We start from the raw sequence: 144,179 nt of genomic DNA on the forward strand, positions 1-144,179 counted from the left end.
GAGGGGCAAGGGAGATGGCCTGGTGCTATGACGATATTTATGAAGTAAGCATAAAAGAGCGATGGAGCGACGAATATGTAATGGTTCGAGGGAGATATCAAGTTTAATCTTAGTGATACTGGACTGGGGGTGGTACTTTTGTGTGATGAAACGAGCGGCTCTATTTTGTACGGATTCAAGCATGTTGATCAGGTAATTTTGATAAGGGGACCACATAGGTGAGGCAAATTCTAGTTGAGGACGCACGATTGTTAAGTAAGCGACTTTTCTCACGTTATTAGGGGCGTTTCGCAAGTTCCGGCGCAGGTACCCGAGTGATCTTGAAGCTTTGGCACAGATGGATTGAATGTGTGTGGCCCATGAAAGATTATCCGTGAGGTGAATACCTAGATACTTATAAGATGATGCCCGAGACACTGCGGTACCTTCAATGGAGTACGAGAAATTAGAATTAGTACGCTTGCGCGTGAAAGAGATGACCTTGCATTTCGATGAGTTGAGCATCATTTGCCATTTCCTACACCAATTTGAAATTCAGTTCAGGTCAGTTTGGAGGGCAAGGTGATCATGCATAGAATTAATGGGCCGGTAAATGATGCAGTCGTCAGCAAAGAGTCGTATAGAAGAAGATATGTCTGTTGGCAAGTCGTTAATGTATATTAGAAACAATAAGGGGCCAAGAACACTGCCTTGGGGTACGCCAGACTCTACATCACTGAGTGGGGAGGTGAAATTGTTAACTGCAGTGAACTGCTGGCGAAATGAAAGAAAGTTACGTAGCCATGACAGTGTTAAAGAATCTAGGCACAGAGCAGACAATTTTGAGAACAAGCGGGAATGTGCAACACGGTCGAAGGCTTTAGCAAAATCTAAAAAGATACAGTCAGTTTGAAGGTTAGCATCCATGTTGAAATGCAAGTCAGTCGTAAATTCTAGCAGTTGGGTGTCACAAGAAAAACCTTTCCGAAAGCCGTGCTGATTAGGAAAAAAGAAAGAATTAAGTTCCAGATGGCAGTAAATGTGGGAAGCGATAACATGCTCGAGTAATTTACAGCAAATGCAGGTTAGCGAAATGGGGCGGTAGTTATCCGGTGAATTTCTGTTTCCACTTTTGAACACCCGAACGATCTTAGCAATTTTCCAATCTGTAGGAAGTAAACCGGATGATAATGATTGCTGATAGATGAGGCATAGAATTTCACTGGAGATCGATACGGTGTTTTTCAATATTTTAGAATTTATGTTGTCAACACCTGCTGATGAGGAAACCTTAAGATTTGCAATGAGACGAGCGATACCTTCAGCGTTAATGGTAATAGGGGCCATGAATTGGTAATCATGATCAGGAACAATGGGTATGTTGGAATGATCTTCCCGAGTGAACACTGACGCAAAGTATTCGTTAAATGCTTGGGGACATTCACTCTCCGAAAGCTGCGCGTGATCGTCGTTGCATAATGGAAATTGGTTGTTAGTACTGTCGGGAGATATCACGCGCCAGAACTTTTTGGGATTAGATTTTAGGAGGGCGGGTAGGTCATGGGAAAAATATTTTTTCTTTGATGCTCGGAGGGCCGAACAGTAAGATTTCAGACAATCGTTGTATTTTTTCCAAGCATCCGATGTAGATACCAACCGAGCCTTTCTGTACAAACGCTTTTTTTTGTTTCGATGACGACTGAGAGATCTAGTGAACCATGGATTAGATTTGTCGTTTGAAACTGAAACCAAGGGAACATATTTGTAAACTAGATTGGACATCATGATCTTATAAAGTACCCAGTTCTGATCGACGGACCTGTCCGCAAATGAGGGCAAGAACGTTTGAATAAAAAAATCGTTAAGTGCAATATTCATATCTCTATAATTAGCTCTATTGTAATCGCGAATTTTCCTGGATGTAAGACCTTGAAACGCTAATGGGACATTAAGTTGTAGATGAATGAGCTTATGGTCACTAAAACCGTCAAGGAGCAATACTTCGTTAATCGTTTCGGGCGCATTGCAGAAAGCTAAATCTAAAATGTTTGAACCGCGAGTAGGTTGGTTAATCACCTGAAAGAAATTAAAATCTAACATAATGTTGATAAGTTCTGTTGAGGCGCGGCAAGATGACGACAAATGTGACCAATCTATCTGCGGAAAATTGAAGTCACCAACCAGGTAAATGAGTTCAGTTGGGCATATTTGCATAGCTGAAGTAATACTGCTATGGAGTTTAGAAACGAATGAATGATCTGTATCAGGTGGACGGTAACAAACACCAACCAGTACCTTCACCGATGCCAAAGTACAAGCAGCCCAGACTATTTCAAGTGAAGACCCGGTGTTAATGAGGAATGAATTTAATCCTTTTTTGATGGCGATAAGGACACCACCACCTTTTCTACCGGAGCGGTCACAGCGATATACGTTGTAGTTATCTTTACTGGGAAAAATTTCGCTATCCGCTACATCAGGGTGCAACCAAGTTTCTGTTAGTGCCACAATATCATCGTCAGAATCATCCAGAAAAGAACACACCTCTTCACGCTTAGGCAGTAGGCTTCGGATGTTAGTAAATGATAACGATAACTGTGGACTGGAGCCACAAGACCCAGGCAGAGCCTTAGTGGGATGGCTGTTGCTGAGCTATCTGGTTGATAGAATGACAGAATTGGTCGCGCTATCATATACGTAGGTATTTTTGCCAATGCGAAGCTTATCGACGACCAGTTTGCCCTTCTTATCTTGGAGCTTGGCGAACTCGAGTAGCTTTTGCCGTGCTTGCCTGGTTGGCAAAGAAAAATCCTCTCGAATTGAATGATTCGAGCCTTTTAGCTTATACGCTGACGAAAGAATCCGCTGTTTGTCCTTGAAAAAAGTTAGTTTCGTGATAATGGGCCTATGCTTGTCGACAGCGAACCTTCCCAACCGATGTACACGCTCAAACTGGGAGTTTGTGACAGTAATTCCCAGTTTTTCGTGGCAGAAGGTAATTATTTTCTGTTCCGAATCGTCCCAGCTTTCGTTCTCATCGTCTGTGAGCCCAAAGAACAACAAATTGGACCGCCGAAGCCTGTTTTCAGCATCAATACACCTCTCTGTAACTTGGGCCAGTTTTTCAGTAATGTTATGCAGACCGGGATCGAGAGTGCTGGCGTCAGGTTGGCTAAGTGGTACAGCTTTGGCCTCCAGTGCTGTAACTCTGTCAGAAAGCTGTCGTGGCCTAGTGGTTTGAGCGCCCGTCTCGGCTGCGGGAGGTGGGTGGTTCGAAACCAACCCACCGCCGGGCACCCACCGGTCAAAAGGGTACAAGCGTCCCCCGGCCTGGCGTTCGGCTTCCTTTAGGGGTGTACGTTTGGGAGAAGTGAAAAAAAAAAGGGCCACAAATTGGGCTTATGCCGCACGAGGCGGACTTATGGTTGCTTGGCGGGGGAACTTATCACTCATCCGCCAAGGCAACTGTTTGGTCTAGGACCCTTTTCCCAAGCATTTCACCCTAGAAGAGCCGAGCACCAGGCCAGGGGAAATCTTGTACCCATTAAAGAAACCGGAGGGTACCCGACGGCACTGGGGATCGAACCCAGCACCTCCCGAATGCGAGGCGGATGCTCTACCACAAGGCCACGCTTCGGTTTTTTCACTTCACTTCATTTCACTTCTCCCAAACGTACACCCCTAAAGGAAGCCGAGCGCCAGGCCGGGGGACGCTTGTACCCTTTTGACCGGTGGGTGCCCGGCGGTGGGTTGGTTTCGAACCACCCACCTCCCGCAGCCGAGACGGGCGCTCAAACCACTAGGCCACGACTGCGAATATGTGAATATTAGAAGTCTAAAAAATAAGCACTTTGAAATGCAATCAGCTTTGGATTCCCTGAATCACAGATTTGATATACTAGCGTACACCGAAACATGGTTCACAAATCAAAATGATGTTATCTTCTTTCGTGGCTACAAGTTTGAAGGCGTGTTCAGAGAAAACCGTAGAGGAGGTGGCGTCGCATTGTATGTTAAAGAAAACCTTGACTATGAAGTTTTATCAGATTTTTCTCTTGTCGATGCCCACTACGAATCGGTTGCTATAAAATGTCATGGAACACTGATCGCTTGCATTTATCGGCCCCCATCTAGTGCAAGTGCCGAATTTATCAAGTTTGTGCGTGATCTTCTTGAATATGCTTGTATCGTAAATATCCCTGTTGTTTTGGTTGGAGACTTTAACATTGATCTTTTGACAAACAGCTCCCCGCGACGTCTTTTTTGTGAAACCATTGATGCATTTCTCTGTACCAATGTTATTCAGTCACCAACAAGAATAACCTTAGAGAGGGACTCATTATTAGATTTATGTGTTACAAATCATGAGTTATCAAGAGTGCTATCAGGTGTGCTTACATTTGATTTGAGCGACCATCTGCCTATATTCTGTTTTTTTCCTCGGGCGATAAAAAAAAGGAAGCAAGTACCAACTCCCCAGATAGTATATCGCAGTTTCAATCAAGAAAACTTAGCTAGGTTTAGATCCATGTTGGAAAGCACTGCCTGGAGCGAAGTTTACAATGAGTTAAATCCTAGTATAGCGTAGAATATCTTTCTTCAGTTAGTAAAAAGCAAATATGATACCGCATTTCCTTTGACAGTGGGAAAAACTCACAAAAAGTCTCGAAAGCCGTGGGTTACGAGAGAGTTATATCGACGAATTCAAACCCGTGACAGGCTTTTTGACAAATTCATCCAATCAAAAGATCCAGTCATACTTAAGGAATACAAAAAACTTAGAAATAAGTTAGGCTCTGATATTAAAAAAGCTAAGAAACTGTATTATCAGAATAAATTTTCAGCAGTCTCCAATTGCCCTAAGAAAATATGGGATTGTTTGAGCGACCTCATGGGAAGGGCGACAACCCATATTCCCAGCACATTAACATTCAATGGTGTTGAATACAGTGGCGCTGCTTTGGCAGACAAGTTTAATGCTCATTTCCTATCCTCTGGCGAATCATCTCAGAAGCAGGATAGAAATCATGAAATTGCTCAGTATATTGCCTCTCCAATTGGTAGTTCCATATTCTTGAATCCTTGCAGCGAACATGAAGTATTCACATTTCTTAGAAGCCTAGACAAATCCACTGCGGCAGGCGCAGATGAAATTAAGGCCGAGCCTATTATTGCTGTTGCCGATCTAATTAGCTTGCCCTTGCAGCATATATGTAACAACGCGTTAGTTCAAGGTATTTTTCCAGATGGTATGAAAATTGCCAGAGTGGTTGTTTTACACAAAGGTGGCCCTTATGACAATATAAACAACTACAGACCTATATCTGTACTCCCTTTGTTTTCTAAACTGCTGGAATATTTGATCAAAATCAGACTGTGTAAGTTCTTTGACGACAGACAAATTTTTGTTAACGAACAGTTCGGATTTCGTGAGAAGAAGTCAACAGAAATGGCATTGCTTAGTATAAAGGAAAAAAATATTTTCTAATATGGATGACAAACAATTTACAGTTGGACTTTTTTTAGATTTCAGGAAGGCATTTGATTCAGTTAAACATGATATTTTATTTTATAAGCTACCTTTTTACGGCATTCGAGGAGTTGCCTTAAATCTGATCCGTACTTATCTTTCCGGTCGCGTTCAGTATACATGTTTGAATGGTCATCAATCACAACCTGGTCAATTAATATACGGTGTCCCACAAGGGTCTATTTTGGGTCCAGTATTTTTCATTCTTTATATCAACGATATAATAGCCATCCCTCGAACTCCCACAATAATTTTATATGCAGATGATACCAGTGTGTATATATATATATATATATATATATATATATATATATATATATATATATATATATATATATATATATATATATATATATATATATATATATATATATATACACTCTTCCCTCCGCCCATGTACCGCTCTGTGTGTTTTGGTTTACCGGGACATGACTTACTCAACAAAGTGAGTACAATGTACCTCTCGCCGTGTACAACTAGATTTTTCTGTAAGCTACACACCGGGGCATTACCCGTAAAAACGTGGTTAGAGAAGAAGGGTATTTTCGTGTCTGCATTAAATTGTCGCCTTTTTGATGTTCCCGAAACAATTCAACATTGTTACAGAAACTGCAATGATGCAGTACTACTCTGGGACGTCATGCAACGGACGTTGAAAAAAAAGACTTAATTTGACTCCGCAATCTATACGATATCACGCTGCACCGCCATTGGTTGACGAACACTTATACATGTTCTTTGTAATTGGATTGACAGCCTCTAGAAAACACCTATGATGGACCGACATTGTGAATCTGTTGTTTTTTATTGGGTTTCATTGGGTTTATTGGGTTTTATTGGGTTGGGTTTTCTGCAAAAGGCCACCTCAGCAGAATGAATGCACACCTAAAAGAATTGTATACCCAGACCAAGTTGTAACCGTAGTGGCGCTACTCTTAGTGCTGTGCTCTTCATTGCCTTTCAGCTAGTTCTTTGTTGCTTAGGTGCATCGTATTATGATGTATTAGTTATGTGCGCTGCATTGCCCTTTTTAGGTGCTTCTTTGCTTAGATTTATTGATTACCCACTGTACTCTTAATGTTGTGTATAGTTTATGTACATAAAACATTGCATCACTGTAATAAATACCATGTTAAAAAAAAACTAGTGATGGGGCAGTGCTATAATGAAGTGGCCAGCGAAGCTGATCTGTTCGTGCCGGCCTGGGTCAGGAAACCCACCTTGCCAGAAATTTTATATAAGACATTTTATTTTTGTTTACTTCCTGATGTGCAGACCATGTGGGTTTTTGGAGCGTCTCGCAAGGACAACGGCGGATTTTGCTTTGATGCTTTCGCAATGTTTCTTTCAGTTGTTGCCACATTAGTGCGAGCGGCAGATTAGGGGAGGGTGATTCTTCGAGGAGGGATGATTATTCCATTTCTTTCGCAGCTAGCTCATGTTGCTGTGCATTCACACAATTTATTGCATTCACACAATTAATTCATTTATTTATTTATACTGCAGCACATGGTGTGATAATGCAAGAGCAAGAAAGAAACTTACACACAGCCCCATAAAATACACACATGTATACAGAAGCCCACCCCTATGTAATGCCCAGCCGGGCCCTTCATCATCATCATCATCATCATCATCATCAGCCTGACTACGCCCACTGCAGGGCAAAGGACTCTCCCATGTCTCTCCAATTAACCCAGTCCTTCGCCAGCCGCGGAAACCGTATTCCCGCGAACTTCTTAATCTCATCCGCCCACTTAATTTTCTGCCGCCCCCTGCCGGGCCCTTAGGGTACCTGAATAAGTAAATAAATTATTACACAAGTAAAAAATTATGTCGTACATGCGCACAATAGTGGTCACTCAGCTAGTACGTGATCATGCGTCTTGATGGCTGACACAAATCAGCCAGATAAAAGCAACCGCGACCCGAGGCATTGAGCACCGTTAGCCCGAGCACAGTTCAGGTTGGTCTCAGCCTTCGAAATATTGGCACTAATTTCTTGGAGCGTTTAAGTACTACGTACGCCGTTAGTGCTGCTGCACACTGCTACTGCCAGCCGCCAATGCGAATGCGCAGATGCCGCGAAGGGCAATTTGTGCATGCACATTGCTTCATTGGCATTCCCCACACGCAGAGTATAGTAACTGTGGCCTAATGTGTTATGCTAATACCCTCTATTGTGTTGATCCGCTCCTCCTCTTTCTAAAGAGCCGCGACGGGATTAGGTGAGCCTATCGCCCCGTGAAAGGATGGCGACGTGTTCTTGTCGCAACTGCTGCGCCGCGAACGCCGCTGCAAAACTCAAGAGTGAAACGAGTGCCTGACTCCCACACCTGGGTGATCACGCTGAACGCTCACGGTGTTTCTAGCAGGTTTACTGAAAAGACCTTGAAAGGCATTTAACTATGCGTTATGCTATAGGATTTTGGGATCAAGGTAGCGAACACTTTTCAAATATTTAATAATTTTCCCATGGCCACGCGAGAAATGCGTGGAAGCTTCCGCAGGATCCGCAAAAGAAGTACCAGGAAGTGTGGAATTGAAAACATAGCGGTAAAATGTCTCCAGGAAAATGTTTAAGAAAGAAAAAGGGTATTTGATGGATAGTGCGGAAAGTACGGAAACGAGTCAGCGAACGAAATATCGGTGAAAGAAGAATGTGAAGGGCAGTTGCACCAAAACCACGAAAGCGGATCTTTGAGGGTTAATTTTCACTCCCGCGCACCGCGTACTCTCGACAACCTTGCGCGGCGCAGCACCCAACATTTATTTCTATTTCAATGCCCTGTATTTGAACATTGTGTATATTGCTGCCCTACCCCTATCCATTCTTCTATCGCTCCCCCCTTTCTTTCCTTCTCCCTGTCCTTTTATTCCCGTTAGCTGCAGCTCAGGTGCTTCAGGTTTCGACCGCAGATGCCGCGGCTAACAACAGGTGTTCGTTCCATATTTATTTTCTTATTACCTGTAAATAGCCACTAACAACAACATCTTTGAGGATTACATTACCACGGCGCTGGCGGCTGTTGTTTCAGCCGGCATAAGAAAAAACGAAGGGTGAGGGATGGGGGAGGCATGAAGAAGGCTTCACTGTATAAGTACGTGAGAAATGGCGCTTTAACCAGTGGCCGGTAACCGATACAAGAGGTTACAGGGGTCAGGTGAATCGCTAGGCATGCTTGTCTATTTCCTTATATAAGTGATGTAAGCGCACGTTAAAAAAAAATTCAGGGGGCACTCTGGCTCTCTAAAGTGCTGCAAGGCAAAAGCGTTTCCTGGCGCACCGTTTGTTTTTATTTATTTTTTATTTTTCATATTTTGTTTGTTATTTTTTTATTCATTTTCTCATTTTTATTGTTTTTTTTATTTTTATTTCCTTATCTTATTTTTATTTTGTTTTTATTTTTCTTTATTTTTTTTCCTTTCTTTCACTTTATTCCTTTTATTTTATTTATGAAACCCATGCATTCACTAGATGCGCCTTTATTCATGCTCGAACCTTGAGCCTTCGTGGCGGAGTGTTAGCGTCTCCGCTTCAAATGTCAGAGGCTCTGGTTCGATTCCGACCCTCGGCGCAGTTTCTTTTTAAGCAGTGACGCCGAAAGGCTGACAAATCTGCCGACGCGTCTGACGACATCGCTGCCGACGCGTCTGTCGACACCGCTGCCGACAGCGTCTGCTAACGACACTATGAGGCATTAGAGACTTTCGCCTTAAAACTCCAGGTGGTCTTCAATTCATAAGGAGCCCTCGCTCACGCACGGCGTCGCTCGTATACTCCATATGTCGCTTCGGGACGTTAAACCCCGCATTGCAAAATTCAAAATTCATTTCGTATAAAAAGTCATAATGTGTATACTCTCTGTGTGTGCAGTAGCCGAGTTGTCATCATGTTGTTACATTGTAATTAATATTATTCGCCGGTACGCAGCTGAACCGCCATCTTGCGATCCGTATAAGCAACGCAGTGGTATTGTTGGGGGCAAAATGGATGTGTGCCAGGCTAGCTTCGACTCAAACGAATCGCATCGCTGCGTCTGGTGTTCTGGTTTCCAGAAAGCCGAAGGGGGGACCGCGTTTGTCAACAGGTACGTCAGTTGCCTCCTTTCGATTCGTCACGCTGCTGCGCATTAAAACTCAACGTTGCCATGCATGGTTAGTCGAAGCTCGCATAGTAAACACCTCTTCATCTCCCGACAGTATACCTGCGAAAAAGCTGGGCGTACTATGCGTCACGTATTTGTCCGACTTTTAATGGAAATTGTTGTTCATAGTGTTTCTCTGTGCAAGAAGGAAAGAGATGGCACATAGAAGGAACAGTGGGAATGTTTTTTTTTTGTTGTCGTTGTTATTGTCGTTGAATTTGTCGTTTTTGTTGTTCCGCTGAATTGGCAGATATATACTTACGATGATGATTGGCCTTAAATTTGACATCATGCATGCTTTGTTGTCTCTTTCTGCCTACAAAAGCTAATTTGCATTATTAGCTATAAATACAATAAGGCCAGATGCCTTTGATTTAATATTGGTGACAGGCAACTGTAAGATCACCGTAGCAGTCTTCTCTTCCATCGCCACTAGCATCAGCAGCAGCATTGAGTCCAGAAGAAAGAGCTTTCCCAATTACCTCTAATTACTCTTGCTTTTCTAACATCCTCGGCAGCCTCATTCCTTTAAACTTCATAAGCTTGTCACTCCATCTGACTGCCGGCCGCATTTCACTATATTTTCATTCACTTGGCATTCTTTCTGACACCCTTAATAGGATAACCTGTTGCCAGTTTTGCGAATTTAATTTTAACTAAAATATCCATAGTCCTAAGTCGAGATATATCTTGTCACACTAAAGCGGTCTCTTAGCACATTGAAGCATGTAATTAAAGAAGCTAATACATCCCTAAAGCAGCCATAGGGACCCGTGCATGAACAGCTCATTTTCATTAAATAAAATCATTTCAGGTAGAGCTAAGATTAGCTCTACAAACAACACTTTTTCTTCCCCCACGCAGGAAGCGGTTAAGCTGCTATGTCGTACAGGGTTTTCCACTTACCGACACCGTGCAGTGCTTAACTGCATTAATTTTCTTATTCGTGCGCAGTAAGTGTGGGCAACTGTAGTATCACCGGGTTCGCGGTCGCTCAACCTTCAGGAGAGATCAGCCTTGGTTCGTAAGCTACAAGAATTCACCCTGCCAGTGTAAGAAACCATTTCTTCTGAAGAAAGAAATTCCGCTCACCACCAAATTCGTGATAACGAAGTTCAAGACATAAACAGCCATTAAAACTTGACGCCCCCCCCACCTCCCGCCCCTTCTTTCCTCCTTTTTTTTTCTATTTAGTGAATACAAAATAGGCGCCGAACGGTGACTCACCACAGTCTCCCGCGAAGGGCCCTCGTCGTAAGGTCGCCAGTGAACGTCGGGGCCGTCGGTGAGCTGGACGCAGACACGGCTGTCAGTCGGCGCGTCCCTGACTTCGGGAGGGTCGACCACGACGAGAGCGAGCTCTTCGGCCGCCTGTCGCTCTGGGGTGCCCATGTCGATCTCGACGACTACTCGCAGACTCCGCGAATGATGGCGCACTGCGCAGCTGACGCTCAGACTGTACGGTGCGTGGCAGCAGCAGCAGCTCTTGCAGCGACAGCCACCGTCCGCCGGTGCGGCCACTGCTCTCCACCTGTGTCGACGCACTGTCACTCCCTGGTGCTGCGCCCCGTTTACCTCGATCACTCACTGGTCGCCTCGCCGAAGATGTTGCTTCCCCGCGTGTAACCCTGGCTAACTCGAAAGACGACGCGAGAGTACTCTGTAGGGCCTGGTTGTCCTGGTTCGGTATGGCGGCTAAACTTCAGGCCTACCGAAGGAAGTCAAAGTGGAACTAGACGCGCATGCGCACTAGCTGGAGTAGACCGTATTTCGGCTGCGTCTTGATGCCTCGGCCTCAGCAGTAGTCAAAAGCCTTAGATAGGGGCGGTGAGATACAAGTCTGCTGACGGTTGCAGCCGTTTCTCTTTCGGACCCCTGAAAGCAAACTGCAGTCGAACTCTTTCCAAGGGATGGTGTACCTAATGCAGAAGCTTTAATAGCTTACCCCTGCTGCCCCCTTAGTCTAAAGCGTTGTCGACTTTGCCGACTTCCCTCTAACAATGTTTGGTTTCCAGTTCATCTCTAATGTATGGCTGCCTTCCCGCTCATGCTGCGCTCGTTTCTTTATGGGACACGAAGTATAACGAGCCTTTTTACGTAGACGTAACACTCTACGGGAGCGATCCAAAATAGTAAGAACTACTTGCAAGAGCGCATCCAAGAGGGCTCCTGGTTTAGGCTTACGTCTCAATATCTGCTTAGGCCTGACTTAGAACCACGATATATTGACTGAGAAAAGGTATCACCAAAAGGAGTTTGCTGTAGTTTCTTCACATGCCCCGAAGTTAATCGGGGCTACACGCAGTGTGACAGCCTAGCTCAGTATGCGTAATATGACAGGCATCATAAAAGGACGCAAGTATAGTTCATGTAAAGCGCGTGAAAGAATAACTACTCTGGGTGCTCTGACCAGACGTTGAAGTGGTGGATTTTAAGGGGGAGAGAATGCGGCGTCCAAGGCTTTGTAACAAGGTTGAACTCTTTTTTTCTTATCCGGAGAAATCGTGTATTTCACGACTGCACGAGGCTTAGTGTAGCAACAACAGCAAGTCTAACCCGTCCTCCGCCGCGTCACGAACTTGATGGAACCTGATACACGCCGCGGCGAGTAGAGATACTAAATCAACCAGATACTAAATCGGCGTCCTGTGCCGCTAGTTCTAAGCTTTACTGTGATCTGACCTAATTTTTTCACAGCTTCTCCAGTAGAGACGCGGAAACTGGAAGGCACGCCGAACGTCCCCTAATACACAGCACCTTTCTTTGCCGACGTTTAACGCCCACGGTTTTCAACCTGACACCCCAGCAACGGTCTTGCTGTACGCACCGTACATCCCTGTAACATTCACATCAACCGAAAGAGAGTGCTCGTCACACACTCTGCCGCAGTGGAGGTAGATTGTTCAACACAGCGTGATGCAGTAGTAAAGGGGCTCACAGAAGACGTCTATTCAACTGCACAGAAAATTTCCACGAGCAACAAATGTCTCCTCGCACATCACTTCCAGCAGTCTGCCGCAGTAACCAGGACCGGGTCTTGCCGTTATCTCGGGCACTGTCACCAGGAATCAGCAGATGTCTACTGTGAGAATGTCTCCAGAGACACAAGTAGCACAGCTGGACAGGAACGTTTCAAAGAGCGGGTACGAGATCCGTCAAGGATAGGGAACAGCGACAGTTGAACTCGATCCTCAGCCTAGGAGCTTGGCACCTTGGGCGCCGTATGCAGAGGCGGCTGGAGGCCGTTAGACTGGCAGAGGAACCGCGTGGTCACCACCTAGAAGTTGAGCACCTCAGAGAACAGCGTGGTCACTACAGGGGCGACTGCGCTGGCGTCAGCTCCGTCGGCGGCGTCGCTGTGTGGCGCCGGGCCGCTCTAGCGGCGTTACGACGTCGTCTTCGCCAACACGTTGTCTTGGCGCCTCGTCGTGCGCGGCCGTGGACACTGGCGTGCGAGCCGCGACGGATGTGGCATTCACGACTCGACTCGGACCGCCGCCGTGCAGGCTGCTGCAGCACGACGGGGAGAGGACGAAGAGGGGAGAGACACCCGCCGTTGCACGCAGCGCCCGCGAAAGGTCGCCGTCATCATAACGCAGCTTTTGTTTGGCAGCACCGGCGGAACGGAGGTTTCAGTTTCGCTCTCGCCACCCTCTCAAAACAGGGGGAGGGGGGAAGAGGAGGAGAGAGCAATGGGTGTGTGCAAGAGGAGAAGCGCCTATCGAGCCAACAATGACGAGGAGGAAAGTAAGAAGGTGCTTTGAAAGAAAGAATGCACCATAATAAAAACAACAAGGGAAGTGAAGGCGTCGGACACGCTAGTTAGCCGCTGATATCGTTAGTGCGCGCAGCGGAGAGTCGTGAAGCTCGTACGTCGGCGGAGCCACTCTAATGGGGCTCCATTAAAGGCCCGGAGTACACGACTCAATATGCACGCTGGCGGGTGTGTCTATACGGAAGACTTTGCGCAACGCATGCGTTGGTTATCCTGTGAGCTTTGCACCTGTTCTAAATATCAGCACCGGGCATCTTCAACCTCGTGACTTTCATTCTTTACATGCAGTTGTACTGTGAAGGAGATGAAAGTGAGTTCGAAAGAAGCGATGAACGTGAAGATGTTCCGCAACACTTCGGCAATCATCGGGTGGATGTCCATTGTTAGCTGGAGGTAGCCAATTTTCCCTTGCAATAATGAAAGCCATCGGGCTGAACGCGATGTGTGGGCGTGCCTGTAGATCTCAGGTCTGCTGCACAGCAGATATGGCGTGTGGTTTTAATGGGCTTAACGTCTCAGAGCGACTCAGGTGATGTGGGACGCCATAGTAGAGGGCTTCTGATAATTTAGACCACCCGAGGTTTTTGAACGTGTACTGACTACGCACAGTACAGATGGCTTTGTCCCTTGCGAGAGAGAAAAAAGACGAAAATTTGATTTCCAACTCATAATGCGGTGCTCTCTCTGACGCCTGCCCTCTTAATGTAATTTGGCAGATAAAAAAAGGTCCAAAATCCTCCCAAAGTGGAACTCGGAGCGAGAAAGAGTTAATTTATAAGGAGCGGTAACATCACCGAATTTTTTCACATCTTTATTCATAGAAATACACGTCGCGAAACTTCTTGACCCTAACGAAGCTAGAAGAAAGGGTTTCAAAGGCAAAGGGACCAAAATAAGAAAGAGAAGGGAAAACTGGTAAGGCAAATGATTTACAGTGGGCATAAATCCAAGATGAAGCAACCACTGAGAGCGTGAACTACTACCCAACGCAATTCCTCTGTCAGGAGCGACAACTGGAAGTGCCGAAGCGTGTGGCCGAAAGATTGCAATCGTTTTCTCTGAACTACTGCTGACACAAAAGGAACTGTCTCCTATATCTTACCCCGTAACTCAGGACGCTGTGTAATCTTCACGGACTAGCAAGGAGCCCTACAAACCTTGTCCAACCTACTGAAGAGAACCAATCACCAGCCAGTTTCTCATGACATTGGATACCTGCACCACTTAGCTGTTGCTGAATGCCACTTATGATTTTTCAACGGATTCCAGCTCACTGCGGCATCCTGGACAAAGACAGTGCAGACGAAGCGGTCCGCAAAGGTCTACAGCGTCGTAACTATAAGCGCATCTTCTTCACAAAATTAGATCCTAACTCGTCAAACTATATAGCAAGGATGAAAAGAACTGCCTCTGGAACTTGCCAAGTCATGATTACCACTTCCTCCATTCCATCGACCTGCAGCTCAAATCACTACTACCACTCAGGCTTCTGCGTCATCTAAAAACAATTTATCAACTCCTCCGTCTTAATGTTGCATTTACCTACAGTCTACGATACCGTTTCACGTAAGCAGACAGTCCGTATTGTGACAACTGCTTCATGTTCTCTTAGAATGACCAGCGTACGCTAACGAACGTGTGCACAATAAACAATGCATGCAGTCCGTCACCCAAGTGTCACTCACAGTGGACTCTATATTAGGTCCTTTAGGCCGCTACAGAGTGCAGTGACGTGCAATGATATTCTTATTTGCCCATTTAGACGCTCCTGGTGTTTTGGACAAACTCTTAAATTGCCCTCACACTTGATCACCCCGCTCTACATGCACAGAACTTGACTTCGGTCTCATCCAAAGACGCCATCATGCCACGAACTATTGCGTTGCAACCCTCTTCACTGACCGCACACTTTTATACCACCCTTATACCAGCTTTACTTCCCTATTCCCTCCCCTACGCAGAGTACCATGTCAGCGAATATTCAGGCCGGCTAAAATCTCTGTTTTTCATTAAAGAGCTCTCTCTCTGTGTGCTGACGCCCTGCTCGACCCATCGTCAGCGCCTCCCCACTCGGTTAATGTAATCACAACTGCAGTAGCACCAGAAAATAAGACAGAGATGTGTTCGTGTCTCCAGCAGTATTTCAATGAACGACGTTTGCACGATTGCGCTTCGATGAACGCGTCACGGATTGGCTCGGAGACATTGGCGTCTGGCAGCGGGCGTCCGCCACACGATTGTTGAAGCAGCGCAACAGTGTTACGAGCTGCGTCCAGCCTGTAAATATGTTGCTCCATTTAGTGAGGCAAACGGTTTTCTGATGCAGCCATATACAAGGTGATTTGTTTTTAACGCTCAGTGATTTTATTTTAGAAACTGTGAGAGATACGTCGGTGCGGTTTGTGAAAGCGGACTGCACAGCAAGGACGACAATATGCACCTAATCTGGATCAATGATTAGACGAATAATTCAGCAAAATTAACTAATGCCCTATTTCATTTTTATTTTAGGAGCCAAAGTTATGCAGCAAAACTTCAGACCGTTAACATCGAAGTTAAGCCTCTTTTTTAATGTTCTTAATAGGGATTTTGTTCGAAATATCCAAAGTAAAAAATACTAATTTGAAATCTCTTCGAGCTGGCTTTCCCGCATTGCTTATTTGCAAAATGGCGTCGTTCGCGTTTCTTATGCATTAAATAAGGACGCCGTTTGTGTGTTTGGTGATGTAGAAGTTCTCTTCATTTCATACCGCACGTATCAAAGCCATTTATAAGTATGCTATGCGGGAAAGCCAAGTCAACGAGTTTCCAAATGCGTATTTTTCGATATTTCGAAAGAAATTGCCGATTAAAACAATCTGAAAACTGGGCCCACCTTCGATGTTGATGGCCTTCAGTTTCGCAGTGTAATCTTGTTCCCTAAAGTATGGAATAAAAAGGTTGATAAGTTCATTTTAGTTAAACGTCTAATTAACGACGACAATCAGGCACATAACTTCCGCCTGGCTGTACAATCTAACAGTGCTGACCTCACCTACGCATCTCATGCAATTTTAAAATGAAACCTGTAAACGTAAAGATAATCACCTAGTATAGTAAACAGCTACTAGGTTGTGCGTTAAAATACTTGGGGGACAATTAAGTTCACAGTAAAAGAATGATGCGATAGCATTAAAGGGTCCTTGCGGTCGCTTGGGGGTCCCCTGCAGACGTCGACGTCTCGCAGACTTCGACACGCTTGTTGCCATCGAAACCCTTTATTGCACATCGTCATCCATACCAATTTTTGACGCTGATTAGTGAGCCAAATTCACGTCGTGTTTCTGTCAAGTTTTTCGCCTACTGTGCGGTGCGAAGTGCTCGAACAAGGCCTCTAGCCCACTGAAGGAACGTACCTCAGTGGTGCAGAGGTGGGTGCCGGGCGCCAGACCCATAGGACAGCGGTTCGATTCCGCTTGAACACCTTTTTTTTGAGCGAAACTGTAGCCTCTCGACCGATCGTAATTTTTCAGTCACAATGGCGCCGATGCCAAATTTTCGACCGAACGTGACCATTAACGCGTCGCGATAAGACTCAATCGTTTACGGGACGGCCGACTCGTGAAGCTGCGCTGAGTTGCGCAGCTCCCCTGGAAGAGTGAGCGAGCCCAGCTGCAACGGCGCTGTAACCCAGCTTTCAGCTAATATTAATTTTCTCCCGCAGTTCTGTCTCAGCGGTGAAGATGGCAGGGCACAATGCAGTGAGCCAACCTTTCTTTTTGCTGTCTTCCAAACAATTCGACCCATCAAGAGCGTACAGAAACCCACTTTCGCTACGTGCTTCATTTGAAGAGCAAAGCTGTCAAGCGTCTAGGAATTTTCATAACAGCTGTCAGGGCAGACATTTTGCCAGGCGAACGCCTCAAGTCCTACATCAGCTGCTTATCTTAAGCGGAACGAGGGCGGCAGCCATTACAGGGCCAAGGCACGTTCGTCCATGTAAGGGGAGTGTGTGCATGCATAAACATTTACAGAAAGCTTGCGTGGTATGATGACTGCTTACATGAATACGTGAACAGTATTTCTCTATCGCATATGCCGATGCGCTCGGTTTTACGTGCACTTATTCACTAAAAACAAGTGTGAAAACGCTCGAGAGAGGTGCTCATACTCGGCCATGAGATTCTAGGACAAGCAAGTGCTTTTGCTTCGTAGGCCCAATCCCGCGGCAAAGTTAGCCAAGGCATTTAAAAGGTCGTGGAGGTGACGAAAGGCTTCGGATACTAAAGTAAACTTTTATTAGCGGACGCATAGGGAAGCGAACAAGTTGCAATAAATTTTATGAGTCGAAATGGAAATAACTGAGTAAAGGGCTGGTCCTTTTCGACAAATATGCATGCTACATATCAATGCAGCTGCTACGTGTAGACATAGGATCGGGTGGAGGCTCAGGAAATTTGTGGGAGTACACTGTGAACAGAAGGGAGTAAATGTGGGTTAACCTGTCCTCTGGCGCATTTCCTTTCATAGAAGGGAGTGCGCTTTAGAGCCTTTTTACTCCCATATAGGCGTATTAGTGTTTATAGTGTAAAGTGTGCCTGGCAGCTCGCGCAGGCCACATAAGGCTGTCTATAGACCATTTTTGTAGGGGAGTAATGCAATATATAAAAAAATAAAAAGCATGCCTTTCCAACCCACATTTTAGAAGCGTTACTTAGAGTCATCGCTGCGCGGAAATATGATCTGGCGAATTACTGGATGCAACGAACACATCACTGCAGTACCCAGTGAAACCCGCGAGTACACTTCAAAGTTTGAACGTTTATTGCGGACTACGGGACATAGAGCATTTAATCTCCCTTTCGCTTTCTCTGCGGCGTTTCGTCCTGCACATCCTCAGGACTTGCCGCACACAAAGCACGCGACGAGTAACTGCTCCGTTCCGACGCTAAAGCGAACAGATCACGTGGGCCTACGTGCATGCTCGCGCTGCAGGCATCGAGCCCCCAGCGAAACCCGACGCTCTTGTTTTGAAGAGCGGGTGACGTGGGAATTGCTCGCGGCACGGCCACCAACAACGGGGCCAGCTCATCACACTGCGCCGCGTGTCTCCCTCTAGTTTGTGGCGTTCTGCTTTCTCCCTTGTAGGGCCATTTAAGAGCGGCAGCCTGAAAGCGCGCTCCGTGTTCACGAGGAGGGATAAACACACGTACCAACTTGTACCGCAACAACACCGCTTCAGGCATCTCGCTTCCAAATACGTGACGCTTTCCTTTGCTGTTTTTTCCGGTCGGAGCATCTGTGTTGAGGAAGAATTGAAATGCGCAAACCCTAGTGGGCTAATATTTTCGTGCAAGTTAATGAACTGGAAGACGATGAAATCCTGAAGGATGACGGATCGTGCTGGTCGGTGCCCATACGCAGTTTTCGTAAGCTATATAATTAGCCCGGACACAGAGAGAGACAGTCAAAAGCGGCTGCTAGCCCTTATCTGTGTCTCTCAGTGTCTGTGTTGATTGCAGCCCTTCCGAAAATGATAAGTAAATTATTACGAAACCATCCACTACGATGTGGCCACAGCCGCAATTGTCACTTTCGCCATTGTGACTTGTCATCATTTGACCCAACGTTGGAGCAGTTAGTCGCACTCCATCAGTCAGTCAGTCAGTCAGTCAGTCAGTCAGTCAGTCAGTCAGTCAGTCAGTCAGTCAGTCAGTCAGTGAGTCAGTCAGTCAGTCAGTCAGTCAGTCAGTCAGTCAGTCAGTCAGTCAGTCAGTCAGTCAGTCACTCCAGTCAGTCCAGTCCAGTCCACTCCAGTCCAGTCAGTCAGTCAGTCAGTCAGTCAGTCAGTCAGTCAGTCAGTCAGTCAGTCAGTCAGTCAATCTCTGGATCAATCAGCCAATCAATCGATCGATCGATCAATTCGCACCCGATCAATAGATCAATCACTCAGACAGTCAATCAAGTTCAAGTTCAAGTTTATTTTCCTTTCTTACAAAGGAGGAGCCGGGATTAAAAGCTGTGGTAACAGCTTGACTGAAGGTCCCGACTCCTTGAGACAGTAGCAGTACAGAAGGAAGGCGAGGGTCACATCATTCGCATCATTTCGTAATGCCATGGGTATGCGATGCAGATCCACATTTACGTAAGCGCGAACACACATGCAAAAAACACGCATGCGCGAACACACATGCAATCAACTGATCGGTTGGTCAATTAACGGATAGATTGATAACTCAACCAATAATTAAAATTAGTCTGCACGTGCAAAGAAATCTGCTTTCTCTGCCCTCCGTGATTAATGCTGCCTCAGTTCCATTCCCACGTGTTCAATCATTTTTTTTTACTCGGCTCACTTTTTTTACTCCATGGCTCATACCACGTGGAACGCACGTATAGAGAAGTGCTCAACACCGAGCGAACGCGGTACGCGTGCTCTTGGTGAGGGGGGCAAGGGAGAGTGGAGAGGAAGCCGCATAGGGTATCGATTTCGTGCCGTCGAGTGTACGGGCGCCCCTTCCTGTGGCGCGGCGCTCCCTTATTTACCGGCAAACACGGGCTGCCGATGCGTCACACTGCGCGGGCGACAAGCAGGGCGGTGGTGTCGGCGTCGCGGTTGAGCAACATGTTACAGCTGGCTCTGCAAACTCCAACCGCTTCCCCGCCCTGTGCCTCGAGTGACAGAAGATACTGCGGGCGCTTCGCTTGTGACGTGTTGCTCAAATACAATGGGTGTGCGGAGGACTTGGCTGTCGAAAGTCGGGCACGGTATAGGAATGGAGAGATAGTATTTGTCTGTCGCGGGGATTTCAGGTGTACTTCCGGGACTGAAAGAAGGAAGAGAGAAAGAGGCGCCATAGTTAACAAGGGCGCCGGACGAGACAGCAACTCCAGTTAATGTCGGTGGGGGAAGGGTTGTAGCGATGGGGGAGGGGAAAAAATGACGCAGGTTCGTCGCAATTCTCCGGAACCTTAATGCAGAGCGAAAGCTGCTTTTATGCAATTGTTTCTTCAATTTTTTACGCATTTATTTTTGCAATTCTTTACATATTTATTTCTAGAATTCTTTCTGCAATTCTTTACTTCTATTTATGTTTTTTGTTATGTTTACTTTATTTTATATTTGTTTTATTCTTTTTGTCTATTTATTTTTCTTTTCCTTTCTGTTTTTGTTATGTTTGTTTTTTTTTCGCTTTTTTCGTTTTTAGCCACTTTATTTTATTATTTCATTGAATTATTGTTTTCATTTTTGGTTTGGTTTGGTTTATGGGGTTTAACGTCCCAAAGCAACTAAGGCTATGAGAGACGCCGTAGTGGAGGGCTCCGGAAATTTCGACCACCTGGGGTTCTTTAACGTGCACTGACATCGCACAGTACACGGGCCCCTGGAATTTCTCCTCCAAAGAAATTCAACCGCCGCGGCCGGGATCGAACCCGCGTCTTTCGGGACAGCAGCCGAGCACCATAGCCACTGAGCCACCGCGGCGGCTGTTTTAATTTTTATTTTATTATTTTATTGAGCGCTTCGCTACCTTACAAGGTGGTTTTGCATACCGGCATGACCTTCAAGAACGGGAACAGTAAAACTTTAGCTCTAAAAGGGGGCGATGCAAAAAAAAAATATATATACCGACTCGGATTTTAAGGCCGGAATACTCGCTCCGTGACGTCACGAGGTGGTGGTAGGATCGCATCGTGGACATGCGCGGACGAAGCGAAAGCGCGCACGAATTTACACCCATATTTAGGCAAAAGATTGGAGCCTGCCATTGCCTTCAGCGCTCGTATCAGCACACGCATCAAAATTACTGTAGTTCACAGAAATGACTCAATAAAATGCTCTTGATACACCATATGCTTCTAAGCCGGTTCACTAGCGTTTATTCGGGTCACCGTGCGTGTCATTAAAGATGCCCATACGATGGAAATTATTCCGGAGCCTCCGCTGCAGCACTTATTTCTCTCTCTTTCTTTTCACCGTCTGCTTCCTTGTTTCCACAACAGCGTGGTTGAGGTGTGCATGGAAAAGGGAGGCACTTGCTGCGCTTTTATTTCCTCAAAACCACTTTTCATTGCTTTTTTTTTTCAGTTCTCTTGCCTATTCTTTCTTTCTACCAAAGCGGCGTTTACCGCTATGCGTTCACCCCTCCCTCCTGACTATCTCCTTATAGAGTCGCTGGTGACCCGCTCCGGTTTGGCCAGTTATGCTGAGACCAGGCAGGCTCTCACGTCTTAAGATGATCGTAAAAGGCAAGCGGGACATGCGGAACAGAACAAGCATAGTGACGAGACGGCGCGAGAACTAAGGCCCCGACTATACGAGGACATTTGCGAGGAGTACGCGCCGCTTTCCAGCGCGCCAACGCGTACGCCGTTGCCGGTCTGCGCATGCGCGTAGCATGAGGCGCGAGTAGTAGGCACCGCGCACGTGCCGTAAGCGGCACGCCGATTTACAGTAATCGGTGGACCGAGTTGGCTCCCGGGACTGCCGGGACAAATACAAGCTGCTATTTTCTCTTATCAATCGCCTCGGGAAGACACACTCGGGAAACCAAGTTTAGGATGCACTGGGTACGCGTGGTTGATTTTATAGAATTGATAGTACTATATGTAACAAGTAATATCGATAGTACTATCGATAGTCTTTTTTACCTTCGATAGTTCGATAGTGTCTCAACTATCGATAGTATCGATAGTACTATCGATAGTTTGCATCACTAAGGTACACCTGTGGCTCTTCGACGCCTGGCATGGGGTGGCGCTGGGCGCTTAGGGCCGCTAGGGTAACTATATAGATAGCCCTAAGGCCCGCTAGGGTATAAGGCCCACGACGCGTTCCCCTCGGAGAACCGTTTTGACTGACGCAGAATGTCTACTATTACGCCGCGGATGCGACGCGGATGATACAAACGCGTGGTGACCTCAAGCTCTACAAACAACATGCGTCAAGGAGACGGAGTGCCTCAAAAACTTGTTTTGAGGAAAGAAAAAGGGACTGCACCTGTCTCACCTCTCGGAGGACACCTCAACCGCGCCGCGGGGGACTGGAGGAAGTAGGAAGTGAAAGAAGAAAGACAGAAAGAAGCGCCCCTGTGGACAGCTTCGGATAAATTTCGACCACCTGGGGTTCTTTAATGTGCGCTGACGTCGCACGAAACTCGGACGTCTTGAGGGCGCCGAACGGAGCTGAAGCGTGAACGAAGGACATTTAAGCCAAGTTGCGGGAGCGAGAGAGGGAAGTGAAGCAGCGGAAGCATTGATGTCGTCCTTGTCAGAGGCGTCCGCCTAATCGCATGCCGGCATACAAGATCCACGAGACAGCGCTCTCAAAGCTGAATAATAGCCGAATAGCTGGAAACAATGCATCGAAACAGGGCATAGAAACAAATTTATTGATTTATTTATTTCGTTGTGATGAAAAAATTCCTATTATTATTATTATTATTATTATTATTATTATTATTATTATTATTATTATTATTATTATTATTATTATTATTATTATTATTATTATTTATTATACAGTACTGGTAGCCTCAAGATCTAGGTGTAAGCAGTAACGCGGATATGAAAAATCGAACTAGGTATACATGCTTCAAATAGAAGACACAACAAGCGTGGTTCCACCAACCGAGATAAATAACCGACGAGGTGCACTTATAACGGATAACTCACGGATAACAAAGCAGAGGTTCGGACATTCACAAGGCTCTGTGCAAAAATAAATAAGGCACACGTAACAGCGTTTAAAGCACTTACGAGTACAGTTGAAGCGTTTTTTACAAATTACTCGTAGCTGACATTGCACAACGCAGGCAGGTAGCCGATTCCGTTCAAGAATGGTCGTCAGAATTGAGTTTGTGAGTTTGTTAGTGTGGCAGGAATAAAATATTTTAATTTTACAGCGTAGCTCTAAGTACGCGTTCATTTCGTTGTCGTCGTCGTCGTTGTCTGCGTAACCTGTTGGCAAGTAGCATAGGGGCTGCCGCGGGAAGATCCCGGAGGGTTACTAGCAGCGTAACTAGCCTTCTGTCAGGTGTGGTTGGTGGAGTGTGAAGAGCTGCGCTCAAATTTCGCATCACCGACTATCGTAATCGTCTGCCAATTTTTTTACTATGATGTTATCGAGTGGTTCGCCCACACACTGACTCTATGTACATGCGCTTGCGCATGCCAAGTTTAGCGTGGAACAGCAGGAGCATGTATTATTGCGAAAGCAATACTGCTAGCACTTTTCTGCCGTCGATTGAGGTCGTTCCTTCGCTCACATGACAGCGTGACGTCACGACCAGAGGAGAGCAGGGGCCCCAACTCGTCTCTTCGGCCGTAGTCGTCCCTTCGCTCGGCGCGGCGGCTATCACGTGACGGCCTCCTCGGCCCGCCGCGTGAGGGCGCTCGCTGGAGAGGATTTAGGTATTGGTGATGAGGTAATTGATTTTCTACAGGAAATCTACCGAGATAATGAAGTTGAAATTACATGGGAAGGGAAAAAAAGTACCACAACTGTAGGGGTGCACAAAGGATTAAGGCAAGGTTGCCCTCTATCACCGCTGCTGTTCATGCTTTACGTGATAAATATGGAAAGAAGGCTAGAAGAAAGTAATCTGGGTTATAATCTATCGTACAGATTAGGCGGAAATGTAGTTGAGCAGCGACTCCCGGGTTTAATGTATGCGGACGATATTGTACTGTTAGCAGATAGCCAGGAAGATTTACAAACTTTGGTTAATTGCTGTGGAGACGAAGGAGACGCTCTAGGATTCAGTTTTAGCGCAACTAAATCAGGTGTGATGATTTTTAACGATACAACTGATCAGGTGCTTACAATACAAGGCCACGAAATACCCAAAGTGGCCGAATACAAATACCTCGGGATATGGCTAAACGAAGGGCAGATATACACGGAAAAGCATGAACAGGCTCTTAGGGCAAAAGGACGAAGAGACGCCGGGATAATGAAACATAGGGCATTATGGGGGTACAACAAATATGAAGTACTAAGAGGTATTTGGAAAGGAATAATGGTGCCGGGACTTACTTTCGGCAATGCGGTTCTGTGCTTAAGGGCAGAAGTTCAGTCGAGATTAGACGTAAATCAGAGAGCTGTTGGAAGATTAGCACTAGGTGCCCACGGCAAAACCACAAACGAGGCAGTACAAGGGGATATGGGCTGGGCATCGTTCGAGGCGCGGGAAGCTAAGAGTAAAATACTATATGAAGAACGCCTGAGGAAATTGGACGATAACAGATGGGCAGCTAAGGTATTTAAATATTTATACAGAAAGAACGTTGACTCACAGTGGCGGAAAAGAACTAGAAAACTAACCAGTAAGTATGCCGGTCATGAGGACGGAGAAAGAAAGAGCATTAAACGACAGGTCAAAAACGCGGAAGTTAAAAATTGGATGAATTCAATGGAAAAGAAACATAGTGTAGAACTATATCGATTCTGGAAAAGGCAGATCAAGAAAGAATTTTTCTATGATAACTCAAGAGGCAGTGCCCTACTTTTTGAAGCTAGATCAGGGTGTCTTAGAACGCGCAGCTACAAAAAGAAATTTAACGAAGAAGATGACACATGTGCAGTGTGTGGTAGATCTGTGGAAACAATTGAACACCTCATAATCAAATGTGATGGTATCCATCCGGATGTCGATGCAGGCACAGTCACTCTTTCTGAGGCCCTAGGGTTTAAAGATAACAATGGTCATGTAAATAAATCTGCAGTGGAAGTCAGCAAAAAGCGATTGGAGGATTGATGGCTGAAAGGCAGAGATGTGGCATAAGGTTAGAATAGTATAGGAAACCGTAGGCAAAGGTGATGGAGAATCTTAATGAGAATTGCCAACACAGTAAACAAAAGAAAAATAATAAATAAAGAAAAGCTGAGCATGGTGGCAATTGCCGCCACCCCGTTTCAAAGGGGGCGCTCCTATCCATCCATCCATCCATCCATCCATCTGCAGTGGAAGTTCGCAAAAAGCGATTGGAGGATTGGTGGCTGAAAAGCAGAGATGTGGCATAAGGTTAGAATTGTAGGAAACCGTAGGTAAAGATGGTGGCGATTCTTGATGAGAATTGCCAGCACAGTAAACAAAAAAAAATAAAGAAGAAAAGCTGAGTATGGTGGCAATTGCCACCACCTCGTTTCAAAGGGAGCGCTCCTATACATCCATCCATCCATCCATCCATCCATTAAACGGGGCGCCGCAGGCGCGCTACGCTTAGTCGCTGGAGCGACGTGCTGCTCGCAAACGCCGGCACCGTGCCGAGGAGACAGATGAAGAAAGGCAAGAGCGGTTGGCTAAGCAACGCGCCTATGCCGCAGAACGGCGAGCCCGGCGGCGTTCTACAAGTTCTCTTTATTTCAGTCGCAACAACAAGGCATCGCGCCGAACGGGTTGTGGCGTTCCTCCCTTCCTTTACGGTGCGGTTAGGGTGTCCACCGAGATGACAGAGAATTACTGCGCCATTTCCTTTCACAAAAAGCCGGTAGCCACGCGTGACCTGTAGACGCGACGCACTGCGTTCCTTCAGTTGGAGGCGCTGCGCGCTTTCGCAACCTACCAGGCTTAACCAAAGCTAAGCCCCCGCCAATTTTTTATTCGCTCACATGTGTGCCGCTTTTGTAAACAGCACAAACCTGCCTTTGTGCTCTATTCATCCCTGTCTCGGTTCTCGTATATAAACCATTGTATCTCGCTTGCAGAAAATGCCTGTCATGAGTTTCTGCTATTATTTTTATTATTAGGAATTTTATTTAGAAGAAAATAAAAACAGTAGAAAAATGCGTTGCTAACTGCGGCATCGGCCATCTCACATTGAGGGGGCATCCAAGAGTCATGTAGGGGACTGGTTCTCGTATATAAACCATTGTATCTCGCTTGCAGAAAATGCCTGTCATGAGTTTCTGCTATTATTTTTATTATTAGGAATTTTATTTAGAAGAAAATAAAAACAGTAGAAAAATGCGTTGCTAACTGCGGCATCGGCCATCTCACATTGAGGGGGCATCCAAGAGTCATGTAGGGGACTTCGCCCCCACTATTTACATCACTGGCAATAAATGTTTTCACCCCCACCATCTGCCATCGAAGCCTGAAGCATGTGAGCTGTGACTACTGGGAATAAAATGGACAGGGTGAGGACAGGGGAGGGGGGGGGGGGAGGAAGAGGGAACAATTAAAGAAAGTACAGGGGTAGGCTGTGACCCGCTGTTCTGCTCAATTTTGAGGCCAGGTGTGCATGGCTGGGTCATGGTATCCAGCAGCAGATTTTGCTATGGACACCCTGCCACTATGTAGTGCATCGTGGCTGTCTCACTTATTTTTGCGAAAGTAACACTACACCAGCCAGCTCGGCTTGTCGCGTGGCCGCACTTGAGCCGTATGCCGTGGCCCACGAATGACCTTGAGCCGCCGTTGCCTAGCAACGCCGCAGCCGTGCTCCAACAGATGGCGACGCCGTCGCCGCTCGCTCCACCAGATGTGCTCCGCTGGGGTAGAGGGAGAGGAGGTGTCGCCTCATGGGGGTTATATACCAGGTGTCCCAGCTAAGTGTAACCAAGCTTTTCAAAAACACTGGATATCCTAGCCGTCTGAAACCAAATGAGGGTTGTTTAAAATCGCGTGACCTAGCCTGCAGTATTTTTTCGTTCTTCAAGGTTGACTAATTAGTTAAGCTTAATTAACTAACTTTTTAATTATTGACTTGAGGAACAAAGTGCCAATGGAAAAGTTGTAGATCGCTTTGAGAAACAGCTTACAGAGACATTTGCAGCAAAGTAATATTGACATAAAGTAGCTTTTTACCGGCCTTCAACCATAACTCGCACAATCACAAAAAGCTTCCACATGACAACTGAGCCACTTCAACGTCCCACGACGCGCCTTAAAGAATAAAATCCGTTTTTTTCTGAAGTCCTCTCCTCGATGAGACTTTGGGTGCACATTGGGGCAGAGAAGTGAGCGAGCAGCTGGTCACGTGATAACTTTCTTTTAAGGCCAATAAATGAAGCTACGTAAACTGTAACTTGACGGAAACAGCACTACTAGCGGTTTTTCGAGGCGATCTAAAACTTTTTCTTTGACACTTTCTTCTTGAAATAAAAAATTAAAAAGTTAGCTAATTAAACTTAACTACTTAATTAACTTTGAAGAGCGAAAAAAATACTCAAGACTAGGCCACGCGACTACGAACAACCCTCAGTTGGTTTCACTGTACTAGGACACCAAGCCTTTTTTAAAAGTTTGGTTACATTTAGCTGGGACACCCGGTATATTGTTACGCCGCGTAGTGGCTGCCTGAGGACTTGGAGGAAGAAGAGGGAGGCGCGCGCAGACTTATCTGGGCTCTGAGCCGTTTCCGGCCAGCTGTGTTCCGTCCAGCCTTCACCTGTATAAAACGCATTTCATCCGCTACATTTGGTGGAGGTGCTGGGTATATGCGCTTCGCCTCAGTGGATTCTAGTCGTTACGGAGAATGCGAAAGAGAGGCAACAACGAAAGAACGAAGCGAGGAAGAGACAACGCCTTCAACTGCTTTCGCAATTCAACTAGAGTTAACCAGAGCTAAACCACGGCCATTTTTTATTCTGACAATTTTTCAATGGCACATTTCTTGTAACTGCATCCCTCATCTTTGAAATCTTCCTCTACTACCTCCACTCGGCAAGCACGCGGAGCTTAATGATCTTAAATGTTCGTGCGAAAACTTTCAACTCGCGGCACTGCGCGCTCCAGCGCGCCCACTCTAATGACGACATACGCCGGCAGTGTGGCATGACAGGATAGCAAAAATGGGTTTTGTTGCCCATTAAAAAAGCGCGCGACGAAGAGGAAGTGCCCACAGCTGCTTTTTAGGTCAGAGCAGTTTTTTATTTGTTATTGAGGACATAAATACAAAGGACCACAGACGAGCGCTAACTAGCTCCAGCGTTCTTCTACGGTTCTTGCTGTCCACATTCCGTCCATATTAGTCCAATTTCGTATTTGTTATTGAGGAGATAAATACAAAAGAGAACATAAATGCAGACTACATAAATAAAGGAGGACGTAAATACAAAATACAGACGAGCGCAAACAAGTTCCAGGGTTCGTCTATAATCCTTACTGTCCGCATTCCTTCGCTTATATTATAGCCGCCGCAGTGGCTCAGTGGTTTCGGCGCTCGGCTGCTGACCCGAAAGACGCGGGTTCGATCCCGGCCGCGGCGGTCGAATTTTGATGGAGGCGAAATTCTAGAGGCCCGTGTACTGTGCGATGTCAGTGCACGTTAAAGAACCCCAGGTGGTCGAAATTTCCGGAGCCCTTCACTACGGCGTCCCTCATAGCCTGAGTCGCTTTGGGACGTTAAACTCCATAAACCAAACCTTCGCTTATCAGCGCTGCGGTACACAGTGAGTACGTACCTGCCCGCCCCAGTTTCCTACTTTAATCAAAACGAAATAGCGTATTTGTTCGTATGCTTTGTACACTTCGGAAGTTGACATATAGAATTCCTAGCTGCTGGAAAGCGCAACCGTATTATGAACGACAACAAATAAACATGACGCTTGCATTTTCGCGACAAGCACCATTGAAATATCGCTCGTGCCCCATCCTGTCATATGCATGCGGTATAGTCTTTCAATCGCTTGCGTTTCCCGAGTCCCCCTCCGTGCAACCAACCGCAGCCGCATTCCACAGCGAGCGCTTCTTTGTGGCGAGGACGTCACTCGGAAAGTCAACCTCAACTATTGCCGCCACGGCACCGGCGGCGACGTCATTGTACGCACCTCGCCAAGCGGCAAACTTGTGTCATTTTCGGGTCACGGCCATTATGCAAACTTAGAGCGCTGGCGGCCGGATGCCTGAGCTCCACGCGGAAGCACTCGCTTTAATCCATGGAGAAGGAGGCGAGTCGAGCAGTCCACTCTGTTACCCGGGTCTCTGTCTGCGCCTGTAGCTTTGAAGCACAACGTACGGAGGCCATTGTTTGAAGGTCCTGTTCTTTGTGACATTTCATCGCTTTACTGCCGGACGTATAAGCGCCCCGGTGTGAAGCACAGAATACAGACAGCTCATTCTGTACTTCCGTGGGTCGGGTGCTTATCATCTCCTTCGGTTATCCTAGCCGCTCGGTGCTGATCTAATCTCGCTTTGAAGCACGAAACGATTCCTCACTACCACTGTACAGATTTCGGTAGTCGAGACTGGTGCTTTTTATTGCAGTGAGCGTTTAACACGCTCCTGCGGTATGTCAGCGTCATCACCCGCGCAAACCAGGTCATTTTAAACGAATTCATGTTCGGCCAGCTTTGCATGAATGACGCATTTCCAGACGTCAAAGTTCACCTGAACGCATCGGTGTTCGATTGCGTCCTCCGTCGTTCCCGGATGCGTAAATCCTACCCCACTGAAGCAGTTAGTGATGCACCCCAATGCAATCACTTCCATCCAGGCGGCTTTAAGTCATCCTCACGGCGGCGAACAAGCAGATTGTAACCGGCACGTCGGCAGCCTGTCGATTTACTACCAGCATGTGCTGTGTCGCGTGTGTCGCGCCACCAAACGGGCACCTTGAGCGTGCAGATGATGGGCATCTCTACTGGGTGGTCTTTCGTGTCGCATTCGGGGGCTGGAGAGCTCTAGGTCACAGCAGTCAGAGAAGACAGCACAAGGTTGCGTATTATCGAGCAGAAGAAGCAGGGAATTCTTTTTTCTTTTGCTGTGTACTGCTCGAAACGAGCACAACCACCCGGCGAACAGGCAAGCGCTATTCCTCTATACCCCCCTTCTAAACAATGCCAATATATATATATATATATATATATATATATATATATATATATATATATATATATATATATATATATATATATTCATTTGAGTCTGCCTGAACAGCCAAGTGGCCTCAAAGAGCGCACACTAGGTCAGATACATCAGAATGACCACTTAAAAACATTTAAAACCAGGCATGAAAACAACAATTAGGCAAATATGTCCGTGTCCATAAACGTTTTGTTATACGTAATAGACATTTGTCATGAAAAATCTTTGTGTTGGGTCCGTAATGTACGAGAGCGCAACTCCCAAAGCAACTCGTCCTGCGAGACTTGCCGGTGACAAACGGCAGCCGCCGGTCGCTGCTGTCAAGGAACGCGTACAGAAAGAGGGTAACACGAAGCTTGGTGTGACTCATACTAGCGCAAGCGTCGCTTCCCAGGCACACATTTCGACGGCCGTGCCTGGTAAGCAGTTTCGGTTGCACTCTGCACATCATGCTTTTTATTACCACGCCGTCTCCAAAGAGGAGGAGGTATTGCGTCACCGGGACTGGGAGACGCTCTTCAGATACTGGCCTCGCAGGAAGCGCGCGGTTTTCGACGGCGGGGCCGATTGTGTGACACCACTTTGTTCGCTATAACCGAGTTGTGCAACCATGCTTGTTCGATGTATATGAGATGCAGTGCCATTGCCGTAATAATACACATTTGTACGGCAGTACCATCCTCAATCGTAATAAGCGAGCGTTCGTTATATATAACTGCGGCCATTTTAAATGGGATCGACTGTATTACCAAATTAAACAGGTAACTGCGCGAAAGGGTTAGGACACCAGGGAGACACATTCACGACACTTAGAAGCGCAGACTGACAACTTTATTTTGCAGGAAAACGTAAGCCGTATTTAAGCGCTCTCTGTGACAAGCCGGTAGATTGCACAAGATAAGCTCGAGCTTATGCCATCTTCGAATTCAACACTTAAACATGAATACATAAGTGAAGCCATCACTGGGCCGGCCCTCCCTATCAAACAAATGAAAAAAGCTGTGCACAGCATAAATTTTTGCTAAAAGTGATACCAACAAACAGGAAACAACTCTCCACGAGATGAAGAATCGATCTTTCTAAAATCAGCAATGAACAAATCTTTCTACAGCAGTTGAAGCTTGCGTCAATCGAAAATACCGTGAAAAACAACAAAGTACCAGGTCAAAACCAAGAAGAACGCACCATCATTGCGACCCTTACAAGAAGGCGGTGTCAAAACAATGAAAACAGTGAACAACACTACGTCATGACCTAAAACTACAGCGAGCATTTGTGCATCATCTCAGAAGGTTTCGTCAAAAACACGGTGAAAAAAGCTCAAGAAAGTGTAAATCTTAAAAAGACATCGGTACAGAATTCAGAAATGAACCAACTAGCCCGGCGAATCCTCTTGCAACATAGTTGTATTACCAAATAGCCCAATTGTCCTTCCCTCTAGAAATCTGGTGTCTGTTGAATTGAAGCCTTCAGCCCAAGAGGGGAGCCACCAGCCTCCAGATACGCCACCCTCCGGCCATCTCTCCACTTCTTTAACTATAGGGCCCTTATAAAATTGGTCTATAGACAGTCTATAGACTTCTTATTGACTCTATTGACTTCCTATATATATTGCTTTTTGTCTGTTCATAGTCTAGAGACTGTCTATAGACAGCAGTCTAATAAAAGTGTATGGCCATAAATCTATAGATTGTCTACAGACTGTGTATGGCATTTGTGTTGCAGACTGTTCTCTAGGATTTGTCTACAGAAAATCTATAGACTTTATAGACCGAAGTCTATAGACACTCTAAGACTCTCTAAAACTTTTTTTGTAAGGGGGGGGGGGGGGGCTGCCCATCTACCCTCGACCGACTTCCGCCACCTTTCACCTTCCAGAAAAATAAGCATTCATTAGGTTAAAAGCATCAAAGTAATCGCCGCGGGTAAACCTAAATGCTTTCGCTGGATCATAGTCCCGTAATTTTTATTTTTCGTAATTTCGCCTTCATCGCAAAATGGTCGTCATCGACCTATCGGGCCTGGAATCGGAGCGCTCTAGCCAGTGAGCCCCCGCGACAAATACATACCCAATTGCAATGACACAAGATGCTTTCAGACTGTTCGCGCTGACGGGTAATATGCTAGGTGTTTATGCGAAGCCCACCGGTACTTTTTGAAGTAGAAATTAGAATGCAACTAGCAGGAAATAGTCGAACATAGAAAAAAATATGCCTGTGTCACTCCATGGCAAGTCCGCCATGATGTGACGTGTGCTGGGCACGTGTACTCTACGTCTTCTTTCATTCCCACCTTCCTCCGTTTCCTTACCGTGCAGTTGGAGTGTCCACCAGAAAGGGAAACCGTTACTGCGCCATTTTTAAATACTCCAGAGGCGCGAGGTTTCGAATGACACGCGCGAGACAACAAAAATTTTGTTGTTTCATGCGTACCGACGAGGGTAATCGCATTTTCGAAATTCTGAATTGAGCCCTAACGTCTGCAAGTTGCCAGCGTACCAACTACCGTCGCAGAAAGGCTTAACTGGCATATTGTGATGGCAACGACGCTGAGGCAGTTCGTGTATAGCTTCGTTTCTATTTTGCAGCTGACTGCAGCGCATATATGCGCCGACGCGTATATCCACGATATATATGCGCTGCGCAGAAGTATACGTCTGCCATTTCAAGGCTCGATTTTCGTAGGGAAAAAAGTTCCCGTGAGAACGGTGTATATACGGTATCACCCGACGACATTACCGTGGGTGCAGGCTTTCAGTAAAGGAGCGTTCGTATACCGTCTGAAATGCTTAAATACGACGCTTGACTGGCTGTTGACAGCTGCACTTCAAATCATCATCATCATCAGCCTGACTACGCCCACTGCAGGCCAAAGGCCTCTCCCATGTCTCTCCAATTAACCCTGTCCTTCGCCAGCTGCGGCAACCGTATCCCCGCAAACTTCTGAATCTCATCCGCCCACCTAACTTTCTGCCGCCCCCTGCTACTCTTGCCTTCTCTTGGAATCCACTCCGTTACCCTTAACTCTTTCGCTACCGCGGAAAAATGCACGATTTGGAGCGTATTGAAAGAAAATTTTTTTTCTCAAGAACTAATACACCCAGCACATATTGCAATGCATGAAATTGTAGCTTATTAGTTACACTTCTGAATGAAACAAACACCAGAGTTGTGTGTGCAAAAGTAAATGAACATTTATTTGTGAAATTTGCTAAAAACACAAAAAAAGTAAATAGCAAAAACAGAAATTACCGGCTGCACTGAGCCCGAACTTGATTAGAGGAAAACTGGAATATACAAACTGTTGCACATGTTTATAGCTGTCATTATTCACAGTTTCAGCTATGAGAAAAATTTACTGCACTTTCCATGGCTTGTCAAGTCAGGGGTCATGACTGTGGTGCCACTGTGAAGAGCAGTCAGAGGTGAAGATGTGAAGTATAGGTAGACTGACAAGTGCTTCACATAAGGTTTTATCTTTGTTCCTTCCTTGTTCTCTGATAGCCGAGCTTGTAGTTTCTTCTTTTTTTCATTCTTTTCGGTTGGTGTTGAATGGATTCTATGAGAGGATTGGGGGCGTGGACTTCTTTTCCCTCATCATACCCGAAGATTTCTTGAATGAGCTGCTCCCTGAAAGCCAGCTGATAAAATTTGGCATTTTAGGCACGCTCTAAAACATCAGGATCGATGAAATAAGTTTTATCGATGTGGTTCAAAAGCCAGGACACTTTTCAAGTGTTGCCAATAGAAGCTGCCGCCACTGAATCATCCGGGTCCGTTACGTGCAAAAAAACAAAAACAAAAAAAGCGAAAAACCAATTTTGAGAAAAGATTTTTGATGGCAGAGAGCCAGAATAGATTATTCTGGTATTTCAGTAGAGATACAGTCGTGGCAGGTCAACAATTCCAATGTATATGATGATTCCAATGAACATCAGAATCTCCAACAGATGGACGTCTTCCCATGAGCCGTCACGCCGAATTTGCTGAAAATCTTCATCCATGCATACTTATTAGTGTTTCCGCACACGATCTTCATCATTTCCGCCGTGAAGAGCATCAAAAAAAAGTCGAGAACTCGAGCGAATCTCCGAGCGCCGCTCCGCAGCGATGTGCCGATATGGACACCTAGCTGTCGTCTTGGTTGAAAAACGCGACGCGACCTTGAGCATTTGGCAAACTGTCTTCGCCATACGTTGTCAAGACCCTGAAGCACAAAAATAAACCACTGTCATCAATTACAAACCGTAAGCACCGCAGAAAACACACAGCGAACGAAAACAGAACTTACATGCAAGTACGCGCTGACGTTCCAGGATCCCGAGGCGAAGTCTTGCTGCCGAAACCGAAATCCAACGTTTGTACATTGTTGCCCGACTAATAACCGCTGCTTTCGTCGCAAAAAACGAAACTGAAACCGGCCGACGTGCTCGGTGTCAGCTTTCGCTTCCGAGGAGCGCGCGGCGACGCGGACGCCATTTTCTCCGGCTGACGGTGCTGCGGCCGTTCAAAGTTTTATTTTTCACGGCGCCCCCTCATGTCAAAACACTGAAACCAAGGCTGCAATCGAAAGAGCAGTTGTTGAGCTCGCTAACTAGATGGCGGAGCACGTCCACAACGCTCCAAAATTAGCTTTTTTGCGCGGGCGATTTGAATCGATCATATGCGAACGATCGCCTATGGCGCGGTAGCGAAAGAGTTAAGGACCAGCGGTTATCTTGCCTTCGCATTGCATGCCCTGCCCAAGCCCACTTCTTCCTCTTGATTTCAATTAGGATGCCATTAACCCGCGTTTGTTCTCTCACCCACTCCTCCCGCTTCCTATCTCTTACCGTTACACCTATCATTTTTCTTTCCATAGCTTGCTGCGTTGTCCTTAACTTAAGCTGAACCCTCTTTGAGGTGAGTACCGGCAAGATACAGCTGTTGTATACTTTTCTCTTGAGGGATAATGGTAAACTGCCATTCATGATCTGAGAGAACCTGCCATACGCGCTCCATCCCATTGTTATTCTTCTAGTTATTTCCCTCTCATGATCCGGATCAGCTGTCACAATCTGCCCTAAATAGATATATTCTCTTACTACTTCCAGCACCGCGCCATCAATTGCGAACGGCTGTTCTCTTGCTAGATTGTTGAAGATTACTTTGACTTTCTGCATGTTAATTTTTAGCCCCACCGTTCTGCCCTGCCTGTATAATTCATTGAACATGCTTTGCAGTTCATGTTCTGAGTGACTTAGCAAGGCAATGTCATCAGCGAATCGCAGATTACTTAGGTATTCTCAATTAACTCTTATCCCCAACCTTTCCCATTTCAGGCCCCAGAATACCTCCTGTAAACAGGCAGTGAATAGCATAGGCGAGATCGTGTCTCCCTGTCGGATACATTTCCTTATTTGAATTTTATTGCTGAATTTATGGAGAACTATGGTAGCTCTGCAATATTATAAATACCTTCCAATATTTTACACAACACTCTTCTACACCCTGATATCGCAATGCCTGCATTACTGCTGAGGTTTCTACTGAGTTGAATGCTTTCTCGTAATCAATGAATGCTATATATAGGGGCTGGTTATATTCGGCGCATTTCTATATCACCTGATTAATAGCGTGAATATGGTCTATTGTCGAGCATCCTTTACGAAAGCCTGCCTGATCATTTGGCTATTTGAAGTCTAAGGTTGTCCTGACCCTATTAGCGATTACCTTAGTAAATACCTTGTAGGCAACAGACAATAAGCTGATTGTTCTGTAATTCTTCAATTTTTTGACGTCTCCTTTTTTATGAATTAAGATGATGTTAGCGTTTTTCCAAGCTCTAGGTACACTCGAGGTCACAAGGCATTGCGTATTTATTTATTTATTTTCACAATACTGCAGACCCTCATTTGGATCCAGGCATGGAGGGCAGAAAAACACATTCACACAACAGTGTAGCACATATACAATCTAAAATAGCTCACAAAGTGCGTTGTCAAAATCAACAGCCGATATCACTTGTAGAGGCAGGGCGTTCCATTCGTCAATAGTTCTCGGGAAAAAAAAGAAAATTTAATAGCGTTAGTATGCGCGAAGTATGATGTTAAAGTGTGATTGGCTGCCAAGTATGGTGCTGCTAAGTATGGTGCTAAAGTGTGGGTGGCTAGTTTTTCGAGCACAATCTCTCCTCCATCCTTCAACAAATCTGCTTTTATCTGATCCTCACCAGCTGCTTTCCCCTTTTGCGTTGCTCCTAAGGCATTCTTTACTTCCTCCTTCGTTACTGGCGGGATGTCCCATTGCTGTGTTCTACTGCCACTCTCAGTAACATTCTGATTGCTGATTGCAGTTGCATTGTCTTGTAACGGGCTAGGTTGCCACTTTGTTAAATTTCTTGCTCTCTTTTTTTGCCACTACGCTTATCTTTCTTTGGTTATCTTCTACTTTATTTCTTGCATGGAAATGACGCTTAGCGATAGCGTTGAATAACGTCAGTATGCAAAACATGAAAGTAGCAGAAAGATGTTGCTGAGATGGATGTGTATTGAGTGAAAAAACAAGGACAGACAGCCGCTACATACGAGGGTCACTGAAAGTCACAGGGGCTGGGAGAAAAATTCAGACCATGGAGACATGGCAAGACGATCAGGACCCGCGCGTGTTATAAAGCTCAGTAGAGAATGAGTTAAAGATATGGAGAGGCAGAGAGGGCTCGTCAAAAGAAGTGACGGAAAAATAAGATTTTCTTGTCACATCGCCCCCATATCTTATCTCTTTTATTTATGCCGGCTGCAGATCAAGCATTCCAGAATCAAGCGACAGTTTCCGCTGGCGGAAACCACCTTTCACTTTTAATTTCGTAATTATTTTTACAATAATCCACCATTATCGCCACCACCAGCACCAGCAGAGGAATATGAGTTGCCAATCATAAACAGCGTTAATACGTTTACGCGTATGTGCGTTTGCCGTTTTAATGAGTGCGTTCAATGCTGAGCTTTCCTTTGACAAGTATAGAGTCTGTGCATGAACTTCATACCGATAGCCACACGCTCCGCTGTTCACATTTCGTTTCTCTGCGCGTGCGCAGTGAACAGGCACTGAAACCACTTACACAAGCGCAAGTCAGGTGATTAGTATGGCTCTATATAATGAATACATTCGTGTACGTAACGTATATACTTGAAAGTGTTAACTAACTAGCAGCGCTCCGAGCAAGCGAGCTCACGGAAGTGTCTTTCGCCACGCGCCTTATCACCACCGCAAAGGCACAGACCAACCCGTGCTGCGATTACTCACCGCCATTAGACAGGCGAAACACCGATACCCTTTAGTCGATGACTTAGCCGACCACTTTGCCTTCTTCTCTAACCTCCAGATCGCTAACGCCGAACTGACCGCGAAGGGCGACCTCGCCCGACAGCCTCTGGTCAGTGCACCCGACCTGACTTAACCGAACAAGGCGTAGAGGGAGAGAACGCCTTGCGGATCGGTGCGCGTGCGGAACAACGAGAAACTCGCCGCAGCGCCCCCACGCGCCGCCACTTAGCCATTGGATTTGGTAATTTGCGTCCGGCCGTGATGACTCCCTGTCGTGACCGGACAGCCGAACAAGACGAATGCCGAGTCGTGGCCCGAAGGGAGAGAAGCTCTGCGTCCGCATGTGTGCGTGTGCGGGCTTCTCCTCACTCTGCCTCTTTCTCTGTCTCTTCCCTGCCACAACCTCTGTCTTGTACTGCACGGCCTGCCGGAGCTCCGCTGAAGACGCGTGCGTGCTATGGCTTTCTTGCTTTCTTGTGCTTGCAAGTTAGTGTACGTGCGGCTGGGCACGGTCGGAGGAGGGAGGATGATCTGCCGTGTCGCGTCGTGTCGCGTCGCGCTCAGCGGCTTGCGTGGCAGGAAGCGTGTAGAAATGCAGGGATAAGAAACAAGTATTAGCCCAGCGTAACGAATCGACATCCGCACGCCTCTGGAAGGACAGACGAGTCGACGTAATTTCCTGGTTCCATGTGTGTGGACGTGGGGCGCGCTTCGCGCGCAAGCATCAATCGATCCGTCGTGTCTCTTCAAAAGGTCAAGGATCCGCCTGCGCCTCGCCGAATTCAAGCGGCGATCCACATTCATTTTCTTTACCTTTCTACTTCTGCTCGAGTTGAAATAATTCAGGGGGCACCTTGGCTCTCTAAAGTGCTGCAAGGCGAAAGCCTTTCCTGGCGCACTGCATGGCATTGACTGCGAGACTGTTTGTGCTGTACTAGTGTTTTATTTGACTACACACTATGACTACACATTACAACTGAACACTCTGACTGCTTCTTTAGCACGACTCTCTCTCTGCTTCGATGAGTTCGGTTGTATCCATGGCTCTGTTCGCAGTAATGAGGTATGTAATGTGGTCATCCACGGACGCCTTACGCCCCCTGTCGGATCAGACGAAAACTATTTTATTAGTGGTCGTCTGCTCCAAAAGGGGGCGTCAGCCATCCGTGGGTGACCTCATTACTGCGAATCCGCGCACTCTGACGTCATAACCATTTCGACCGACCGAAAAGCGGCACACCTCTGCTGACAACCTTCTGTCGACAACGATGAGGCATTAAAGGCTTTCGCCTTAATACTAGGATCAAGAATCAGTGACAACCCAGAGATGAAGGGACTTAAGCGGCCACTTTCCATACAACAAAAAAAAGGAAGTTTACTTTCAGAACAACGCCCTACCACACAATCCACCGGGTTCATCATCATCACTATAAGCCCAACTGCGACCACTTCAGGACAAAGGCCTTTCCCCTGTCCCTTCAATTGACCCCGTCCTGAGCCAGCTACGGCCACCTTATGCCTGCAAACTTCCCCATCTCATCCGCCCACTTGACTCTGACGTCCCCGCCGCTGCACTCTAAACACGAATACGGCTATATGGGAGTAAGCTGACCTCTAGCGCACACCCTATTTACTCCCATGTAGCCCATACAGAACAGCTAAATACATTTTTTCTCCTTTCTGTTTAGAGTGTACGCTTGCCCTCTCTTGTAACAGAGTCCTTTGCCTTAAGGAACCATCGGTTATTTTGCCTTCGCATTACACTCCCTACCCAAGACCATTTCTTCTTGATTTCGTCTAGGACATCGTTCACTCGCGTTTGTACCCTGGCCCACTCGCCTTTCCTCCAGTCTCTTAACGTTACACCTGTCATTTTCCTTTCCCCAGCTTTCGTTGGCCTCCACGTATTGCCTCATTGCTGAGCACCGTTGAGCGTTAAGATACAGAGAGGATACGGTGGCCGCAGCTGGCAAATGACAGGGTTAATTGAAGAGACACAGGAGAGCCCTTTCTCCTGCAGTGGGCATAGTCAGGGTGGCGATGATTATGATGATGAAGAAGATGATGAAGATAAAGCTGGTAGATACTTTCCTATTCAGGGATGCTGACAAACTCTTATTCATAATCTTATAGTACATGCAAAATGCACACTACTTCGTTCTGATTATCCGGTGCTTATGCACTGGGCATAGTCAGGGTGCTGATGATGATGATGAGGATACTGCTGGTAGATACTTTCCTATTGAGGGATACCGACAAACTGCTATTCATAATCTGATAGCACCTGCGACATGCACCTTACTTCGTTCTTATTCTCCTCTGCTTATGCACTCCCTTACCACTTTCAATGCTTCGTTGACTATCGTAAGACTGTTTAAAATTATTTGAGATTTCTTCGCTATAATTTTTTGGAGTAACCCAACTGCTTTGCCGGTCTAGGTTCTCGATCACGCTTTGCAATTCGTCCCCTTATCTAAGTATCTAGACAATGCCTCCAGAAAATCGGAGATTGCTAAGGTATTCTTCCTTAGCTTTCATCTCCAACACATCCCAATACAGCTAATCTATTGTTGTGGTTAATTGTTGGCCCGGTGCGCAGAACTATGAATCAAGTTTATATGCTGTTATCTCTCAGTAGAAGGCCATAATTCGAACAAACTGAAGGGCAGAAGCTGTTCTTTTACAGGCATGGAACACGAATTGCAGCGTCCAAGTGTCCATGCCATATATCTATGCAGCGTGTTTTAAATATATAATGGAACGGAAGCTCACGGTCAAATAGAAGTCGGCTTGTTTATTACGATAGTACGTTCTTATCATGAAGAGACCGCTTTCATCAAAAACGGATCGTTTGTGAAATAAGTACGATCCAGCAACATAATACAAGTGTCGTCATCGCCGGCCGCGTTCGCAAGTAAAATGTGTGTGTCTCGAGTGATTTTTGCAGGGATCCCAGAATCTATGCTGCACCGCCGCTCGCTACAAAACTGTGACAACCCGTCCTTTTCTGTACGGACATCAGGAGCTTGAATCGACTGGCGGGAAGATTCACAAATCCGATTTCCTCGCCGATACATTGATGCTTTGCTGCCGTACAAGCGTCAACATATCCAGGCGGAGTCAGAGAATCAACAGTCAAATAAAACAATACTTAGATAAAGCTGTCCTCAGCATCCCTTTACAATCAAGTAACACCTTCATAATTAGCGAACAAAGATATATCGGCAACTTTTCGAGCTAAATATATTCGCATACATTCATGTATCTTGCCTTGTAGGTATGTGACGTGCACATCTAGAAAAATACACCTTTTGGGCAGAGTGGAGTGGAAATTGAGTTCCGTATGATTGGAGTATGGACTAAAACATACTTAAAATGGTGAAATTAGACTGTCAGTCAGACGTGTAGGTGCAGATCCCCTTTCAGTGGTCCGTAAAATTTTTTCTTGCATAGAGTAGAACGTGAAAATTCTGGTAAAAAATCCGAGAGTCCTCTTTTCTTTAAACACGCTTATTCATAATCGAGCCTCTTTGTAGAGGTCTTTGAGCTGCACAATAAGTGCCTGGCGATTATATAGAATTTCAACTTTCAGCAATAATAACAAAAAAAAATTGTTGCCCTTGGACGGATATGACTGTTTCTTTCTGGATACACCCATCTCAGCCGTTCTGCCGTGAGCATGTTGCGGACATTGACATCAGAGTCATCTCCTACAGTGTTCTCACTGGGCTGTCTGGTAGTGACCACTCTCCTCTAGAACTGTCCTACGCAGCTGCTACTCCACGCAAAGGCCACATTGCTAAAGCAGTATGAAAATTTGACCATGCCGATCATGATAATACGGTCTGTCTTGCCCACCTAGCTCCTTGGTGTTTAGCCGCTATAGAGTACTCCACCCTGCGACCTGTGGTGTGATTTTGTTCTCGCCATCCAAAATGACTGCGTGCCCTACCTCACCAACCCAGCACTTCACCGCAGGCCTCCATGAATTACCCGTGACATCGTCAGGATTTCTTTCCACAAAAGAGCCTAGTTCAAACCAGCGCAACAACCCCAGTGTCCCGTCATTCATCAGGTAGCTGTCACTCCAGCGCTCTCTGAAGTCTGCAATGCATGTTGCCCACATAGCTTATGCCAAAGAGTTTGCTCTTAAAGCCAAGGACAAGCTCTTTTAGTCATATGTGCGTAAGCTGTAGAACAGTTCCCAGATTATGTTTCTCCACAATCACTATACCGCCACCGAGCCTTCAGCCATAGCCTACTTATTCACTTCTTACGTCTTGTCCTCACACAGTACCACCACCTGCTCTCTCGACCCGTACATACCAGTCCACTTTTCGAAATTCTACATTCCTCCACCCCCCTCCATCTCGACCCTCACACTAACCCCTGAGCACCTCGCTGCAGCTGTCCATCTTGTTAAATCTTTCGAGAATCCAGGACCTGATTCCAACGTTCCAGCCTCTGCCGCTCCCGCCTCCGAACGTTCCAATATTTTATAGACCATTCTTTCGCACCTAACAACTGGCGTTAGTCATACGTTACCGATATCCACAAGGGCCGTGAAAAACCTGCAAGTGAGGCCTCAAGTTTCAGTCCAGTGGCTGTCACATGATTTCTTTGCAGAACTTTCGAGAGACTTTTAAATTGACCTTCTCGGAGGAGAACCACATCTTCTCCCCATGCCGGCACGGCTTCCGCCATGGTCACAACTGCTCTACATCTCTGCACAAGGACTTCGTAAGTGACAGCCTTGACAACCGCACTGATGCAGACCTGATCCCACTTGACTGCACCAACGGATTTGATGCCCGTCTCATCAAGAAGGCGGCGCTCCGGTCTGTGCGGCGCCGTGCAACTATGGATTGCTAGATTTGTGATGGGTCGCAGTCAGCGTGTTCTCTACCACCGCTCGACATCCGAATGTTACCAGGCTCTCTCCTGTGTCCCATGGGGCTCCGTTCTGGGCCCAACCCTGTTTTCCCTCTGTGTCGATGGTACTGCCCCGTCCCCAGAATACAATATGCGGATGTTACGTCCATCGTCTCCTCTATTGCCTCTGGTCGTTGCTTCACCCTGCTCCAGGACTACCTTCAGGAAATCTCCCAGCGTTCTTCTCTAAATCACCTTACAATGAGTTGCACAAAGTGTGGTGCGTTGCAGTTCCGCGCCAGCAAGAGCATCTCTACGCTTGTTTACACTCTTCCCGGCACTGCAGTTCATACCGTCCAGTCCGTTTCGACCCTGGGCGTCGTCCTCAGCCTTGGCTTAGTCTTCTCTCGCTGCGCATTTCATTTGTCTTGAGGACAGCCCGATGTATTCTGTATATTGTATCGCGACTGACGAAGTCCTCCCTTACAAAAATTGCTTTTGTGATTCTTTAGAAAGTCTTTCAAATTTACTCATTAAAATGTAATGTGTTCCTTTTAGATCTGTATGGAATTTTTGTCCAGAGTTTCAATAACTAATTGGCCACCGCATTGTTATAGGAACACGGCTAACGTCCTTTAAAAAAAAAACTGTAATGAGTTGCTTTAGAAACTCCTTGAGGAGTCTCTTTAGAAACCCTTTTGAGCGCACTCATTTCATTGTAATGTGCTGTTTTTGAATCTGTGTAGAATTTGGGTACAGTGTTTCAATAACTAATTGGCCACCGCATTGCTATAGAAATGAGGCTAATGTCCTTTAAAAGAAATACTGTAATGACTTGCTTTAGAAACTCCTTGAGAAATTGTTTAGAAATTCTTTTGACTGTACTCATTTCATTGTAATGTGCTGCTTTTTAATTTGTATAGAATTTGGGTACAGTGTTTCAATAACTAATTGGCTACCACATTGTTTAGGAACACGGCTAGCGTCCTTTAAAAGAAATACTGTAACAACTTTCTTTTGAAACTAGTTATATAAATTTTATGTAAATGCATTAGAATGCATTTATTTCATTGCAATGTAATGCTTTTGACACTCTATAAGATCTGAGTAATGAGCTCCAATAACTAATTGGCCACCACATTCCTATAGAAGCCCAGCATGCACAATGTAACATATATGATGTAACCACTGATTGCTGTAAGCATGCAAGAAATCCTACAGAGCAACAGCACATGAGATACAATCAACTAACTTTATTTCACTTAGCAACTTTTACAGCAGGTTATGGAATTGAATGTTTGCAGCTCCTGGAGAGCCTTAGTAATTAGCAGCATTTATGATGAAACTGATAGGAGACATGGTACACGAACAGTACGAGCACATTTTATTTTGAGACAATCAAGTAATTTTAGATTCATTTTCTGCGCCACATGTGCAACAAAGATCACACCTCAAAGAGAGTATGTTTTCACGAAAAAACAGTGGAGTAGCGACTCAAACAAATACTGCCTAGCCTTCTGTCTTCAATAGCTCTGAGTATATGTCTGCCTTAATTTTATTCACTTATGCCCTACATAAGGTACACAATGCTAGTCGGAGCCACAGCAAAAGGCTAGCTGCATGTTCCTTCTGTGAGAATTAAAAGTTAGAAAGCACTGTGTACCTCTATGTAGTATTCTGAAAGGATATCATTTACAGCTGTCCCAAGGATTGCGTGCACAATAGAGTGAACATGATGAAGGAGTCACAATTGTTTTGAAGAGGACACGTGATATCTACTGTCCAGAATTAAACTGCCTCTTATTAAAACAGTACACGCACCTGATTTTGGGGGCATGTTTTCTTCTCCACTGTAATGTGGAAGACACTACTACGCATGGATCACTGGGTGGTATTCACCTGCAAACTATAAATAATTTATAATTGAATTTTTCTCTCATGCTGTTTCGGTTTCAACAACCGAACAACGAATGTAACGTTAACATGCCCTTATAGGTCACATGAGGCATGAAGAAACAGCAAATTGCTGCTTCTTCATTTGTTGCCATTCCGGCTGTTGAGGCTGCTTGGCTTTAGCATTGTAGCAAATTAAAAGGACAAAGCAGTGATTACATCACAGTTTCTTCATGTCTCGCGAAACCTATAAGCACACTTTGATGTCACAGTCATCGTTCGGCTGTTGAAACCGAAACAGCATGAGAAAGAAATTCAACTGTAAATTATTTAGCGGGCATACTAGAATACCACATAATAATCCATGCCTTACGAATCATTACAAAGCAGAAAACACGCACCCAAAAGTTAGGTGTCTGTACTTCTTTGAGCAGGAATAAATTCTTAATTCAAGCAAGACACAAAGTACAAGAATGACAAAACAAAGAGTACATTATTCATTTCTACTCTACATGACTAAAAATCGTCCCATGAGGATGCAAATTCAAAGGAGACTTCATGCCTGATACTGAGCAATAATCAGCCAGATAGCCATCCTACATATTACTTGTTTGATTTGAAGCAGCGCAAGGCCAAAAGCCAAAGAAGAGAGCAGAGAAAGAAACGGACGACACAGCGCTGAACTAACAACTGGAATTTATTTGGCACGCTGCACGTATAAATATATTCAGGCACCAAAAAGAAAACAAAGCAAAGAGCTCATTCATGCACTGGGATTCTGCACGCCAACACAAGCTAAGATGTGCGATTCAGAAGCGAAGTTCTTTTTGAGATAAAGACACTGATGGAGCGCTTACACATGTGTCACCATACGTCTTGATGTTCGAAGCCTCGATTATTTCACGGCACAGCTTATCTCTGTTCCTATCCACAACTCTGCAAGATTCAAACTGTGGGGTGCACTCGCACTCACGGCAGTGCACGCTGAGGTTACGGGACTCTTTATTATCAACATTGTTGCGGTGCTGCCTAAGCCTATCATTTAAGCACTGTCCTGTCTGACCAATATAAAACCTATTACAAGTGAGAGGAATAGAATACACGACATTTTTTTGACACTTCACGAATTTGCACTCATGATTCTTCGGGCAAACGGGGATAGTTTTACCTGGATTGTTGACACGCATGCACAAGCTTGATAACTTACTGGGGGCAGAAAAAACAACATCCACTCCGACTCTTTTTCCAACACTTTTCAAATTTTGTGATATCTTGTGGATATAGGGAATGGCTGCTACTGGCTTACTTGTTTGACATTCAGGACTCGGGGAGCATTTCAGTTTCTTCAACAAAACATCGGCCACAGAAGAAAGAACATGAAGCGGATAGCCACAAGCAGTAAGCCTCTCTACCTGGTTACTAAAGCTGCGTGCGGTTTTATGTTGACAGGATTTTGTAAGTGCACTCCTGAAGCTTGACATGATAATTCCTCTTTTAACAAGCTTTGAGTGCGCGGAACTATATGGTAGCAACGGTTTATTAGCCCTAGGCTCGAAAGACGTACCAGCACACGCTGCAAGGTGAAAACTGCAGGCTCAAGTCTAGAAATCTGATTGTGTCCTCTACAGGAACTTCATGAGTTACTTCCAAAGGGGCAAGAACATCAGAAAATACACCTCGAACATTGGACACTTCCCTACTAAAGGCTTCGCGGTCACAGGTGAGCAAAACTAGATAGTCATCCACAAAGCAAGAAACTGCTGCAACAGCTGTGCCATTTAAGCGGTTATTTAGTTCTCTGTCATGCATAGCTAAAAAGAAATCACTCAAAATTGGGGCAATGCAGGAACCTATACAAATGCCCTTCTTCTGAATAAAAATTCGACCTTCCCACTCTGTATACGTGGATTCAAGGTAGGCTAATAACAATTCTAAAAAGTTCTCCACCGACATGCCGGCTGCGTTCTGAAAGCGAACGGCACCATAATTGTCAATGACGTCCCTGATGCACAAAAGGAGACTGTCATGCGGAATGGAGTAGTACAGGTCCTTTACGTCGATAGAAAAAGCACACAGTAGCTTGTCATGGTAGTGGTCTAGGGTGCTAATCACGTCAAGGGAATTCTTAACCTGGAAGGGATCGTCAACTGGTAGTTTTGTTAGCTTTTCTTTCAGAAACTGTCCTAAACATTTTTGCCAAGAACCTTTCTCGGAAACAATAACGCGGAATGGCACGTCAGTTTTATGTGTCTTAACAGTAAAAAACATGGTCAAGCTGGGCTTTCTACAGTTATTTATAGACGTAAACAGCTTGTCTAAGTTATTCTGCTTACACAACTTTTTTACCTTGCATTTAGACTTCGCAAGACTTGTTTTTCTCCCCTCCTTACACACAGACTGGACGGCATCCATTGCTTTTTCGTTGAAACTATCCTTAGACAGAACGACAAAACCCCTTCCTTATCCGCAGTCAGCAGGACCAAAGAATTGTCACGTAGGTAGTCCACAGACTTATTAATGGGTAGCTTCTTAGAATGATTCCTAGGGCGGGAGAGAACATCGACACCTTCTGAGATGCATCTGCTGACCTCAGGAGCTGGAGCAAATCCGGATATATGCCTTACCATAGCAAGAAGCTCTGGTGCACTTTTTCGGGGCTCAACGGCGAACTTTGGGCCAAGATCGAGCACTTGACGCACATGGGCCGGAAGCGGGGCGCCACTCATGTTGTGGACGTCATTGACAATTATGGTGCCGTTCGCTTTCAGAACGCAGCCGGCATGTCGGTGGAGAACTTTTTAGAATTGTTATTAGCCTACCTTGAATCCACGTATACAGAGTGGGAAGGTCGAATTTTTATTCAGAAGAAGGGCATTTGTATAGGTTCCTGCATTGCCCCAATTTTGAGTGATTTCTTTTTAGCTATGCATGACAGAGAACTAAATAACCGCTTAAATGGCACAGCTGTTGCAGCAGTTTCTGGCTTTGTGGATGACTATCTAGTTTTGCTCACCTGTGACCGCGAAGCCTTTAGTAGGGAAGTGTCCAATGTTCGAGGTGTATTTTCTGATGTTCTTGCCCCTTTGGAAGTAACTCATGAAGTTCCTGTAGAGGACACAATCAGATTTCTAGACTTGAGCCTGCAGTTTTCACCTTGCAGCGTGTGGTGGTCTTTCGAGCCTAGGGCTAATAAACCATTGCTACCATATAGTTCCGCGCACTCAAAGCTTGTTAAAAGAGGAATTGTCATGTCAAGCTTCAGGAGTGCACTTACAAAATCCTGTCAACATAAAACCGCACGCAGCTTTAGTAACCAGGTAGAGAGGCTTACTGCTTGTGGCTATCCGCTTCATGTTCTTTCTTCTGTGGCCGATGTTTTGTTGAAGAACCTGAAATGCTCCCCGAGTCCTGAATGTCAAACAAGTAAGCCAGTAGCAGCCATTCCCTATATCCACAAGATATCACATAATTTGAAAAGTGTTGGAAAAAGAGTCGGAGTGGATGTTGTTTTTTCTGCCCCCAGTAAGTTATCAAGCTTGTGCATGCGTGTCAACAATCCAGGTAAAACTATCCCCGTTTGCCCGAAGAATCATGAGTGCAAATTCGTGAAGTGTCAAAAAAATGTCGTGTATTCTATTCCTCTCACTTGTAATAGGTTTTATATTGGTCAGACAGGACAGTGCTTAAATGATAGGCTTAGGCAGCACCGCAACAATGTTGATAATAAAGAGTCCCGTAACTTCAGCGTGCACTGCCGTGAGTGCGAGTGCACCCCACAGTTTGAATCTTGCAGAGTTGTGGGTAGGAACAGAGATAAGCTGTGCCGTAATAATCGAGGCTTCGAACATCAAGACGTATGGTGACACATGTGTAAGCGCTCCATCAGTGTCTTTATCTCAAAAAGAACTTCGCTTCCTGAATCGCACATCTTAGCTTGTGTTGGCGTGCAGAATCCCAGTGCATGAATGAGCTCTTTGCTTTGTTTTCTTTTTGGTGCCTGAATGTATTTATACGTGCAGCGTGCCAAATAAATGTCAGTTGTTAGTTCAGCGCTGTGTCGTCCGTTTCTTTCTCTGCTCTCTTCTTTGGCTTTTGGCCTTGCGCTGCTTCAAATCAAACAATGAATAACCAACTCGCCCATCAGCTTGTGCTTACATATTACTGTTTGCTACAAGGTGCGCGCCTTTGTTGGCATTTTAATTCAGACTGGTTTGCACTACCCGCTATTAACCACAAAAAAGCTGTACATCAAATCTCTAACTGTGCGAACAAAAGAACTGGTTTCTTTCATTACATATATGCAACTTGTGTTTTCCTACATTGCTTCACATGTACAAATTGATCCAACCATAGGGAATAGAGGGCGGCCAGAATAGGATGCTTGACAGTTGGCCATAGGTCGGCACACTCACTCATGAGTGCACTCATATCGCCTCACTCACACTCACACTCACGTCTGTGAGTGTGAGTGTGAGTGAGTGGTCATGAGTGCGAGTGGACGTGAGTGTGAGTGCGAGTGAGTGGATATGAGTGTCGGTAATCATGAGTGTGAGTGTGAGTGAGCGGATGTTAGTGTGGGTGGTCTGAGTGTGAGTGCGAGTGAGTGGTCGTGAGTGCGAGTGGACGTGGGTGTGAGTGCGAGTGAGTGGATGTGAGTGGGGGTGGTCATAAGTGTGAGTGTGAGTGGACGTGAGGATGAGTGGACATGAGTGCGAATGCGATTGAGTGGATGTGAGAGTGAGTAGAGGTGAGTGGGTATGATTGATGAGTGGATGTGAGTGGGCGTGAGTGGCAATGGGTGGTTGCGAGTGGATATGAGTGACAATGAGTGGTTGTGAGTGGCAATGAGTGGATGTGAGTGGCAATGAGTGGATGTGAATGGTGGGTGGAAGCGACAGCGAAGTCGGTCGCCCATGTTTCGTGACGCTGATACCCGCTTAGCTATTTTCATGTTGTTGACAGCTGTGGGAAGCAAATATTCACTACTGAAGACGCTCGAGGCAGCATAAGGCATCATGCCGGTGTCTTTGGACAACCGAAGGAAAGGATTCCGCTGGCACGGGAACGGCAATCTTTCGTTGCTTTTGTAGTTCACCGTTGGCACGGGCGCAGGCCCTTCGCGGATGCAGTGAGCCGCTACAAGTTTTTTGAGACCCTTTATCGAATTTCGCATTGCCAGTCCTGAAAATATAGATATATGTCTCTTGCCATGCTCCCCGCATGGCTCGATCTCGTATACATATGAGTTACAATGCTTACTGCTGAAACAACGACTGTCCGCTGCTCGGCAATAACTACCGTAAGTTGGGACCTCGGTGCTGCAGTGGACTTGGGTTTTTTTCTTTGCCCAGGTATGCGCATTGCAGAGCGCTCCTCTGGCCGTAATTTGTTCATAGGCTCTGACCCATGCGGTAACCCGACCTCCTTTATCCCAGGTCTTGAGCTGCACAAACCCGGCTCAAGCCCGGAAACGACGCGAAAACCAAGTGCGCTTTTCGGTAACGCCAGAGGATTCTTGTTTCTATCATGTACTTTAAAGAGCCCAGCGTCGGAAATCAAGCATGTGGCTTTTATCATTTATTTTTTTTTTGTATGCATAGCATCAGGCATGGTAATGTCTTTGACGCCCAAGGAGATATCCAAAACGGCAATATTTTATGTTTTAATTTGCGCCAGAAATTATTGTTTCGTGCTGATGGTGGTAGTGAAGTTCGCGGTCCTGTGCATTGTTTGTCGCGTCCGGGTTCGCGATAAAGGATTGTCCATTGAGTTTTTTTTTTCTGCCCTCCGCACAACTGCAGGGAAGGGGATGAGTCACACTGGCTGCCCAGCGGTATAAGGGGAGCGGGATAGCGACGGATTCCGAGAATAAGGGAAAGGTCAAACACCCTCCGGGAACATATACGTCAGGTCGCATCCCACTGTGCACGTTCTTGCGCAAAGGCGGATCCTCGTCGTGTAGCTTTTGTCCCATGTCTATGGCAGCACGCGTTGACAACTTGAGGCGCGGTCAACAGGACATTGCCACGCTAGCTACAGGCTTGAAGACAGTTTGTAAGTGACGGTACTGAGCAGATGGGCCTTGAGGTGACTTTCCCCGAACCTCAGTTTACCAGAGGTTGAAACAACCTGCACCGTGGGAAATCGAGAATGTTTGCGAAGCTCGCGGGACGAAGGGAGAAACCTCCGAGATCTTGATGGTGGAAAATGTACATATTTGTGCAGTGTTTGTGGAGGTGAGTTATCTTCTCTCCAAAAACACTGATTGGCTGTGTTGTCCTTTTACAGTTGTTGATTGGCGACGTTTTCCTTTCCCCAATGATTTATTGGGTTGATGTTTGTGGAGTTACCTGATTGGTTACTGTCTCCACCGGCGGCAGGGTCATAGGGTTTAAAATCAAGTGTTTGGGCGGGAGCGAGGGCTGGTTTCGTCACGTAAAGCTACTGGTCAGTCAAATGTAAACAAGTTTTCTCCTTGCTTGTATCTTTCTTTGTTTTATTAATGGGTAATAAAAAGTTAACCTCTCCAGAAGTGTCCTCTGGCAACATGATCGAGCAATATCGAATCTCCAAGACGTCAAGCACCCTTCAATAATCATCATCAACATAATTTACCTCTACAAGATTGAGAGGGAAACTCAACTGTGATGAAACGTTGCGGCGATTTTCGGCAGTGGATATTAAGTGGCAACCAAATTGCCGGACCTTTTTGATTGGTTGGACGTACAGTTCGAAATTAATTTTTATGTACTCGGGAAAGGTATATAAAATAGAATGTGTCTGAGTATTGTCACCGTTTCACTTGAGAAAAAAAAAACTACAGAAGAAAAGCAGTACACGCGACTGAAAGTTAATAAGAATCAAGCTAGGGCGACAGTTTTCGTTTCGCTTAAAAGTATCGTGCAAGAGAGTGCTGCTAAGGCACTGAAGAAAAAAACATACGATGCCACAGCCAAAAATGTGACCAGAAGAGAACACTGAGGGCGGCGGGTGGAAGGGGGACCAGGAGCTTTTCACAAACAGTTCGAAGGGTGCCGACATATTCGACTCTTAACTGTGCTCGCAGCACAGGAAAGAGTTGAATATTAAGCTCCTTCACGCTCTCCCCGGAGTCCAGAAAAAAAAAAGTTTTTTCTTTGGTCATGAATAGGCTCCCGTCAGCGTCATGTAAGCAGAACTACGCCGTTGGCAATATGAGCAGGTGGGGGCTGCCCTGGCAAGTCAACAACTCAAAAGAAAACATTCGACAGAAGTCTGTCTGGTTGGGGTGCTGGCAGAAGGGGTGCTGGCAACGCACAAACCGACCAGCTCTATCGGTCGCCTTCTCCCCCGCCCAAAAAACCGGCAGCCCAGAGAAAAGGCCCAGGGCGTCGTGTACAAAATTCCGTGTTCCGTCTGCCCGGCGTCGTACATAGGGGAAACGAAGAACTTCGCGGAAAGGATGAGCCAACACAAAGCGGACGTCCGTCACATGAATCATCAACGCAGCGCCGTGGCCGAACACTGCGAAGGGTGTGACCATCCAATTGACTTCGACAGCACCATTGTATTGGAAACGGAAGCTAATCCACACAGGAGGCTTCTACTCGAGTCGTGGCACATTCAGCAAACACGAGAGAATGTTAATCGTTCCCTGGGGACTCTCCCCTCATCCTACGTCCATGGGCTGCGGCCATTGACCCGGAGGTCTGCGCTCGCCCGTAGTCACACCGTGAAGAAGGGGCCGAGGCGGTCCCGAAACGTCGTGTTTTTTCTTTTTTTTCTGTATTTTACTTGGTTGGCTTCACTTACCTTCTCCTAACAAGTCAACAAATGCATACAAGCTTCCGCTGCATGTATGCGAGGCTTGGTTCTCATTTGTGCCGCCTAATCTTCGGCATTTGGCGAGTGAAAACGAAATGAGTTCGTGAAATGCGATTTTGTTCATTTTTCGTGTACAGCAAGGGGATTAACTTCTGTTGGCACGCACCTATTTCAGCAATCTTACCCTAACTGATATCTGGACAGCATGAGGCATCATTTGAAGCAGATACTATGATTTCCACCAAGAACTTGTGGATAGCGCTTTTTCCCATTAAAGCCATATCATTTCAGATTGGCTCAAATTGGCTAACAAGTTAGCTGCATATGCATTCTTCCGAGAGCGACGTTGGAGAATAATCGGGTGCAAAGTAAGCACCCCCTATTACCACGCGGATGCGCAGTATTCCACCGTCCTCCGACTGCTTGGACCAGGGGATCAACGGTGCCCGGAAAAGTGTGTCGCAGGCTAGCTGATGGGCCAGCTATTTGCCGTCGATCCTTTAATGCCGAAGTACCCAGGGGAGGAAAAGAATGGAAGGCTGCAGTGCGGAAACCGCTCGTTCGACCTCCTGTTGGAGAGAAGGGGTTAGGGTGTGTTTCTGTAAGTGGTGTATAGAGGCTTGTTAGTGTCAGTAGAGTATGTACTCTTAGAGATAGGGAAAGGGGGCAAATGACAGGAGGGCATGCGCAATGGCGAGGACCTCGAAAGAGAATGCATCCGGAGGGCGTAGACACGGCCCGCTGGTGTGGGGTTCAGGAGCAGGGAGGTGGGGATGGTGGAGGGCGTACCCACAAGAACCTGGAGGAGCCACGGAGTCATCCGTGTAGCCTACACCCTGGGTATCGAAGATAGGGGAATGGTGCTGCGCGGCCGCATGACGACAGCCGGCGTGCAGCACGGGAGACATGTTGGTCGGGAGGGAAAGGATACGAAGATTGGGAGACGAAGTGGGAGTAAGAGAGGTAAACGGATAGACGAATGGGCGAGATACCCGCTTGAGTCAATAACCACTGACCCTGATGGATAAGCGAAAACCGATCTGCATCATATATTTTACGCTGATGACCTCACTCTCTGGTGTTCGTCTGGCTCTTCCTGTCACCTACAGGACACCCTGCAACGTGGCCTAGATTTCATCGACTCCTTTTATGCGAAGCATATTACTAGAGCTACACTACAGCCCGTCGAGCGCGGCGGTGTAGCTACCATTGACCTTTAGCGTGACCACGTGACACCACGTGACACCATGACGTCACAGCAGAGGAGAGATGGGCTGCCGGCTCGCGCGGTCGGCCGCGGCGGTGAAGGCTACACATCAGAGGCGCGGCGGCTGACCACGTGACAACATGACGTCACAGCAGAGGAGAGATGGGCTGCCGGCTCGCGCGGTCGGCCGCGGCGGTGGAGGCTCCACATCAGAGGCGCTGCAGCTGACCACGTGACGCTAGAGCAGCGGTATAAAGCTGAGCTTGCCTCAGCTTTCCAATGTACTTTCCATGGGTGCCAAGAATGCTGTTGTAGCCGGTGCTGGGGCAGCGGTTGTACACTCTGCATTGAATTCACCGATGATCCCGTATATAGCTGCCACGGCAATCATTGCTACACTTCTAGTGGTTGTATTAAAATGACCAAGTATTCAACTAAGGAAAGCCATATATTACCAAGCCTAGCCATCAATATGCTTCGCATCTGACTAGGCTTAACCTTAGCTAGGCCTCCGCCATTTTCTCACCACCGCTGGCCTCTCTCCTGCTCCTGAGAAATCCGAGCTTCTCCTTCTCAATGAGTCCTCCTACCAGCGCTCACAAAATCACTTCGTCTCTCTCCACCTTTCTGGTTCTCCCATTCCTGTCGTCACGCAGTGCAAAAATTCTTGGCTTCCCTTTGCATGCGGCGAAGAATGTGCAAGCCCTCCACCATGCTGTCACCACCTGCCATTCGGTAGCTCATCTCTTGCGGCCCGTGGTCGCTCGACGCTCAGGTCTGCACGAGGCTCATGCGTGCCAAGTTGCCCACGCGCTGGCCCTCAACAAGGCCTTGTACATTGTACCCTAGGCTACCTTCACTCAGACTAAACGCTCTCGAGACTGCCCTTGTGGGCCTCTACAAGGCAGATCTCAACCTCCCTATAACTGCATCTACCGCTAATCTCTTTGCCACAGGCTTCTTTCATCATCTCCGTTCTCTTCTCACTCTCCATCGTGACTCACAAAGGCTATATATTTTATACACTTTCGCATTAGCTTATCCCTAGTCGTACCGCTCGAGCGCTATATTGAAAGCTACTCCCGTCCGTTCACCTCGAGGGAACGCACAGGGTGAGCATTTAAATTGTATTTGCAAACTACTACTTAAAACAGAGCAAAAGACCAAGACGCAGACCGAGGAGACAAACACAGCGCTTACTAGCGCGCACGTTTATTCTATCAATTTGCATGTATATATACAAATGAGTGATTCGCGAAAGGTCGAGATTGATACAAGGCGCAAAAGGAAGTCGAAATGTTATTTACATGTATCGCGTTGCAAGTACTTCGGTTCTTTAGAGATAACGCACGACAATGGGTTTTAAGAACGATGGACGATCAAGTAGCCTTCATAACTTCCCTTGTAAGTTACAAAGTTTTTATAAACGCTAACATTTCTCCTAATTTCACCCGACGAGACTCGCGAATCCGTCCAAATTGTATCCGAACAGCTCGAAGTCGTACATGTATATGGCGTACAACATAAGCACCAGTTGTCGCGAGAGCTCCGAGAAATAACGCATGGATGTCCCTCTCGAGTCGTGCGTTCTGCTTTTGGCGTTCATCCTCGGAAACGACCAGCCGCCCAGTCCAATTTTGGGCAGCAGGTGCTGCAGGTCAGCATCCAATGTCTCCACTTTTCCGATGATATCGTAGCTGCAACATGAGCATTTTTTTTAATACAGCCCATCTGTTTTGTATCCAGATTGCTAAAATATGAGCACAGAAAAAACATAGACATACGCAATTTTACCTATATGCTCTTTTTGTTTGCCAGTTGAACCATTACGTAATATGCCATCAAATATGCTTTTCCTTGAATTTAATATCTTACAGTGCTTCCCTGGCCTTTGCAGAGCTGTCATGCTTGGATTCAATTCACAATGAGTATTTAACAATTGGCTCATAAAGTACACTTCTGCAATGTACGTAAAATGAATAACTTCTTCCTACAGGAAGAAAAATAGTTAAGCATAAAGTAGAAAAGAACGCGCTGCTTTTGATAACGAAATCCTTCACCGAACAGCACGTTCGGTGCGCTAACACGATGATCATATACGCATACACATTGGGGAAATGAAATGATGTCCGCGCGCTGTGCGACCTCTGTGCACGTAAAGAAATGGTCTTTAGTAACCCTCAGCCATCAGCTTCGTGGTATTCCATAGCACCCTACAGCTTACTGGCGCTAAACACACTTTCCATAACACACCGCGCCCTGCCTTGCGGGCGAGCTATGCTTACCATATTATAGCGGGTGCTGAGAACCAGTAAGGTTACGCCTTACTTAAAATTCAGCTTTAGAAGCTCTACAAGTGGTCGTGCTGCAGCAAAAAATAGCCATAAACTTACGCTATGTTCTAAATTGGATTAATATGGAAGCCGTCTAAAGGTGTAAATATTTAGGAATGCACCCAGGTTCTAGCGAAAAAAATTTACTTCCTAATGATAAAGTATTATAAGGTTCAGTGAAGGAAAACCCGTCCCCGGAAGTTGTCCTCAGACGTTCTCCACAAAATGTGTCCACAGGAAGTAGCACCTCTCACGTGACCACATTTGAAGAAATTACCCCGCACTGGTTTCCAACCGAGACCCTCTGCGTGCCAGGTGGGCAAGCAACGCATTTACCACGAAGGGGTTTTTTGTTTTATTTATTTCATGGAAGTCAACCTCGCTGACTTATCTGATTCTTTACTTACACACGCACACTATTCCGCAATGCAGTAGCACATTATCATACACTGCATTCCACCAAGGTATCAAAATTGCGGGAGACATACACATGCGTGAAGACTGGGGCAACCATTCAGGCGGCCAGTCCAATTCGCCACAAACACCCGCACCAAGGCGCCCTGTTCACTGAAGAGGGACTTAAATGAACGAGGTGGATATCTGTGTTCGTTCGAGTGTGTAACAATGGCACGAGGTGAACGCCTTGTGATGTGTATGACGGTAAAGCATACTGGGGATATGTAGTGATGTTAGACAACGATGTCTTGCAGAAAAAGTGTCTTACGTTCCAATGCAACACAGCGCAGTGCTCGGTAATTTTTTTCTTTCCTGTAGACGTCCCTCCCTTGTGGTCTAATGCTGACGTCATATGAAAGCACGGTGACATCACTGAGGAATTTCTTGGCTTGGACGGCGACGGGCGCCGGTTTTTGTGCTAACGGGATGTATAATGCTTTCGCACTGAAAGTTAGAATGTTCAGTGGCAGCTAAGGGCGCTGCAATTTGGTATGTAACCATTTGACTGGTGTCGTATTGTATTTGCACGCATTTGAAGGCAATACTGAAAAAGAAAGATTCTTCAGTGGTCAAGCGCCCGGCTCACGACTCATGGGACAGCGGTTCCAGCTCCAGTTCGACATTTTTTTCTTTTCAGAACAATCGCTTTTCTTTCAGAGGCACTAAGAAATGGTGCTCGAGTGACGCCCCTATCATGTAGACCACTGATAAATTCTGCTGCGAAGTCATGATTGTTTTACTATGTCACTGTTTTCGGTTGTTTTAATTACTTGCGCGGGGAGGTTGTGACGTCACAGCCTCCTCGGGCAATAGTGATTTTCTCGACATGCCAAGAACTACGCCGGTTTCTATACTGAAAGAGACGCTTAATGCTGGAGCAATAAATGCAACCTTCATGAAATACAACGGGGCAAACAGCGCGTATTCTCTGTATACAAATTCTTTCTTCATTTGTTTCGTTGAAAGAAGACTGGATCACCGTGGCTGTTTCTGATCGATGATTTGACAAAAGGCTGTAATCACCGTTAGTTACAAAAGTCTAAACTACACAGGTTAGCTAGACGTGCTTCGCCTACTGAAAACTTGCAGTCCTTTCTTTCTCTGCCGCTGTTCTTATAGCCTCTAACAAATAACGTTCAACTGCAAACATCCGGTAAACATATTACTGGGAGATAAACTGTTACGCCTTCACAACTGCACGGAGCATGCACCTTTTAGAGCAGGGAAAGACAGAGGCCACCTGTAAAAATTGCTGTAACAAGCGAAGAGCATCACAAACACTTTCAAATTTATTCGTATGTAGTGAAATGTTGAGGGACCAGTCCACATGCAGAACATTAGCATTTAAAACATTTTTCTAGGCTGCGTATGGAAGTGGTCGTATAAACGGCACCATGGCTGCATTTTAGAGCTGAAATTTTAACGACACCAGGTGTGCCGACAGTGGAGCTTAAATATATTAGAGACATCTGTGCGGCCGGATTCGTTCAAGCTCTTTCAAGTACAGTGCGCTATACATCATACCAGGTGTGTCATCTCACGCTTTGCACGATTTTTAAATAGGCTTTTTGAGTTACAAGAGCACTTCTTTGGGCATACCTTTTTCAGCGGTATAATGCATCAGAATACAGTTAAGACGTTCTAACTAGCAAGCTGGCTAAGTAATATTCAATAACTAACTTATGAAGACATGAGAGTGAGTGTCTGCATTGCCCCCAAGGTGGCTCGGTCGTTATGGCACTCGGTTATGGGGCTGCACTAGATTCGCAACGTGTTTTATTAAGCCGCTACTGTCAGGCTCCTTATTCTAGAGAGGTGTGAGCCCACCATAAGTAATATACATATCTTCTGCTGCAATTTCAAAAACACCGACACCCTCGGCGATGTGGCCCAGCAAATCCTGGCTACATCATGCAGAAATACAGTGCTTTAGAGAAGCTTCAAGGAAAAGCAACCTATCCAGTGGACGTAACGCGCCGAAATAACCAAAATTTATTGGGCCGCAGCGCCGAGAGTAAGCACGTTTTGGAAACTCAAAGACGGATATGAACATTAAGTACGCAGAGCTGCACGACTCTGAATAATTAAGAAGCCTAGCCGCATTAGTTGTTAGGTTAATTACTCAATATTCGTCAATATTAGCCTCCTAAATAGCAAGCCTAAGTTGTATTCAAATTTGCTACATCGCTGACAATGGCATTCCTAAAAAGCGCCCTCATAGCTCATAAAGCGTATTTTTAAAATTTTGTAGAATTTTCGGTGCCACGCCATGCATATTAAACTATGTATATTAAACTAAGAAAACCATATTGCTAGACTTATAATCTTGGTGATTTCAGATGTGTATCGATGATACCATCGAGTATCTCTGTCGCAAATCAGTTTTAGTTTGCTATCTCGTATCAGTATCGGCAGTGCAATCTTTAGGTTATCGGCATTCAAGTATTGCGCGCAGCCCTCCAAAGCTACACCGGCTGCTAATAGAGTTAATGTCGTGACAGCAGGCCACTGTGCTCTGTTCCCGAGCTGCACGTACAGGACACTGTGCGATTGCTGGCGAATGAAAATTTCCCTTAACGCGAAAATTTTGCTTGCTTTCTTTTAACGAGGCCTTCATTGTGGCCGAGTGGTTATGCCGCTCGGCTGCTGATTCGAAAGAAATGGGTTCGAACCCAGGTGTTGGAAATTTCCGGAGCCCTTCACTGGGGCGTCCCCCATACCCTGAGTAGCTTTGGGACGTTAAACCCCGATAAACAAAACCAAATAACTATTTCTTTTACTGAGCTGCGCGTGCTCTGACTTGGGTCTAAGATTTAGTCACTGCTCATTGGAGTCTTTGCGTTGGCACATTTTATTGAGGAAAGAGCCGCTCGACTCGAACTACATTGTAAACTCATAATAATTAGAAAGTAATGCAATTAGTCGCACATAGAGTCAAGACGCAGCCTTTTAGACTCCTACTCAATGGTACCGCTGTTCCATTCTTCCTGTGGCTACTGCTTCCGCAATACACCGATTGTATTCACTGCAGGAGAGGGTGCGTACGCAACTCTGGAATCACTGCGGTGATTCAGGAAAGTTCACGACAAATTAGTGAAATATGACATAAGCATTAACTCCATCAGAAGGCACTCCTAGCATTTCTTCAATTCTAAGAATGTAATATTTAAACGGCTCCTTCAATTTTAACTTTGTAGAGCGGCCCGGCGGTCGGGGTTATGAAGACGAAGGGTTGTTTTTACATGCTGCAAGCAAAACTTTACCCGTGCAGCAATGTTTTTCGCTTCTCAGCTCCATCATAGTCAAATAATGCAGGAGAACAAATTGACTTTACTTCACCATGCAAAATTTGCTTGGAAGCTGTTTCAACAAAAAAAAATAGAATATTTAAAAGAGTTATGCGAGCCAAGTTTCAATTCATATTGTAAGCCGTTGCAACAAAACGAATGAAAGATGCAATTTTTACTGCTACTCCCAGAGCGTTAGGCATCTCGCTTCTTATAGAGGACATGCGCTGAATTTGATCGTGCAAAGCTTGCTACGCTATCATCTTGCAGTTTTCGTGCTATGTGTAATAGAAGCGTTCGCCTGAGGCCGCTTGCGAGGACGTGGTGCAGCAGTGCCTAGCTCTAGCCTCGCGTTGATGCCAGCACCTCGCACCGCTCCATCCTGACCGCTCAAAATTCGCGGGCCGCGCAGAACGCTTGTTTACTCAAAATTATATCTCCTCTGTTGCTCACATGTGCTCAAATTTACTAATGGTGAACATCAATTTCTAAAAATCGTGAATTGCGATCGCCTTGCTTAATATTTTAACAGAAGTAGAAATGTTTGCGTGCGGTCCCTTAACTGTGCCTGATACATAAAATTATACAGAAAATATCGCATTCGTTTAATGAAGTAAGAAAAGGAAGCGATTGAAATTTAAAAGTTGTAAGGGACAATGTTAGTTTCCGGTAAAATTTTGTGTGGCTTTGACACACTATGTGCTAAATGTTAAGGTGGTTTAAATTTTTACAATTGAATGGTGCCACCAAATGGGGCGCATTTTGAAACTAAGAAACAAAAACAGCGCCTCGCGGACGCATCTCTCCAGCGCGGGTCGTAAAGCGGGGGAGAAGGCAACCACGGAGAGCTAGCCTTGTGTGTGTGGCTGCCCCCTCCACCAGCACTCGCCGACGGGGCGCGCGGGGGGATTGCGTCAGCCATGCCGTCGATTGTTCCAGAACGTCGGCGACGCTTCTCCCCGAAACCAGCGGAGAGTGTGTAGCCTTGCGTGCGCTAAGACATGCCCTCTTCCTCTTCACTCGCGTGTAGGCGACGGCGCCATGACAGAAAAATCCCGATGCACCTCGAAGCCACTCCCGGCGTTTGACCAATCAGGGACGCGAGCCCGGCGCGAGAAGGAGAAGGAGACGGCGCCGGCCGATACTGTTTGTATGTCAGCGCCTACTTTGGCGCGTACAACAAACAGACGCGGACCAAGCCTATATAAGAGGGGCGTTGACCTCTGTCAGTGTAGTCTGAGGCACCGTATAAGCTGCAGTGAAGCACGCCCGCTCGACTCCCGGGACACCGCTCGCCAAGCAGGGGTTTAACGAGGCAGCGCGCACCAGCCTGCGGGATGGCATCATCGTGGACCTCTGGTCGTCGGCCTGTCGCAGCGCCCGGTAAGGAAATTGTGTTTTGTTTCTTTGCCTCTCTCTTGTGTTAGTGCACTTTAGGTGCAATATCCCTTTTCTAGTGTAGTCTCTCTCGAGTTTAACCTTGTACATATTGCATTGGTTTGTTAATAACTTTGTACGTGCTTGTGCTAGTAATTGTGAAACCCTCTCCATCGACTCATTGCTGTATAAACTTTGTTTTGTTTGTAAATCTTTGGCTCCAACCCATTCTCTGGCTTGCGACCGCCGAAAGCTGGGCAGCAAGCGACCAAAAACCTCTTGTCACGTGGCAGCTGGTCTCCACTAAGCTTGCCACGCTGATTCGGGGGCACCTCATTTGAGTCCGAGACCGCTATCCCCCCACAGTCTAACGGATTTCTGGGACCGCACGCTAAAGTGCGTGAAGTTGTGTGACATTTATTCTGGCGTCCACGACAGGACGTATGGTGTTTGTAAAGAGTCGGGAGGAGTTTACGAAGAGGTCGTAAACGAGTGATAGCAGCAGAGCGATATTGTGGGGTGCCGCGCCGAAGCGGGTAGTGAGGTTCACCGTGTAGAGGTATTCATTGCTTTGAAGAGTTCGGTCTCCAATTATGAGCCCAAAGGAGCTAAACGAGCTAGTAGAGGCTGGCATCCAGATGGGGATGACCGGAGCCGAACTGCGGAAATGGGTGGACCAGGAAAGAGAGAGGGCTCGAGAAGCAGCAGAAAGAGAATGGAAGAGGAGGGAGGAAGAGGCCGAATGGGCTTTTCAAAGAGATATGACAATCATTCAAAAGAAGCTTGCTGAAATTCGGCGTTTGAACGACGTCAGGAAGCCAGTAGAGCTTAACCCCGGAGAGGCCGGGTTCGAGACTAACGAGTATCATTTGTTAGCAACCATGGAAGAGGTTGTAAGTAGCTCCATAAGTCAGAGCTTGGCTTTGGAACAGCCTGTTCCTGCAGCTGAAACCACAGAAAGTGAAGAACCGACCGCAGTGTCGCTTCCTCAGGAAATTGAAAGTGCAGCCACATGCTGAGGTAGCAGGCACTGAGGAGAAGGCCAACCTGACGTTTCAGTCAGAATGCACCTTATTGAAGTCGCCTGAAGGGGACGAAAGGCGGAGCTCCAGCGAAAAATCACAGTCCTGCACACCATAGAGTTGCGGTAGGTACAGTGAGGAAGAGCGGCAAATTTTCATAGAGAACGAGAGCTCCGACGTAGTAATAACTGAAGAGAGCACACTCAGGGAAAAGCCGGAAATCATTACGAGTGAACCCTCGGGCAACGAGGAAGGCTTTTCCTGCAAGGAAGGGGGGGCAATCTGCACCTATGACGAAGGCGAGGAAGTTTTTGCCCCTGAGGAAGAAGACTGCGCAGTGGAAGGAAAGGGGCAGACTAGAGAAAGGTCTGTTTGCGACTGCGCTGAAAGTAACCAACTGACGAAGGGAATTGAGGAAGTAGTACTGACCACAACTGAGGAGAATGATTCTTCAATGAGTCCTGAGCCATGCTTCGAGCACTGCACTCGAGCAAGAACCAGAAAGAAGAAAAAGAAGAAAACACCGGTCCGAAGACAAAAATCTGTCGATCAAGAGCAAAAAACGACTGAAACAGTGGCTTAAACGCGGGAACACATCTCGAATGAGGCAACTGGGAATGAACCCGGTGTGGCCCATAGAAGAGCTTTAAAGAAAGCATTAAGAAAGAGAAGCAAATGGAGCACCGCCGATAAATGTGGAATCTCACCGGACAAAGCCTCAGAGAAAGGTCTGGAGAAGAATGGAAAGAAACAGACCCAAGCTAGAGACAGCTGCGACGGATACAAGTAAGCTGCCCGAACATCACAGCAAAGTCAGAAATAAGTTCAGAGGATCAGTGTAGTGACAGTGTAGCGACAAGGGCAAGGTCTCATGGTTAGCGCATGTGCACCTTCCAGGTTACGCATGTCCAGCTTTCTCAGGGAAAAAGTTTGAAAATTGTTAAATTGTAGGATACTGTTATGGCAGTACTGAAGGTAGTGTTGTTTTGACGTGTAGCCACATCTTTCTTTTTAAGTGTTTCCACCGATCGCTTTGAACAGTTAAGGCTGCCATAGAAAATCGATGAGGAATGCTTTTGACGATGGCAAATGTGAATGGTAAAAAAAAATTACAAGATGGCGTCGGGTCACCTGCAAATATATTGTCAAGCGCTACCTATGGACCCTGAAAGAACAAGGAAGTGCGCACGCTGGATAATAAGTTTTGGTATCGTCCCGCTGACGCATCAAGCTCGGGTCGACCTGCCTGTTTAAATAGGCTTTGTAAATAAAATCAGCTACAATTTTGGGTGCTAAAGCCAAATATTAGATTATATGAAAGAGGTGCGCCCATAAACGGTTTCTGGCTCAAAAATGGTCCGGTCCAGAATTTCTGGGTACGGCACAATGTTCGATCCACAGTATCGCCACGTTGCTGACAGAGCTCCTGCATTTCTCAATCAGGCGTTTAACTTCCTCAGCGATGAAAGGCTTCAGAAACTAGCGAAGCACGTTACTCACAACGAATGGCTTGTTCACTGCCGGTAACAGATTTGCGAACATTCCACAAATCAGGTAGTTGAGACTCCTACCTGGAAATGCATCTGTTGATTGAGGAACCTCTGGCCTCTCTTTCATATCGATTAGTGAATCATAAAGGCAGTACTAGACCATAAATGTCGTCCGCATCTGAAATCTATTGCAATAAAAATTTTTGCAAAACCTACTTCTTCCGTTTCTTCCCTAATGACTTCAAAACTCTGCACTTTTAGTGAGCACTCATGATTATTGAAACACCTCAAAACAGAGTATTTGTCATATGCAGACTTTTTAAAAGCTGTGAATATCAGTTAATGTTTGAGGACGGTAAAAATCTGTCTCGTTGCGCATACCCAATTTTTTAAACCTGCACGTGCAGTGAAAAAAACTACTAGGTAGTTACCCCGCTACTATTGAAGATAATCAGCGCTAGTTGGTCACTACTGCTCTGAACGGGTGCTCCGCCTCGGCGCCATGCGCGTACTTTGCACAAAGCGACTGATGCACAGCGTAGCCGCTGACGACTTTTTATAACTGCCGCGGCTGCAATTGAGCTGGTCCGAAAGATGTTGCTGCGCAACGCAGTTAAATATTCCTATTTCACTAACTTCGCAATCAAACAACATGCCGAAATTTGCCCAAGGTGTGACGCGCTTGCTATGTGCGCGTGGCCACGACGTAGCAGTGACCCATTCAGTACTGATCCCCTGTCTACGTAGCAGTAATTAAGGTTCTGACTATTGCGCACATTCCGAATGGTCAATGCTACAGCTACTGCTACGTGTATGCCGCTTCACGATCGATTCCACAATTAGCACAATCAAAAGTTTCGTTCCCTTCCTTCGAGCACATAAAGTACTCACACAAACGCTAAGAGCCGCCCACCCCCACTCTCCCACACTATTCATTTATTTATTTGCTTAATTTATGTGCCACAAATAGCATTCCTATCTGGTGTGTGGTGCACCACTGCACATTCAATCATGCACGATGTGTAGGCGAATTAGGAAGTCCTATGAGCACGAGGACGCTAGATCACACATATTTAACTGTTAAAGGTAAGAATGTCCACGGTTGTATCTTTCGGCAGTCTAGATGTAGTAAACATGTACTGAATGCACAGTGATGTAGAGCGACTTCTGCGCTTTTGAGCATAAAATACCCTATGGCTTCTTGCAAAATGCCTGGGCACTGTCGGTTTAAGAGCTGATGCTGTTTCAGGGCAAATTATTTATCCTTGCAAGTATTTTTGTACGAATGAACAATCATTAAGTTCATGCCTTGTTAACATGCAGTGGAAGAAGAATCAGTTTAGACAGCAATCGACCATATTAGAAGTAGTATTGTCTCCCCATTTCTCGGTCATATCGGATACGGACCGACCTCCGTTTGACGCGTTCAGTCATTGTGCACTGTACAGATATCATAGCTCCATAGAGCGCTTTAGAACTGCAATTTTGGCAGAATGAGTGACTTGTAGAGAATGAGAAAACAGTCTGAATTTAAATTGCTTAGTGAAGCGTCCGACGGTCCCCTAAAGTACGAACACTCGAGCGTGTTAAATAATTAACGTGGCTAATGTTGACTTCACTCTCAATATATACTCCTAGGTCGCGAACAATATTACCACGCTGTATTGTATCAGATGAAACGGTGTAATCAAAGAGAATTGGTTCTTTTTGACGTGTTAAAGAGATTCGCATATTCTGTTAGGAATCAGTGCTACAGCATGTCGCGTGCATCACTCTTTTGTACAGGAGATATTTTTGTGCAGCTCTTCGGAGTCAAGCATTGAACGGACCGTCCCGTGAGATTTAAATCAACAGAGAATTGTATTAGCTTAGAGTGATTGATACAGTCTTTAACATCGTTCACAAACACATAGAATACTAACGGGGACAAATTTTACCCCTGCAGTACACTAAAAGGGTAACATAATGATATGTGCGATACCATGTGTTCATTCATCATGTGTTCCGCAAGAGTGGTCTATCCCCTTAACGTGTGGGAAGACCTATGTTGACCAGACTGGGCGCTGCATCAACGAGCGCTTGGGAGAACATGCCCGAAATTTATCAGATTTAAAGGATAAATATGCACATTTGGTAGCGCATATTATTGGTTGCGACGGGTGCGGGGCATGATTGAGTCAGACTAAGATTCTCGGCAAAAGCGCAGATAAGAAGGCACGTGAATTTCTGGAGGGTTTTCACATAAGGACACTTGGCACTAGGTGTGTCAGCACCCCATCTCTCACTTTTTTCGTCCGAGTTCGAATTTTTAGATGCCGCCCTTAAATAATCTTTGTTAACTTTTTTGTTTTTGGTTTGGTTACCGCTTGCTCATGTGTGCTCCCTGTGGTGGTCGCTTCGATATATTTACCTTTCCTGCCGTCCTCCTTCTTTTTCAGTGAAACTTCGCCATATAAAGGCGCTGCCTGGTTTCAATAAAATCAGTTGTGAGTTAGCGTTTTGTGTCTCGTCCTTGTCTTTTCGTGGTTTGCATGCTCTGGCGCTATTTTCTTCAACTCAAGTATGCACCAACTCGCCCAAAAAGAAGCGCGATAGTTTGTAGAATCGCTGATTTTCTAGTAGCAACGAATGGCTAACTAAGTGAATTGCTTTCCTAAAATATTCCTAAATTGCTTTCCTAAAACTATATAGCATGAACCTCTTTCTTCATTCAAATAAGTTGGCGCAACATAATTTAAAAAAGAAACCAGACTAGTATCTAAAAGGCGGCCAGGTAAAAAGCCGTGTTGCTTATTGTTTAGCTTATTCTTGAAAAAGAAGCGTGGACAGGTATAAGAAACACGGTCGACAGAGATGACAGCAGAGAAACTGGACTATAGTTTAACACCCGTCGGTCAAGCTTCCTTTTTAGTGTATTGGCAAAACTAGTGATGGCTTCTAGCAGAATGGAAATTCTCAAAGGTGCAAGGTTAAGTTAAAAACGTGGGCTAAAACATGTGTGTGACCGCGGACGCAGCCTACTATAACAAAGATCGCGATTTCGTCAGAACACCAATATTTTTTTGTTTAGCAGGGAGCGTACAGCTGCTTCTACCTGGCTAGAACAAACGTTCTCAACAGGAAGGAAAAAGTCGTTTTGTTCAGGAAGGACTAACTTTTTGGGGCGACTGGAGCTTCGGCATTGTGAGGACTCTGTGAGATTGCAGGTCTTATTTTAAATAAACACAAAAGTACAAACAATAAACGAGGCGGATTTTATCAAAAAGGAAACCAATTTCAATATGAGCGAGAAAAAAGGAAAGGAACAAGAGAACAACGCAACAACACACGGGAAAAACACACGGGGAAACAGAACAAGATGCTTACGAAAAATGCAGAAAAAAGAGTCAAAGAGGAAAGTCACACTAGTCTTATTCGAGCAACGAGCGGAGAGGACTGGCTGGGTGTCGGGCAGTCAAGGAGTCTCTTGGCGTTCCAACGTCGATGCAACGCTACTGCAGCGTCAGCGTTCGTGGGCTCCCGGCACGGTTCCCAGGTCTGGTAACCCGGAAAAAGGTCACGTAGGCGCCAGAGGCGGCCTGTGTGGAGCAGCTGACGGATGGACGGAGAAGAGTAGCGCCTGGGCCTGGTGGTTGAGGCTCTCGACGATGGAAGTCCAGGTCTGGTGGCCCGGACGTCTGCGGCTAAGGCCCAAGCCCGGAACTCGGGGAGCCAGCAGAACTCGTCCACGTCCGTCGCCCACCGCGCTCTTCTCTTCTCTGCCACGTAATCCTCTTCGACCTGCCCCGCGTTCCCCTCCGCACGCGCTCCTCGTGCGTTGTCTTCTTCTTCTCACGAACGCCGCTGGGTTGCGCTATCTCCTTACAGAAGGCCTCCTCTTCGGAAGTTTTTTCCAAGGGAAAGAACTCAACTTCAGGATAGCGACACCAGACGCGTTCGACGATCGCAACACAGAACACCGCACCCCAGCGCGCACACTACACACCACACACAATACGACGGTCGTCAATGTTCGAAGCGTTCACAGACCTTCGCACACACAGCACAGAGCGCACATGGAAAGTCAACGTAAAACATCCATAGAGGGCGAAGAAACACGGAAAGCATAAAAAGTAGATAGCCGACACTCAAAAACAAACATGAACAAACAAAAACAATTCCAACAACAGGTGTGGGCTACATTCTTCCGTATTCCATTGTTCACATCAAACCACTTCACCGTCGAGAGAACTTTTTCGGCTAGTACTTCCGTTTTCCTTTGTGAAACCGTTTTCTCCAAACCGACCTCGGTTTCCACCATGATTTTACATGTTCCCGTCCTACGGTGTTATTCACTCTGTTCTCCCTTGCCTTCGACACAGTCTGCTGACACATATCACACGATCTGACATAACTCTTAATGTCAGCCTGTACACCGGGCCAGTAAAACTCACCGACTCCAACTGGGTAGATAGATGCAACACGGCCGCGCGACAAATGTCCAGCCGAAACACGTGGCGTCTCTTTCGAGCCCTAATCGACCCAACCCAAACACGATCCGAAACACAAAAACATTTGCAGCGAGCACTGCACGCTTTTCCTGGCAACACGACTCAACTGGCACAGAAACTTCGGGACCAGTATCTGTGTACAGCCCAAGACCCCCGTGGATCTGCGTACTCTTATGCAGGCAGAGAGAACACGGAGCTGGATCAACCTTTCCAGCTCCATGATCTGCGGGCGGCTCTCGCCAAAATGAAACGGGGCACTGCGCCAGGACGGGATAAGGTCACCGTCAAGCTTTTGACGAACCTTCCCGACTTGGCATACCAGTCCCTCCTGGAATACGTAAATGCGATTTGGCGCGGGGACACCCCCCTGCCAATCGAATGGAAAACGGCTTTGGTCACATTTATTCCTAAAGCTGGCAAACCAATTGACACAGATAACCTCCGCCCCATCTCTCTAACCTCATGTGTGGGCAAACTAATGGAGACGATGGTGCGAGATCGGTTATCTACATATCTTGAACACAAACAAGTCTTTGCGAGCACCATGTTCGGATTCCGCCCATACAGATCCGCACAGGATGTCCTCCTGCAACTCAATCGGGAAGTCCTTGACCCCCTCGAATGCCCCCATAATGACCGGGTAGTACTCGCCTTGGATCTTAAAGGGGCATTTGACAATGTAACACATGAGATCATACTCACTAACCTAAGTCACACCGACTGTGGCCTCAACACATTCCAATACATAAGCCAATTTTTAATGGATCGTCAATCCTACATTCGAATTCAAGATAGAGACCATGGTCCTTACCTACTCGGCACGCGGGGAACCCCTCAAGGCGCGGTACTTTCCCCGCTGCTCTTCAATCTGGCCATGATGCACCTGCCGGCCCAGCTGAGTGGTGTCGCCGGCGTGCAGCACGCCCTGTACGCGGATGACATCACTCTGTGGGCCACGCAGGGCAGCACAGGAGACATTGAAACCAGCCTGCAAACAGCGGCGACGATAGTAGACCGCTACGCCCGCCGCTGCGGTCTTCAATGTTCCCCTCAAAAATCGGAATTTGTGCACCTCCGCCCCTCACAGAAGTGCACAACTAAAATATCTCTCTCTCTTGAGAGTGGTCCCATACGCGAAAGTGATGAGATACGGGTACTCGGACTCTACATCCACAAACACAGGCGGTCAGACACTACATTGGCCAAACTCCGTAAGGTGGGGGACCAGGTGGGCCGCATGGTCCGCCGGGTTTCCAACAAACGCGGTGGGTTACGAAGTAAGGATGCCTTGCGGCTGGCAAACGCCTTCGTAACTAGTCGAATTCTCTATTCGACTCCTTATCTCCACCTACGGAAACAAGAGGAGGACGCCCTTGAGGTCATCCTTCGCAAAATTGTTAAACGTGCCCTTGACCTCCCTATCACTACTTCAAACAGCCGGCTTATGGCTCTTGGGGTGGTGAATACTTTCCGGGAGCTCCGGGAGGCGCACCTTACAAACCAGTACACGCGCTTGTCGCTAACGGAGTCGGGTCGCCGCCTTCTTGCTCGACTCCATATCCAACACACCCCTCCAATGGAAGACAGGTTTCGCATCCCGGAACTGTGGAGACGTGCCCTCCACGTGCGGCCTCTTCCAGCAAACATGTCACATGAAGACCATAATGGTCGACGCCTGGCACGAGCGGAAGCGCTAGCCCGATATTATGGCAACAAAACAGGTGTATACTACGTGGACGCCTCCGGCCCTCACCATGGGGGATGGTACACGGCCGCGGTAGTTCACAACAGCAACACAGTTAACGGCCTAACTTTTAGAGCTCGCAGTGCAACACAAGCAGAAGAGGTCGCGATTGCTCTCGCGGCCTCACATTCCAATTCAAAATACATAATCACCGACTCGCGAGGGGCCTGTCGGAACGTCGAACAAGGCTGCACTCCCTTCCTAGCCTATCGAATATATCAAAATTGCATACGGGATACGGACCCCGCACACCGTTACCTCATATGGGCCCCTGCTCATCAGGGGTTGGCAGGAAACGAGGCAGCAGACTCAGCCGCCCGCGCGCTCTCTCACCGGGCTGTTTTCTCCTCCCCATCCGATCAGGAACCCAATTTTAATCCGGTCTATACATTCAAAGATATTACAACATATTATCAAAATTGTCATCGCCTTTACCCTAGCCCATGTAAAGGCCTGAAGAAGGCGGATGAGCGGCTCCTTCTCCGCCTTCTCACCAATACTTTGCTGTGCCCGGCAGCGCTAAAACATTTTGACCCCTCCTTTAGCGGCAGCTGCCCACACTGTAGTGCAGTGTCTTCTGACACCTATCACATGGTGTGGGCCTGCCCCTCCAACCCCGCTATTCCCCCCATCCCCAACCCAACCCGGGAGGACTGGGAGGCGACCCTGCTCGGCTGCCACGACTTACAGGCCCAACAAGCCTTAGTCGGGCGCGCCCGGGCGGCGGCAACCGCCACTGGGGTCTCATACTAGGGACCTCCACCTAGTGTTTGTAAGGATCGGTCCCTTACGGGCTGATCCAAACATACCTCCAGTTCATTCGAAATAAATGTTTTCACCACCACCACCCTCACTGAGCACCCTAGCTATTGTTTGCCGTATTCCATGATGGCCGGATAATGCACTCTTATGTGCCAACTTAAGAACTTGCGTGCGTAAGCCCTTCGGTACCACCGCTTGCTCAACGACTTGGCCGGGACACACTTGGTACGACCGGAAAAGAACACCGTCATCTGTATCAAAGGAGTGGGCGGTCTGTCCCTTGCCATGAAATATTTGCCCCAACTTCCTGCGACACACCTCTAAGGTCGGGTCTTCTTCCTGTTTGAGGCGAAACTCCGGCCGTGACAAGTGGAGTGTGTTCAGAGTGGGGCTTTTACTACTCTCTGAAACCTTTGCTGTCATCATAAGGGAAGGAACATCGACCGCACCCGTCATGGCAAGGGAAACTGCCTGATCAGTGAGAACTGGCGGGTCAACCGGGAATGGAGGTTTAGCCCCGGGGACATTGCCTATTATAATGTCGTATAAGGGTGTAGACAAGCAGCGCGCGATGGCCTTACCCGAGAAGTATGGAGAAGAAATCACCACCTCCGCTTCCGGAACTTCTACACAGGTCCCATTGGCCAAGAATAATGTAGCCTTTTTCCCTGTTAGTGCCGCTGGCGGTACAAGAGACTCACGCACAACAATACCGGTGCTGCCCGTATCCCGTAATACCGAACCAGGCTGGCTGAACACCTCACCGTGCCCCACGGGCATAGCAGTTTCCACCGGGTTGGAAGGACAGACCATCTCCCCCAACTGGCCCTCTACGCGCGTTACCTCTGCAGGGTTATCGGGATGTGAATATCGAGGTGTCATGCAACAGGAGGACTCCTCACGGTCTCCTGGCCTCTTAGCTTTGCACGACTGGGCATCATGTCCTACCTCGCGGCACCAGGTGCAATACGATTGCTTCGGCTTCGTCCGACAATCCGCCGCCTTGTGCCCAGTCTTCTCGCAAAGAAAACACCGCAGGCGAGATTGTGAACCTGAAACCTCGTCCTTGGCTTTATTCATCGTATGCTCCCCCTGTTCTTTGAAGAACAACAAGTTATTTTGCCGCTGTGCTTCGAGAAAATGATCGGCAGCCTCCGCCAGCTTGGAAACTGTCTTGCCCTCCCGCTCACGTAAGAAAAGGGCTAAACGAGAATGACAGTTGTTCAGCAATTGTTCGCTCACGACCATCTCGCGAACCACCTCAAAAGTGCGGCCTTCTCCCCGCATCTCGACCCAACGGTCAAAGAAGCTAAACAACCTGGCAGCATATTGCGAGGCCGTTTCTCCATCCTGGGGCTTGCTCAGGCGAAACTTCTCTCGGTACCCTTCCGCGGTGAACCTAAACCTCTGAAGCAAGGCAAGCTTCGCTTTATCATAATCCACGGAATCCTCAGGCGAGAGCCGACCGAAGACCCTAAGTGCTTCGCCGCCAAGGCACAAGCTCAACGCCGTTGCCCACTTTTCTTTTGGCCAACCCTGCCCCGTGGCCACATGCTCAAACCTCTTTAAGTAGGCATCGAGGTCATCCCGCGCTTCATTGAACTGTGGTATGAGGCTGTGCGGGTTAATGGAGCTGGTCGATGAGACGCTACGCTCTCCACAGTCACTCGGAGGATTTGCGCCATCCTCCTTGAGCCTTATTTGTAGCTGCAAGTTCTGCGCCTCTAACTCCAATTTCTGTTTCTCCGTCTCTAAATTCCGTGCCTCTAACTCCAGCTTCTGCTTCGCAGCTTCACGCTCAGCGGCTCTCTCTTCCCCTGCCTTACGAAGCTCGTCCTCCACCCACGCTCGTAACTCCGCGCCGCACAAGCCCATGCGCTCGCCTAAAGCAACCAAATCTGAAGCACTCATATTGTTCCTAAATTAACACAACAGGCAAATAAATAAAAACCGACCTCGTCCTGTCGTAGTGGACGCCAAATTTGTGAGGACTCTGTGAGATTGCAGGTCTTATTTTAAATAAACACAAAAGTACAAACAATAAACGAGGCGGATTTTATCAAAAAGGAAACCAATTTCAATATGAGCGAGAAAAAAGGAAAGGAACAAGAGAACAACGCAACAACACACGGGAAAAACACACGGGGAAACAGAACAAGGTGCTTACGAAAAATGCAGAAAAAAGAGTGAAAGAGGAAAGTCACACTAGTCTTATTCGAGCAACGAGCGGAGAGGACTGGCTGGGTGTCGGGCAGTCAAGGAGTCTCTTGGCGTTCCAACGTCGATGCAACGCTACCGCAGCGTCAGCGTTCGTGGGCTCCCGGCACGGTTCCCAGGTCTGGTATCCCGGAAAAAGGTCACGTAGGCGCCAGAGGCGGCCTGTGTGGAGCAGCTGACGGATGGACGGAGAAGAGTAGCGCCTGGGCCTGGTGGTTGAGGCTCTCGACGATGGAAGTTCAGGTCTGGTGGCCCGGACGTCTGCGGCTAAGGCCCAAGCCCGGAACTCGGGGAGCCAGCAGAACTCGTCCACGTCCGTCGCCCACCGCGCTCTTCTCTTCTCTGCCACGTAACCCTCTTCGACCTGCCCCGCGTTCCCCTCCGCACGCGCTCCTCGTGCTTTGTCTTCTTCTCCTCACGAACGCCGCTGGGTTGCGCTATCTCCTTACAGGCATAAACGTTAGCTAAATAATCGGCAAATTTATTAAAGACGGCCTCACGGTTGCAAACATTTTCGGAAACGCATGACTATTTCTTGTTTAAGGCTTTTTTGCCCTATTCTGTATCGAGGTAAAGGCGTTTTTCCTCATGTCGATAAGCAGCGTATCTTGTATACCACTCATGAAGTGACGTCAGATGATACCATCGATGACAACGCAGTTTTTCTGCGAATTTCTTTCCTTGAATAGGCGGGAAACCAGTGCGGATACCTTGAGCCTTTTAACACATTTTTAAGAATGTATGAGGCCATTGCAGTTGCAATTCCTCTTTTGTGCACTCTAGGGGCGCACGTTTCTGAAAAGAAACTGCGTTTTCCCAATCAGCATTTCCCAAGTATCTATACCGTCCTAAGTAGACCCCACTGACTTAGTCCCCCGTAATTTCCCATTGATGTAGCGAGGTTAAGTACAGTTGAAGATTCAACAACATCCTCACATGGACGGTGCCAACATAGATCGGCGCCAGCACTGGTAGAGGTTCCGAGATAGTGGAATTGATGGGGTTTGTCAGAAACAGGTCTAGCAGGCTTCTTTCTGAATGGGGAAGGCAATTTTTTTTAGTTGGAGCTGCGCAAAGCTTGAGAATTCGAGCAGGTGGTTAGCTTTTACCCGAACCTCACAGCTTTTTGGAACGCAGATCCTAGTCAACCAGGTTAACCCTGGGAGGCTAAAGTAACCCATGATATGTACGGTATATTTTATGGAATTAACACGATCATAATGAAGGTATAGACATTTTCGGAAAGCAAAAACAGGCGAATAATAAAAGAAATTCAAAGAACTGAAAATAAAAGAAGACGAAAGAGAGAAAGGCGTTTATGAAACAAACCATGCCTACTCTATCACCTTACGCATAAATCTGTGACCATATCAGTGGAAGGAAAAAAAAACACTGCAGACACTAAATAGTCATGGTAACTAAATATATTATTATTATTAATGTATTAATGACAATATTAACTGGTTTTTGAGGAAATGAGATCGGGCAGTGTTTCTCACATCTCTGCGGATGCCTGAGCCGCGCCGTAATGGAAGGGATAGAACTGCAGTGAAAGTACAAGAGAAGAATGTAGTACCGTAACGGAGGGCTTGGGAATAATTTCGACCACCTGGTGATCTTTAACTGCTCTGAAATTGTAAAGCACTCGGGCACCTTTTGCGTGTCCCCTCCATCGAAACGCGGCCGCCGCGGTCGGGATCGCAACAGGAAACTCCGGCTTATTAGCCAAGAGCGCTAATGACTGGGGCACCACGGGGCGTTCATTATGCATGAAGGCCTTTCAATTACACTGTCATGCTAGGAAGCAATCTCGATCCTGTAAGTGGACTTGATGAATTGATCTCAAAGTAACCTTAGTTTTAAAACCCACTCTACAATTTTACTTAAAAGGTGAAGGTAAACAGGAATATCTTTTATTAGACGCTGGTTTCTAACAGTGCTAATTACCATGTAAACGCTAGCATATTTTTCCTGCGCAGGCAAGGAACGAGTTACCTCATGTTGCAGGGCTGGCATCGGGTTGTGTAGGGTGTCCAGTGAGGGTCCCAGTATGTGACGGGCTCGTTCAATATCTTCTCCACAAACTCTGCGAACGTGAATGTTCCATTTGGTCCGCTGCCTACGAATCCTCGTTGGTACAACAGCTTGGCTCCCCACACGTAGGGATTGGTAGTCCTGACTTTATTCAAGTACGCAGAGACCAGTCTTTCAAACGGATGGCGCACTATGATCACCTTGGTGAAAATGGACCCAAGCTTGTCTCTCCAGTGGGCCCCGGGAAGGACGGCGCGATATATTCTCCGGAATGCCATGAAAATGCTGTCCGCGGTTTGATTCGGACTCAGGGCCTTGTCGGCTTTCAAGACGAGTACCTTGAGACTGGATGCCTTCGGAACCGAACAAAACGCGAAGTGATGTGGCCTCACCACGTAGAGGGAACACGTGCAATTAGGTTCCTTTGAGACCCCTTGGCGACCTCCAGTATGACGTAAACAGAGAGATTCGCCGTATTTTTTGCAGGCTGAGTCCATTCTGGTGAGCCTTGACGCCAGATCGTCCACATTCTTTTCCGAGAGGGCCTCCACAATCCGGATGGAGCGGTCCCTCGAAGCGCTGCAGTTGCACACTGAATGCTGCAGCATGAAAATGAAAATATTTTAGCGTGTGAACGAAAATGCCTTGAATCCTTCAATTACCGCAGTCGTGTTATTTCCAGGCACACCTGCATATGACATTACAACCCTTCTCTGTTCATGACATGGACAGAGTTTTACATACGAAAGAAACAATTCGAGAATTATTTCCAATCCTTGAAGTCTCCTTATGAAGGAATGAAATTGCGCGGCGCCTTACCAGAAATTGAACCTTTAGGCAAAGCACTGTGCATAGACTACATGTTAAGTGAAATTTTATTAGCGTTTATCGCGTCTCAAGAGCTGACACGTTAACGTTTCACATGCGAGAAAACTTTACTGTGAGTTCCACTTTAGCAGGAGCAAGCGGCGGCGATTAACACTAGCAAGTAACTGTGGTATTCGGTAACATTGGTTACTTATTTTGTCGTATTATTTTTCCTCTAGGGTCCTTGTGAAACAACGTCACGGGCAAAAATGACCAACGCGTAAAGATCACCTGTCCAGCGCCTGTCCCAGCGAGTCTTGTCACCCCTCGCCTCTTAGGCCACCTTTTTAACAGTGCGTACACATGGCGGTTGAGCCTTCTGCACATGCACAAGAGAATACAGGACTATTTCTCTAATATACGACGTAACACTAACTGTGAGGACTTCAATAATGGTCAGCATTATTCAGTAACGTCTAGCAGATTGACACAGCATTTCCCAGAATGAGATAAATTAGGTGGCATCCTTTATTCACAATTGTCGAACACCAGTCACGATGATTTGTTACCGTTCGTGTCAACAGATTATGTAAGTGCAACCAGCCACAGCAGGGCCCTGACTGAAATCGAGACGCTTTACTAAGAACGGAAAAACCTTGAACTGAAGAGCGGCAGTATATTTCCGTTTTAAAAAGCATTGTGTGCTTAATTCCACTCTCTAGCTACAAAGGAATTGAGAGCAGCTCACGAATCGCAGTTGCCTTATTCTCTCTCTTAAACAGGAAGCCACGATGGACTCAGGTGGGTCAAGATATCCTTTTCAAGGAAGAAAAAGCAATCAGTAATCAGCGTGAAAGTAAGCGCCTGGCTTTTCAGACGGAAATATTGCAATTCGTATTTACCAGTCGCGCTCTAAGTTCTCATGTTTCTGCTAAACATTTCATTCAAGGTTTCCATTGCGCCGTCCGCTAACTCGCTTTTTTCGCGCACATGTCGCTTCTTCGCTGGGGAATTCGTACAAATTTTGCATCGAAACAATTTCATAAATGCGATGGCAGATTTTTTCCGAGTGCCATTCGACCCTTCTACTCGCGGCCCAGCGGCCTTTACTGGCGGTAGCACCTGCACTGTGCGAATAAGTTCCTTGTTATTCCCACCAAAGAAATTCTATCAACGGCAATTGAGTTATTCTGATTGATAACATAGCGGAAGCAGAGATTGCCACTGTAAATGGATAATATTTCTTTGCAGGCCGCCATTGAAAGTGAAGGGGCAACCATCTCTGTATCTGAGCCACTTGCAGGATGTGCATGGCGGCGCCTATGGCATTCTCACCCAATCACAGCCGTGTTTCAAGAAGCGTGCAAATTTTGTCGCAGCTTCGAATTATACTTCTTCTCTCAGAGATAATCACCGAGCATAAGGGACACGCGCAGAGTCAAAGTATACCTGCGACTCCTTGTGCCAAAGTGATGAGCTGTAGGCACCAAAGGTCTATGTCGTCTAAATACTCGCTGAGTATACATGGGAGCTCGCTCAGAAGCACGCATACTCCCTTGATCTAGTGGCTTGCGAACCCAAAGTTTTCAGATACATCGCTGTTAAAATGAGAAGGTAATGTTTGATGCAGCCTAATTTTGAAGCCTTCTGCATTCAAAAGAAATCTGACATGACTGTCAATACATCTATTATACTAGTATTGAAGGAAAGGGTACAGGTTTTTTAACCTTTTCATCACTCTTTTCTTCGCGCTTAATAGTTTGCATGAATTTTTTATTGACACGTATAGCCGTATCATTTATATATCTGATATTTTTTCTGCGTTTTCCTCTGTTGATTCTTTGTCTCCTTGTGCATTTCTGGTGCCGCAGTAAGGGGTTTAGTAGCACTCAATGGTTGATCATGCACTCTTTCGTCGATGCTCTCTGCCGGCAGGGCATGATGCAAGTGGCACGCCTTAGCTATTAGTAGCGCTACACTCTACACGATGGTAGCGCAACGCCGGCAGTAATAAAACACAGTTCCAGCTTGGCTTAGTAGAATTATAACTGTCCAAGAATAGCGAAGCACAATGCCCATTATATATTTGCACGCAAGATAGTTTGAAAGGAGTCACAAGTGGCTGGAAAGAAAACGTGCAAACAACTGCCTTGTGCACGTGACATATAGCTACTCCCACTCTTTTAAATAGCCAGCGGATAGAGCTGCGAGATTAGAGACCAGGTAAGATGCACTAAATTTCCCGCTGAGCTTGAACCGCCAGCAAACATTTTAGAAAGGGACTTGTGAAGATGAGCGCAATGTGGAAAGTGTACTGTGCTGCGAAGTCGTGCCACAACTCTGTCTACAAAGGAATACAAGTGTAGTTTAACTGTCCCTGACTATCCACGCGTATTTATATAATTTTGCCGAATATTGCTTAGGACATCGTTTGAAGGGGTTGGCGATCATGAGGGAAACGATAGTTGTGATTTGAAGTCCATACGGCAAAGCGCCATCATCCCGCCAGTAATGAAAGACGAAGTAAAGAAAGTTTTAGGAACAGTGCAAAGGGAGAAAGCAGCTGGTGAGCATCAGATAACAGCAGATTTGTTGACGGATGCAGGAGAGATTGCTCTCGACAAACTAGCCACCCTGTATACGCAATGCCTTGTGCCCTCCAGCGTACCTAGAGCTTGGCAAATCGCTAACATTATCTTAATTCATCAGAAAGACGACGTCAAGGACTTGAAGAACTACAGACCGATCAGCTTATTGTATGTTGCCTACAAGGTATTTACGAAGGTAATCGCTAATAGCGTGAGGAAAACCTTAGACTTCAAACAACCAAATGATCAGGCAGGTTTCGCAAAGGATACTCAACAACAAACCATATTCACGCTATCAATCAGGTGGTAGAGGAATGCGCAGAATATAACCAGCCTCAATATATAGCATTCATTGATTACGAGAAAGCATTCCACTAAGTACAGACCTCAGCAGTCATGCAGGCATTGCGGAATCAGTGTGTAGAAGAGTGTTATGGGAAAATATTGGAAGGTATTTACAACGATTCCACAGCTACCACAGTAAACCATAAAATCAGCAATAAAATTCCAACAAAAGAAAAGTGTCAGGCAAGAACACACGTTCTCGCCTATGCTATTCACCGCCTGTTTACAGGAGGTATTGCGCACCCTGAAATGGGAACAAGTGGGGATAAGACTTAACGGAGAATACCTAAGTAATCTGCGTTTCGCTGATAACATTGCCTTCCTAAGTCACTCAGGACATGAACTGCAACGCTTGATCAATGAGTTAGACAGGCAGAGCAGAACGGTGGAGCTAACAATTAACATGCAGAAAACCAAAGAAATTTTCAACACTCTAGCAAGAGAACAGCAGTTTGTAATTGGTGGCCACGTACTGGAAGCAGTAAGAGAATATGTTTTGTTAGGGCTGGTAGCGACAGCTGATCAAGATCACGAGAGAGAAGTAACTCGGGGAATAAAAATGGGGTGGAGCGCATATGGCAGGTCCGGTTAGATCATGAACGGCAGTTTACCAATACCCCTCAAGAGAAAAGTATACAAGAGCTATATCTTACCGGTACTCACTTATGGGGAAGAAACTTGGAGGCTAAGAAAGAGTGCTCAGCTTAAGTTAAGGACAACGCAGCGAGCTATGGAAAGAAAAATGATTGGTGTAACGTTAAGAGATCGGAAGTGGGCGGAGTGTGGTGAGAGAACATACGGGGGTTAATGACATCGTAATCGAAATCAAGAGGAAGAAATAGGCTAGGTCAGGGCATGTAGTGCGAAGGCAAGGTAACCGCTGGTCCTTAAGGGTAGCGGAGTTGATTTGAAGCTGAGGCAAACGTAGCAGGGTGCGGCAGAAAGTTAGGTGGGTGTTATGAGGTTAAGCAATTTGCTTGTATACGGTGGCCGCAACTGGGAAAGGACAGGGTTAATTGGAGAGACATGGGAGAGGCCTTTGCCCTGCAGTGGGCGTAGTCAGGCTGATGATGATGATGACTCTCGAAAGATAAGGGCCATTGCGGCTATGATGATCACCTTCGTGGAAAAGCTCCGCTCCATCTTAGGCGACTAATCTATACAGCATTAGTAGAACCTGTTTTAAGGCGAAAGCCTCTAATGTCTCATCGTTGTAAGCAGCAGTTGTCGACAGAAATGTCACGCTTTTCAGTTGGTCGAAACGGTCGTGACGTCACAGTGCGCGAATTTCAAACGGGGCCAATTATACTTTGGCTAGTACCCATGCAACCAATTGAAGGGATCGTATAGTGATGCTCCAAGTGGGACTGAGCTTAGTTAACTGCTTAAATACCCAATTAGCCTACTTAGCTTTTCTAGTCAGGCCATATAAATAAATAAAACCGAGTAGAAAATTGGTCGAGCTCGGGAAACGAACCCCGGTCTTCGGCGTGCGAGACGAACATGCTATCCACTCCGCCATGCCAGCTCGATGGTTTCGAATGAACAAAGGCGCGTCTAGTGAATACGGTGTGTTCGCTCACTCCCATCCTCCTCCCTTTCCTCCTGGCGAGGTTTAGGTGTCCACCGAGGTATGAGAGACAGATACATTTCCTTTCCCCAAAAACCAATTTACCGACGAGCGAGGCGAAGAACCGAATGGGCGATAGCGTTCTTTGGACTCCCTGGCAGCGTTGCAAGACGCTGTCGCGTTCTAGTCTTAGAGGCGCAGCTTAAAATCTTAACCACACATCAGTGACCACACTTTAGGTCAAAAAAGTGCCCCCCTGAATTTTGACGGCTTTCCATCGAGATATGCGAGACAGTTACTGCGTAATTTCCTTTCCTCAAATACAATTTTCATTTTCTCCATTACGGCCCTCTTTGTCTTCTTTCACTCCCACTTCCTCCCTTCCTCTACGGTGCGATTCAGGCGTCCACTGAGATGACAGAGAATTACTGCGCCATTTGCTTTCCTCAAAAGCGTTGCGTTCAAAGGGCAAGGAATCGCGCCGAACGGGTGGTGGCGTTCCGTGGACTCCCTGGCAGCGCTACAACACGCTGTCGCGTTCCACTCGTAAAGGCGAAACTTAAGCGCCATTAATTAGCAGTTAATTAGTATTCAGGCATTAATCTGTAATTAAGCATTAATTAGTGATTTGTCATCACTTAGTAATTAGTACTCGATTATATGTGACGCCACCAGTGCCACAAAAGCAGCGAAAGTGGTGCGGAAAACGCTTTCGCCTCTACGCACTTTAGACAGTCCAAGTGCCCCTGAATTTTTAAAGTACGGCATTACTCTATACGGCAACTGCTCCGAATACAAGAAAGAAGCATTAAATGTTATCCTAAATAGAATAGTGAACACTATATCATACGGAACAAAACTACACTCGGTAGACATGAAAGAGAAATACGATGAGTTAGGCATCCTTGAAATTCGTGAACAATTTCACTTTGTTGTGTTAACACGGTGTTATTATTCAAATCAATATAAGACTTTCGTACAAAAAGATGTCACCTTGAGAAAAACGGAACGTTTTTTTAAGCCACGGGTTTACACAAACTATGATAAAAAGATGCGCAGTTATAATGTACCGGCTGTATTTAATGAAATTCCTGATGATCTATGTATTGCAAGTAAAAAACGTAGGATGTTCACTGACATGAGAAATTGGGTGTGTAAATGTATTTCCCTAGGTATAGCTTGAGTTCTTTCGTACGTGCAATTTTGTGTTCAAATATTTTTTTGTTTTTTTTTCTTTGCTTTTATTTCTCTCTATGTTAGCATGAGTGTTTAGACAAGTAACGTATGCATACGGAGGTATTTCTCCACCTGCTGCCTGATCAGCCAAGAAGCAAAATGTGCTTAGGCAGATCAGAATAGATGAATGTGTACGCATACAGACGAATAAAATTTTGATTTGATTTGACTCGGACGGGGCCTCTCGGTACGGTTTCTGGCGAAGGGGGTGTGCATATCCAATGTCAATGCGATGACTGGTGCGAGACACGGGAATGGGGCGTGCACTGTCGGGCTGCGAGAAGTCAAATAATTTTATTCTGACACCGACGCATGGCGGAGCCTCCGGGAGAGATGAAGGAATGCGCACGCGATGTTGCTACTGAAAGAAATATCCCGAGGTGCTACGTGAAGATATTAGGCGACAAAAGGTGTAGCTACAGAACCAGCACATACGGTGCCGATAGAAATCTGGTTGAATATCTACAACATGTATATTCAGACAATCAGGTGGTAGCAACCTGGGAGGGAGAAACTACAAAACCAGCTAAAATTAAGAGAGGGCTAAGGCAGGGCTGCCCACTATCACACCTACTTTTCATGGTATACGTGAGTCAAATGGAAAAGAGGTTGGAAGAGAGCAGGGTAGGAGTTGACGTAAGTTTTATGCAGGAAGGTCAGAAGGTAAACCAAGTGTTGGCTGGACTAATGTATGCGGATGACATTGTTCTACTAGCAGACAAGCGAGATAGGCTGCAGGAACTAACTAAAAACCGTGGTGAGGAGGGCAACGAGCTAGGACTCCAGTTCAGTAAAGAGAAGTCAGGGATAATGGTATATAATGATGAGAAGGGAGACCCACTAGAAATACAGGACACTATGATACACCATGCGAGAACTTTTAAGTACGTAGGTGTATGGCTAGTTGAAGGAAAAAAATATCTGGAAGAGCATGAGAGGATTCTGAAGGATAAAGGAAGAAGGAATTCAGACATTATGAAGCATAGAGCACTATGGAACTATAATAGGTATAAGGTGGTTAGAGGGGTATGGAAGGGAATCATGGTACGGGGCCTCACATTTGGAAATGCAGTCCTGTACATGAAATCAGAAGTACAGTCAAGGCTAGAGGTCAGACAAAGAAGTGTTGCAAGGCTAGCCTTGGGAGCCCATGGGAACACTCCGAATGAGGGAGTCCAGGGAGATATGGGTTGGGCGTCGTTCAAGGTTCGGGAGGCAATCAGCAAACTGAAATATGATCAGACACTAACGCAAATGGAGGAAACAAGGTGGGCAAAAAAGGTGTACAAGTATCTGTACATGAAAAGTATTGACACAAAATGGACAAATAGAACCCGAAAGCTAAGAACGGAGTATTTACGGGTGAGGGATGGGACACAACAAAATACTAACGTGAAAGCGGAGGAAAAGGAGACGGAAAGAGTGATGTGGAAAAAGAAAGCAGCAAAAATCGGCGCTAGGTATATATAGGACACGAAAACAGGACATCAAAAATAGCGATTGTTCGATAATTCGCGGGGCAGTTAACTGCTTTTTCAGGCTAGGACAGGGGCTCTCATAACAAAAACGTCTAGGTCCAAATTTGAAGAAGTGTATATTTTGTCCTCTGCTTGTAAAACGGAAACGGAGACCATAGAGCACTTGGTTCTGAGGTGCGCAAAACTCCGCCCAGCCCTCCTACAGGGGGCAGCAACAGCCACAGAGATAGCACTGGGATTTACTGGGAAGGACGGGCGAGTGGATGGGAAGGGCGTGACATTGACAAAGGGGAGGTTGCAGGATTGGTGGCGGAAATCAAGGGAGGGGTGAATATGGAGGGGAAAAGGATAGCCAGACTAGACATTGTAAGAGCGAAAGTGGAAAGAAGGGAAAATAAAAATAAATTAACAATGGGGGAGGTGTAGGCTAGGTGGCGAAAGCTACTGCCCATTACAAAGGGTAAAGCCATTAGAGAGGTTTAGTATAGCGTACGTAGACATACGCAAAGGCATAGCGTACGCTATAAAATCGCGTCAGTCGTACTGCGCATGCGCCAAACGCTATTTCAAACCGATGTCTTACGTACGTTGGCGTTACGTACGCTATTTTTCGAATTTAGCGTGCGTGCTCTTGCGTACGCCAGGAAAAATAGCGTTGTCAACATGGCGGCGCCCATGGCGCCCGCTTCGGAGAAAATGTCATGTTATTGAGTTTTTAGGCACATTAGTTGCCCCTAAGTGGAACGTATGATACTCGCTTTGCCCTCTCTCGCCGACAGCAGAACGAATGAGTGATTAACTTGCCCTATTTTAGATTCTTTGTAACGATTCCGCTGTTCCTAACCCTAAAAAACACCGCCGACTATGGATTGGCTCTATTTGGATTTATATGCTAAGGTAGTCACAGCCTTGCCAAAAGTAGCTGTTTCGGCTGTAGGGCAGCAGGGGTCCAAAAATGCTAGTACGTACCATGACGCTCTTCGAAAACCTTGCTCGGTTCGGTTAACTAAACAAAAATTTAAAAAAAGCTAGGCCCTGCTATTCTAGAGCACTGTAGCCCTGCCTCGACTGCGCAGTGCGCGACTCACCAGGGACGCCATGCAACCGGTAACCGGCTATCTACGTGATACGACTTGGATCGGCTTGGCCTATGCCTTGGCTAAGCGCGAAAAATAGGCCGGCGTTATTGCGACCGGGTGAGAATAACGGAAATCCAAGCCAAAGCGTTATTGCTACCCGGTGGAAATAACGAAAAGCCGGCCCAACGTGTTATTTTCACCCATGGATTGCCTTGGCTTCGTTTATTGTTGGCGGACGGGATTCGGGCCGCCGTTTTTGCATCGTTTGCTTGTTTGATCGGCCTCTGTCAACGCCTGGACGTGTGATGTCGGGGTCGCGCTTCGATTTTAGGCGGTGTGGTAAAGTTTCCTATGGTCATGCAGGCGTTTGGCATCATTCTCACCGTGTATATGCCACCTTGGCTTTTGCTTGACGCGTTGTGATCTCTTGATTCGTTGTGAAAGGACTCGTGTGTGCTTGCGTTGTTTGTGTGCTCGCGCTTGTGCAGAGCCTTCGAAGACGCTCCAGCTTTCTCTGGAAAATCTTGTTATAATTCGACATGAATACGCTTTCATTTCGCGTAATTTATGAGTTTTGCGAGTAGGCATATGTGCGCTCATTCGTTTCGGCATTCAACCTGATTTGCGCAGAGGATATATGCAAGTTAATAATGAGAAATCATTACAACGTGGGGCCAGGGTCATAAATACGATCCAGGAACGGTGGTTTTGCAGTCCCCGAGGCATTCGTCAGTTGAAGCGAGCAGTGGTTCCGTATGTACTCTGGAGGGCCACGGCACGGCCGCTCATCGCAGCCAAGTGGCGCAGGAGAAGTTGGACCTGGACGTGGTGCTTCACGTCATCTACTACTTCGCTTCGATGCGCGGCCGTGTCGTGCGCAGTGGCCCTCCAGAGTGAAGCCACGCGCGTGTTCGTACTGAGTTGACGACCCTGTACATTCCAAACGAATGGCAGGAGTTTTCAAAACGCACTTGGTGAATATTGCCCACGTGCTAACTAGTAATTTGCGCGGGGATTGTGCAAATGTTAAAGATGCTCTGCCTCGTTCGAAGTTCCCTGGAATGGTTTGCCTTGCAACGATTAACTCGGTCTACATCGGGGGAGACAACTAGAAACATACCCAGGCGGCTGAAAGAGCATCGCAGTGATGTCGGCAGGAATCGAACAGCTGCTGTGGCAGAACATGCACAACCAGGACGTGAAATTGCTTGGGAGAGTTTGGAAATCTTTGCCACTGAAAGAAATTTGTAAGTGTGGCTGCACCTAGAATCCTTTATAATATAGATGATTCCGAAGACAGTCATCAGAACAAAGGGAAACCTTTACCAGGCTTATGCAAAGTCATTGCCCTGATTAGTTAAGGAGCTGCTTTGTCATGACCGGTCCTTCATTTTGAACGAGCAACCTGTTAGGGTTCTGAAATGTCAATCAACGTGTTCGACATGGTCAGTGACCAATGTTTCATTCTACTATTAAGGCAAGATGAAAACTTCACGACTTGTGCCCTATGCACCAAAGCTAACTGCAGTTGCGCCCTAAGCCCACAATATATTCCACAATTAACGTCAAAAAGGTGGCCAGCAGGTTCAGAATCCTTAATTGTTTTGTAACACTTCTCTCAAGCTGCCTTGCCTGAATCCACGCACATTTTGTGTTAGAAAGCATGGGTGACAGAAAAGACATTACAAACAATTGGTGTACTGCATTGGTGTTCTGTGGGAATACTTAATTCCGTCAGTAGGTATGCTAGATGGCGTGGCAATGGTGTATACTCCCCCTCCCCCCTTTAAGATGCATTCGTTTACCTATGAGATTGAACGTCTTTTAAGAGATTAGGGTACCAGTTATAATAGCATAGACATGATGGCACGTGAACAACTTTCATAACTGGCTTGTCTTTTGAATTTCTTATTTAATTGCAGTATTGCTTTGCATTGAAGCCATACTAATAATGATTCCTTTATTCCTGTGTACAGTGCTTCAGCCAGGAAATAAATTGATTAGTTGCAGCTCATTTCCCATGTTTTCATTCCTTGTTTGTGTGCTTAAACCACTCAGACTGATATGCTTTCTTCAATTCTAAGCCAACTTTCTCAATAATAACTCACCTTGTAAGCAATGCATATAAGCAGAAGTAATTCACAGGGCACATTTCACTTGGCCGTAAGTGTCACAAGGACTCAAAATCGGCCACTTCGTATTGGTTAGCAGCAAGGAAAACCTTTTTTTTTCATTGTAATAAATCGTGGTACTGTGTAGATATTTGTGTATGTTAGTTGCTGTTGAAATGAGGTCCTCGACGTGAGCATGGTCGGCCGCAATTTCATGGCACTTTGTGCACTGCCAACTTCGTGCTTCTGCTAACAAGGTTTGTTGAAGTGCTGTTCAAAGAGCTGGGATCATGTATTGTTGGCACCAGCTTAGCGAGGACCACTGGAACTTGCAGAAGCATGATGAGTCCTTCAACTGGGGCTATTTGATCTTGCAGTTTAATGATCATTTTAATGTTGGATAGTCGTAATTCAGCTCTTGCTGTCTTATTAATATGAGTGGTAGACACCTTTGACCATGCCCCGAAATCTCAACTTTACAATCCAGAGGTATAGACACGTTATACAAAAAGTGTTTCAAATAGGTATTACATGTTTCGAGAAAATTTTTTACAAGTTTTGGCATTGGCAGAGCAGCAAAGGTTGGTATTAAATTTGAATCAAAATAGTTGTTTTACCACACATTATAAAATTCTCTGCAATTCTTGATAAAATTTGGGAGCGATATTAGGGTGGCATGATGTTTTTAGCATTTCAAATGCCCTTTTTTTGACGACAAATTTGTCACAACAATATTGATATTTCTTTTGCTTTACTATAAATGTTTCTTTCTTTTTACCATTCAGTTTCAACACTACAGACAGTCTTGTTTTCTGTTTTGCAACATCTATTTCTTTCCTCTGGTGCACTGATTTTCAGCTTTTCACAAGCACTACAATGAGCTCTATATTTCATCACGTAATGACCACATGTTTAAAGTCTGTGTTCTCGCATGTCATATGTTCATTTTATCCACACACCAGTAACGACTGGAACCACTTTTTTACCTTTGTCACTGCGATCGTCAATAACATCGCCTTCAAGAAAGCTGCAACTGATTTGTTCTGTTAATAATTTGTTCTGTTCACCCATTTCTCTAAATAATACCCTTGAGCCTTGAGAGTCAATAAGTAAGGTGATGGAACAAAATATTTTAATGCATAACTTCTTCAAATGAAATTGAATTTTCTTTTCGTGCAAAGAGGGAGCAGCCACAAAACGCTACTGCTGTCAGTGGCTTGACAAGGTGACCCAACAGGTGATGACAAATGCAGTGTGTATACCGAAACACTGAATGAAAAGCATGGGCAGGCCGCCACGGTGGCTTAGTAGTTTTGGTGCTCAGGTGCTGACCTGAAAGATGTGGGCCTGATCGCAGCCTTGTTGGCCTCATTTCAATGAAGGCTTAATGCTAGAGGCCTTTTGTACTGTGCGATTTCGGTGCACGTTAAAGAACCCCAAGTGGTCGAAATTATCCACAGCCCGCCACTACGGCATCCCTCATAGCCTGAGTCACTTTGGGACGTACGATAAACCACATAAAACCAAACCTCAGACAAGCATGGGCTCATTCTACTTGGTCATAAACCGCACACACATACTCATTACAGCTTATTGAACAGCAGAACAAAAGCAAGTGGTCAACTGTCCTATATACGATACGAAAAATAAGTAGGTGAATAAGCAGCATTATTTAAAGACGTGGGGTGAAGCAACGAATCATCCATTTGATTATACAAAGAGAAGAAAGTTGATATATGGCACCCACCAAGCTAAAGGATAGACACACACTCCAACATAATCACCAGTAAACAAAATATATTGAGGAAAACGAGGTTTCAGGCAAGTTTGTATGGCACTTCAGATGTAACTGCAGCGCAAACACCCACATTCCAATTAAGGAACACACGCATCCATGGATTCTGCAGCAGCCGCATGTGTGTCTGAGAGAGAAACAGATTTATTATGACGCAACGTGAAGCGCCGCGGATATCTTGTGCCAGGGTCACCAAAGCAATCTGGTCCATATCAGCTTGTCGGATGCTGTGGGTAATGCTGTAATTGAAAGGCAATCATCATCATCATCATCAGCCTGACTACACCCACTGCAGGGCAAATGCCTCTCCCACGTCTCTCCAATTAACCCGTTCTTTTGCCAGTTGCGGCCACTGTATCCCCGCAAACTTCTTAATCTCATCCGCCCACCTAACTTTCTGCTGTCCCCTGCTACGTTTGCCTTCTCTTGGAATCCACTCCGTTACCCTTAAGGACCAGCGGTTATCTTGCCTTCACATTACGTGCCCTGCCCAAGCCCATTTCTTCCTCTTGATTTCAACTAAGTTGTCATTAACCCCCATTTGTTCCCTCACCCACTCCGCCTTCTTCCGGTCTCTTAACGTTACACCTATCATTTTTCTTTCCATAGCTCGCTGCGTTGTCCTTAACTTAAGCTGCACCCTCTTTGTTAGCCTCCACGTTTCTGCCCCATAGGGGAGTACTGGTAAGATACAGCTGTTGTATACTTTTCTCTTGAGGGATATTGCTAAACTACCATTCATGATCTGAGAGAACCTGCCATATGCGCTCCACCCCATTCTTATTCTTCTGGTTATTTCCCTCTTATGATCCAGACCTGCGGTCACTACCTGCCCTAAGTAGACATATTCTCTTACTACTTCCCGCACCTCGCTACCAATTGCGAACTGCAGTTCCCTTGCTAGGCTGTTGAACATTACTTTGGTTTTCTGCATGTAAATTTTTAGCCCCACCGTTCTGCTCTGCCTGTCTAACTCATTGATCATGCTTTGCAGTTCTTGTCCTGAGTGGCTTAGCAAGGCGATGTCATCAGCGAATCGCGAATTACTCAGGTATTCTCCATTAACTCTTATCCCCAACTCTTCCCATTTCAGGCCCCGCAATACCTCCTGTAAGCAGGCAGTGAATAGCATTGGTGAGATCGTGTCTCCCTGCCTGACACCTTTCCATATTGGAATTTTATTGCTGATTTTATGGAGAACTATAGTAGCTGTGCCATCGTTGTAAATATCTTCCAATATTTTCACATACCACTCTTCCACACCCTGATTCCGCAATGCCTGCATGACAGCTGACGTTTCCACTAAGTCAAATGCTTTCTCGTAATCAATGAAGGCTACATACAGGGGTTGGTTATATTCTGCGCATTTCTTTATCACCTGATTGATAGTGTGAATGTGGTCTATTGTCGAGTATCCTTTACGAACGCCTGCCTGATCATTGGTTGACTGAAGTCTAAGGTTGTCCTGACTCTATTAGCGATTACCTTAGTAAATACCTTGCAGGCAACGGACAATAAGCTGATCGGTCTGTAATTCTTCAAGTCCTTGACGTCTCCTTGCTTATAAATTAAGATAATGTTAGCGTTCTTCCAAGGTTCTGGTACTCTCGGTCACAAGGCATTGCCTATGCAGGGTGGCTAGTTTTTCTAGCACAATCTCTCCTCCGTCCTTCAACAAATCTGTTGTTACCTGATCCCCACCAGCTGCTTTCCCTCTTTGCATTGCTCCTAAGGCTTTCTTTGCTTCCTCCTTCGTTACTGGCGGAATGTCCCACTGCTGTGCTCGACTGCCTCTCTCAGTAACCTGATGATTACATTCGCTGCTGTATAGGAAGGCAATGGAGTTCAGCTCAAGTTAAGGACATTTTTTTTAACATTTTCTTTAACAAATTTTTTAAACATTCTTTGTTTTTTTAATCATGAGGAAGGCGATATTACACGAAGGGGCATTACATTAATTCCTGACAAATTTGCAGCTGAGCTGTATTCGTCATTTGACAAATTGTTTAACTGCGCTTTTTTTCTCAGTATTCAGAAAATCTTTGATGTGAAAACATAGGATTTTACCAAGCAAACTGTACCTGCTAGGCTTTTGAGCTCCCTTTTTCGCTATACTTGAGAATTTTTTGTATAGCCATTCATTATTAAATTAAATAGCCAAACTGAACCTGGTGGTAAACTACCAATATATAGAGGCTGGTAAACTGCTGGATTCTATTTTATCTTCCATACTATTTAAAAAAATTTATTCACTAATGGCTTGAGCTCGATAACTTCAGGTGCTTGGTCTTCCAGTGCATGGACTGCACAGTTTTGCTCACAGATCAAGTACACTTTGAGACAACAATGCATTAGTTGCAGGAAAACATAAATTATATATGCTTAAATCATTATCTGACAATGGAATTTCAGTTAACGCACAAAAACAATGATCTCTTTCAGGAATATTTCAAAGGCTAACAGATAGAGTGGCATTTTACTTAATCGTGGTTCTCTATCCTGCAGCTGTAATTCAATAGAATATGTGAACTGAATCAAATATCCTAGCATATTCTCTTATACTATAGTGGTAGCTTATTATGTTTGTGTCACATTACGGAAGATTCTGTGGTTGCTCTTTAATGTGAAATTCTTGGCTCTAATATCCATGAGAAAAAAACAATATTAGAACTCAGTTATGATACTCTTAGCTAAGATATTACAAAATTTGTTTCAACTCCTTCATGTTTGCCATGTGGGCAATATAGCTTGAAGAATGTTTGAAATGTGTTTTGAATAGCCGTCTTCTGTCACCAAGTCTATACATTTTCCTGTTTCTAGGTCTTTCCATAGTCTTTCTTACAAACAGACATCACCATTTTTTACAAACAGAAATTACTCATCACCATTTTTAGATATGAAACTTTTCAACAGAATCTACTTCCCATCGAAAGTTGCGGAACCACAAAATTTAGCTGGGTACAGGAAGGCAGCACACTGGCATATATATACCTGACAACTTTGGTGGATCACACAAACAGCTCTTTACTGTACCATCCGTGCACAGCCTAAAGGGGCAGCTGAAGCTGCTGTATTATTCTTCAGTGTTTTGCTGCATTACCACACGCAGTTTTCTGGCAGTGAAAAAGGTGTGTGTGCGTGCAAGTTAAATGAAAGTGCTTTTCAATAAAGTAGGTATTATTGAAGTTTAAACGTTTTTCATGACAAAAGATTAGCTAGCAGAACATAGTAGGTAATCAACTAGCTAATACATACCTGTACCCTGTCGGATGACAGCGGCTAAACGCGGTTTTCAGGGAATCAGAAATTCCAGAGAGCCGCTTTCGTAAACGTTAAGGCAATACGGCGAATGGGAAGCAGCATCGATAGGGAACATTTTTTCCGCAAAGCATAAAACTGAAAAAAAAATAAAATGGTCTTACTGAGGCACTTGCGCATTCGCGCTGCCTTTGGCTGCGTTCCTGCACCGAAAGAGGCCTCGAGATATAATTTTTTTTTACTTGTCAGAGGTTCCTCATGCTTTTCAGGCACCATATCAGAACCAATTACTGAAATCAAAACATGTAAACAAAAGACAGCGCTTTGCATACACGCAGCGGAAGCTTACATGCAATTTCCTTGATGGGAGAGCCCGCAGCTACGCATTTTCAGGACGTCCTCATTCTGTGTATAGGCCAAAGGCAGGGCAAGGGTGACTGACATAGCAGGCATTGTTAGGAATAGAAAGCTACCACCAGACCCACCCTCCCGCCGCCACCTGTCTTCTGTTAAGCTTTGCCCTCACATTCGTGGCCAGGGTTCAAAAGAAAACATTCTAGACAGGGCTATCTGGCTGGGTAAGGAATATACTTTCGGGAAAGAACGCCAACCAGAAAAAAAAAACATGTTTGGGAATCTTCTTGGTTCTTTCAGCAGGTGTGACTGCGAGTGAGTCACAGCTTGCCTTTTTTCAGCCTTCTGTTAGTCATCCGCCGGGTCACTGATCGTAGACAGTTGATGCAAGGATAGTTCCCTCGAAGTCAGTCTTGTCAACCCGCGCTTCCTTCCTTGTCCATTTGTTTGGCATCCGCTTTGTGCTGCTTCAGTTTTTCTGGGAAATGCTTGGCTTTCGCCAATGTACTACGTCCAGCACGAGCAGGGGTTCTCGTACACTGGCGTAAGCTTTATTCTTTTTCTTTCGCTGCCTTCCTGGGATCAGCAGTCTGAACCGGAACGCTTGCCTCCACGAGTTTCACATAATGGAATGTGTTCGGAAACTGCACGCGAAGTGGAAACTTCTTTTAACATTTTTCAAATGCGAAGAGCTTACAAGATACCACATTTTGGAACTAGACGCCTAACCATCCAGAAAAGGCAGCGTTCAGTATGGTTGAAACCTCATGTCCGCTGCCGAAAATCGCTGCAACGTTAAGATGCCACCAACTCGGAAAATGTAACAGTTTAGCTAATCTCCGTGAGCGCTAAGGCGTCGCCATGTCCTGTGCTATGACTGAAAAGAATAAAATCGCTTGCATTGTTTGCATAACAAGGCCCTCTTAAAACACAGGAAAGGAAGCAACCGATTAGGGCACGGTTCTCAGCACTGTTCGTAATAACGTGACAAAAATTCACAGACCCCAAGGCTGTGCATTTTCACCTGTCATTGCCTGTACAGCTTTTCCACATTCATGGGGCGTAAACGCATGAAGAAAATTTGGTCCCTAGAAGAACTGACCGTACTTCCAGCTGTACATGTTAGCGTAACAGCCACGACTGCAGTGCCACACTCTTTTTTTCAGCCGCATGCAACAACAAATTTCTCAGATACTTACTTCATGCCTGCTGTGTGAGTTGGCTCCACCGGACCACAATGAAGCCTTTGCTGTTTTGCTGTTCTCGTTAAGCCTTTCATCTCGGCGCACCCGTGGTTCACAGCAAGTCTACGCACACTGAAAAGGGAGCGGCGTTAAGTGCATGCGCGTCTATGGCATCAAAGGAGAGTTTAATACTGCTTACCAGAACACACGACGATGATAATCCGGTCTTTAGTATTCTTGCAATACAGCGAAAGAACGAGGGGCCGACGATGTCGAGAAAACTGGTGCGTCACACACACATCGCCATGTCGGCGCGGCGAAACGGCAGCAGCCAACACTTGTATGCTGCGTAGACAATGAATGACTAGCCGCTGCTTATGCACATATTGCTGGCTTGAGTGAGACGTTCATTGCAGCACGTTACTGCTAAGGTCGATGATGTCCAGTCTTACGTCACGACAAGAGCGCGCAAAGGAGCGGGTGGCAAACTGGCGGCTTCGGGGAGGTCGACGCGTCACACACCGCCATGTTGGCTCGGCTGAGCTCGGCTGGCTAAGCCTCTCGCAGACTGCCGTCGCAGGCGATGCAACACCAAGCGTTCTCCGAATACACTGGGGGCTTCACAGGCACTGTCTGTGGCGCACCTTGGTGCGCGAGGTTGCGGCGATCCGGCGTCTTGTAACATGACAAACGTGCGTGAAGCAGCAAAAGCACAGGCGAGCAGGCAGCGACGACAGAGCCGGCGTCGTCACCTGCAAGTGCAGCGAACCGGCAGCTGCCACTAGGCGGCGGGCAGACACTAAGGAGTGCATAAAGGGCCTGAAGGAGTATTGAAGCCGACATACTCCTTCTTGGAAAAGTAGTAAAATCATGTAAATGCTTTATTTTACTCCTCGATTTCGCGACGGCAGTAAAAAAGGAGGATTTCCTCTTTTTTACTACTTAAAGTCGATTGCGCAATTTTCAATAAGGAGTTTAAAAGCGGACACTAGCCATTTATATTCCTATTTGGGCTTATTTGTGTTTACAGTGTAGTGTAGAAAATGAGCCCTTGATACAGTGAAACTGGAAAGCGCTCTCAGACGCAACCGTCGAGCCAAAGCATACAGCTTGAACTAACCGGAAAACTGGAAGCATTTCCATAGGATACGACGCTCCACTAAGCCGGCGCGCCTGCAGAACGGAGGCGCCGCTCCGCTGGCGGCTGAGTACTGCACATGCGCAATTCAGCGCCCGCTCAGCCGTGTTGCGGACCACAAAACCGGCTAGCTAAAAGTGTCTAATAGAGACAATCGGGAAGCATTAACCACGTGGCTCGTAGCGTCAAGACAGTTCGCTCAGAAATAGGCTCGAAAAATCACTGAAGCACCTTCCTCAGCTCCCATAAATGATCAGACGCTTTTAGGACTTTTTTTTTTTGGCGACAGCAACTTCACAATTTTTTCCTGGAACGTTCATCCACTTGCGCATCATCACATGACGAAAATATTCTAATATATGACAAGCATAGTCGCCCTTCAAGTCATCCCTGTCGCACGCGTTGCCGAAACCGGTCACCGTATCGCTGTGTCAGAAATAGGCCACGTGAGGCCGGCAGCATCGCTGGAACGATGGCGCCGCGTTTCTGAGAGTACTAGCTGCCGCGCCAAGATGTGGACGGTGCGATTAAGTGGTGTTCCAAAGCAAGTCAACCACCATGCCGTTTCCATCAATGGCAAGGTCTACTCGTTCGGCTCCTTTAAAGTGGACGGGCCTCACCCCTTTAGGAACGTCGTCGACGTGTCCATCTTTGACCCTGCAACGTCGAGGTGGGATATCGTGCAAACATATTCACAGCTCCGTGGCCAGCCGTATAACATTTTCCGTCGCACCGTTGTCGTCTACGGTCACTGTGCGTACCTTTGGGGCTTACGGAACGGCTGGCAGTCGGAAATCGTCCTTTATCGTTTCGACACCGACACCATGACATGGAGCTGGCCTCAAGTGAGTGGTGAGGCACCGACACCGCATTACGGCGCCACAGCTTGCATAATCGGTCAGCGCATGTATGTCTTTGGTCACCCACATGATTCCCAAGTTGTCAGCGCACTCGACCTGGATACCATGGAGTGGCATCACTTCCCCACCACTGGAGAGGTCCTTCCTCCGCGATTCTTCCACACGGCCTCTGCAATCGGGACCCGCATGTACATGTGGGGTGGCGGCTTAGCTGCCACTTTTCTCGCTGGTCGCTTTGAAAATGTCAACTCATTGTTCTACCTGGAAACAACCACCTCGACTTGGGTGCGCCCACAAGTACAGGGCGTTCCCCCCGTGGGTCGGCACGGGCATTCAGCGTTTGTCTACAGAGGCGAGCTGTACATCTTTGGAGGGTACGACGAACTTATGTACACTTTCTGTGCAGACATGCACAAGTATGACCCTGAGACATCGTGCTGGAGTGAGGTCAGGCCGCGGGGCTCAGGACCGTCTGCCAGGGCATTTCAAGGTTGCTGCATTACTGGCGAAAGAGTGTTTCTCTTCGGCGGCTATGGCCCGGTAGCGAACATGCAGGAAGGGGAGATTATCGAGAAGGAAGCGACGCTGACCGATCTTCACGTGTTGCACTTGGAACCGACACTAAAGAATTCATGCCTGCTTGCAGTCATCGATGCACGACTGGATGTAAGCGAAATCCCTTTCATTAGAAATGAGATCAACGCTATCCTCTCACCCTAATCGAATTCGCTATACATATGTTGTACTTCAAGCAAATGGAGCGCCTTCGGCGAATCTATATTTCCCGTCGACGATAAATCAGTTTTCGACCTAGATACTTATCTCGTGAATAAACACTTTTACTCCAAAAACTTTTCGTCTCACCCTCAGTATTCTGACGCAGCAATATCGGTAGTGTTCACTTTATAATGATGTAGCAGTTTATTAATTTTTTGTCAAGACGAAAAATTTGTCCGAAGGCATACTTACTCCTACCTATCGATTTCACTCCATCCTGGCTGCTGCTTCTGGCAATTCAGGAGAATATTATTTCGCTTCAGTCTCGAGCTCGTGCCAAGCTGCATATAGAACATACGAGACATCTTCTTCAAGGCAGACGGCAGCGCGACTTCCTGGATTAGACAGTAATCCTGCATTTGTGCTGGGCGCCAGGATGGATTCTTATACATCTGCATTACTTCGGAAAGGGACACGGTTTTCACCTGTTCCTGCGTGTCTATTCATAGGTTCATCCCATAGAATATAATCGGTCGGAATGCTGACGACTTTCTATTGTCGGGTCATATCTATATTTTCCTAATAACATCTCTGAACGAACCTACTGCGATCCATGTCTTAACCTTGCACGGTAGTACTCTTGATACGAGGGGGGACCCAAAAGAAACCGAACTGAGATCGCGCTGCCACTCGTATACGTAGTAGAGAGTTCTACCGCTAGATGGGGTTCGTAGAGACCTCCACGAAACAGATGTGCAGACGACATAAATTTGTAGGCAAACATTTGAGCGTAGTGTTGTGTTTCGCTTGCAGTTATTTTGTTCCGGCTGCGAAATCTTTATGGCAAATTTAAAAGAACAGAGACTGTGTTTGAAGTTTTGTTTCCTGCTTGAAAAATCGGCAACGGAAGGTTACCAAATGTTGCAACAGGCTTTTAAAGAGGATGTTATGAGCCGCACACAAGTTTTCGAGTGGTTTGGGCGCTTCAAACGTGGTGAGATGAGTGTCGAAGACCATGCTCGTTCTGGGCGTCCTTCAACGTCTCGAAATGATGAAAACGTTGAAAAAATCCGTCAAAAAATGAACAAAGATCGTCGTTTCACGATCGGCCAAATTTCAGAAGAGACAGGGGTGAGTTGGAGCTCGTGTCAGCGAGTTTTGACTGAGCAGTTGCAAATGAGACGTGTTTCCGCTAAATTTCTTCCTCGCATTCTCACACAGGATCAAAAGAACATTCGATTAAATTTGAGTCGCGATTTAAAAAAAGAGATTGAAATGGGATCCAAACTTCTTGACTAAAGTCATTACAGGTGTTGAGAGTTGGTGTTAGGGGAATGACCCAGAAACTAAGCAAGCGTCAAGCCAGTGGAAGCCTCCCAACTCTCCGAGACCAAAAAAAAAGCAAAGCAGTTGAAGTCGATTGTGAAAACAGTAATCATTGTATTTTGTGATGTCCGTGGAATTGTGCGCCAAGAATTTGTTCCCCCTGGCCAGACTGTTAACCAGCACTTTTATTTGGAAGCTCTAAGACGTCTGCGAGAGGATGTGCGGAGGAAACGCAAGGAACGTTGGCGATGAGGTGACTGGGTCCTTCATCGCGACAACGGCCCCGCACACACGGCCTTACGAGTGACCCCCTATTTGGCCTCTCGGGGATGGACTGTCGTTCCCCACCCTCCATATTCACCAGACCTAGCCTCGTGCGACTTTTTCTCTTTCCGAGAATGAAGAAAAGTCTAAAACGGAAGTGTTTTGGTGATGAGGAGGCCGTACAAACAGCTTCGCAAAGGGCACTGGATGATATCAATGTTGAAGAGTTCCAGAGATGCTTCAAACAGTGGGAAAAAAGACTTGACAAGTGCATCGCATTTCATGGAGAATACTTTGAAGGTGACTGAAGGAATTTTGTGCAAGAGTTAATAAATAAAGTTTTTATACAAAAAATCCGGTTTCTTTTGGGTCCCCCCTCGTAGCTTGTGTATCAGATCGTATAGAAGGTAGTCGGCCGCATGCTGGCCGGAACAAGAAATTTCCTTTCATATCTGCATGTCTTATCTATGCGGATGTGGCGGTGGCGCAGGTGCACATGGCATATGACTTGTATTCGTGACGATGCATCACCATGCCCCAAAAAAAATTGACTCTGCGCTTCACGACTAACTTCATGTGGCTGTGTTCTGCACCTTGCCCACTTCAAGAAATGTGAACAGCAGGGAACCTGGCAGGAAGCCGCTGCCGATGACATTGAAGAGCGCCTTGTCTGAGCGACTCTAAGCATTTTATCGGAAAGGACGGCTAGCTTTCGTGCTAGTAGAAAAATTCTTTCTTTGCGCGCGCTTTTTCTGTATAGAAAGCGCAGTTCGTGTTCGAGGCTTTAATAAAACTGCGTAAAAGAGCTGTTTTTGCCAAACCCATTTTTTTGGTTGAGACTGAATAGCCACGGGGTGTCTGATATAAAAACTGACATTCAAAGCTATCTTGAAACGAAACTGCGGTACAAATGCGCTTCAGGTTTTCTTCGTGTCTACGTATTGCCTTTTCTCAGCTCGCTCTGATACTTTTTTTTTTTTTCAGTGTGTCTTTCAGTGGCCACGGTCTTTCAGTGTCTTTCGCGCCAGGGTTTTGAGTCCACTGTCGCGGGTTGAATGTTGACCGATTTCGTTTCAGGCAAATTATGGAAACACGTTTCGCAATGTCGGTGCGCGCTAATGAATCCCGGGTGCTTAAAAAATATGATGTTACCTCTGGCGTAGGGCTGGTGCGTTCTTTACAATAACACAGCCCTCCATTACCGTGCTTACCCAGGCGGTACCCCGTAGAGTCGTAGTTAACGTTTATAGTGCATTTATTATGACTGAGATTTTTTTATAATCCCGCTTAACCCAGAGCCCTGAAATACGGTACTGCCCAAACCCTACGTACAGGCTCGTTGCTCTAAACACGGAAAACACTACCACTCCAAAGCTTTTTTGCGCTTCAATGGGGCACGTACCGCTCCCGAGTCTGTGAGAAATTACAGACACGCTAAGCGCATGCGTCATTTACTGATTGACCAAGAAGTCAGCCGCTTCCTCGTCTTTAGGTAGCCGCGCGCCACGTCATTCATCATTAATTTGGCCACCGCTGAACATCACTGGCTCTTGGTGCAGCAGCTGGGCATCTGCACATATTCTCGAGCCCGCGAAGAGAAGGACGCAATAGGCGCCAGATGCACGGCAACATAGAAAGTGCTTGCACAACTGAACATAGACAGTCAAAGCGCCGCGGCGTCTTCGTGCCCCAGTCAAAGTCTCATAATGCTAGGCGAAGGAATGTGGGCCGGTAGTGGCGCAGCTACCAGTGTTTATAGGCGTAGCGAAATTTATGCTCTAGTTCCCTAAATCGGAGTTCTGGTATTGGTGCTATTTCTGCAACTATAAACGTTGAGTGGACGATTAGAGTTTACTTTCTCCTTAACCTTCTCTGATATACTCAAGCAGTTATTTGCCTTTTTCAAAATTCCTGAGATTGTTCTAAAGTTTTTTTTCCGTCCGAATACATGCGCGAGTCTAATATAAGAGTTGTGTGCTCTGAGAGGAAGTAAATATGTATGGTGCCCATTGGGCAACGTAGGGCATATATATTTTTTTGCGCACACAGCAAAATAAAGCAACCCTTGTGCAACTACGCAAGTTTCTCACCATGCCATCGTAAGGCCCGGGAAGGAATCCTTTGTAACTTCTGCCCTTAAATCTGGTCTTCTGCCTTAGTCCCCATGCATCTGCTTGTTAGGAATTTCTGTGAAGCTTGCGTTTCGCGTATAAGCAGGCATGACAAGGAAAATGAGGGACTTGTTATGAGAGGCATTTAACCAAGGGAGTGAAAATTCCTCTATTCCCAAGAGGCCACGAACAAGTGACGCTAGCGCCAATCCCTCTTTCTGTGGCGTTGAAAGTAGTTGGAGGCCAAATAATTCCTATTAATATGCTTGGCAACGGACGACCAATATACGAGGAGCGGGGTGTGTTCGCAAGGAATCTGCTTCAGGCGTGGACTGGTAAAAATCGGGCCACCTAATGGATGGTGGGCGGATGTAGCGTTGTCCGCCTGTTCTGCGGGTGGCCGTGCGCCGCGCTTTACACGGGTTTTAATACAGCATTCATTTCCTGTTGTGGCGCGGTAAAATTGGCTGCGCTGCTAGTGAACTGTAGTAACCGGGGTTGGGTCTAATGTAGCTGGAGTAGAGAACACATTTCTGCATGGTATTATTGACATATATGTCCTTGTCGTTACTTTCAGTCGAAAAGACATATTTCTCAAAATAGACTTGGTCTCGGTTACAGCATTCCACACGACGTAGATAATCTCTGTCGACAAAGCAGAGGTGTTACGTTTATCGCAAACGGCGCACCTGACATTCTAAGTCCATCAGATTGGGCATCCTTCACGTAATAACTGTGCAATCATTTCGCGCATACTGTTCGCGCAATAGAGAAAGATGCTTCTGAGCACAGTGAGTTCACGCAATTTAATGCCTGCACGATTTATCTTGGAATTGTATATAATTTATCGTAGATAATCGTAGATAATTAATGATGTATGAAACGGAGAATAGCTGTAGACCACCTTTTTTACACGATCCCGCAAGCTGAGCTGCTCGCGCGAGTTCAAACATACGAGGGGGTACCCAAAAGAAACCGGACTTATTTTTGTTTGAACTTATTTGTTCACATTTTAAGCACAGACCTTCAATCTCCTTCAAAGTATTCCCCACTTGCAATGATATGCTTGTCGAATCTTTCATTCCATTTTTCAAAACATTGTTTAAATTCATCTTTTGTGATGCTTGACAGTGCCTCCGTCGTTTTTTTCTTCACCTCAGCAACATCAGCGAAACGCTTTCCATTCACCTATTTTTTCATTCTAGGAAACAAAGAAAGTAGCACGGGGCAAGGTCGGGAGAGTATGAGGGTTGAGGAATAGGGGTCATGCCATTTTTGGTCCAAAATTGTCGCAGAGACAGGGCTGTGTGAGCAGGGGTATTGCCATGATGGAAAAACCAGTCACCCGACCGCCACAAATCTGGCCGCTTCCACCGCACACTGTTGCCCAATCTTTTCAAAACATCCAAGTAGAAAGCCTGGCTAACTGTCTTACCCTCCGGAACAAATTCTCAATGGACAACTCCTCTCACGTCGAAAAAACAAATCAGCATTGTTTTAAGGTTTGGTTTCACCGGACTAGCTTTCTTGAGGCGAGGTGAATTTGAAGTTTTCCATTGGCATGATTGTTGCTTTGATTCAGGATTGGATTCAGGAACACTTGAGTTGTCCCCATAGCATCGTCCTTGTACGTCTTTCTTGATATTTCAAGAGTTTCCATTCAACTTTTTCGGAGCAAAAATCAGAATTTCACCGGCGCACGCTGTTCACGAAAATCAGCCATTGCAAAAACGACATTCACACAACACAGTCGTCACTCTAAAACTCTGCCTAAACTAGTCTGACCTCCTTCAACGACGGCACTCGGCTTACTGACTCTAGAATGTTCGTTCTATGCGCTCCTAGTGGCAAAACGCAGTACCACAGAAGCTTTGCCGACCAAAAAATTTAGTCCGGTTTCTTTTGGGTACCCCCTCGTACATTCAGGCAAATGGAGAAGTGTTCCTTCAGAACTCAGCAGAGATGGCGGCAGAGAGTTTTATCACTGTGCTGGAATTGGACCTGAACAGCGCCTTTATAACATGTGTGGAACCTGTGTTGTGCAACATTTTTTTGGCATTGACCAATCCTTGACGACGGCTTTAGATTGCTGCAAATTTTGAAAGTATTCAGGTTTGTAGATGACTTTTTAATCCTTTTAGCAAGGAAGAATGATGTGCAGTGTGAGGACTTGAAGATTGGTTTGATTTATTCGGGTTTAATGTCCCAAAACGACTCAGGCTATGAGGGATGTCGTAGTGAAGGGCTGGGGAAATTTCGACCACCTGAAGTTCTTTAACGTGTACTGACATCGCACAGCACACGGGCCTCTAAAATTTCGCCTTCATCGAAATTCAGCCGCCGCGGCTGGGATTAACATGAAAACTGATATTTTAGACCAATTCAGAAGACTTGATGAGGGTTTGACCTTCACGCACGAAGTCCCTACTGCGAACACTTTCCAGTATTTATACATGCAACTGATCCTGCATTATTTTCACCTATGTTTAATGTTCCACTCCAGGGTAGCGAAGGAATTACTGACATTTGATTCAGCTCACTCGAAAACTGCCAAGAGAGGCATTGCAGCCCTCTGTCTGAAGTCAGCGCTCATTAGGTCGTGCAAGCACAGAATGAGTGAGAGCTTGGGAAACCTAAGTTAAAGATTCGACGCTGTATGCAGTGAATTCCTTCTCCCGTCTATATGAATCCGTTCTCCAGAAGTTCCAGATGCTGAAAGGAAAAGCGCGCAAAAGGGCTGCTAACATTGTTACGAAGCCTGTTGTGATGCCTTACGTACTCAGCTTCGCCCACAAACTGAAGAAAGTGGCCAGCAGGTACAAAGTAAAAAAGGCAGCAATGCGGGCTAGTTGGTTGTACATTTGAGGGTCCGTCGTTTCAGTTGCTGTTTTTTTTCGTGTGTAGCGCATTATTCCCCTCAAAGATGAGAAGTACGGATGGAATCCTCAGCGCCAAAAAAGGCTTAGAGAGCTGTGCTCACGCACAGCAAAGCATAAAGAGAGGAAAAGAGGTTCTGGAAAAAGGCACCTGAAGCACTTTGAAGAATTTGCGACAGGAGTGGTTTAACAATATTGGCAGTGGCTTAGCTCGGCTATGCCAGGATATACGCAGCGAAAGCTAAGCCGCCTCAAGTGCGGTTGCGGCGCACGCAAGCTCTCCTTTTCAATCCTCCACCATGTTATGAGGCATGCAACACAGCTGGCGAAGCCAAGGTGCATGTAGAATCCTGGCGAAGGCTGGGCCCAAAAACGGTTTAGCGCGACTGCCGCACAGCCACTTTGGGGGACGAAACACTTATATAAAGGAATTCAAAAGCACAGAAAAAATGCTATAAAACAACAAAAAGAAATGAATATTTTAATGCCACGTTTTATAAAAAAGGTTAACTATTTCAGGAAAACATTACGCCGAATTTTGTAATTTTTTGCAACGCTCTTGTTGCGCCCTCTGTTGATGAGTGTGCGGTACGTTTGCAGCGCGACTTTGCAGGCCTTGTTTCGGTACCCGGCCACAGTGGCTGCTGGAGCATACGAAGCGATCTCCAGGTGCCTGCTGTGGCGCGCCTTCGAAAGCGTGCAAATTAAGCTCGCCGATCTAGAAATGGCCCCTTTAAGAAGTTTTGTCGTCCTTGCGCGCCGCTTCTCTGTCACCGTTTGGCAAGATCTGCACCCCTCTGCACCTCTGCAGCGTTTCCTTCGGTGTACGGCCAGTGCGAAACCTTTTCCTGAGGCTTCGGGCTCATCGTTTCAAGTGCTTAGCTCTGCATTTCAAGATGAGGTTGCGGCATGTGAAGAAACCTTGCCCGTGGCACATTGTAACAGCGTGGGTTGTACCGTGGGTGTCTTACCAAGACTACACCGCTTCCCTCTGGACTTTTGCAGGTGAGGTCTTCCCGTTGTCGTCTGCTCTAGATATGGTCTTGTCGGGCTTTAAGCGCCTATTCGTAGCTATAACCATTTCCTACGCACTTGGCTTCATGTTATCGGGATATTTAGATAAATTGCAGGGCACGCACTTGCAGTCATAAGGTGTGCAAAAGACACCTATCATTTGTCTTATTTATAGCTAGTTTCGTGCAGCTGACTGTCACCAACGTGAACTTGATACCGGGCTGTCATGAGGAACCACGTGCCCTCTGCTTGCCGCATGGTCAATTTAAAACCAACTGCGCTGCCTAACAGCTCTGAGCATGACATTAATGGGTTTTGCAGCACCGTGAAGCCAATTTGAGGATCCCCTCGCAACTGACAGTATCGAAACTCTACATTGTGTATGTGCGCCGCATTGACTGTGCCTTAACTGCATTGGGCCAGCAGTAGTTATTGCCGTTCTGCATATACATGACCGTCAATGTAGTTTTAAACTCATTTCGCTGCATCGCTCACAGAAAAGCAGTTAGCCGCGTGGTATCAGGCGAGCGTAACCGCACTCTGAGGCGCAGAGGCTTGGCGCGAGCATTTTCTGCCATAGTTATAACATGCTGCAATTAGGTGAAAAGAATCTTGGCGTATTGACGTTTGGAGTATATGGTATTCATTTGGGTGCAGTTGTGTAACATGGACGCTGCATCATGTCCATGTGCAAAACATGGGTGCAGTTCTGCCGCCACCCCAGCCTAGAGAAGACGCCTTGCCAGCTGCGAAACCTCAGGGTTCCTTCCAAGCACTTAGAACTGTCTGCGTATCTGCGGCCAGGATGGCTGCGTCTCGATGTTGTACCTACTCGAGGAAGGAGTGGCTGTATTGAATGTCCTTGCACTTCACTTTAAACTGCACTTCATGTATGTTTTAGTTTGATTAGAATTGCTTCAAATTAGCTCGGTTAGCGACAAGAAGGTTTCGAGGTTGTGCGCAGGCCCTATATATGGTGTAATGCTCTAGCGTTGAGCAGGTTTGTTGATGCTAAAACTTGTTTTTAATATTGTCATGCAGTTGTAAACATAGCTGCTATATTCTTTCAGTTGAAAAAATGAAATGTGTAGAGTAATCGTAATCCCTATGTGCTGCATGGTCTATGTGTTGATGCGCCTACTTATGTCATGTCATGTTTGCCTCAATGGAAGCTGTCGTTGCATTGTTTTTTATACTTTTCAATTTCCTACCTGGCAACGTTCATGGAACTTCAGGGTTTTTTCCTATCCGCACTGTGACCATTGAGATGAATAGCCAGCTTAAAAAAAAACTACTGCGTGAGCTGCCTGTGACGCGCATTTTTTGTCGGTGTGCTTTATCACTGTATTTGTTTGGTTGATGTAATAAACCATGAATATGAATACCTTACTTGCCGTGCACTGTATTACAAACTGTGCACTTAAGCCTGTGTTTTGTGCATCATACCTTGATGTACTCAGAAGTACTAGCACGAGTATTTCCACCAAGGTATCCACTAGAAATCATGCATGCTTAGCCAGCGTCTGAAAGTGCTGCCTTCTTTGCCAGTCGCTTTCATTGGGTTTTCAACTGCACATTAACAAGGCCATAACTAGCAGGAACTCGAGCGCATTTGACGAGCAAAGGTTGGTGCGCACTGAAAGGCAACCTTCAAGTGGTACCGGCTCGAAAATGCGGGTTATATAAAAAGACCACTTTATAATTCGCGCCAAAAGCATACGTATGCGTGACGTCATTCAACGTCACTTATACATAGGTTGCCCCCCAAGATAGGGGCGCTGGGGTGCCCCCATGAGCCGCCATTTTTTGGACCAATGGGCGTCTATGGAGCCTTCGCTACCATTGTATATCGACCATGGCGAAGCGAGCGGAGTGACGTCATACCAAACGGCGGCTGCGGCTCCGCGGTGAGGCGCGCAGTGCGAGTTCATGCCAGATGGAGGGGCGAGCGCGCGGCGTCCGCCAGCGGCTGGCGGTTGCTAGGCAACGGCTCCAGGTCGGTCTCTGTGCCTCCTCAAAGCACCACCATAGCGCAACCGCAGGTTCGTGCTCAATGTAGCTTTCGCTACAGAATACCACTGACATGTGAAAAGACCTATATAGGCCAGACAGTTCGCTGCGTAAATAATCGTACAGGTGAGCATGGGCGTTCGTTACGAGATAACGGTAGCAGGACAAATTTCTCAACATCGCAGAGATTGCAAAAATCAACCATGTCCTCATCAGACAAAGATTCTTTTCAGGGGGAGCAGTGTCATTGTACGCGATAATGTGGAAGCGTTTCTGATAAGGAACGATAGCAGTTGTGTAAGTGGTATGTCAGTAGGCTTGTACAACTAAGAGCTGGCATTTTTGAGCTCTATGTTTTAGGGTTCGATGAGTGCACACGTGTATCAGGACTTGTAATGAAGGTACAGCCTTTGTCAAAAGTTTGGAGCCCAAGGGCTTTGCTTCAGAGCCACACCGTTTGGTCCGTAATGGATCTCCAGCGTTCGAACTTTTCTAAAAGTAAGATGATTTCTGGCTCTGCCTCCTCCACTGGATAAGACTTCCACAAATCCTACAGGAGTCCCACTACAAGACTTAGAAGCAAACCCCTTGGGCTCCAAACATTTGACAAAGACTGTACCTTGCGCACATGCGCGTGTTTTTTCTATATTTAGGGGCTCTGCCCCTGAATAAAGCAGTTGATGGTTTGCGCTCGTCCTGTGCTTGTGTTCTGCTATTATGTGTCGCATTTTTAGCGCAATAGAACACGGCTTATGTAGCTTAAGCGAATGTTCCTCCAATAAGCCGCAAACGAAGTTTGTCGCTCTTTCCTCCTTCTGTATGAATCCTTTCAGGGTTAGGGTACGCGCAACATAAACACCTCTGAAAGCAAAAGATAGAAAAAAAATTCGCTGTGGCTTAGCTTGGTTAAGCATGGTAATTGCGAAAGCAATATCCGTACTTACGCCATGGTTCAGCTGGTAGTGTCTAACCACAAACACCACCACCAGCTAGGTGGTGGTGCTTGTGGTTAGACTTGTGGTGATGCATCTGTTATACAATCCAATGCAATTCAATCCAATCCAGTGCAATGCAATCCACTCCAATCCAATCCAATCCATTCGAATGTAATCTAATTTAATCTAATCTAATTTAATCCAATCCAGTCCAGTACAGTCCAGTCTCAGTCCAATCCAGTCCAATCCAATCTAATCTAATCCAATCTAATGCAATCAAGGTCAAATGAAGGTCAATGGTGGTCACCGCCGCGGCACGGCAAAGGCGTGAAAGTGCAAGTATTATCGCTTTCGTAATAAGAGAAAAACCGAAGGTCATGGCTTCCCACCCCACCGGTAGCATGTCGTTTTTGTCTTCTGCATTTCAGACAAGTATCTTTTGGCGATAAAATAACTGCACTATTAATTTTACTTTCATAAACACCACAGAATAAAAAAATGAGAGGTCCTCTATGTCCCCTCGTTTTCGGTAACTGTTGGCTTCTTTCAAGTATGTCATAACGAGCCCCTCTTTTCCCTTCCCTTGTGGGCTCACTTGCTTAACGAAGGCCTCGTTCTGGCAGTGTTGATGCCGTAGGTGCTACAAGAGCATCTGTAGACATCATAGGTAGCGCCTGTCGTGCGACATATCCTTTAAAACCGTTTGCGTTCAACGTCACCTCTGGCGGCTAGTGCGAGGGCTAGTGCTACAGAGGCGCACATGTAGTACGCGACGAAGTCAAGTCACGGCAGGATTTTTTCATGACAACCGTTTTAACCGTTTCAAAAAAAAAAACTATTGACGTTTAAGCACCCCCACCGGTACCTTGATCACACTATAATGAGAAAATGGGCCACTGCTTTAAGTTGCGAAAAATGTTTCTGGAAGATAACATGTGTATCTCTGGAAGATTGTGTCGTGTTGGTTGCTTGTATGCTCTGCCATGTGAATGGAGAGCAATTCCGTGAGCAGGCGCGCTGATATAGATTTTCCCCTGGCAGCCACACGCGCCACATCCAAGACGATGGCATGGACAGTGCCTCTTGATGTTCCGTTAAAGCATTACAACTATTATTGCATTGACATGCATGATTGTGTTTATAGACAAGGACGGTATATGGCACTATTTGAACCAGGATCAGCCGATGGTTGTCGCCGGGAGAGGCCCAAGATGTAGCAAACTTTATAACTTGAGTTCTGTACACGAGGTAACTTCGGACAAGCTCGGAAAGACCAACAGCCCTGATCTGCCGGGATGAACCACAGACATTCGCAAGCCGACTGCAAAAGGCGCTGCTATCGTAGAAACTCCGGGAGCTGTAATCAAAATCCATGAGGAAATAAGGTTGTCAGGAATAGGCAGCGATTAGCACAACCAATCATCTATCGGAGTGGATGAAGTGGTCATATTAGGTTTCAGATCCTCGCGTTTCAGAGCACGAACGCTCACTTTTCGTGAAGCGGCAGTGAGCCCTAAAGTGCTTCGTATTCCTCGCTGGTGACTGATGGCAAATAACTGCGTGAGGCTTGTTCTTCAAATCAGTGTGCCGCCTTGAGGGTGCCTCTGGACACCGGAAAATGCGGGTGAAATTGCCTGTCCTGACCGTCCTCGCATTTCTTGAATTGTGTTGTTAATAAAGGACTAGCTTCTTCAGATCTTTCAGCATCGTGCATGATTGCGAATGGACGGAATATTCTAGACTTGCTTGGCCGTCCCTGCAGTGCGTGGTTAACATCGAAATCGTTTTCAGAGCAGAACGGAAATAATTTTTTTTAGATGTCTCGCATTGATCACAATATGGTGATGTCTAAGCTGGTGGACATCAGGGAGGAGCTCCGGAAAAATGAACTCTTCCAAATATTGGGAAATCTCAGCTTAAGCTATGTGTTTGTGGGCAGGCCGATATTCTTGTCTCGTAATTTGCAAACATTGGGAGAAAGCGGCCGAATTCCTTGTCTATTTCAATCTCCTTATTCCCGATGCATCACTGCGACAGGTGGCTCCATTATACAAATCGCAAAGGCCTCGGGGGCAGTACTAGGCGACAACTAAAGCGCTATCGACAGACATTGCTCCGGTCAGTTCACAGGCGACGACTAATAGAGCAGTTTGTTAATTAATTAATTTATTTATTTATTACGTATACATTCAAGACACGTAGGCACTACAGAAAGGAGTGGTAAGTTTGTAACATTAATTGCCGAACAACAACAGCAAACAAACTTCAAGGCACCTTCAACCGCGACCTTGAAGTGAATGGCATCACAAATGGAGATGGTGGAGGCGAGAAGGCGCTTCCACTCACCAGCTGTTCTTGGCCAAAATGCAGAATGGTTCGAATTAGCCCGACAAGTTGGCTCTCCAACTTTGTGTTGATGATCGATGCGAGATGAGGTGTAGCTGGGTGCGGTGAAAAGATTATCTTTCAGGTATGGAATAATGCGGCACATTTTATAAAAAAGACAGGCGCAAGTTCTTGAGACACAGAGAAAGGTCAGGCAGAATAAGTGTATGTTTCGTGGAAGTGACACTGGAATGATTGCACTGGGTCTACTGGTTAAGCGATGCGGCACTGCCCTTCGTTGGGAGGTGTGGCAACGGTGGAATTTGAGAGACTTAGGCTGCTCTTCCCGAGCACCCCTCAGGAGCATTCAATAACGGAGCTGTCACCCGCCATGGTGGGCACTGCGTATAGGACAGTCCAAGGGTGCTTGACAGCATACAAAGTCCCACAAGGGGGCCAGTGGAGAACCATTTTTGGCGATGCTGAGTGTCGGTCATAGTTCAGCGGGAGATCTGGCGGCAGTGTTCGGCATCTTGCGCGAGTTCAGAAACAGGAGTATATTTCGGAGACACCGGGTTGGTAAGGGAGAATGGTCGCCACTGTAGCAGGCAGATAAATGTCGTAAAGAATAAAGCAAGCAACGAAGCGAGGTCAAGCACAGAAACATGCTGCGATGGCAGTGCCGCTCAAGCGCAGGTTCACCTTCTTCTATCCCGCAAATCTGCGTCTTCTTTTTACAATATACACCAGGTGCTTAGGGACTACTTAAAATAATTCTAAAAAAAATCTTTTTGGTCTAAACATACACCTTTTGTGGCATACTATTGCCAGTTTAACACCACTTGCTGGGTGTGCTGGAAAATCATGCTTACAACTACACGGCGCAAAGTCAGACAGGGACAAGTACGGAAACACCACAAAGCGCTCACTTCACCAAAACTTTATTGCGGCGCGCAACGTATACGTATACCTTATCGCGCGCATGCGCAGAAACGAAAGGAAAAAAGGGAAGATGTCACGCTTTATCTGGCACCGGCATCGCATTGCACCAGGATCCACTCTCCAATGAACAGGCAAGCAAAATGCGGGCTAAAAAACTATCACGCACGGACCCAGGAGGGCCAGAATTATATCCCCACATTAGTGACTCACGGCAGGTTACATTTCTAACACAATTGGCGCTGTTCTTCGAAAGAACGACGATAATTCACAAATACGTGAACAAAGTGACGAGTGAGATAGTGGGAGCTTCTGAAATTGCAGAGAGTGGACGATTGTGCCCGCACTCCGCCGGTGTTTTTGAATGAGAAAGAGCGCCAATTTCGCTGCACAGTGCAAAAATACATGCTCTTTCGAAAGCATGCATGAAAAGCAACACCTCCAGTGCAGGTAAAAAAGCCAAATTTTCTCGAGCTGTAGCGCCAAGGGTAACCGCGTTTTGGAAATTCTAAACTATGATAGGGCTACTACCAACGACCGTCTAGAAAACGACCGGCTACAGTTTCGACCCGGTGCCCAATTTTACTACTTGAAAAGTTTATTATTATTAATTAGTTAACTACCTCACTACTTCAGAATATTCACCTGTTTTCTGAAGTTCGCCAACTCTCATAATACTATGCCTCAAAAGCCATATTTTCACCAAAAAGAGTTGTTCTGAAAATTTTTTAAAGTGTTCCCTGAAACACCCCCTATATACACGCCTGGCGGGTGGCCCACAACTCGGAGGGACGGTTGGCAGCCTGAGACAAACAAGGCAGGTTCCCCGGCGCGGCTGTTCAGTGGTTACGGCGCTCGGCTGCTGACCCGAAAGGCGTAGGTTCGATCCCGGCCGCGGCGGCCGAATTTGGGTGAAGGCGAAATTCAAGAGGCGCGTGTGCTGTGCGATGTCTGTGCACGTTAAGAACCCCAGGTGGTCGAAATTTCCGGAGCCCTTCAGTACGGCGTCCCGTATAAGCTGAGTTGCTTCGGGACGTTCATCCCCCATAAATCAATAAAACACAAGGCAGGCTCCAGACAAACAGACACCCAAACAAACGAATCATAATTATCAACCTGACTACGTTCACTGCTGGACAAAGGCCCCGCCCATACCTGTACAATTAACACGGTCCTTTCGCCGCTGGTGCCGCCTTATCCCCTCAAACTTCTTTATTTCACTCGCCCTCGTAATTTTCTGCCGTCCCCTGCTACGACTGCCTTCTCTTGCTGTCCACGCCGTTGACTGATGACCACGGGTTATCTCGCCGTCGCATTGCCCGTCCTGACCATGGCCATTTCTTCTTCTTCGCTTCGTCTAGAATACCATTCACCTCGGTTTCTTTTATGACCCACTCTGCCCTCTTCCACTGGCTAGCTCTCTTGTCCTCAATTAAATTTGAATCGTGATCGGTACCCAGCACGTTCCGGCCTCATGGGTGAGTACCGGTAAGAAAAAGCTGTTATATACTTTTCTCTCGCAGGATCGTGGTGAACTGCGTTTCATAATCTGAGGGAACAGCCGAACAAAAACACATCGGCTACAGACGGGGAATCCACACTATAGGTGTTACAGCACTATAGTGGGCATGATCAAAATAAATGGAACGACTAGCAGATCTTATCATATCTTTGCAAGTTTTTCAACTCTACCTCCTGAAAAAGGTGTTATATGGCGGAGTGGAGGGAAACTCGTTGCACGTTATTCGGTCCTTCCCAGCTCTACACGTGGTGCTGCAGAATTAGGGCATGGGGGAGGAGGTGGTGGTAACGCCGGTTCTAAAGCGCACGTCTTTGAAAAGAAAAAGCGGCTTTTTGACGCTCTGGTGGATTCCTTAGTAAGGCTGGAAGTTACCGCGTGCTTGAGATTCGATGTACGTAAAAGCTCTCGCCCTCACATCTCGAAAAACTTGCGATGTTTACATACCAATTACTATCAGCACCGTAGCTTTTGAAGGCACATGAAACCTAGCCTTCTTTTAGTATTTATTTTCAGGGTGCTCTCCATGCGTGAATGAATCTAATTTCCAGCGCACGGTTGTTATACCAAGCATAGCTGATAGCTTATCTCCAGCCTACGTTTGCCAGGTGAGCTGTATTAGAAAAGGAAATATGTCTTACTGTTCGAAGCAGCTGCTAAAGAACTGCACTCCAGCTGCACGGCAAAGCAAAAGTTTGCTCTGATAATGTTTTTTTTTCAATAGCAGTACTATGATAAGCACAGCGATCGAGAGACACGACGCCAGTTTTCAAGAAACATGCGCGGTTATTCAGCCATTCGGGCTCTGCATGCAAGAAGCAGCAACGCAATTCTTTATTAGCCGCCATTCACGTCCATTCTTTTATTGTGGCAGAGCCGGACAGGTAGGTTATTGATCACAATGTGATTGGGCTGGCGCTTTATGAGAACTGTAATCGGGACTGGTACATAGTAAGGTTGCTTCATGGTTAGGATGCGAAACTAAAAAAGGAAGCGTTATTTCTGAAAACATTGGCAGCACAATGTCACCAATATATCGTTCACATAATTTTATGAGGTCGCCTAAAATTTAGCCCCTATCACTTGCGCTCGCTATGAAGGATGCCATAAGGCAGTTTTAGCTGACCGGTTTTACGGTCCCCTCCGATTACGCTGGCCCGCCCAACATAAGCATAGCGGCCGTTCGGCGAGCAAGTTTATAAAAGCAAATTGTCCCGCTTGTAAGGCTAAGCAGAGTGGTTTGGCTTGTGACGCCATCTAGCGGTGATAAATACACCCGATTTGATGAACAAAATTGAAACTTGTGCTTCTAGTTCATATCCACTCCGTGGATTCCAAGAGAAGGCAAAAGTATCAGGGGGTGGCAGAAAGTTAGGTGGGCGGATGAGATAAAGAGGTTTGCGGGGATACGGTGGCCGCAACTGGCAAAGGACAGGGTTAATTCGAGAGACATGGGAGAGGCCTTTGCCCTGCAATGGGAGTAGTCAGAGTGGTGACGATGATCAGTTCATATCTCTTTATTTTTGTTTGCCTGAAACTTAACAAGTGTTAGGTGAACAAGCGTACTTAAAGAGCACCTGATCGGGCAGGTCAGTGAAAGAAAACGCGACTTGCATTGGTAGTTTGATCCACACCGACCAATGCCACACTGTTCATGCGAGGCGCCGCTGTGAATCGCTATATTAGTGTTTTTCCTTTTTTCTACGCTGCGCAAAACAAGAATTCAGACTGCTGCAGTGCATGTTCCCTTTGGCGCTACTAAACTGGAGGTAAATAGACGATCACTTCATTTGGAAACGTTTGCAGTTTGTCGGGGTGAACACTTCTGGATATGATTGCACGAACGTCTACTCATTAGCAAAATAAACTGAGACGTGCGTGAAGGGGGCGACTTTCCCAAATTTGCTCTGCATTTTGCTGGTGTAGCCCGTACGGAGGTCCACGCCGTTTTTCGCAGCTCGCAACGTCCAATCGCGCTGGGCTCCGACTGCGGCATTTTCAGACACCCGCTAACACATCCGCTCGCAGTCGATAGAAAGGATTAACCCTGACTACGCCGCAGTGCAAACAGCGATCTTTGTCAGTTTTGAAGCGCTTTAAACGAGTGTAGTGTAGAAAATGAGCCCTTGAGAAAGTGAAACTGGAAAGCGCTCTCAGACGCGACCGTCGAGCCAAAAGCAAACATCTTGAACTAACCGGAAAACTGGAGGCATTTCCATACGATACGATGCTGCACTAAACCGGCGCGCTTGCAGAACGGAGGCGCCACACCGCTGACCCGCTAGCGTGTGAGCGTACTGCGCATAGGCACTTGAGCGTCCGCCCCGCTCAGCTGGGTAGCGGGCCTCAAAACCGGTCAGCTCCGCTAAAAGTGTCTAATAAAGATTCAACTGGGAAGCATTAACGACGTGTGTCGTAGCGTCCAGAAAGTTTTCGGTCAGGCAGAGGCTGGAAAAATCGCTGAAGGCGCCTTTGTGATAGCTTTGACGGTTTTCGTTCTTTTTTCTCGGCGACAGCAACTTTACAGTATGCAGTTTCTTCGTGCAAGGTTAATACATTTGCGCATCATGAAATAACCAAAATATTCTAATATATGACAAACATAGTCACCCTTCAAATCATCGCTGCTGCACGCGCTGCGGAAACCGGCCACTATATCGCTGTTTCAGGAAAGGCCACGTGAGGTCGGCAGAATCGCTGGAACGATCGCGCCGTGTTTCTCAGAGCACTAGCTGCCCCGTCAAGATGTGGACGGTGCGACTGAGTGGTGTTCCAGAGGAAGTCAACCACGGTCCCGTTTCCATCAACGGCAAGGTATACTCGTTTGGCTCCTTTCACGAGGACGGGCCTCACCCCTTAAGGAACCTCGTCGACGTGTCCATCTTCGACCCTGCAACGTCGCGGTGGGATGTCGTGGAAACACATTCACCGTTCAATGGCCAGCCGAATAACATTTTCCGTCGCACCGTTGTCGCCTACGATCACTGCGCGTACCTTTGGGGCTTACGGAACGGCTGGCAGTTGGACAGCGTCCTTTACCGTTTCGACACCAACACCATGTCATGGAGCTGCCCTCAAGTGAACGGTGAGGCGCCGACACCGCATTACGGCGCCTCAGCTTGCATGGTCGGTCATCGCATGTATATTTTTGGTGACCTACATGGTTCCCAATATGTCAGCGCGCTTGACCTGGGTACCATGGAGTGGCATCGCGTCCCCACCAGTGGAGAGCTCCCTCCTCCGCGATCCTTCCACACGGCCTCTGCAATCGGGACGCGCATGTACGTGTGGGGAGGTGGCTTAGCTTTGACCTTTCTCGCAGGCCGCTTTGAAAACGTGAACTCATTATTCTACCTGGAAACAACCACCTCGACCTGGGTGCGCCCACACGTACAGGGCGTTCCCCCCGTGGCTCGGTACGGGCATTCAGCCTTTGTCTACAGATGCGAGCTGTACATCTTTGGAGGGTACAACCAACTTCGGGACACTTACTGTGCAGACATGCACAAGTACGACCCTGAGACATCGTGCTGGAGTGAGGTGAGGCCGCGGGGCTTAGGCCCGTCTGCCAGGCGGTTTCCAGGCTGCTGCATTACTGGCGAAAGAGTGTTTGTGTTTGGCGGTTATGGCCCGGTACAGGACCCGGAGGAAGGAGAGGAGGAGGAGGAAGCGGCTGTGACCGATCTTCACGTGTTGCACTTGGAACCGACACTAGTGAACTTGTGCCTGCTTGCGGTCGTCGATGCACGACTGGATGTAAGCGAGATCCCACTCATTAGAAATCAGGTCAACGCTATGCTGTCACCATGATGGAAGTCACAGGCAGATGATGCACCTGAAGCAAATGGAGTGCCTGCGACGAATCCATATTTCTGGTGGACGATGAATGAGTTTTGTGCATGTATAAACACCTCTATTTTAAAAGAACTTTTGGATTCCGCCTCAGTTCTGTCACACACAGTAGTTTATAATAATATAGCAGTTAAGCAGTACTTTTTGTAACATTGCGAAATATTTGTCCGAAGGAATATTTACTCCTGTATATCGATTTCACTCCATCCTGGCTGGTTCTAATACTGATCCAGGATAATATTATTTCGCTTGAGTCTCGTGCTCGTCTCTAGCTGCATGTAGAACGTACGAGACATCTTTTTCAAGCCAGACAACAGAGCGACTTCCCCGATTAGACAGTAATCCGGCATTTGAGCTGGGCGCCAGGATAGATTCGTCTACATCTACAATGCATCGAAAAGCGACACAGTTTTCGCCTGTTCCTACATTGCTGTCCACAAGTTGACCCCATAGAATATAATGTGTCGCAATGCTGACGACTATATATTTTTGGCTCGTATCTATAGATTCCTGATAACATCTCTGAAAGCACCAACGGCTATCCATGTATTAACTTTTCCCCGTGTTACTCGTGATAGCTTGTGCATCAGATCGTACTGGAGGTAGCCAACAGCATCTTGGCCGGACCAAGAAATTTCCTTTGATATATAGGGCGTCGTATCTATACGGATGTGGCGGTGGCACAGGCGCACATGGGAATATCAGTTAGATTCGGAACGAACCATCACACTAGCCCGATAAACTTGGCGCTACACTTAACGAGTAACGTCATGTGGTTGTCTTCTAGGCCTTGCCCACTTCAGGAAATGTAGGCGGCAGAGAACCACGCTAGAGGACGCTGCGGACGGCATTTAACAGCGCCTTCTCTGAGCGACTCTACACATTTTATCGCGAAGGACGACTAACTTTCGTGCTAGTCGTAAATGTCTTGCTTTGTGCGCGTTATTTCGTTAGAGAAAGTGCAGCTCGTGTTCGCTGCTTCCATAAAAGAGTGCAAAAGCGCGCTATTTTTGCTAAGCCCATTTTTTTTTATCGAGATGAAATAACCCCGCGGTGTCTCAAATAAAAACTCAAATGAAAAGCTGTCTTCAAACGCAGCTGCGGCAGAAATGCGCTTCAGGTTTGCTTCGTCTCACCGTACTGTACTTTCTCAGCTCGTTCTCACACTTTTTTCTTTTCTCTTTCCGCGGCTTTTCAGCGTATTTAGGGCCACGGTTCTGACTCCATGGTCGCGGGTCGAATCTTCACCCATTTCGATTGAGGCAAATTATGAAAACCCGTTTCGCATTGTATGTGTTCCCTAATGGAGCCCAGGTGCATAAAAAATATGGGTTAGCATGGGCGTAGGGCTGGTGCGTTCAATACGATAACACGGCCTTGCACTGCCGTGCTTAACCAGGCGCTACGCCTGTACAGTCGTAGTTAACGCTGATATCGTATTTATTATGGCAAAGACATTTAATCACGCTTAACCGGGAACCCTTCAATACAGTACAGTCCACACCTTACGTACAGCCTCGGTGTGCTAAACACGCAAAAACCTACCACTCCAAAGCTTCGATGCGCTTCAGTGGGGCACGTACCGCTATTGTGCAGCCGTGCCCGAGTCTAGAAAGTCCGTAGTATATAATGCGGTGATTGACTGCAAGTGCGTGAGTACGACCACAAGGCACGTTCTTACGTAGAAATGCGTCAGCCGTAGTCGACTTCACAGTTGCCATCATGATCATCATCAGCCTGGCTACGCACATTGCAGGGCAAAAACTTCTCCCATGTCTCTCCAATCAAGACAGCCCAGAGCCATGTCTCCGCAAACTTCTTAATCTTATCCGCCCATCAACTTTTCTGGCGCCCTCCGCTACGCTTACCATGAACTCAACCGATTCGCAGTTGTGCGTGCTCGCAATTTACACGTCGTAAGCTTAGTAAGCGCACACATATTGGAGGCTCTCCGGCGTGCTCCCTCCTGTTGTGGCAGGTTGTGAACCACTCCTATTAATTTTTATTCGATACCGCAGCGTTCTGCATTACTGCACTGACACTTCACTTGCTGTAAATGACTGTGGCCACCTGCGTAGATTTAGGTGATAAAACAGATAAACTAAACGCGAGTGTCATTTGTTGATCGCCCAAGAAGTCAGTCGCTTCCTCGTCTTTAGGGAGCCGTGTCGCCGGGTCATTCATCACTAAACTGACCACCGCTGAAAATCACTGGCGCTTCGTGCAGCCGTATCTTCACGCATTCTCGCGCCCGTGAAGAGACGGACGCAAGATGCGCCAGCAGCATGCGAACATAGAAAGTGCGTGCAGCGAACGAACATGGTCAGTCATAGCGCCGCGGCGTCATCGTGCCCGACCGAAGCCTCAGAATGCTAGTCGAAGGAATGGGCACCGGCCGTGGCACAGCTATCAGTGTTTCTAGGCGCACTGAAATTCCTGCTCGAGTTCCTTATGAGGAGGCCTGATATTAGTGTTATTTCTTGAAGAATCAACATTGGGTGGACGATTAGAATTTACTTTCTTCTGAACCTTCTCGAATATCCTCAAGCAGTTATTTGCCTTCTTAATAATTACTGTGACTATTCTAATGTTTTCTTCCTTGCGAGTACAGGCACGAGTCTCATATAATACCCGTGTACTCTGAGAGCAAGTAAATGTAAATGGCTTTAGGCAACGGCGAAGCGTATATTTTTCTTTGCGCGCATAGGAAACTAAAACATACCTTGTGCAACCCCGCAAGTTAGTCGTCGTGACATCAGAAGGCCCGGGAAGGAATGCGTTTCAACTTCGGCACATCAAACTGCTCTTTTGCCTTGGTACGGATGCACGTGTTTGTTAGGAATTTCTGTGAAGCTTGCGTCTTATGTGTAAGCAGACAAGAAAAGGGAAATCAGGGGTGTGTTATGTAAGGCATTGCAACCAAGGAGGTGAAACTTCCTATATCACCCAGCAGCCACGAATTACTGACGCTACGCCAATCCTCTTTCAGTTGCGTTCATAGCCGTTGGAGGCCGAAATCTGGCAACGGATGCCCGAAACACGTGGGTGGGGGTAGTTGCTGGCAAGGCATCTGCTTTAGGCACGGAGATGTAAAAATCGGGCCTGCTAAGGGAGGTCGCCGGATGTATAGTTTCCGCCTGCTCTGCGCGTGGCCGTGCGCCGCGCTTTACATGGGTTTTTCTACGCCGTTTTTTTTCGCTCCTGTGGCATGGTAAAATTGGATGCGCTGCTAGTCGACCATAGTAACGGGGCCTCTCGCCTAATGTACGAAGAGCAGATAACATATTCCTGCATGGTTTCATTGACACATATATCCATGTCGGTCCATTCAGAATGAAAGAGATATTTCTGAAAATACACTATGTCTCGGTTACAGCATTCCACACAATACAGATATTGCGTGTCGACAGACCAGAGCTGTTAAGTTTATCGCAAACGGCGCACCTGACACTCTAAGTTCATAAGTTTGGGCATCATCCATGCGGTAAATCTGCAGACATTTCGCGCATACTGTTCACACAATTGAGAAGGATCATTATGTGCACAGTGAGTTCACGCAATTTAATGCATGCACGATGTACCTTGCAATCGTATATTATTGCAAAAAATTGTTAGTACTTACGTAAACACGTGAAATGAAACCACTATTCCGCTAAGGCCTTCAGTGTCCATGCTAATATATGTGATATTGTCAAAAAATGCGGCGCATTTATGAAAAAAAAAACAGCGCCGTGGGAAAACGATCTCGACAGCGCGCGCAGCTGGAACAGGGGAGATTGCTGTAAGGGATCGATAGCGCGTGCGGGGTCATTAGTACCGCTAATTCTTTGTCAGCGGCCCGCCGCTGCCGTCTTGGTTGGTTGGTTTATGGGGTTTAACGTCCCAAAGCGACTAAGGCTATGAGAGACGCCGTAGTGGAGGGCTCCGGAAATTTCGACCACCTGGGGTTCTTTATCGTGCACTGACATCGCACAGTACACGGGCCTCGAATTTCTCCTGCAAAGAAATTCAGCCGCCGCGGCCGGGATCGAACCCGCGTCTTTCGGGCCAGTAGCCGAGCACCATAGCCACTGAGCCACCGCGGCGGCGCTGCCGTCTTCAATGCCCTCCTTCCGGCGGGAGGGGGCGGCTCGGTGCGCTTGACCTTTGTGTCACCTTTCTCGGAACTACGCGACTGCGCGCGAAGGCGCCGGGCCGGGCGGGTGTCCATCGCCATTTGGGGTCGATTCGCACCGGCTATTCAGGGAGCGGTGAGAGCCGCCGCACGCTGATCGCACCCTTGTCTTGGCGGACACCAGGTATGCGATACAAACTCGCGACGAAAGTCTGGTTCGAAACGTTGCAGGCCTTCTGTAGTTTAAGCACTGCCGGACGGAACGGTGTCAGGGCGCTGTTGACGAGGGGGGGGGGGGCAATAAAAATGACGAACAGCTGGCGACATCGCGGCTAGCCGGGAACAGCGAAGGCCTGAGTTTGGTGACCCGACTGACCGGGTGTTGGTGAGGCGCCGGATAGCTAACAGCCTTGGGAAAGCTAAGTAGCCTTGGATAGCGCTTCTAAGCTGGCAGTGGCAGTTACAGCGGTAACTGCCCGTTTCAGCTTCGGGACGACGCCAAAGTCGAGGGTCATCGGAGGAAACCGATCGCACGTGGTGGCACGACTGTGTGTTTGCATTTGGTTTTTCTGTTATCTTTGCGAGGCAAAGGTTGTTTCGCCTGGCACGTGCTGGCACGACTTTGTGTTTGTGTTTGTTTTTACTTTTATTTTCCGCTTCAGAGGTTGATCTGACCTACGGAAGCTGGAGGGACGGACATGCCCTTGATGAGCCAATCATGTTAGTACCGCAACATGATTGGATGCTACCGAATGTGGGCCGGGCCTTTAGGTCCTTAAAACCGGGCTACGGAGCCGGAAAAAGGGTTCTGAGCTAAGGTCAGGTGCTATGCATCTTCGGCTATGCCGAGTAGGGGCCTCCCCTAGTGTTAACCGGTTCCGCCTGTTGTTTTTTTCTCTTTCTGCCATATAATTTGTCTCCAGTGCCTAAACTTGTATGGGATGTAAATTTCTGTACATAAACTTCAAGTACTCCCTTTGTCCGTGTATCATAACTCATCGCAACACCATCTCTGACGGGGCACACCTGGTGCGCGGAAAACCTTCAGTCTTCCAGTTAAACAAACAGTCTCTGGCGGGGCACCCCTGGTACAAGGAAAAAGAAGAACCTGAAATTTACTGGCGCAGTCGACAGGATCCTGCGGCCATCGGAAGACGGCACAGTTAGAAGACTGAAGGCAAGGAAAAAGGCGACGACCAGGGAACATATCAGCGTTCGAGAAAGGACTTGCGGAGGGACGCAACAAGGGCCACGGCAGTAGTCGAGCGACGCGTGAGTGCATTCAGCCAAGGGAAGCAACGCGTCGAGACGGAAACTGGACGGTCACCTGCGGGTCGAAGCAAGCGACTTCAACGTGCAGAAGACCAGCGGCGTGGTACAGCTCGTCGCAGCGTGCTGTGAAAGTGACGGTGGACTCAGACACGAAAGAGCTGGCAATGCGGATAGACGCATCAAAACTGTGAGTTTCCTTCTTCGCATTGTTCACGTCCCTGTTCTTGTGTTCAGCCGGTAGGACAGCTGACAGGTACAGAAGGCGCTATGGAGGGTATATGTGGTGACCCACACTCGATGTGAGTTACCAGATGGAATTAGCGAAGGCGCGCTTAGCGTACCTTCAGGTCAAACGCAAAAGTAAATGGTGCAAAGGCGCCGCTATGCGAGGAAAAACCTCCGGATTTGAAGGTGTTAGAAGCAAAGCGCCAGCAGCTAGAGCTCAAGCTGGCTAAGCTCAAGGAGGCTAGGAGAGCTAGTGAAGTAGCCAGGGAGAACTGCTCCGAGTCCCGCGAGGAGAAGCCACCTGTGCTGGAAGGCAAAAGCTAGTGCTCGTCAAGCTCAGGTCAGGGAAACAGCAGCTAGGTGGCTGTAAACAACCAGCTGGCATGCGCGGACGCCTCTTCGTTAGGAAAGGCCACAAAAGGTTCAGGAAGTGAAAACGATATTCCTGAAGGGCGCGAAAGTATCACAGTTTTTCGCCACCACGGGCGGCTAGCAACGAAAAAGAGCAGGCAAATTCTGATGATCCGGAGGCAGTCGAGACCAAGTTGTCGGATAACAAGCAGGACAGCGATATATAGTTCCTGCAGGCTCTATGAATGAGATTGTGACCTCCGACACGGAGCTAGTGTCAGGAGGAAATCTAACGTGCCGCAATGGCAGACGGTGTCGGGCAAATGGCAGGAAGTGCCTCGTAGCGTTAGTGCTGGTAAGAGCCTTCCATCCGAGGCAGAGAACGGAGGTAGGCCTGTTGAGTCGACAGAGCAGAGCGCCGCGCAGTTGTAGAAGGCACCCGATGTTGGTCCGATCAGCTCATTTGAGGACCGGGAAATGCGTGGCGACTTGCCACAAGGCAAATTCGGGTCAAATGACTTCGAAGGAGCTCATGCAGCCCCAGAGTTAGGTGATGCCACGAAACCGACAAGCGCCTATAATGCAGGGAGCGGTAACTTCAATGCTTGCCCGTGCAGGAACGGGGCAAATGGCTCCAAGCGAGGCGAAGTACTAGAAGGCAGGGGCGTGGCTTTCACATTGAAAGTCGGCGCGAGGAACAGTACGCTCCGTGCTACAGGTCCCAAAATCAAGTGTAGCAAGACTGACCGTACTGGTATGGTTGGACGGGGCAGGGGCTATGCTCCTTATGCAGTACGCGGTTCGTACTGGCGCGCCAGAGAGAGCGTGCCCTCAAGTGTGCCGCGTAGTCAGAGATTTGCACCTATCGATGACCAGGTCGTTTTTGAAACTGGAGGGCTGGACATGCCTTTGATTAACCAATCATGTTAGTAGCGCAACGTGATTGGATGCTACCGAATCTGGCCGGGCCTTTAGGTCTTTTAAACCGGGCTCCGGAGCCAGAAAAAGGGCTCTGAGTTAAGGTCAGGTGCTGTGCATCTTCCTCTATGCCGAGTAGACGGCTCTCTTTGTGTTAACCAGTTCCGCCTTTTGTTGTTTTCTCTTTGTGCCGTTTAATTTGTCTCCAGTCCCTAAACTTGTTTGGGGTGTAAATTTCTGTACATAAACTTCAAGTACTCCCTTTATCACTGTATCGTAACTAATCGCAAAACCGTCTCTGACGGGACACCCCTGATGAGAAGAAAAGCTTCAGTCTTACAGTTAAACAAAACACCTCTCGGGGGGGGGGGGGGGGCTGGCGCAAGGAAGGAGGAGAACCTCAAATTTACTGAAACTTCGGAGAACGCCTAGCCTTGTGTGTATTGCTGCCCTCTACACCATCGCTCACCAGCGCGGCGCCAAAGAATTACGTGAGCGCATTTCGTCGATTTTTCCAGAATGACGGAGTGGTTTCTACACAATGATGACGTAGAGGGCGCAGCCTTGAGAGTGCTAAATGACGCCCTATCCCCCTTCAATCGCGCCCCGACGGCGGCGGCACACAAGAATGATCTTGAAGCATATCGAAGCGAGTCTTCGCGCCTGACCATTGAGGACGCACGGCGGGCTCGAGAGAGGAAGGAAATTGCACAGATGATACTCTGTGTTTGTGCGCTCCTGTCTTGGAGCGAAAAACGAACAGATGCGTAGCATACCTATATGTGAAGTGCGTTGATTGCTGTCTGTCAGCCCGACCCACCGTTTAATAAAGACTCATCTCCATGGACACACCCGAGGCGAACGAGCGCAGCGCCGACGCGCCCAGCGCCGCGCCGCGACAAGCGTCGGAAAACATACGAAACTCGATGGAATGTCACCTCCTGTCGCTGGTACTCGGGCTCAACTCAGCTTAGCGAAGAAAACGGCACGACGGGCCGTACCAGATGCCGAGAGAACGCGTTCTCTGATTGGTTACACCGACCGTAAAACAGCGAGCCACTTGCGGCGGCAGCGAGAGCGAGGCGCAAATATCTGACATGAACAGATATTCGCTAAGAGCCAGTGCCAGCTCGCGTCTGCGCCTGGCCCATGCGCAGACCAGCTACGGCGTACGCTTTAACACGTAGGCGCTGCAATTTTGCGCATCTGATGACCCATGGAGATGCGCCTTTAAAAGCTTCAGAAAAGCGCGCACGCTCGACTCCTGGGGCAACACCACTCGCTCAGCCACGGTACAACGAGGTAGCGCGCGCCAGTCTGCAGGACGCACCGTCGTGAACCTCTGGTCGTCGGACTTTCGCGGTGCCCGGTAAACAAATTGTGTTTCTTTGCTTGCCTCTCTCCCTTGTGTTCGTGCACTCTAGCTGCAATAATTCATTTTAGAGCGCAGCTCTTTGGCGTCCGTTTCTGGGTTTCGCGTCGTCGGCGGCGTTGTCGTCGGCCTCGTAACCAGCTCCGCCCCCCTTTCATCCCCCCAGCGCTAGCAGCGACCGACTGATACCGCTGGATGCCGCTGACGCCGCTAGAGAGTCAAGATAACGTGACTGCATAGAACACCGTCGCCGCCATGCAGAAAGAGGAGGAAAGGGTCCCCCCCCCCCTGTTCTTGTGTGGCGGATAGGGTGCTCTTCAGTTGCCGACGCGCCGGTTATTTCACGTAGGCCCCGGCACGTCGACGAATACGTGACCACCTTCCCACGGCTAGACCTGGTTCTTAGCGCTGCGGAAGCGAGGTTATCATATTGTTTGTGTCGGCATCGGCGGCGTTGTCCCTGAAACCAACTCCTGTCCCTGAAATTTGAGCGCAGCAAATAAGCTGTTTCACCTTTTCGATAGTGAGTCAACCCCAGCTGCGGAGTTGGTTTCAGGGACAACGCCGCAGCTGGTGTTGACTCACTATCGAAAAGGTGAAACAGCTTATTTGCTGCGCTCAAATTTCGCATTAGGAAGTAACGTAATCGTCGGTAATTTTTTAGAGCGCAGCTCTTTGGCGTCCGTTCCTGGGTTTCGCGTCGTCGTCGGCGTTGTCGTCGGCCTCGTAACCAGCTCCGCCCCCCTTTCATCCCCCCAGCGCTAGCAGCGACCGACTGATACCGCTGGATGCCGCTGACGCCGCTAGAGAGTCAAGATAACGTGACTGCAAAGAACACCGTCGCCGCCATGCAGAAAGAGGAGGAAAGGGCCCCCCCCCCCCCCCCCCCCCCCCCTGTTCTTGTGTGGCGGATAGGGTGCTCTTCAGTTGCCGGCGCGCCGGTTATTTCACGTAGGCCCCGGCACGTCGACGAATACGTGACCACCTTCCCACGGCTAGACCTGGTTCTTAGCGCTGCGGAAGCGAGGGTATCATATTGTTTGTGTCGGCATCGGCGGCGTTGTCCCTGAAACCAACCCCGCAGCTGGGGTTGACTCACTATCGAAAAGGTGAAACAGCTTATTTGCTGCGCTCAAATTTCGCATTAGGAAGTAACGTAATCGTCGGTAATTTTTTTAAATCTCTCTCGAGTGTTACTTTCCACGAGTTGCATTGTTTTGTCAATCACTTTGTGTGTGCTCGTACGAGGTATTGTAAAATCCTCTGTATCGTCTCTTTGCTGTATAAAGTGTATTGCCACGTCCCGTTTTTGTGTCCGTTCGTTCGCGCTCAAGGCCGCTGGAAAGGGGGTGTTATCATTTTTGTTTGTGACGCGAGAAGCGACCGGACTAATCTCGATTTATCACAGCCATGAAGAGCTGCATCTACGTTTTTCTAGATTACTGTAGGTGATCTTGACCGATTATCTCGAAGTTTCCTTGCTGGCTTTAAATTGAGCGATGCCGCGAGCGGTGGGCATTCGTAGTTCGACGACTCACGAGCACATTTGCACATTTGTTGCTTACGCCGCCGCCCAGTGATTTAGTTCTTTTGCGGGCGCAAGTCAGCACAAATAAAGAGCTTCGTTTCCAAGTCTTGTTGGTGTCCTACTGACCGCTGGACTGCCGTCACTACAACGTGACGTCTGGTGGAGGTGCTGGGCAGCCTCCCATGTTCCGGACACCCCCTACAAGTCGTGACGCCAGCCCTCTGAGTCATTTACCGCAGGACCTGAGTCCAGTCCATCTCGCAAGCCGACGTCTGCTAGGGGACGCACCTGAGTTCGGGATTCTGCCGGAGCCTACCAGAAAGCGAAAGGAAACAGCAACGTCCGCCATGAGCTTGCCCCAGACGTCGACTCCAGTCATTCTGCAGCAGCCCCGAGTACCGCCAACCTTCGACGCTTCGCCTGGTGCCGACGACGAAGAATGGCTGGAACAGTCCGACCGTGTGGCAGTCTTCAACAACTGGGATGATGCTACAAAACTTAGGTACATCTTCTTCGCCTTGGAGGGACCAGCAAGAATCTGGTTTGAGAATGAGGAAGCTAGCCTCACGAACTGGGAAACCTTCAAGGAGCAGCTTCTGAAGATCTTCACGAACGTCGTGAGAAAGGAGAGAGCCCAGCAGCTGCAACAGTCTCGCATACAACATCCAAACGAGACCGTTGCAATGGACACTGAGGAGATGAAGCGTCTCTTCCGGCGTGCCGACTCGAGCATGAAGGAAAATGAAAAGGTCAAGCTGCTTATGCGAGGAGTTAAAGAGCAGCTCTTTCTGGGCCTCCACCATGGAGGCATCCACCATGGAAAAACCTCTTGATGCAAGAGCCCGCCAGTATGACCGCCAGCAGCGCTTGTTGTCAGCGAATTGCATGGACACCGCTAACAACGATAACCTGCGGGAGTTTATACGTGAAATTGTGCGAAAAGAGCTGCGACGGTTGCTGCCAACAAGAACGCAGCCGCAGCTCACTTCGCTCGCCAACCTCATCCGGGACGAGCTGCAACAGGCCTTGGGTGTGACACCAACCACCACGCAGATTGTGTTGCCACCAGCCATGACTTACGCCGCAGGAGTGCGCCGTCCTGCACCTCGACGACGGGACCCAAGCCCCTATCGCCCTCAGCCAGCTGCGCTGGACTGCCGCCCTCTAGCCCCAACCCGCCCGTCCTAGGAGAGTCGCAAACGGCCGAGGAAATGCGACGAGTGGAGAACACCCGACTAGCGCCTCCCACTATGCTTCCACTGCGGCGAAGCCGGTCACATTCTCCGGTACTGGCCATACAGGAGAATGGGCATCCGAGGGTTCTCTTACGACGCCCCACGACCCCGACCCGGCCTGCGACCAGCCGAAATCGAAGTGTTTTTGCATCGGGAAGAATGCTCATCGCAGAGCCGCCTATCACGTTCCCCGTCGCCATCGTCCCCGCGCTTGGTATCTCCTAGCCGCGGTTACGCCGTGCGTGGACGCTCCCCCAGCCCCCGAAAGTTAAACTGAATAAAAGCAGCTTCTGGAGGTGAGGTTGCTTCTAAGCGCAGTAACAAAGACCCTCCATCGACGAAAACGCAAGACCATGCCTCAACTACGACGACAACACCGACGACGACGACGTGGCCAGACATGAAACTTTTACCGCTGCCCAGAGAGGAAACGTCGGGGTACGCCCACCGCAGCCTCACTGCTCGATGAAGCCGAGATAGGACACCGAAGACAACGTACAATACGAGAATGCGAACAAGTGACCCTGAAGTTACGGTCGACGGTCACGCGGTTACTGCCTTGGTCGACACGGGAGCTGACTACTCTGTCATGAGCGGCCCACTCGCTGTCCGACTCAGGAAGGTAACAACCACTTGGGATGGCCCGCTGATCCGCACCGCAGGTGGCAACCTGCTTACGCCGTCAGGACGTTGCACCGTGAGAATTACTGTAAATGAGAGAATGCTACAACCTTCCTGATCCTGCAGCAATGCTCGCGAGAGGTGATTTTGGGAATGGACTTCCTGAATGAACATCGGGCGATCATCGACCTTCGATCGAAGTCGATCAAGCTTTCCACGGACAAATCCATACCTGTCGCGACTAGCGCCACTCATCACGTTGCCTTAAACGTCCTCGACAAAGCATTGAGCGTGCCGCCCAGATCAAGTGTCCTCAACTGCATAGGTACTGGAGACATCGATACTGCCGAACGCGTCGTCTAGGGGAACACCCAGTTACTCCAGGATGGAGGACTGGGCGTCTCAAGGGGAGTCGCCCAAGTCCGAAATGGTCAGGCCCAGGTATTGGTAACCAACTTCACCGAAGAATACCGGAATCTAAACAAAGGCACGATGATTGCTTTTCTCTACGAGCTGGCAGACTTCAAAGACATATTTGCCTTACCCCACCAACCAGTAGAGCCATCTGACCGAGGCCATCAACCCACGTTTGATATCAACCCAGCATTAACCCGGAGCAGACAAGACCAAATACGCAGTCTTCTTCAAAGGCACAGCGACTGCTTCTCATCAGCATCGAATATGCGACGATCCGGACTTGCCAAGCACCGCATTGTCACAGACGAACGCTCCCGACCACTGCGACAAAGCCCCTACCGCATATCGCCGCTAGAACGCCAAGCTATCCGCAAGCAAGTTGAGGAAATGCTTTGTGACGACGTCATCCAGCCATCGAAGAGCCCCTATGCAGCACCAGTCGTCCCAGTGAAAAGAAAGACGGCACCCTTCGCTTTTGCGTCGATTACCGCCGCCTGAACAGCATTACGAATAAGGATGTCTGCCCCCTCCCCCGCATCGTCGACTCATTTTATTGGCTGTGCAACGCTAAGTACTTCTCATCGATGGACCTGAAGAGCGGCTACTGAAAAATTGAAGTCGACGAAAGAGATCTCGAGAAGACTGCGTTCATCACACCAGACGGACTCTTCGAGTTCAAGGTGATGCCATTCGGCCTCTGCTCTGCCCCAGCGACGTTCCAGCGCATAATGGATACGGTGCTCGCAGGCTTTAAGTGGCAAATTTGCCTAGTCTACTTAGACGACGTTGTTGTCTTCTCCTCAAGCTTCGAAGACCACCTCGGAAGGCTTCGGATAGTGCTGGAAAGAATCAAGTCTGCAGACCTAACACTGAAATCAGAGAAGTGCCACTTCGCCTACAAGGAGCTGCTGTTCCTTGGTCACGTCGTAAGCAAGGATGGAGTTCGCCCAGACCCTCAGAAGACGGCTGCGATCGCAGAGTTTCCCCAGCCTAATGACAAGAAAGCTATAGGCAGATTCCTTGGATTGTGCACTTACTACCGGCGATTCGTCAAGGACTTTTCGCGCATCGCTGAATCTTTGACCCAACTTACCAAGGCTGACGTGCCATTTAAATGGAAAACGCCGCAAGCAGACGCTTTCAAAGAGCTGAAAAACTACTCACGTTCCCCTCTTGTGCTCGGGCACTTTGATGAAAACGCCTAAACCGAAATTCATACCGATGCAAGCAGTGTGGGCTTAGCAGCGGCCCTCGTTTAGAAAAATGGCAGACAGGAGAAAGTTATCGCGTACACTATCCGTTCACTGTCGAGAGCCGAAGCCAACTATTCGACGACAGAGAAGGAATGTCTCGCCATTATTTGGGCCACGTCCAAATTTCGCCCCTACCTATACGGACGACCATTCAAGGTTGTGAGCGATCACGATGCTATGTGCTGGCTGGCCAATTTGAAAGATCCCTCCGGCCACGTTTCTCGTTGAAGCCTTCGTTTTCAAGAGCTCGACATAACTGTGGTCTACAAATGTCGCCGCAAGCATTCCGACGCAGACTGATTGTTGCGAGCCCCCGTAGACACAGCACCGGAAGAGGAAGACGGCGACGCTTTCTTAGGACCGGTAAGCGCCAGCAGTTTCGCGCAGCAGCAGCGCTCGGATCCTGAGTTGCAAAGCTTAGTTGATTATTTGAAAGGCAAGACCGCATCGCCTCCCCGAGGGTTCAAGCGCGAACTGTCGTCCTTCGTCTTTCAGAGTAATGTCCTCCTGAAGAAGAACTTTGCGCCCAACTGGACAGTGCATCTTCTTGTCGTGCCCAAAAATCTCAGGCAAGAAATTATGCAGGCATGTCATGATGAGCCGACTGCAGGGCATCTGGGCATTGCTCGCACGTTGCACCGCATCCAGGAGAAGAACTATTGGCCACGGCTAGCTGCGGACCTTTCTGATTACGTGAAAATGTGCCGTGAGTGTCAGTGACGCAAAACGCCTCCGATTAGACCAGTCGGACTCCTGAACCCCATACCACCTCCAACTAAGCCCTTCCAGCAAATAGGGATGGACCTCCTCGGCCCCTTTCCGACTTCATCGTCAGGTAACAAGTGGACCATCGTGGCCACCGACTACATGAGCCTCTACGCCGTAGCAAAAGCATTGCCTAATGGTACCGCAGCAGAAGTCGCAAAATTTTTCGTGGAACGAATTCTCCTGCGACACGGCGCCCCCGCAGTGCTCATCACAGACAGAGGAACGGCTTTCACAGCGGTGTTGTCACAAGCCATCTCACAGAGCGTTTGAACAAAACCATTGCAGACATGCTCTCCATGTACATCGACGCCGAACACAAGTCGTGGGACACCATTCTGCCCTACGTGATCTTCGCCTATAACACTGCCGTCCAGGAGATAACCAGGTCTACCCCATTCGAGCTTGTATACGGCAGGAAGCCCACGACAACACCCGACGCAATGCTGCCGCACGTTTGCGACGAAGACAACCTCGACGTCGCAGCCTAGCTTCATCGCGCGGAGGAAGCCCGAAGACTTGCGCGGCTTCGCATTAAAGACCAGCAGCACACCGACGCCCGACGAGACACGCATTTCAAGCCAGGTGATCGTGTTTGGATGTGTACACCAATTCGCCGCCATAGATTGAGCGAAAAGTTGCTGCGACGCTACTTTAGCCAGTATAGGGTCCTCTGCCGCATTGGTGACCTAGACTATGAAGCCATCCACGACGGCACGAAAGCATCTCAGGGACGACGCCCACTCCCGGAGATCGTACATTTAGTACGCCCCAAGCCCTATTATTAACGCTAAAGGGTTCGAAGATTACATTCTCCGTGTTTATTTTCATTTTAAAGCATCGAGGCGATGCTTCTTTGAGAGGGGGGTAATGCCAGGTATCATTTTAGTGTCCGTTCGTTCGCGCTCAAGGCCGCAGGAAAGGGGGTGTTATCATTTTTGTTTGTGACGCGAGAAGCGACCGGACTAATCTCGATTGATCACAGCCATGAAGAGCTTTATCTACGTTTTTCTAGATTACTGTAGATGATCTTGACCGATTATCTCGAAGTTTCCTTGCTGGGTTTAAATTGAGCGATGCCGCGAGCGGCGGGCATTCGTAGTTCGACAACTGACGAGCACGTTTGTTACGCCGCTGCCGAGTGATTCAGTTCTTCTGCGGGCGCAAGTCAGCCCAAATAAAGGGCTTCGTTTCCAAGTCTTGTTAGTGTCCTACTGCCCGCTGGACTCCGTCACTACAACGTGACAATATTTTGTTTTTGAACCTTTGGCTCCGACCCATTCTCTGGCTTGCGTCCGGCCAAGCTGGGCACCAAACGACCAAAAACCTGTTGTCACTTGGTAGCTGGTCACTGGCTGAGCCTGTTACGCTGAGTCGTGGCCATTCGCTTTGTGACCGAGACAGCTACCCCCACACGCTCTAAGGGTGGCGGGAACGCACGCTAAAGTGCGCGAAGTGCTTACAGATGTGAATAGAATTATATTAACATACAGGCGCATGATTGGTTCCCACAATTTGCCAACCCTTCTGCAGAGCAAGCACGATGATTGTTTCGTCAGCAGTAGTGAATAAGGTATAGCCGTTAGAGCCTATTAGTTCTTTAGTTAGGATCACGGCGGCTGGAGGCACAGTTTCTGCTTAAGCGAATGTTTGTCGAATTAGCCGAATCTGGAGTTCCTCGCGCTTTCCTCCCCTTGTGTGAATTGTTTCAGGGTTAGGTTACGCGGAACATATATACATCTGAAAGAGAAGTATTGGGACAGAAAATTTGAGAGGCATAGGTTCGCATCCCAACGCAACCATGTGGGGTATTGCCGTTTGCGTTCCAATCAAATACCTCTTCGTGATAGAATAACTACACTATTGAATTCCCATTCATCAACACCATAGAATAAAGAGAAATTGAAAGGTCCACTATGTTTCGTCGTTTTTGGTAACGCTTCGCTTCCTTCATGCATGTAATAACGAGCATTTCTTTTTCCTTCCCTTGTGGGCTCAATAGCTTAACGAAGGCCTCGGTTCTGACAGTACTGATGCCGTACGTGCCATAAGAGCATATGTCGATGCAGAGGCTGCGTCTATCGGGCGACAGATTCCTTAAAACCACTTCCGTTCCACGTCATCCCTGGCGGCTATAAGTGCTGGTACTTGTGCTACTCAGGCTGACAGGCAGGATGCCACGCCATCAAGTCACTGCAGGATGATTTCATGACAACCGTTTGAAGGCGTCGTGCATAAATGGATGGGTGGGTGGATGGATGGATGGATGGATGGATGTGATGGATGGATGGATGTGATGGATGGATGTGATGGATGGATGTGATGGATAGATGTGATGGATGGATGTGTTGGATGGATGTGATGGATGGATGGATGTGATGGATGGATGTGATGGATGTGATGTATGTGAAAGAGAGAGAGAGAGAGAGAGAAAGGAATTTTAATGAGGGAAAGGTGGAGAGGTCGGCTGGTGGTAACATGACCCTGGCCTGCTACTCCGCAATGATGTATGCGATGTATGCGCTGGATGGATGTGATGGATGGATAGATGGATGTGATGGATGGATGGATGGATGTGATGGATGTATGTGTGTGATGGATGTATGTATGTGATGGATGTATGTATGTGATGGATGTATGTATGTGATGGATGGATGGATGGATGGATGGATGGATGGATGGATGGATGGATGGATGGATGGATGGATGGATGGATGGATGGATGGATGGATGCAGGGACGGACGGACGGACGGATGGATGGAAGGCTGGATGGCTGGATGGCTGGATGGATGTGATGGATGGATGTGATGGATGTATGTGATGGATGTATGTGATGGATGTATGTGATGGATGTATGTGATGGATATATGTGATGGATATATGTGATGGATGTATGTGATGGATGTATGTGGTGGATGGATGTGATGGATGGATGTGATGGATGGATGTGATGGATGGATGGATGTGATGGAGGAATGGATGGATGGATGGATGGATGGATGGATGGATGGATGGATGGATGGATGGATGGATGGATGGATGGATGGGTGGGTGTGTGGGTGGATGGATGGATGGGTGTGTGGGTGGGTGGAAGGATGGATGGGTGGATGGGTGGATGGATGGATGGATGGGTGGATGGATGGATGGGTGGATGGGTGGGATGGGTTGACAGATGGATGGATGGATGGGTGGGTGGGTGGGTGAGTGGATGGGTGGTTGGTTGGTTGGTTGGATGGATGGATGGATGGATGGGTGGATGGATGGGTGGGTGGGTGGGTGGATGGATGGATGAACGGATGGATGGTTGGATGGATGGATGGATGGATGGATGGAAGGATGGATGGATGGATGGAGTGATGAATGGATGGATGGATGGATGGATCGGTGAATGGATGGATGGGTGAATGGATGGATGGATGGATGGATGGATGTGATGGATGGATGGATGTGATGGATGGATGGATGGATGTGATGGATGTGATGTATGTGACAGAGAAAGCGAGAAAGTGATTTTAATGAGGGAAAGGTGGAGAGGTCGGCCGGAGGTAACATGGCCCTGGCCTGCTACTCCACAATGATGTATGTGATGGATGGATGTGATGGATGGATGGATGGATGGATGTGATGGATGTATGTGTGTGATGGATGTATGTATGCGATGGATGTATGTATGTGATGGATGTATGTATGTGATGGATGGATGGATGGACGGATGGATGGATGGATGGATGGATGGATGGATGGATGGATGGATGGATGGATGGATGGATGCAGGGACGGACGGACGGACGGACGGACGGATGGATGGATGGATGGCTGGATGGATGGATGGATGGATGGATATGATGCATGGATGTGATGGATGGATGTGATGGATAGATGTGATGGATGGATGTGATGGATGGATGTGATGGATGGATGGATGTGATGGATGGATGTGATGGATGGATGGATGGATGTGATGGATGTGATGTATGTGAAAGAGAGAGAGAGAGAAAGGAATTTTAATGAGGGAAAGGTGGAGAGGTCGGCTGGTGGTAACATGACCCTGGCCTGCTACTCCGCAATGATGTATGTGATGTATGCGATGGATGGATGTGATGGATGGATAGATGGATGTGATGGATGGATGGATGTGATGGATGTATGTGTGTGATGGATGTATGTATGTGATGTATGTATGTATGTGATGGATGGATGGATGGATGGATGCAGGGACGGACGGATGGATGGAAGGCTGGATGGCTGGATGGATGTGATGGATGGATGGATGGATGTGATGGATGTATGTGATGGATGTATGTGATGGATATATGTGATGGATATATGTGATGGATGTATGTGATGGATGTATGTGGTGGATGGATGTGATGGATGGATGTGATGGATGTGATGGATGGATGGATGTGATGGAGGAATGGATGGATGGATGGATGGATGGATGGATAGATGGATGGGTGGGTGGGTGGGTGGGTGGGTGAGTGGATTTGGTTGGATGGATGGATGGATGGATGGATGGATGGATGGATGAATGGGTGGGCGGGTGGGTGGGTGGGTGAGTGGATTGGTGGGCGGGTGGGTGGGTGGTTGGATGGATGGGTGGATGGATGGATGGATCGATGGATGGGTGGATGGGTGGTTGGGTGGGTGGGTGGGTGGGTGGATGGATGGATGGATGGGTGGATGGGTGGATGGATGGATGGACGGATGGACGGATGGACGGATGGATGGATTGATGGATGGATGGATGGATGAATGGATGGATGGATGGATGGATGGATGGGTGGGTGGGTGGATGGGTGGGTGGGTCGGTGGTTGGATGGGTGGATGGGTGGATGGATGGATGGATGGATGTGATGGATGGATGGATGGGTGGGTGGGTTTGGATGGGTGGATGGATGGATGGATGGATGGATAGGTGGATGGGTGGGCGGGCAGGTGGGTGGGTGGATGGGTGGATGGATGGATGGATGGATGGATGGATGGGTGGATGGATGGGTGGATGGTTGGGTGGGTGGATGGGTGGGCGGGTGGATGGATGGATGGGCTTGGGCGGGTGGACGGACGGACGGACGGACGGACGGACGGACGGATGGATGGATGGATGGATGGATGGATGGATAGGAGCAGCTCCTTTGAAACGGGGTGGTGGCAATAGCCACGATGCTCAGCTTTTCTTTCTTTATTTTTCTTCAACTGTTGTTAATTTTCATTAAGATTTGCCAATTTCTTTCACTACGGTTTCCTACACTTCTATCCTTATGTCACATCTCTGCTTTTCAGCGACCAATCCTCCAATCGCTTTTTGCTAACTTCCGCAGCAGATTTATTTAAACGTGTATTGTTACCTTTAAACCCTAGGGCCTCAAAAAAGTTGACTGTGCTTGCATCGACATCCGGATGTAGACCATCACATTTGAGTATGAGTTGTTCAATTGTTTCCACAGATCTACCACACACTGCACATGTATCATCATCTTCTTTGAATTTTTTTTTGTGGCTGCGAGTTCGAAGACACCCTGACCTAGTTTCAAAGAGCAGGGCCCTGCCTCTTGAGTTATCATAGAAAAATTCTTGCCTGCTCTACCTTTTCCAGTATCGATATAGTTCTATGCTATGCTTCTTTTCCGTTTAATTAATCCAGTTTTTAACTTCCACGTTTGTAACCTCTCGTTTAATGCTGTTTCCTTCTCCATCCTCATGACCGACATACTTACTGGCTAGTTTTCTCGTTTTTTTCCGCCACTGTGAGTCAATGCTCTTTCTGTATCAGTATTTAAATACCTTAGCTGCCCACCTGTTATCGCCCAATTTCCTCAGGCGTTCTTCAGAAAGTATTCTACTCTTAGCCTCCAGTACTTCGAACGATGCCCAGCCCATATCTTCTTGTACTCCGACGTTTGTGCTTTTGCCGTGGGCACCTAGTGCCAATCTTTTAACAGCTGTCTGATTTACGTCCAATGTGGACTCAACTTCTGCCCTTAAAAAGAAAAGCGCACTCCCGAAAGTAGGCCCCGGCATCATTATTCCTTTCCAAATACCTCTCAGCACTTCATAATTTTTGTACCCCCACAATGCCCTATGTTTCATATCCAGGCGTCTCTTCGACCTTTTGCCCTAAGAGCCTGTTCATGCCTTTCGCTGTATATACGGCCTTCGTTTATCCATATCCCGAGGTATTTGTATTCGGCCACTTTGGGTATTTCGTGGCCTTCTATTACAAGCACTTGATAAGTTATATCGCTGAAAATCATCACACCTGACTCAGTTGTGCTACAACTGAAACCTAGAGCGTCTCCTTCGTCTCCACAACAATTAACAAAAGTTTCTAAATCTTCCTGGCTATCTGCAGGCAGTACAATATCGTCCGCACACATTAAAAATGGGATCCGCTGCTCAACTACATTTCCGCCTGATCTGTACGACAGATTATAACGTAGATTACTTTCTTGTAGCCTTCTTTCCATATTTATCACAAAGCATGAACAGCAGCGGTGATAGAGAGCAACCTTGCCTTAATTCTTTATGTACCCCCCCCCCCCCCCCCCCCAAGTTGTGGTACTTTTTACCCCTTACCATGTAATTTCAACTTTATTATCTCGGTAGATTTCCTGTAGAAAATCAAGTACCTCATGACCGATACCTACATCTTTTAATGTGTTCCACTGGAATTCCCTGTTCACGGTATCGCATGCACCGCTTTTGTGCAGAAAGGCTAAATAGAGAGGTCTATTTTCCGTCTTAGCGGTTTCTATGCATTGGGTAAGCACGAACAGGCTATCATCGAAGCGCCAACCCCCTTCTGAACCCATTCTGAAGTTCTTCGAGTATCCTATTACCTTCTAACCTCGGCTGCATTTTTAATTTCACCGCCTGCACTCCCAGTCTGTGTATAACAGATGTTATCGTAATCGGACGGAAGGATTTTATGTTCATCTTATCTCCTTTCCCTTTATAAATCAAATTCGTTTTACTCGGTCTGCAGCTGTGCGGAATTTGCTTGTTTGTTATGACTGTCTCCAATGCTTTTATCAGCGCTTCCTTGCGTTTTTGGCCAAGGTCATTAATCAGCTTAATTGGAGTTTCGTCTGTCCCTGCGGATGTGGTTTTAGGAATATTTGCTTCCCCCTTTTTCCGGTTAAGACTAGTCAGTTCTAAGCACTTCTATATTGTGCTGTCCGGTGTTGCTTCCTCACTTGGGGAGATTACCTTATTTTCCTTGCTAAAAGACGCAGCTATATCTTACGTAATGTAGTTCACAGCATCTTCCCCCTCTTAACATTTTCCCTCAGAATCTTTGATCTGTTCCTGCTTTCTTTGATTTGTTTTTCCCAACCATCTTATAGGGTTCCAGAATTTTCTTGACCCCCCTTTATTTGCGTCGCGAACTTCAGCCAGCCATTGATCAGAGGACTGCTTTATTTTAGCCTGTACTAGGGCCTGAACTAGCTGTTCCTTTCGTCGATAAGATTCCCATTTTTCGCCTATTTCCTCTTCAGATAACTGCGCCCTCTTTGCTTCTCTGTGTTCCCTTGAAGCCACCCGTCGTTGTTCGATGGCCTCCTTAATTTCCATATTCCACCAGCTTCGTGGCTTCCTCTTTCCTCTAGAGCGGTTTACTCTTTTTACTTGTTTAATTTTTTTTAGTGATGGGCAGTTCTAACTGCTTATAACGCCATTTTTCCGTGGGGCGTTTATCGATTGCTTCCTCTGTGTCGGCTGCTATTAGTGCTATTTGTTCATCGTTGATTTTGGGCTGTCTTTTTACTTCGCTGCATTTTTCTTTTGACTAGGGCGCCCAGCTGTAGATTAATGCCTTGATGATCACTTCCTAGGCTGTACTTTCCCTCTTCGTCTGTTTCCATAATTGCGAGCTTGGAATAGATGCCTTGCGACATTAGACAGTAGTCAGTTGTTGTCTGCCTGTTACGGGATTCTCACGTGATTTGTCCCTCACATTTAGTTTCTCTAGTGCAATAACTAGGCTGTGCCGCTCACAGAAGTCTAGCATTAACTGCCCGTGCGGCGGTGCCCCGTGCCGCGCACCATGAATCCACAACACGCAATGTACACAATGGTCCAGCAAATGGAGCGCGTCCAGTCAATGCACATATGTCTTATAAACGTATCTTCGAATTGTGTACGGAGGTGTTCACTTCACTTCATTTTATTACCTTAAAGGCGCCAACTTGGGGGTATACATAAGGGGTGGGAGAAGAAATATTGATTGAATATGATTGCCTCGATGATATTTATGAAGGGCATATTTAAATTGTTAACAAAGGTTGATTGGCAGCTGCTGGCATAGACGTCGTGGGGAAGGCCTCAACAACTTAAATACTAGCGCGTACATTACAGACATTCCAATAAGGCGAGCAGCGAAATTCTTCGGAACGCACTCAATGTGGCAGACGCCAAGCCTCGTCTAGTTGCCCGATACACCACAGCTTTCGCTCTGTTACCAGGTCCAGCAGTGGTTACACCACAACTATTTTGTTTGCGGACTAGGCATGCCCTGAAAAACTCAGGGGCACTTTGTCTTTCTATAGTGCTGCAAGGAGAAAGCGTTTCCTGGCGCGGTGTTTTTTATGCGAAGCATACTACTTTAGCTACCACTTCAGCCCTTCACCGTAGTTATGCGCCTCCAAATCACGTGATACATGACGTCACACCACGTGACACGATGACGTCACGACAGTGGAGAAACGGGGGCCACCTCGCGCCGTCGCTGTGGTTGTGCGCCTCCAAATCACGTGACATGACGTCACACCACGTGACACGATGACGTCACGATAGTGGAGAAACGGGGGCCCACCTCGCGCCGTCGCTGTGGTTGTGCGCCTCCAAATCACGTGATACATGACGTCACACCACGTGACTTGATGACGTCATGACAGTGGAGAAACGGGGGCCCACCTCGCGCCGTCGCTGTGGTTGTGCGCCTCCAAATTACGCGACACGATGATGCTTCGCATTCTCCAGGCTTAACCAAGTTAAGCCTCAGCCATTTTTTCATATTTTGTTTAATTTTATTCTTATTTCTGTTTCTTTTCCAATTTTATTTTTCATTTTATTTTATTTTTCATTTTGTTACTTATTTTTTTATTTCTTTTATTTTATTTATGAAACCCAAGCATTCACTGCATGCGCATTAATTCATGAATATGAAGTGGCAGCGTCATCACTTCATATTCCAAGGGCCCCGGTTCGATTCCCAGCCTCGACAGAGTTTTTGTTTTAAGTAGTGACGCCGAAACGCGGACACATTTGGTAACATTCCTTGGTCACGACAGTATGAGGCATTAAAGGCTTTCGCCTAAATGAAGTAAGCGATAACGGAAATAAGCATACATCAGATATTTTGGCCATGATTTTTGCGGCGAATAAAATAAAGGACTTGCGGACAACATCATGCCATCTTGAAAATAAAAGATTGAAAATATTTATTTCAGCAGAGCAGTTACAGCATCCGCTGCAGGGGCAGAGGCTAAAGGCTGTGGCGCCTGACGAGGCCTCTGTCCCTCTGCAGTCGACGGAAGTGCAATACAAATTTGAGCATAACAAGAAGGTAAGTCACATAATTAAAACAAATGTGGGTAAATTATGCCATTATAATCACAACATTAACACAGTATGATAAGTACAAAAAATGCAAGGATATTATACAGAGATTTTGTTCAGTAGACAATACATTGAAGGACACTTATAACGAAAATAAAGTGAAAAACCATAGTACAAGAGAAGGATACATCCTGTGTATGCATGTCATATGTACTCGTCACTCCCCGTACAAAACACCTGATATTATTAGGACATCTTTAATGCGCTTTTTGAATGTGCTAATATTAGATGCGAAATTCAAGTTACCTTCAAGTTTATTAAGAATCGAAGCCATTTGATAAGGAACTGTTTGTTTACCGTAATTGGTTCTAGTTTTTGGTATGCGTCTTTTATTGTGTCGGAAAGGATAAGTGGAGTTTTCTTCCCTGTCGCAAATGTGCAGCTTCCGGAGTTGTACGAACTGAAGTAGTTTATAGTAGTATAGCTGGTCAGCTATACTATTTATATTTTAAGAACAAAGGAGAAGTTTGTAGGAGCTGGTAACGTCCATAATAATTTTCATAACAACGTAATATCTTTTTCTGCAGTATTATGAGCTTATTGTAATTACCCTTTGTTGTGGTTCCCCACACCATCATCCCATATATTATTTTTGAATAGAACAGGGAGTTGTACAACAATTGTTTTAGCCATAGAGGAATTATGTGCCCTACTTTGTATAAACATCCTACGGTTCGTGCTGGTTCATTTGTTAGATGATTCACATGTGGCGTCCATGACAATTCTTCCTGGAACCATACGCCAAGGAATTTTTGTTGTTTAACCAAGGAAAGACATTGGTCACCAAACTTAAGTGTTATTCTTTTGTGCAGTGGTTTGTTAACTGGGCGAAATACGATAAATGTTGTCTTTTTTGAATTCAGTTCTAGCACATTTTCCTTCAGCCAGCTGGACAAGTGCACTAGGTAGTTATTTACTTTGGTTTCGAGTGCTGTTATCTCATGCAATGTGAAAAAAATATTAGTGTCATCTGCATACATAATGATCTCTGGTGATTCAGGTATTTTCACAATATCATTAATATACGCGAGGGAGAGCAACGGTCCTAATATCGATCCCTGTGGGACACCCTGAGTTAGTTTTAACTGTGATGAACTTGAGCCATTAATGAGTACTATTTGATATCGATCATAAAGATAAGAAGATAGAAGTTGCAGGGCAACACCACGTACACCGTACATAGATAATTTGTGTAGTAAGATGTTGTATTGGATAGAATCGAACGCCTTTTTAAAATCGAGAAAAAGTCCTACTGTGCATTTTCGATCCTCAATGTTAGAAATTATTTTATCCTTAATGTATAACAAAGCCTGCTCCGTTGATTTCCCTTTTCGAAAACCATATTGACTTTCTGTAATAATGTTTTGTTTATCAAAAAATGACACTAATCGGTTATGAATGACACCTTCAAAAATTTTTGAAAGCGTTGGCAGGACGGATATAGGGCGGTAATTTGCTAAGTTTTCAGGGCCCGCGCCTTTATATATAGGGGTGACTCTTGCTACCTTTAACTTTTGTGGAAAGACTCCTGTGGACGACGTAAGATTTATAATAAAGGCCAAACTAACGGATATCACAGCGGATATATACTTCAACTCAATTGGGCCGATGACATCGATTCCAGCAGCAGCATTATTTTTAAGCTTGTTTATTAACATTTCTACTTCGTGAGGAGTTGTTGGGCGCATATAAATTGACTCGCATAACGGTGCTATGGTCGATACTGACTGATCAGTGCAATTCATTGTTGTACAGGCATTCGAGCCTACTTTAATACAGTGCATGTTCATAGCATTGGCGAGAGCATCACCGCGCACAATCTTGCCATCAATGGTGATTTCAGGAATATTTAAACACTTTTTAGTTCTTCCAGTGAGTGTATTTACTGCATCCCACACCTTTCTAGGATTTTCTCTTATGCTATCGAATTTACTATGGAAGTATTCTGCCTTAGCTTTCTTCAGATCGGATGTTAGTGCGTTCCGGTACTTTTTAAATTTAAAAAATAAACCTGGGTCTCTTTTGTGCAAAAATTCGTGGTACATTTTGTCCTTTGTTTTTATGCGGCTGTAAAGAAGTGAATTCATCCATGGTTTTCGGAATTTTTTGTTTGTGGAATTTTGTTTGAAAGGTTGAAAAAGCGTGCTTCCAGTGGTAAAAAGTGGAATGAAAAAAGTGGGATTATAATAGTTAGAACTAACCATCAGTTCAAAAATTAATCAAGTAAAAGGAGTAAAGCACTGGAGAGGAAAGAGGAAGCCACGAAGCCGGCGAAAATATGGAAATTAAGGTGGCCATCGAACAACGACGTGTGGCTTCAAGGGAACACAGGGGAGCAAAGAAGGTGAGGTTATCTTGTAATGCCATGAAAGGTCATGCGCAAAAAAGACTACACGAAGCCAGAAGACACGACAGAAAGAGCGCAAACTTACAACTAGTTTATTAAGACGTTGACAACTTTAAATATAGCCGCCGCGGTGGCTCCGTGGCTATGGTGCTCGGCTGCTGACCCAAAAGACGCGGGTTCGATCCCGACCGCGGTGGCTAGAATTTCTTTGGAGCAGAAATTCTAGAGACCCGTGTACTGTGCGATGTCAGTGCGCGTTAAAGAACCCCAGGTGGTCGAAATTTCCGGAGCCCTCCACTTCGGCGTCTCTCATAGCCTTAGTCGCTGTGGGACGTTAAACCCCACAAAACCAAACCAAACCAACTTTAAATATAAGAAAAGCAGGTGCACGCGCTGCTGATACACCCAGAGCATGTCTGGCAAACGTGATAACACTATCATACCCTGCAAGAGAGATCTTAACAAAGCTGACTGGCTTCCATGCAATGTAACAAACGTATCGCTAACGCAATTGTGTGCATTCTTTATTAAGAAAGATTCCATTATTTCTTGCGCCATGGCGTTGCTGCCCTGGCCAAGAATCTTGATCTCATTCTGTCGCGACCAGAATTATCATTTTCGGCAATGTTCGGTCAAATTCATAGACCATTCCTTATACCTTAACCTGCACTCGTACTCCCCTGCACGATCACGCAGCGTCATGTCTGGCCAATATAGGCCTTCCCACATGTTAGGGGAACCTCATACAGAGCGCCTTTCGCGCATTTAACAATGGGCATGCCATGCATGCAAAACGCCAAACTGCCCTGCAACAGTGTCATCACCGATGCGTGGTTCGCCGTGGCTATTTCTACGCTGCAGTGGAGACAGGGTCGCATCTAGCGATGTGTTGTACCACGGTAGTGACAGCAATAATTATTGATCGTAAATTATAAAATAACCCACTCGTCAAACCCCCTCACCACATTCTTCCCGTCGGCTCGTCCGCCGCGCAGCTTTGGAGAGGCCATTACACTTAGGCACATGCCACACTTGCAACACAACACGATAGCAACGCTGAGCAGCAATGCCGAATGAACGCTGACTCAGAAAGGTGGGAAATAATCAGCTTAAACTACACTACATACTTCATTCCAAAAAAGAAACGAGCGCAAATCGGATAATTAACAGACACAAATTTGCAGTCCCTTTCTTCCACCGCCTGTTCACGCTTGTCTCTGCGGTTTTATATCTAATTTTAAACCATCCTGACGAAGGAGGGCTGCAAAAAGAAATATTTAGCATAATGCTGTCAATGAGGGCGTCAAAATGAAATCGATGATGAATCTTGCTTTACAATACTATACTCCACCTTGCATGCGGCCCTCTGTCGATTTGAACAAGGACTTTTCCCGCTTTCAATTTTCGATCAACTCCCTCCGTCGTAACGCCTTTAGGCGTCCAGGTCATCTCAGTCGGTACAGCGATTGCCGTAGGTTTTGTCGCTCGAAGAGGACGACGTTGCCTTCGAATATGGTCATTCTGGAGCATTTGTATTACTTTCCTTTCAAGCCGCCAGGCTCCATTTGTGTAGATACCAATCACAATTATTGCCTCCCCGAAAATCGGCTCCACCACAAATGATTTCCACAAGATTTTTATTTACTGCACCATCCATGCGTATTTCGTCTTGGAATAATGTATAGAATTTACGGACCATATCACACAACCCATACGTCCGAACGAACAGTAGCTACGTTGTCAGGACGCTCACTCAAGCAGTGAATTCAAAGGGCAGACGTATGGGTCTTGCTGGTATCCACCACTGCTTTCCAGAGATGTGATTAAAATATTTCCAAATAGAAAAGATTCCATTTCATAAAGCGCGGCCAACTAGGTTCAGGGGCTACTGCTCGCTCGGGCTACAACCTGCTGACAGCTGTGTGCGGCGGCCACAAGAAGGTGCCTTCCCCTCTGCAGTATCAGAAGCAGTCTAAACTCAACCCTGGAGGATACGGTTGATGGCAGGACCCACTAATAAAGTGTTGGGTGGTTAGTATCGTGTTATTATCGCTTCCCTTCTAGAATTGCAGAGCTTGTTTTCAAGGGTGGGGTAGGCACTCTGAATCTGTGGATACTTAACTTGTTTTATTCCATGCCTTGCCGACCCTATTTTCGCAGCAGCCAAGTGATGGCAGCTGGCTGTCAGTCGAGCGCACACGGAGGTGTGTGTTCTTGTTACACCTGTCTTCGCGTCCGATCCGGCTCCCTGTTTGTTCGTTGGGGCTTCGTGCCATCCTGGCGTTATCAGAACCCGCATTATCGTTACAGTGCACTCCTGTGTTCTGAAATGAACTTCTCTTTGTAGCCACTGGTGGACATGGAGTTGATGTCAATTCCTCTTCAGTTTGCTCTGAGCTTCGCACTTTTCTCAAAGATTTTCTACAGGCTCTTATCATCACAGTTTGTTTAGTCCAAATCCGTTTTACACAAAAGCTTTTGCCGCCTCGCTTCGCCTCGGCAGCACACCGCGGGTTTAATCTGATTGAAGGCCCAAAGAGCCTGGAACTTCTCATCCTGTGCCGCGGCGATGTGATTACAGCCCCATATAACACAAAATGTCCCATGCTGCGCCTGCTGGCCCACGAATCATCTCTCCGGCTGCAGCCAAAGCTTCGTCTCAACTTCGTCGCATGCAAACCGCCTTATGGGTTCGCCGCCGTATCCCGAAAACGCACTCATCTCACCAACGTCCCAAAGCCGAATGACACTCCCTCTCTCAGAGTTTGGCAGTTATCCGAGCTTCTTGCACGGACGCTATCGTGAGGCCAGTGCCCGGTTGTTGTGCAGGCGTTATATGCCAGGGGTTAGTCATAATTGTTCATTGCCACTCTGCATAGTTAGACTAGGAAATAGTGATTACAATATTGCCCTTAAAACGCCGTAAGAAGGAACCTTGTACCAAATCAAGGGCTCGACACATGCTGCGGTGGTCGTGTTTCAGTGGAGGTTAAATACAAAACCAGCAGTCTATTATTAAATGTTACCGTATGTTGGAAACCTCAGGCGTTATAAAGTAATCTACAGCCCTCCTCTATCCTTCCTGTAGCCTAGGTGTGGTTTCAGGAAGTTAAACACCACAAGATGCAGTTTTTAGAAGTAGCGTGTTCAATATGTGTTACAGGGAAACTACTTTAATCTTATCGGGTTTGCAGAAATCCTTCTTGGTTTCTTTCTTAGTATTGCGTAAGATTTTTTTTTTCGCTGGTCATTCAATCAAAGTACACTGTCACAAAAGTCACATGTATTACACATTCAGAATGGTCTGGGATTTTTATCATGTGTACTATTTCTGGTTCATTGTGTAGGAAGATACTTTTGCATCTTATCTGATGATTTCTGTGTATTTCACTACCAGTATCTCTCGTGTTACAAGCGTGGCTGTGCAATAAATATTACCCGAAAGAAGCAAAGAATATGCTGACCTCAAAAAACATTCGTTCATTTAGTTACATCAATTACAGCATCGGTTATCTTGTCTCTTCAGCTCATCGACTGTTGCAATGATCACTGAGGCTGCTTTGCGTACCATTTTTTAAATTGATCTTTTTTCCAAACTAAAATCGGAATTGCAGTTACAAAAATTGTATCCGTAAAGATACAAGTGAAAATGGATACAAATGACAGGCACTACAAATTAATTTAGGACAAAGAAAAACAATTCAGTTAGAGCCCACAACTGAAATGTGCAAAGAGAGAATTGACGTAAGTACTAAGCAAACCGTACTTCACAGAACAGAAAAAGTTGGGAATAAGAAACCTTGTGGGAATAGGCAGCAATTATGCCAGAAATAGCCAGCAATAGCCAGTCCGGCGTTCTCAACCGATCAGTGAAGCTTCATCTCATCAGAGAAATATAGCTATATTGCCTCATTCGAAAAAACTTTAGAAGTGAC

General features: G+C 46.9%; 1 protein-coding gene across 1 annotated transcript; it reads right to left on the reverse strand.

Annotated features, from left to right (window-relative positions):
• Positions 1-12,853: 12,853 nt before the first annotated feature.
• LOC149360740 (carbohydrate sulfotransferase 14-like) lies at positions 12,854-75,121 on the reverse strand. Its single transcript, XM_089567907.1, has 4 exons — positions 74,475-75,121; positions 54,763-54,998; positions 53,452-53,519; positions 12,854-12,934 (listed from the first exon to the last, which is right to left on the reverse strand). Exons 1-4 carry the CDS (start codon positions 75,119-75,121, stop codon positions 12,854-12,856), a joined length of 1,032 nt encoding a protein of 343 aa, XP_089424033.1.
• Between the last annotated feature and the right edge of the window lie 69,058 nt (positions 75,122-144,179).

Source organism: Amblyomma mixtum, chromosome 2, assembly GCF_055824585.1.
Source record: "Amblyomma mixtum isolate Tamu chromosome 2, ASM5582458v1, whole genome shotgun sequence".
Taxonomy (NCBI): Eukaryota; Metazoa; Arthropoda; class Arachnida; order Ixodida; family Ixodidae; genus Amblyomma; species Amblyomma mixtum.

What these genes read in the sequence shown, in the direction of transcription:
- LOC149360740 (XM_089567907.1), bottom strand. Translation starts at nt 75,121, where the DNA reads ATGCTGCAGCATTCAGTGTGCAACTGCAGCGCTTCGAGGGACCGCTCC. An exon ending in CAATTTGGACGGATTCGCGA is followed by an intron (nt 53,520 to 54,762) that starts GTCTCGTCGGGT and finishes GGTCAGCTGCAG; the next exon opens with CGCCTCTGATGTGGAGCCTC. An exon ending in CAGCCCATCTCTCCTCTGCT is followed by an intron (nt 12,935 to 53,451) that starts GTGACGTCATGT and finishes CTCAACTTCTAG; the next exon opens with GTGGTGACCACGCGGTTCCT.